The sequence below is a fragment of the Strigops habroptila genome, chromosome 2 (assembly GCF_004027225.2).
Source record: "Strigops habroptila isolate Jane chromosome 2, bStrHab1.2.pri, whole genome shotgun sequence".
Lineage (NCBI taxonomy): Eukaryota > Metazoa > Chordata > Aves > Psittaciformes > Psittacidae > Strigops > Strigops habroptila.
The window spans coordinates 26,228,587-26,372,765 of record NC_044278.2 but is presented as its reverse complement, the minus strand read 5'-3'; the positions used below and the strand labels follow the sequence as shown (position 1 = coordinate 26,372,765).

Below are 144,179 nucleotides of genomic sequence, written 5' to 3'. Positions count from 1 at the left end.
CAGAGTCCTCAGCAAACACTCTACTAAATGTCTGTCTTCTGCTCATCAGCTGGCTATGAAGATGCTTTGCTTCAACAGCCTGATATTATTCTGGGCCTCATAAACCTAGAAAAGCTTTTCATCCCATGCAATTGCAAATGTGCTTACCAACCACTATTTGGAGCAAAGATCAGATCCTGTGTGATATGGTCATGAGTGCTTAGTCCTCAAGGCAAAGAGGATATAATTGGGTGAAAAGTTTTCCCTAGCAAAGGTCACCCAAATACAGCAAACTGATCTCCCACCCCACACCCCCAAAACCAGAAGCAAATCCCCAGGGCATGTCTAGGCTGCAACAGGACTGTAAGTAAGCATTCAGCAATAGCCCTCGTTTTGCATAAACATTTGCATTTTGCCCCATTTTACATAAACAGGGTGAACTCTTATATAACGTGTGGAAGCAGACAAAGACCAGACCAGGAGATTGCCACCTCTCATAGCAGTGCCCACCTGATAGCTTTTCCATGACAGCACCAAACCTTGATGCTTTCCTAGTAAAGCAGCAGCCACCGACATGCATTCATGTCTGATACTCCCCCTCAGAACACAGAACAACCTATATTGACAGAAGGGAAGCCAAAACATAGTTATCAGGTTCACAACAAGTTGTGCTATGAACATGGTGTTTTAATAAATGCTTGTGCACCCGAAGCCTGGGGCAGACTGATTATTGCTGGCGATGAAAGCAGCATTGTTTGGACTCGCAGATCTATTTTATGGTACTCAACAGTGTAAGAGGTTCTTGTGCAAAAGAGATTTAACACTGGGCAACAGAAGTACAGCTTCATACAATACCTTTGCTTGTAAGCTGGCTAGATGTGCTTTCAGTGTGGTAAAGGGTAGTCCTTTGTCATAGTGCAGCCTATGACCATAACCTAATGAGATCCCAGATGCCTGGACCATATTTAAATTTAAGCATCTTAAATCTAAGTTGAATCAGTGAAAACCTGTTGTCTTTAATATACTATACTTCTGTGCAAGAATGCTACAAAACTAATTAGAGTTTCTACCAGCTCATGATTCTTCCCAGATATTCCATTTGAAAATTGATATTTTATCCAATATTAGTTGCACTCAACTATAATATATTTTCCTACAAGTACGAGAAGGAGCTGCTTGTTCCAATATAGTGGAAACAATTGGAGCTAAGGGAGAGGCAAGTCATATGGTAGAGATTATAATCAGGCAAGCTGAAAGCAGTGGCCATTTTAATTGTGCACCAATATATTTTTCAGAATAACCAAGACAATATGCCTGTCTTCTCCCAAGAAATTTAAATATGTATTGCCACTTTTAAGATATTTTGTGTACAAAACTGGAGAGGAAATTAGGGATAAGAAAAAAACTGAAATTCAGTTATTTGGATTAAACATTTCTCTGTCAAGCAACACATGTTAATGGGGAATCTTCTCTAATTTTTCATTCTAATTGAAAACAAATGCCTTAAAAAAAAAAGAAAAAAGAAGAAGCTTTAAAACAATTCACTTCTGTTTTTCTTATTCTGTTCTCTTCAATTTTCTGACAGCCAGACTGGCAATAAAAATGGATGCTGCAATACTAAGAAAGAGGGATGCTCAAAGACATATGCTGAAGGCCCAGCTAAGCACAAAGAAGTGGGCCATTCCGCAACGTCTGGCAGATGGGCAGTGGGTAAGCGTGACATCACCAAGGCATCATTTATATTAGAAATGGCTTCAGAGTTGCACATACATCAACCACATCCTACTAAAGTCTGTACTACTTATGTTTCTCACACATACAATCCACTTTTGCCTACCAAGAGCTTTGAATAATTAGTTTAAGCAGCAAAACCATGAAGTTCTCTTTAAACTGAGTCACAAAACTGGCCTTGTCTGTAGCTACTTTAATAAAAGAAAGATGTCTTGTGGGTACAGCTCTGATTCAAGAGGGCGCTTAAGCGCATGCGTACACCCATCGTGGTTTAGGACAGCACTGGTTAAACTTGAGAGAGACAAAAGAAACACTTAACTTCTTTTGTTTAACCTGAATCTTAATCTTGAGTTAACTCCAGAGGCCAGACTTTGATTAGAAGTTTCTCATAGAGGTAAAACCGTGGGAGGGAAGGAAAGGGAGGGGAAGGGAATTGTTAATTGTGCAAACCTTTGAAATCTATGTCAAAAATTAGATTTCACAGTCAGGCCTGGACAGATTTAGAAGTGAACTAAATGCAATGTAATGTTCATGTCCCTTTTCTCTCCCAGTGAACCAATACACACATTTGGGGATATACTAAAATAATGAAGACCAATGTTTCCCATTCCTCATTATCCTCCTGCTGGAACAAGTGCAGAGCACAACACGGAAGCACTAGAGGGACTCAGCTGCCTTTGATGAATAATAATAAAAGAAAAAAAAGATTAAAAATACCCCTCTGCACATGTTTTCTCTTGATTATTTTAATTTATAGTTTTATTTATTTGCACTTTTAAAGGAATAATAGTTGATGTTAGAAAGGAGAGCCCCAGAGTGACATCTGAATTCAGGTCCAGCTGGAGCAGATCCAAGGGGACACTACACAGCTGCCTGGCAGACAAGAAGGTCAGAGGCATTAGAGAATATAAATGTTAAAATCCTGCATAAAATAATTTTGAATCTGATATAAGCTAGCAAAAGCCAGGCCATTCAGAGCTAATGCTTCCATTTGCATAGGGACAAAAATTTGTATAAGTCTGTTTCCAAAGCTCAGTCTGAAGTAATGGATATTACCCACATAAGGATACTGGCTTTGGTGAGGCGAAGTCATAGACTTAAAACTTTATTCCAGGTTTTAAATTAGATTCCTGTGGGTCTGACTTTAAAAATCAGTAGATTGATATTATTTAAGTCTGCACCACAGATGTTCTGAGCACTGCATGACAGCTTTAAATGCAAGGAATGAATGAGAGAGCTCCTGGCTTTTGAGTGTAGTGCAGAGGAGGAGGCGGCAGAGGCTGACATTGTCCTGCTGCAGATACCCCCAGTGCTGGGAGGGCGGAGGGGGGCTTTACAGCTGGACTCTCATGCTGGGAGATGGGCTCTCAAGAGTTTTGGAATGAAAGTTCATGGGCAACACTGATGGAATATTTGTTGGGAATTTGACAGGTATATGAGTGCTTGAAACAGTCTCTGGGCCACTTACAGCAGTATGGAAATTTCACTTTCTAGTGTAGAGAGGGACATGTAAAGACTTGCAGGAGAAGATGAAGATATTGGCAAGATCAACTAGTTTAAAGTAAGCTAGTGACATCGTCTTTGTGCCAAGCAGCCTCTCTCGCCAGGTTCCTCTTCCCAAGCTGCAGGTATTGGCATTTCGCTTGGGCTCCAGGGCCGCTGCTGAGCCACAGAGGGATTGAAACCCACTCCACCATGGGGCCGAGCACAACCATACACAGCCCACAGCCAGGTTGAACTGATCTGAGCTCAGAGCTACCAAAATAACTTGGGTGTTTGGGTATCATTGATTTTACACATCACTGGTTTCTCTCAAGGCATGTGTTCTCATTAGTAGCATGCAAATTATTTGTTCAAACAGCAAAAAATAAAGCCAAGGCTTGCAGACTGCATTCTCTACAGATGCTAGAAGAGAGTTTTCCATTGGAAATAGTTGATCCGATGACTGCAGACTACCTGATGTGGAGCAACAAAGCTTGTAAGGATGAATAGGGCATAACTTCCAAGAACAGGGAAAGCAGATGCCAGTTGTTCAGCTCAGTTTTGCAGTGGCAGCACTGCAAAGGACCTTGTTAAATCAGAAGGGGACAAAATCTAGTTTATTGTCTCCAGCACAGACCTGGTTTAGTGACCTGGCCTGAAGAGGAACACTGTGTCAGAGGACAGAAAATGCAATTTCATCATGTTACTGCACTTACTGTCCAGATGTTTTCAGCTGCCAGTTCTGGGGAAGAATCGCTTTTCTTTTCGACGTCAGTGACGATGGAGGGTCCTCTGACAGAACTGGGTAGAAGAGTAAGGCTTGACCTGGTGTTACCCAGACAGCCCCAGCTCTGCACCCCTGAAGACCTGGCCTGTTGTGGAGGGGTGCTGGGAGCAATGTAGTGGAAAACAAAAAGTTGATGGATTTTTTCAGTGCCAGGAAAATGGATCCTACAATTTGCATTTGATTTCAGTTGGATGCCAGGAAAGTGCTTCAAAGAATGGAAATAATTTGCTGCTTAAGGCCTGAACTACTAAATGATAAGTGTTTGGCACATACATTTTTGTGACTCCAGAGGAGAATTTTTAACAATTCACATGGCCATGGGTTTTTCCATCTACCTGAGTATCTGACATCCTGAATGTCAAGTGGACTGAATCTACTTCATGTTGTCCTTCAGTGGAGCCTACTGTGCATTGTAGCCAGCCGGTTCTCTTTTTGCTTCGGGTCTGCCTATGCGTCTGACTAGCGAGAGCTTGTTTGCTTTTGCTAGGGGCTGTTTGACAGACTCACGCAAGACCTGCCTAAGTAAGACTTGCTCTTAAAAGCATTGCTGGCATAGTAATGTCATTGAAGAACATGAAAAAGAAAAACACAACCCAATTTGTTATAGCTGTAACAGCAAAAAGTCCCAATGAAGATGCATTTATACTGGCCCAAGTCCTTTATTCTATTCTGAGAACTGATCTAAGCTATACCAACAAGGAAATTTCATTCCTTGATCTAAATTAGGTTTGCACTTTCACATGTACAGAAATAGCTCCACTGGTTAAAGCCATGTTGGCAAATCCAGTTACATACAGGCAAGCATTAAATAGCTTTCTCCCTCGCGTGCTTTAAGAATTCAGTCTCCCTCTTCCCATTGGTTTTCATGTTGGGTGAGAAGAAAAAAGAAGCAATAACTCTGTCCTCTCTACTGCCTCTCCTTGCTGCTCAAAGGTGCAGGAAATCACAAGGCTAGCACTAGTGCTTGTCTCCCTCATTTCAAATTAGTGTGGTGGGGCTGCGAAGGAGATTGAGTGTCACACATCTTCTCTTACATGTCCTCATGCCCCTGCTAATTGCCCACTACCTTTAAATGTTTAGACCACCAGAAACCCGTGGAGAGATTTCAAAATATGTCAGGAATTGGGTAGCACATGAAGTTTGCTGATGCCTCCACCAAAACCATCTTAATGGATATAACTTTACACAAATAGGCATCCAATACCCAGGAGAGTCAAAATTTCACCTCACTTGCTGTTTCAGCTGGCTGAAGATAATAAAACCCACCCCATATGCTTCTCAGCAGGGGCTGTGATAGAAAAGCTGACAAACTCTCAGAAGATAAAGCACAGTCAGCAGCACTTTAAAATCTGAGAATGGCAGCATTATTTTTGGGAACAATAAATGTTATTTTTAAACAATTTAATATTACAATCCTTTGAAATCCAAATGCGTAGGCAGTGTCATGCAGAAGCAACAGTCGTGTTTCAGCTTTAATTTAACATCAAATAATCATTACAGGCGAGCTTTGTTCCCTAGCAATAAGATGCCTGCACATTACAGATGCACGACTTCTTCAAAGAACTGCCAGATTATGGGATTACTCTAAGGAAAATTTTGCAATGGTGTTTGATTCCTTCCTGATGAAGTGATTTTCCACAACACTTTGCTCTTATACTGTATTGGCAGATTAAGAGAGACTAGGGAATGAAATGTTTGCTAGTGCTACATAGTAACAATAAATGGAAACCTCAGTGTCTTGATTAAAGAATCCAGCCCTATGGATATACTTACAGTAGTAGAGCCACGTGAAGTCAATGCAAAGCAGAGTAGGATCAGTCTGTTCATTTTAGCAAAGTCACAGAAGGAAGGTTTGGACCCAGAGCTCTTAAAATCACAATTATGACTGGAAGCACTTCTGAGGCAGAGTTTGAAATATTCCAGATTCCCCAATCTGTCCAAACTGTGTAGAGAGCAACGATAGCACAACACAGGGAAAAAGCAGGCAAATACAGAGCTATACTACTTTCCTCCATCACAGGCAAATGAAGGCAAGTGGCCAGGTAACCCCCACTCCAAGAGAGGTATTCGGGTGGGCTTCCTCCATGCCAGGGACATAGAGGATCTTCACTGACAAGGTTCGCCACATCACCTGAGGGTGGGAAGTCCTTGGACAGGGAAGAAGATTCAGCAGTTTCACAGACTCCTCATCCTGCTGAAGGAGGGGAAGCAATGGCAGCAAGGGGCAACATTTTGCCCATTTATTAGCTTTAATAGTTTGCTAGTATTTAATTATTGGCTGTTCCAGCTGAGCAGGACCGCAGATTCAGATAAGGCTTTTGACTTGGAAAGTCTTCTTGTGGGTGCCTCTTGACAAGAGAGACACACAGGTGAGAGGGGTGGTCTCCAAAGCAGCGGTTCTTAGCACTGACATTTTGTTGCAGTCAGTATGGGCCAGAGCCTTTTTTTCTCTTACTTCACAAACCCAAGGGCTGTTTCCAAAGTAACTCCACTGCTCTGGGGAAATGACCATGTCCTTCTCCCCAGCCAGCCAGGAAAGCCATGCACAGAACTGAGGTAACCCAAGCCAGGAGGTTCCTTGCACCTTCCCTGCCCTGTCCATGCTGATTAGTTTAATGTGACCCAGGTGGCAGATGCAAGAAATATGCCTTGGAAGAAAAGACTGAGTGGGACATGTTGGCTGCAGCCTTTGAATTAGATGCAGCTGGTTGAATGTGGGGCAGTGGCTTTGTGCTACAGTGCTGCAATAATAGAGGTAATTACAGGCCAATGTTTGCTGTAAGGGATGGAGGTTAAGATGTATTGTGATGCAGCCTTTAATTACTAAATTTCCTGCCTTTCGGGCACTTATCTTTACAGCATGTGTGGTTTTTTATGTGTGTAATAAGTGGTGAATGATGCTGTTGACAAGTTTAAGATCAAGAGGTGTGGAATTATTTTAAGTGGTTTTATCAGAAATAACTATTTTTGAGAGCAGGAAGCTTTCTTTTTTTGTTTGAAATGTAAATATTGTGCAATGGTGTATATGTTGCAAATGTTCGAAAGGAATTCTGAAAAGCTGTTAGCAGGTGCTAAAAGAAATACTGAGTGGCCTATTTGCAATGGCTGGAGTAGAATAAAGATAATTAATCCCTTATTGTTTATATTAATCTGTAACTTTTCCATCTTGATCGTTGCACAAAAAAGCATTTTATTTTTATTGTGGTTTTTTTAGTTTTAAATTGGATAAGATTATTTGTTATTTGCCAAAGGCTGAGTAGGTCTTTCAAATGGGATGGGGCCTACATCAACAAATGTCCTTGTGTTATTCGAGAACAACAGCAGAGCATAAATTCCTGTCTCTGCATGTTGTACAATAAGCAGCTATAGTATCTGAACCATATGGTCTTCTCTTTCTCCTCCATCCTCTTTCTGCATTGAAAAGCTTGCTTTCTTTTTGTCTTTTTTTGTTTTCCCCCATCCATGAAATGTGTATTTTTCTTGGGCACACAGAGTGCTAAAATAAAAGGAGAGAAAGCAAGTTAATTTATAGGGTGAGATCATGCATTAGCTGTTTTGAAACAAAATTCAAACGCTCTGTTGAAATTAAGAATGAGTTTCACTTCAAAATCAATGTGATAGCCTCAGTTCCTGCAACCCCCTAGAAGAGTTAAGCTTTTGTTTTTTAATTTGCCTCTCAACCAATACCACCTCATACCCTCCACTTTCTCCCATTTCTGAAAGGAGAAGATACATACTCGTTATGTAGCTGTGTGCTCTGTAACCCTCCTTCTTCACCACCGTCTGCAACAAATGGTCAGACAGGCTTCACCAACCCTCTCCCATGCTCAGCAGGTGACATAGGGACTTGGAGACAGGGTTGGCAGGGCACTCACTGGTTTTCATGGGCTCTGCTGGGCACAGGCCCCATGCTCCTCAGCCCAGGGAGGGATGGACACCGTGCCTGCGGAGGCTGGTGTTTCAGAGTAGCCCCTGCACCGGCCCATTCTCCCCTCCCCTGCCCCAGAGGCCCCTGCTGCTTCGCAGCCGCTTTGCTGTGAGGTGAGGGCTGGGACACTAACCTGTTGGGCTGGGGTCAGGTTGCCTTTTCACCCCCTGAGAGCGCCTTCTGCTTTCCCTTTGTGTCTGCTGTGAGGCAATTTATCTCTGCCCTTATCTTGTCTCTTTGGCTTCCTCTAGATGAAGAGGATGGACCGCCTGGTGTGCTATTTACTCTGTAGATTCAGGAAGGACAATGTCAACCAAGTAAACAGATATGCGAATGACACAAAGGGAACCCAAATGGGCAATAGTCATGCCTGGATACTCTCATCATCAGCCAGGCTAGGGTGGATCCCCATTTGCAAGCAGATGCACTTTATCTGATAGAATCATAGAATGGTTTGGGTTGGAATGGACCTTAAAGATCATCTAGTTCCAACCCCCTGCCATGGGCAGGGACACCTTCCACTAGACCAGGCCTGTCCAATCTCGCCTTGAACACTGCCAGGGATGGGGCAGCCACAGCTTCTCTGGGCAACCTGTGCCAGTGCCTCAGCACTCTCATAGTGAAGAGTTTCTTCCGAATGTCTAATCTAAATCTACCCTCTGTCAGTTTAAAGCCGTTCCCCCTTGTCCTGTCGCTACATGCCCTTGTAAAAAGTCTCTCTCCATATTTTTTATAGGCCCCCTTTAGGTACTGGAACGCTGCTATAAGGTCTCCTCCTGAGAGGAGGCTCCCTTTCCTCACACAAGCACTGAAGGGAGGATCTAATTAAATGGCTCCTTGGAAAGTGTGGAATAGAAGATGCTTTTGGGGAATCCTGTCTATACATTCAGGATTATAGGACAGACTCTGCCTTAATGTGCTGTTTTTCTGTCAGAGTTATTGATCTTATTTTAGTTTCCTACTAACAGAACCTCCTGTGAGAAAAGCTTTGTTTACTGTTTACTTTGTTTACTTTGCTTTTTCAGTCTGCATTTTGCACTATCCAGATGGCTAGTGGTCATCACATCTCAGACCTCTCGCAGGTACATCTTTACAACTCCAGTCATCTGCCACATGGCATGTATAGTAAGTTCATTTGAACTTGTTACACGATATTGCCATGCCTCAGGTTCCCTCTGCCAACTTGTATTTGCTGTAGTGACATACCCACCATGGCTCTGAGCAGTGTGCTGAGCACACTGACAACTTGTCTGGCTGTCGTAAAATAAATGCTCCGGTTCATCGACTCCAGGCTGAGCAGCGCTGGCAGACTTGTTGCCCTTAGATCAAAAGGCAAGGACAGGTCTTTGGGGCAAGGGAAGTCCCTTCCTGGGATGGTATGGCACTTAGCACCAGCCCACAGCTGGGACGCTCGTGCCATAGCAAAGTGCAATCACCCAGGAACATAAAAATGGAGGTAAAATGCTTGTTGCTGCTGAGCACCCATTATGGCTGCCCCATGCCATGTACAGCTAAGATGAATTAAACTCAAAGCTAATTGAAATGGGAGCAAATCAGACTTGATAGCTCCTATATAGGGTCTTAATTACTCTGGAAAGACAAGTGTGTGTACCCAAAATGGTAACAAGGACTCCAGGGCGCTTTAAAGTCTATGTAAAAGAAGGAAAAACTAGTGCTTCTTAGAAAGCGTGGTCTTGCCAAACATCCTCTGGATAGTCCTGCCTGTTAAGAAGATGCTGTGAACACCTTCTCAGCAATGTATTTAAGTGCACCATGGAGAACTGCAGCTCCCAGTATCACCAGTGGAGAAAGATGGGCATGTTGGAAGATGACAGAGGTGGCTGAGAAGGCATAGTAACTCAAACCATCAAGACTTCTGCCTTCCCTCACTTATGTCTGCTCTTCCTGGGGTCACACTGCTCAGGCTTCGTGTGGCAGGTAGCTACCACCAGTCAAGTTCAGATATGCAAATCCCTGCCTCCTTTCACAGCGAAGGGTCAAACCTTAGTGTCTCCGTGACATTGGACCCCATTCTCCTATCCTGCTGACATTAAAGGTATGGTCTCAGAAGCAAGTGAGAGAGAAATATGACACTGTAGAGAGTCTGAGAGCAGAATTAGGCCATGGTGTCTTCAGTTTCCCTTCCCTAATTCTACTTCCTTTGAAGAGGTAAAAGTCAGGCAAAATCCTTCTGTAAACACCTGTAAAAAGAATGATTTTGCATCAACACATGAAAGCCAAGCTTTAAAATTCATGTCCTGAAACCTCATGCAAAATACTATGGCTCCTTCAATGATTAACCCCAGTTCTCTTTCTGGTGGTAGTGAGGCAAGTAAGGGAAAGTACTGGGTACTTGGGCAAGTAGTGGGGATTGCACTGCATGTACGGTTGGACAGGCTTTGATTTTTCCAGTGTTAGTTTATTTTCCAGTAAATACTATAAATTCATGATATTTTATTATTTGTGAAAAGAAATCTTTAAATGACATGGGAATCTAAAAAATAAATGACTCCTGGGAAAGGGAAATTAAAATTATTCTTCAGAGGTTGTATAATTTGGTATAACTTATAACATTGTGCCACATCAGCTCACTGAATAGTCTTAAACCTATGGTTTTAACTGTAAAAACTCTTAAATGTGACTTTTTTTTTTAGCTAGGTAAACTAAGTAAAAATCAAAGGATAGATAGACATGAATAAACAACCTCTGAGGTAATATTACAGATATATCAGTTATTGACCTAGACTTCATTAATAGTATATTTGCTTGATTTTAAGGAGTTCTGTCCCCACATTTTTACACTTAGCTAAACAGCATGAAATCCACAACATAGGCCAAGTCAGATTTGAAGAGGAGAAAGGCCCTTTAATGGTTCTCATAAAATCTTTTGACTTGCAGTCTCCATGGTGCATGGTGGGGTTTTTTTCTTTAAAAGTTATCGGTATTTCTAGTTACAAGGTTTGTGAAGGGCATGCAGGAAGCTTAGTTACATAATTATTCTCCCCTTACCAATGCTTATATGAAATTCTAGTTATTTTCTTCATCTTGGTCTTGGTCTTGCACATTTTTCCAGCGCATTCAGTTTCAAATAAGTTTCTACCCAGGCAGCATGGCAAACTGATTTTTCAAATCTACATAAAAACATAGCAAAGTTCAGGGCCACGACATTTATTTATTAAAATTTTGCTTGGTAGGATAAAATACATGAATAGAAATGAATCTTCTCAATATCAAGCATGTCCTAAGGCAGCAGCTTGCAGAATAATGTTAACCAGGTCACTGGTTCTAATTTTAGGTAATTGAGTACTTATTTCACAGTACTCTTCCTCCTGGGGCACAATGTCTGGCTTGTACACACATGTAGCAAAGAGTCCTTGTAACTTCTTATTCCTTGTCTAAATCCATTCTCCCACTCGGATGTCTCTGAGGAAGAAAACAGGGTTTTTCTTCTGCCATCCCTGCCCATGGCGGCTCCACTCTGCAAGTCCCGTGTATTGGGAAGCCCTGTAAGTTTTCCCTCCTGCTGTTTTATTCACAGTTTCTGAGCACCCTCTTTCATGTGCTCCTCCAGCTTCTGCAGTGACCAACAGATTATGTCAGAAGTTTTGGATTTATTCTGTGTTTCAGACAGCAATTTCTATTTTCCTTTCTGGATTCTTTGGAGATAAGCGACTGGTGACTCCTGTGACAGGACTTACTAAGTGCTATGGATCCATTCAGTTTATTATCAGATATTTAAATGAAAATTTCTTCCAGTGTTTCCACATCTGTGTGTTGAGATGGGAAGAACATATGAGGTTTTCTGCTTATAAGTCATCACAGTAGGTTTCCAGCAACCAAATCTCGCTTTAGTCAGTGAATGCAGCTGCCACCTAGGTACTTCACTCCTTCACAAATATACATCCAGGCTTGCATATTACTGCCATTACAGAAAATTCACTTGTTTCTTGCACTTGCATGCTTTCAGACATGGAGACAGAGTTGTTCTCATCCAGTTACAGTTTGGAATGCAATTCCTTTCGATCCTATCCTCCACAGCAAAATAAAACAAATGAGATAATGGGCTGGTAGACATACTATTTACGCCAGCAGTTTCAAGGAACTGTGACTGGTCAGCTCCCTATCAGGTGCCCTAAACATCAGAGAAACCAGTTTTTATTCATACTGGAACTAAGTGAAGATTTTATTGATGTTGGCTTGGTAGTGTTTAGTAAGGGGATAAATTCTAACCTTGCTTTAGCATAATCACAGTTTGGGGGATTACTGTGACATTTGAAGTTATCTATATAGTTTTATTTTTAAATTTATCTATTCCCTTCACCAGAGTCCTTCGAGGTTTGCATGTTTGGGTTTTGTTTGGGTTTTTTTGGTTTTTTGCTTTTTTTCATGTGGAACATTCCAGCAATTTAGTTTTCTATCTATTGTGTAGTCCATAAAATATTAATTTGTATCCACAGTTTCTGTAAGTTTTAGATGACTACATATTGCTAGATATTATTTCTAACAGAAATGGAGTAATAAACTGTCATCTTGACTTGTTGCAATAAGAATACTAATAAGGAACTCTTAGAAGAGGAAAACTGTCATAACAGCAAAGAAACAGAGTAACGGTTTAAGTTAACGTAAGCGTGTTGATTCTGCTTTTCAGTTGTATTCTGCTTTTACCTGAAGTGTATGAGCAGTCTGTGAGGCACAAGAGTCAGGACACAGTGTCATTCCCATTTATTGAAAAGAATTATGCAGAATGTGACATTCTTCTTTCACATCTCTTACACAGCTTGAAATTGTTAAGTTTCCTTCTGTGTGTTTCTGTTCATCGCTGACTATTTCTTGCTGATCTCAGTGTGCCAACTGATGTAAAGAAGAGATGGGGGAAGCTGGACTTTGGAGGTCAGATGTCCTTGTGGATGCCCCCACTCCTTTTCCTCCTTTCCTCTTTCTCCATCAGTGACCTAGAGTTGCTAGATGATTTCTTTGCTTTTACAAAACATCTGAAAAGATTTGGAGCAATTGAAACTCCTATAGATTCTCTAATTTCTGCTTAGATGATGGGTCTATTATAAACTTCACTGAGACAATAACTTCTCATTTACAAAATAAAACTCATAGCAAGTGTCTATAACCTGAAGTGATATTTTCATTGTGCTTTTAAAGATAAGTAGTTGCCAGTCAGAAAATCTGACAAGTTTCCGCAGATTGCATTTCTTGTTTAATCAGAGGAAACATACTCCAGTTCTGTGATTGCATTTTTCTTTAACTTTTGTGGTATGTAGAGGGAGCGATTCCTTGAACCTTTGTCCATTACCTTTGCATAATCTCATTGCTTCTCATGTCCAGCTGTACTTCTGAACATATGCTTATATTTTGTGATATGAGAATAGTTGTGGTCATTACCCAGCCTGGCTGAATTTCATGGTAATTAATGTTTTGGGTTTTTGTTTTTAGAAGGTAAGTTGCCTAAGATGCCATATCTAGTTATAAGCTTCCCTCCCTTCCCCCCCACCAACACTTCCTAATATTATTATTGTGTGAAAAAGTGCTTTGCTTTTGATGAAGTAGCCATCTGCATTAGGAAGAAAGGTTTGTGTTTCTGCATTTCACATCTAGTTCCTGAGTCAGCTATGGGTGTATTTTTTATACACCCATATATACTTTTTTTTTTTCCTTTTTAAAGGACCAAGGGAGTAGAAGCCTTCACTGTTAGTTAACCCTGGAAATAATTTCACACAAGATACAAGGAAAAGAAATAATCTTCAGTCCAGAAATCGACATGCTCAAATTATGCACTCATTGGACTCATGTATGTAAAACCCACTGCTATAAATTATTCGTCTCCAGAGAGCACCACTCTTGGATGGATTGCAGGAATGGGCTTGCAGTGGCTGATACTTTTTGCTCACTTCATTTCTTCTAGACAAAAAATATGTAAGCTAGGATGCAGATGGCACTAAAATGACTAGAGGGATGAATTTGGCTTGGTGGAAGACAGGCTTGTATAAGGTCAGTATTATTTTGCTGTACTTGAGTGCAACTTTTTTGAGCATACTGACTGCTAGAATTCTATTGCTAAGAACATAACCAATTTCAGGGCTAAAAAAACCCCAAACAACAGGTATGGGGCTTGTAAGGCTTAGGAAGTGGAATGAGCACTCAACAAAATACTTTGCTAGATACATAAATGCATTGCAGAGATTTGTTTATTCTCGTATCTCTTATGGTGTTTCTAGTCAAAGAGCAGAAGGTAACAGTTCCCATAATATCTGCCTAACAAATTTAATCTGAGCTAGCTAGAAGTCCTGCCTCATTTATGACTATGTTCTTTCTCACTTATGCAAGGTTGATAGTGGCATCCTCAAAACAGTAGCCGTTGGAAGGCTATTTGGTACTATAACAGGGTGTCTGGTTTACTGCAACAAAAAGTCAACCCAGCTTTAGGGGCTACTTATGACTGTGGCTGAAAACTGAAAAATCTCATGTATCGCCTAGGAAGTGAGTGGGAAAGATGACAAGGGCATACATTAAAAGATAAATGGCATTCAATGATATTTCCCAAACAAATAGAGTCAGAGAACACCTCTATATGAAGCTGCCTGACAAAAAATATCCACTCTTAAAATAAACAACAGATTCTAAATAAGCTATGGCACAATTGTCTGTTCTACAGTAATGTGGCATCTCAGTTCATCACTCTCAAGAGAACCATACTTCTCTCTAAATAAGTATTTCTAAACATAATACTAATGTTGTGATCTTTCAGTAGTAAAACATGGCATCTGTAGTATACTATTTGTTTCATTCTTACAGCGCAATCGATACTCTAATCTGTTATGGTACATTCAGATTAGTGTTAGTTATTTCTGAATAAGCAAATAGCGAAAATGGAGAGGAAATGGAGGAAAGGAAGTGTTCCACAGAGAAAAACATTTCACAAACAGCAGTGGATCATCCAAGCATGCTCTCTGCTGTGCTTCAGGAAAACAAGTCATTTACCAGATGTTTCAAATTGTGTGTAAAATATAAAAGAGCATATTGGGGAAAATGTATTTAATGCTAGAATACTTGTCTGTCTATTGTAAGAATACTAAATGTGAAACATAAGCTAGCTTAAAAATATTAAAATGCATCCTATTTTACCCTTGCAATGTATAATTATATCTGTCTCAAATTATTCTCTTTGCTTTCAGGATCTGAGGAGAGTTTTAGGCTTGCTACATTTTTCTATCTATCTGTCAAAAATGAGCTGATTCCTCTTTTTCTTTTGGCTTTCCCTTTATTGATTTTTTTTTCCTCCCTCTTTTTTTTTTCTATGATGACTCTTTTAAGCAGGATAGAGATGTGCACACATACAATAAATTCTTCGGTAAATGTCGAAAGGATCATAGAATGGTTTGGCTTGGAAGGGACCTTAAAGATCACCTAATTCTAATCCCCTGCCATGGGCAGGGACACCTTCCAATAGACCAGCTTGCTCAAAGGCCCATCCAGTCTGGCCTTGAACACTGCCAGGGATGGGGCATCCACAACTTTTCTATACCAGCATGCAAAAATGGAGGGGAGACCAGATCGTGGAGATTACAGACAGGGTGCCTGCTACACTGAGTCTTATAGAAACAAGTGTATTTTAAGATTGGTCAATCCAATAAATCTATTTTTTAGCGACGCCTCATTACCACAAGGGGGGAGAAATACGGGCTAGTATGAAACTGCCAGAGAAGCAGGAACGTTGTCAAAGAAGTAGGAACATTGTCTTGCAGTGCAAATTATTACTTGGGGCACTGGCTTTTTGGCCTGTGATAACTGAACACAAAGTTTGTTGTTTCCAAGCTTGGTTGAAATAAAGGTTGCAGTCCCATGCAAACCTAGCCTACAGCACCACGGTAGCAGCACTTGTTTCCCAAGTACCAAGCAAGTTATAGCAGTGCATAGCAAACCCCCTGAAGTCCATTTTCATATAGATTTATGTCTTGAAGAAGAGCTCCTGTGTATCCTCTGACATTTGATAAAGACAACTAGAAATTCACAGTGGCTTTCTATATGTTATGCATACTACAAAACAGTGAAGAGCAAAAAAGAGAAAGATAACGTTATCTCACTTCTCAACGTGCCAACAGGATTGCATTAAGATGTTCACCACGTTCCCTCTGAGCAAAGCATCAATCCCCACCCACGAAGGACGTGGGCATGGCAGGGGTCTGCACACAGAGAGGCTCAAAGCATGGCACAGCCCTCATTCTCCACAGTCCCTTGTGAAGTGACATTGCACTGACATCAGTATGCATGTGCTGAGGAGAGGCTCGAGCACAAAGGAAGCCTATATGACTACTGCAGAGGTGTGCTGAAAGAGCTGTGCTGAAAGTGTGGAGACAGACAACATGTGGTAACAGTCCTGACATGAAGGGGCCTCACCCTGCCTGGGAAAGATGTAGCTCCAGTTGAAACTGGGGGAGAAGAAAAGAGTGGTAGCAGAGGAGCTGGAGGCATTACCAAGTAACTTCTAGTAAAACTGTGCCAGCTGAGTTCTCTTTTCTCTTAATCTTTTATAAGCCTTTCCTGAAAAGACATTGCTTAAAATATGGCTAACATCTCCTGCAGTCATAAACTTTCCTTTTGGCTATATGACTGAGCCACAGCATTTGGGGTTTGTAAATTTTCAATAACTGGCTGATTTGCATAGGCGTGTTATTTCTTATAAGCGGAGCTGGCAATGCTACCAATAGTTACATTTGGCCAAAAATTCCCCTTGTAAAATCCTGCTTCTGCTGGGGTAAATTATTTTTCAGTGCTCTGAAATGTCTTATGCCAGGCCTCTGTCTCAGGGTGAATACTTGCAGTTTTATTTTACAGTTATTGATGGCTTTTTTTTAAGATTTCTGCCAAAAAAAAAAAAAAAGTCATCTGTTCTCAAGATAATTGTGGCATGATTAATTTTCCCATGTCCCTGAGTTCTTAAAAGTGTTCCACTGGGACAGGACAAGATCTTCAAGCTTTGGAGCAGCAATTTGACTTCTGGACAAGGAGAGCCGTGTGTGTCTCCATAGAAAAACTGCTTTGCTCATGAAATTTTGCCCAAATGTGGTTAAATTCAGAAGGCTTTGAAGTATTTCTCTTCTGTTATGCTAATTTGAAGCTCACTGGGGTTTCTTGGCGAATGCTCTGATGCTCCATCTCCATGGGTTCAGAGTTGAGTGCAAGATTGCATCCAGCAGTTTTCAGGGCTGATGCTGCAGCACAGCCAGGACTGGAGCTGCCGGTGGCTCTCCTGGGTCTCACAATCCCTCTGTCAGTGCTGGGACCATCCGGCCCCAGCAGGGGGAACAAAGGCATGGGCTGGATCAGTGAGTTCTGGGGGAGAAAAAGGATGAAGCTGATTTGACTGAGGGAGGAGACTTAGGTTTCTGCAGCATTCATCCAGGGAGTTCTACTTTTTTTGTCTCAAACAGAAGCCTGGAGGCTTTGAAAAGCTCTAGAATGTAAGAAAATAGGATAAACCTATCAATTTGTCAAACCCATCTGCAAAGACTAGATTTAAAACCTGGGCTCTGAAAGGATGGCTCAGTTACAGTCCCAGAAATGAAATGCACTGCTTAAACTCATGTCAGTTTCCCCCTGCCTGCCCAAGAAAGGGTATATATTTTTTTTCTAATTGCAAGTGTTGTAAGGATTGTTTTACGATGTTTTCCATCTATTCAAGTTCAGTAAATCAGTAAATTCAATTATATTTATCACATTTGCAAGGCAAACTTCACAAGAGAAACTTTCTTGTTCTTTGAGGTTGTAAAGGACCCACATGGCTTTAGAGTGAAGGACAGAAGTAAGAATATTCAAAGCAATTGTTCAGTTCTACAGAGCTGCTAATAAATTCTTGTGAGGTTGTTCAAGACCACTGTCCTCACACAGGTATGGCAAGGGAAGAAAATTGTCTGTCTGAGGTAAATATAAATCACTGAAGAGAGTGCAGTTTTCCAATGTGCTGCAAAGATATACCTCAGAAAACATATCTCATTACATTAGAGAGAAGTAAGTCAAACATTCAGAGACATTCATAGGCCTAATGGAGAATTTGTCCAATCAAACATTTTACCATGGATTAATACCCATGGTCCTTGTGTTCCCAGAAAAACCTAATGATTTATGTCTGAGGTATGTTTTGCACGTGAAACAAGTGGAGTGGTACTTCTCCTAACAAATGACAAATATGTGAGAGGATAGAGTCCAATTGTTTCGGGAAAGAAACTTAGATGGATTTAATATCTGTTTTGTTGGGTTTGCTTTTTAATAGGGCAGCAAAAAGACCACCATGTTAGAAGGCTTTTGGGGAAGAAAAATGCTTGTATGGGGAACTGATGGAATGGTTAGCAGAGATAGGACCTGGGCTGTCCTATCACCAGAAACCCCTGGTGTTTGCCCAAGGTCTGTTCAGTTGGTCACCTTGGACAGTGCCACCATCTGCCCTGTGACCCTTCCCGTTCTCCCAGGCAACAGATCCTGGTGAGAAATGGGTATAAATCAGTGTCCTCGAAAAGAGAATAATGCAAGAAAACAGGCTTCAGGCATAAATTAGTTTTAATTTAGCTGTTGTAACCCATTGTTTCAGAGAACATGAGAACTGCTGTGTTACATAGAGACCTGATCTATTCTGATCACAGCCTGATGTATAACTCACACTGATAAATAGCTTCTTTTATACTAAACATCTGTGGGAAAGGCTGCTTCCCATGCTGGCCATATGCCTGCTAAATAAAACCCAGAGGAAATTGGCCAGGCAGTTCTGCATGCCATTGTGAGAGAGGTTAAGGTTCAGCAATGACCTCTGGTCCCTTGCCCTTTGAACTGATGGGGCTAGATGCACCATGAAGTTGGTACACTAAATCTTCGCTTTGATATAGAAGTGCCTTGACCAGTTAGGTTAGTCTTTAAAAAGATTAGCTATCACAGCTTAGGAAATACGTTTTAGGTGAACAGAGCCCTGCTTTTCCTTCTCCATCAAAAACAGAGGTTGCAAAAATGCAGAGTAAAAAAAAAGAAAACAAAAACCCAAAAACATTAGAAATGTTAAAATGCAGAATCTAGGCTGAAATATTTCTTCAAGCTGGTTGATTTCTGGAAGGGAGTTTCATTAATAGTAATTTACCAGTTGCATAATTGGTTGCATGCAGAAATCTGTAAAATTATAGACCAATAAGCTCTTTTAATAAATTTATTCATCTCCATAAAATAACCAATGATCAGTTGTGAAGCAAATACTAACTATGCTCTAAAGACAAATTTCAGTGATGAATGATCCCATTAACCAGACTACAGAACTCTTTTAAAACCCTTTTTTTCACTCTTGGTGAAGTATCTTGGTGCTTTCACAACGTGTCCCATAACAAACCTATCAAAGAGACTGCAAATAGAAAAGTCACATTGCAGTATGATTTTGCAGTTCAGTGTTTGATGGTGGAGAACAATGCGTGCTCAGACACACTGAATGTGCCAGGGAGGATAGAAAGAATTTCAAAGAAGGACTTAAGTAAGTCTGCTGTGGACTTAGTAGCAACTCAGACCTCTGATTCTTTAAGTGCTTTGGAACCCATTTACCTTTACACACAAGTAAATCCATTTGTCTTCAATGAAGCAAAAGCTTTTGTATAAATTTTGAGATGATTTGGTGTATATCTTTACGTGGTTACTCCCAAAGTTGGGTACTTAGAAGTATTAAGTGAGAAATTCTGTTTAATTCAACTTGAAAGATGCAAATCGAATTTAATAACTTACTGGTCTTCAAAGAAAGGAGGTCAAAAATTGAGGAAGGGAGTGTCTTGTTTAAACAAAAAAGAGATTTGCTTTGTCTGCCCTTGTGCAAATTTTCCCTAATGCTTGATATTAGCAAATTGTTTTTCCTTCAGAGAAGTGCAAAGAAACAGAAAATTTTAAAGAGGTTATTTATGGAAAGTAAATATTGAAATCCTTAGTACAAGAGCTTGCTGAGATGCCTGATTTTAAATGTCACTTGGGTCTTAAAAGAAAATAAAAATCCTGCTTTATATGTCAGCCTAAATACAGAGCAAAGGGGGTTAGGGATACAAAACACTTATTCGTGTATATATTATATACATTAGTTATTGCAAGCAACCTAGTAAGATCTAGGTTTATGTATAATAACTAGGTTAGAACTAGGTTTATGTAACCTAGTAAGAAATAGGCTTATGTCTAATTACTGATAAATTTTGTCTATATATGTAAAAATGATGTTATTCTGTGCAAAAAACATCAAACTTGAGCAATTGCAGATCATCAGTTGTTCAGATTTAAGTGTAATGCTTCATTCAGCAATGTTACCCAACTCATAAGGCATCCGAGAATGTACAGAAATGGGAGTTCTTGTGTCCTTCTCTGCCTGTCCTTGCTTTTGTGGCTATTAGTCAGACCTTAAACAATGTTTGTGTTTTTCATCAAAGATAAGCTCTTGGACAAACAGGAAGAAGGTGTAGTAAAAAGTGAACATAAACCATATACTTGAACTGCTGGCATGCAGAGATTTTATTTGCCTTTTCTTTTTTATTGTGCCTGTATTTGCAATATACCTATTGTTTTTTCTTTCATTGCTGTCTCTTGGCACTAGTAAATACTATATAAGACAGGGTATCTTCATGTCCAGACTGAAAATTGTTATGCAGCAGTTCTTTTGTTTGTGTGTCCTTTATGAATTTGCACAGTTTGTCAGATACAGTTCAGTTGCAAGTGATGGCTTCAGGAGAACAAATATCATGAGGAAAACTCAGTCGTCTTCTATATTCATCCAGCCAAGTAGCAACAAAATGTATCCAAATTGTGTGTTTCATGTACATTCTTGAAGTAAAAAAAGCTCTACAGTTAACATGTGTGATCTGAGGATTTGAAAGCAAATCAACTGATACAAAAGCAACTATTCCAATGTCAAAAAACCTCACTGATCTGCAGAAGCATTCATTGAACCCCTCAGCAAGGAAGCTTTTAACTGTGGCTTTCTCATACAGCATATGGATACCGTAGTGTAGACCAAATCCCCCCACAGGCTAGAAATAATTCAGCCCTCTGAAGAATTCATTTGGGTAATAGAGACATTCAGCACTTTGCCATCTCTTAATTTTTCTCTAATTTTGGCTCACGCTATTTCTCTATGAACAAAACTATGCAGTCTCCTGGAAGCTTTTTGATTTAGATGTAAGAGAGGCTCTGTCACAGTCTCTATTTTTCTGAAGATGAAGCATTTTTTGTAATACTTTTTTTGTCTGTCTGGTTTGTTCAGGCTTATAATTCATTCTAGCTTTTGTTTTTAGCTCAGTAGTTCCTCACGCTTAGTTGAATCCAGCATATAGCATTGTCATATAAACAGAGTCCTGCTCCTTCATCTGCATAGTGCAACTACAAACGACCTGATTTAAGTAGCATTGGAACTTGGTCGAGTTAATAAATCATATTAAAAAGTTGTCAGAAAAATATTGCCTGCTTTAGTTGGCTGAAAGCTGTCTTCCTGTCCACTTTTACATGTGCCCTTTTTATCTCAGTGGCAATTGCACTCTCTGACCAATGGTCCTCAGAAATGTCTGGAGTGATTTACCTTGATTTTGTTGTGCCGAAGATGATTTTACTCTCCAGGATGTAAGATACTTGCAGGGCAACAGAACCACAGTAGTGTAAGTCCTGAGGTCAGACCTTGTGTTACCCTTAATTTTCTAGCAGATGCTTTGTTGTTTTCTTGAGGTTGCTGCTACCACTTTAAAAACAAGCATCCCAGGAATTTACTTTTGAAACAGGCTTCCCCTCTCAAAATCCAATTATACTACTTCAGCTGGGTCATTTTCAATCCCTGCCGCATTTTTTGGTTCTTTTACTGAGTTTATTAGAAAACATTGCCCTGCCGTGCGGAAAGCGAGGGGAGTTTTCACCACGCTGACTCATGGCTCTGCTCCAGCGGCCCTCATGGCTCAGGGGTCCGGTGGGTTCCCTTTGGAAACCATGGGCACGAGAGACAGAGGCAGCCCTGCAGGGGCCAGGAGAAGGCGATGGCTCCCCTTGGCTGGCCAAGGGCTATCCACACAGGATGAAGACAGAGCTGGGCAGGCCTCGGCCACCCAGGGTTGGAGGGGAGAGTTAGTGTCCAGCAAATCCTCCATGTCCGTCAAGCAGAGCCAAGCTCGTGCCTCCTGGTGCATGGCTGCATAACCCACCAGGATGCTGCCAGGGGTGCAGAGAGGCAGGGATGAGCCCCAACTGCTGGATTTGCCATCCATGATTCTGGCAGCACCTGAGCCCAGGCTGCATTCTGCATGGGGATAACAGATGGAAGGACTTGACATAGTGGAGGGGGGGGATTGCAACAGGACGAAGGAAAACAATGGAGGGTGTGGAAGTGGGAAACCATACTTCATCATTAATGTTAGTTTAAATAATGGAGTAAGATTTAGTTTAGCAACAGGAGAAAAAAACTCAGCACACCAGATGCCCTGTAACACTGCTACTATCCCACCATCGAAATCTTTAAATCAGGGAAAGCAGTTTGGAGTTAAGGTTGACAATTAGTATTGCCCTTTGATCACCTCTGCACCATATTTGAGGGGAGGGCATGGTGTTGGTGCAGAAACCTCGGTGTCACAGATACCATGAAACGTGCCCCACAAGCAGTGTGACTGCAAAATGACACGCCTGCTTGCTCAAGGTGCGTGATCTGGGAGCAAGTTCCATCAGAATTGTCAATTGAATTTCATGAGAAATCATTTCAGTTTAAAAGGAATAAATATAGAAGACTTAATTAATTTAAAAAAAAAAGCCCTGAAGCACATCCATACGATCTGTCCCTCTAGCAATGTTACTCTCAAGTGTCAATTAGCATTTGTGTTGTAGCCATGTATAAAGACCCTCTTGTTATGGGTAGTGAACGAGAACAGTAATGGACCATGTTGCCTTCATCAGAAAAGTGGCCATCTGTTCTTAGAAGACATTAGGAAGTTTTCAAATATGGGAGAGTTAAATGCATTCCCTAGCTTCAATGTAAAGTGCAACATAGTTTTGGGCAATTCGTATTTCTGCTGTCTGCAGAATGCTGTTACCCAGGTTTAAATGGGGATTATTTAACATAGATTTTTTTAATGTATTTTTTTTTAATGGAAGTCTTAAATTTGTCCTTCAAAGACTTCTTGATCTTTCCTAATTTAGTCCTAACTGTGGATGTTAGTGGGGCACTTCATGCCATAAGTCCCTGCCTAGCTCCCTGCAAGCTCCCAGCTATTCAGGGTGACAACGGACGCTGCACAGGCTGAGATACTGTGAGAGCCTTTCGGGAAGCCTGGAGGCACCAGCTGGTCCCGGCAGAAGGACCCGTAATTTGGGAAGGTGCCATTTCTCTACTTGGGTGTCTTTTCGTCGGAGCACTCAGCAAATGACTTGTTGTGTAACGTTTTGCATTACAGCATGGCTTTGCAGTCAGCACCACACTACTTGGCAGAAAGAGTGAAACAAATCAAGTGGAGAGGCTTTCGGAACCGAAACATGCGTTCATTTCTGTTGTGAAATCCCGTATAAATTTCCTTAACCGTTGTGCCACACACAGTGAGGGAGGGTGAAGATGTGTGTTTCTGACAGCTATCACTGTTTCTTGCTTCAGCGCAGTGTTTTATCTCTACAGCTGGAAAGAGGCTCGAAGTTTATAAAATGCCTGAATCTGGGTCAGGAAATATTTCTGCTTATTGCAGTCAATTTCCCCATGTGATGTGTGCTGGAGGTGTTGAGAGCAAGATGTTGCCGCAGAGCTGCTGAGGCATTGCTCTGCCTTCTGATAATGAGCTCTTTGGAGGCCGAGAAGAAAACTCTGGGGCAAAACTGCCAGGCAGGCAAGCAGCCCACTCTATTAACTGATATGTTCCTGTGCTCCTGTTGTCATGTACGTATTTAACCTGAAGGAAAAGAACATGCATCACAAACGCATCTATCTGAAGGGGCACCTACCAGCACACAGGACTGGAGAGGGACATGCAAGACACTTGGTGTGTGACCAATCCATCAGTCATGGGTAGGGTTTCCTGGTGTCTCATTTCACTGATCCCCTTTCTTCCTCTCATACCATCACATCAACCAGCAGCATGCTAAGATCCTCACCTCAGTAATGTTAATTCTTACACCACAGGGAGACAGATTCGACCTGACCCCCTGCAAATCCTGAAAAATGGCATGTTAAATAGGCCCTAGCTGGGAATTGGGATGGTGGGAAGGACATACGGACTCTGCTGCAGCTTGTGTGTGTCTTAGAAACACCTTCCAGGTCATAAACACTGCCCCTTAGGGAGTCTGGCACTCTCATTGCCAGGGAAGGTGCTCACAGCTTCACCCCCTGGGCTGTGGGGAATAATCCCTGGCAGTTTCTCCTGCTGTTTTCCCAGGAAAACACATGAGGCAGTTTTGCATTTGTGTTCCTGAGCATTTAATCCTTTCTAGACCTCATCAGTTTTGGAGCTGGGACAGGAGTCCGATGAGGAAGAAGTTAGCAGTTCAAGAGGAGTAAAGTTTGCCCCTGCCTCTACACTCCCAGTGTTTTGGGTTAGCGTTGGGCTTAACAGTCATCCTCAATTCTGTTCCATGAAAGCAGATGTTACCACATACAGTATTTACAGCTTTACCAGCTCTTGCTTTCCAGCCCACCCTGCCTTCTCTCTTGGAAAGAGAACCTCTGAGGTTTGTTGTTCTTGTCTCAATCAGCACTTGCTGTTCCCATCCTAAAGGCAGCTATATTTCACTACTGCGTGAGCTGCAGTATGTTTTTATTTCTGTTCATTTTGTACAGCATTTATCTCTTGAGACTAAAAATACACCAGAAACCAAGATTTGCAATGTTGTTGTGATTGTTTTCCTTTTTATAAATTGCAAACAGTAAATCACTTTGTCTCATTTAATAAATCATGTCATCCAATCTATTTTGTTTATGCTATCTCTTAGTTCACCTTGGCTCCCTTTCGATTCCAATCATATGAAAATGCTCAAAATCATATACTGGCTTGAAAATGAGACATTTTTCCAAAATAAGTCTTTATTGCTGAGTCTAACACGAAATACTGCTGCATATGGGTGTTTGGTTGCACATATATTAGAACATCATGTAGAAACAGATATTTTGAACATAAGGGAGTTAAGATTTGAAGTCTAACAAATATTTTAAGTTTTTAAAATTGTTATTTATAAAGACAAATTGTCTTTTTAAAAGCTGTGGCATGGAAATGCAAGGATTTTGTCTTTTTTCCCTCTTCTTTTTATTTCTCCCCCACTCTTAGATATGGTCCCACAAAATCTGACTTTGGCTCAGTCCTATTCACTGATCTAGCAAGGTTAAAATATAACGCAGGTTACCAGTGCAAGCAAGGAAGCTGTACCTCAGAACACTCAAAAGACAGTTAGGATCCTCTCTGGGATATGGAAAGTTCAGATGTACAAGTGTAAGAAGGACACAGAAGCCCACCAGCTGCCCTGCTTTAGGCTGTGGAGGATTGCCTGCTGTTTTGTGAATGGAACATGAACTGTATGCATGCGTCTGTGTGTCTGTGTCTTTTGTTCGTGAGCTTGGTCACTGTTTCCATTTAAGAAGAAATAAGATAAATCGTTTTGACATTCTAGCTCTTTCTTTTCTTGGCTGTAATTTATGGTGAATACTTCAGATTTGGCAAGGAGTTTTATCTGCCCTAAAACTACATTTCTCGACAAATAAATTATTTGCTGGTAGAAGTCTGCCAACTCAGGACTGCAAAGGTTTTTACACATTTCAAACCTGAATAAAAGCCTGTGCAGGTTTTTTCCAGGTCTCTATTGTTCTAGCAAAAGATATGGCCTCTCTCAACAAGCCTTTCCTATCATCATGGTTCTGTATCTGCATAGAAGTAATAATATGCATGCCTTTATTTCTGTAATGTGACAAAAATGTTTATCATATGCCTTGCTTCAGCATTTTGGAAAAGTTTTGGGGTTTTTTGTTGTGGGTTTTTTTTTTAAGATTTAAGGAATAAATAGATGATAGCTTATTACCATAATCTGTTAGCCTTGGTAAGCAAATAGCTCTTGAAAAATCATTCCTCTAGGGTGTATATGCATTTTATGGTTTTCTGCATGCTTCAGAAAGCTAATGTGAGAGCTGCTCTTCGCATCATTAACAAGTCAGGGCAGGACCATCCACTTGCCACTGTTAGAACATTCTACTTTGGGTTGCAAATTCTTCAGGGGGAATAGATCTGTGTTGCTGATTTCTAACACTTTTTTTTTACTCTTTCTTTTTGGAATTCTCATCCCTTGACAGATGCAACATCTTCCACTTCCATTCTCTGTGAGGTTGAAGACATTACACATGTGATGGGAGTAAGCTTTCAGAGGCTTGTTAGATATGCAAAGGTGAGGAATCTATGCAGAACAGTGATGCATTCTGTGCTAGCTGAGAAAAGCCAGAGGCTGACTTGTTTCTGCCAAACCATATCGTAGTAGGCACTACGATAGGAACATGATGGAAGCAGCCCAGCACCCAGAGACACATCCTTCATGGGTTTCAAAGGAATGTCATCATTCTTTCTTTAAATTGTGACAGACTAATGTCTTGCTTGCTGTAAGCTGAATGAGGTTACCTGTAGAGTTTTGAAAAGAAAGACCACTACGAGCCTGTTTGTTTGTGAAGAAATATAAACACTGACAAACCAACCAAACAAACAGAACTGGAAGACAAGAAAAAAACAAGAAAGTAAAAAAGCTGAAGTGCTGACTCCTTGGATCTGTTGAGTAATACTCACACACACATTCATTTTCATTTGCTGTTTCTTTTCTCATGCAGAAACAGGCTTCTTCTAGAAGAGACAGTTTGCTGAGATTGTATCCAGGGGTTTCTTCTGCTGTTGCCTGAGGAACCTGGGCTAAACAGTAGCAGAAACTCTCAAAGGAATGTCAGGTAGAGGTCCTTAATTAGGTTGTCTGAGGTTTGGGTTGTGGGTTTGGGGGGTGGTGGCGATGGTTGTTTTAAGTACATCTTAAAAGGATTCTAACTTTACAGTAGGAGCCTTAAGAAATATGTTTCATCTGAAAGGCAAAAATGCAGCTGTAGAAACCTGACCAGTGTTTTATTAGACTTCTCTTTACATTTACCTGCAGCCAATAACAACATTGTGTATATTATTTTGGATGTGCATATCAAGACCTCTGAAAGAACAGGACAGGACATTGAGAGTGCACTGAATGTTTGGGGGAGGGGGGGGAGCTTGATTGTTGGGGTTTTTTTTATTGGGACCAGAAAACTGAGCATGTGCTCTGAGTTCTTAATTTTGCAGATGTAGATACTTATACATCAAAGAAAACTAGAGTCAGCCCTGTTCTCTTTTCAAGAGAAAAGGAAGAGGGGTGGAGACCAAGGGCTGTGGCAGTCCCTGTCATCTCAGTGCTTTTTGCTCAGTGACATCTGTTGGCCGCCTTACTGGGTAGTGAGCAGCAATGGAGGCAGCAACACCTCTAGTACAGAAAAGCACAGCTGGCATAAAGTGATTTATTCACTAACTAACGGAAACTGGGGTGTGAGTTGTTCACCCAGATCAGACTGCTGAAACATCTGTGAAATGCAGATAAGCAGCTTGCAAGTCCCTAAAGTCGTAGGTGACTCTTTGTTCAGGTGTGAGACAGGGAATGAATGCCTTTCCTTTATGGCTTCAAAGGACTTCTCAGAAAAAGTGTAAACAACTGCTCAAAAATTAAATTAACGCACAGGGATTTAGGTGATTTTTTTGGATTAACTTTCAGACCAAGTGTAGATTTATCACTTACAATGAACTCTGGCAGTGGCTTGAGCTCATTACTCAAAAGCAGGTTGAACAAATTAGAATTTGCTGGTTTCCCGTCAGCAGCGCCAGGACAGCAAAACCCTCCTTGGCTAATCAAGGTGCAGCAGGGCCATCGTTAGCTGCTTATGTATAGCACCTAATTCAGTAGCATCTTGGTCTTGGGTGCAGGCAATAATAACGGTGCAGGCAATAACAACAGTGCAGCTGTGGAGAGGTTTGCAGGTTCTGAAGCGATCATCTGGGCTTTCTGAAGCAGCATCATCTGCTATAGCCAAGTAGGGGATTTGTCAGACTAATCATTACCAGTGATGGATGCTCTTTCTCTGTAGCTTTTTTTAGCAAAATAATCTGAATACAGGTTATTTGGTAAACATCAGCATCCAACGTTTATTTTACCAAAACAAAAGCTCCTGCGTGATTTGTAAAACTGTAAATAAAGCAAAAAGTTCCTCTGCATTGAAATTTGATTCATTATTTGCTTGAATGACTGCACAAACAGCACAAAACCCCTGGCCATGAATATGAAGCATACGATAAGACAGACAGACATTCTTCTATCCAATTCCGCTCATTGGCATCTAATTGCTGAGCTGGTTGCTCTTCAGCAACCAGAGGTAGTTGCATGGGAAGTTAATGGCAGAAGCATGGCTTGTAAATCAAATATGAAAAAAATGCTTTACTTGCAAGGTGGACATTAGATTTTCACCTACGCCCCTCAAACTCCTGGCTACTTGTATATTATTTTGAAATATCTGGTCACACTCACGCTCTGTTATTTTGATGTGTAACCAATAAAATACATCGAAATTTCCCCTCTTTCAGTTTAAAGCCACTCCCCTGGTACTATCACTACATGCCCTTGTAAAAAGTCCCTCTCCAGGTTTCTTGTGGGCCGCCTTTAGGCACTGGAAGCTGCTGTAAGGTCCCCCTGGAGCCTCCTCTTCTCCAGGCCGAACAAGTCCAACTCTGTCAGCCTGTCTCCATAGGTACTCCAGCCCTCTGAGCATCTTCGTTGCCCTCAATGATGAATACAACATTTACATGTACAGAAGACTTTTAAGTAAAAGTTTCAGCTTAAGAAAAGAGTGCATATATAACGTTTTTATGTTCCAAAAAGAAGCTGTTGTAGGAGCAGGCTCTTCGTTCAGTGCTGTGGCACCCACGTCCCTGGCTCCGCAAACACTTCCTTAAAACCCACATCGAATTGTCAGTCCCATTAAAAGCTATTTCGTGAATTCTCAATGGGAAGGCGTGAGACCCCTCAGGGCCCCTGGCGGAGGAGGGCGAGAACAGACGACCCTGCGCCTCGGCAGGGCCCGGCTGTGCGGAGGGAGCCGTGCAGCGGGGCGGGCGCGCTGCGGCTGGCGGCCGCTGGGTGGCAGGCAGCGCGCGCCTGCAGCCGCCTCAGCGCAGCGCTCGGTGCCGGGCAGGAGGAGGAGGAGGTGGGGACCGCGCCGTGTGGTGCAGCCTGAATGTGACACGAAAAGTCGGTGGTGTAAACCGTCTCCAACGTGACAAACCTGATCTGCATCTCAGAAGCCTTTGGAATGGAGACTGCGAGGGATTTTTAGCTCAGCTGCTGTCGAAAACTGTGACAAACGGCACACGCGTTCAGTAAATTTAAGTGCGCGTTTGCAGCGGGTACGTAAATTAATGTTCAGTTGCATGGAAACATTTAATTTACTTGATGGGAGGACAGTCCATTCATATATCTTTCACTAAATCTGAAAATCTGTTATTCAGGATCTGACATGGCTACATCTTTGGGTGTGATAACGAAGCCTGTTTTTACATTACCGCAAACCTAGACAGGAATGAGTTGGATCTGTTTTGTTGGTGGTTGCCTGATATGATCCACTTCTGCCTTGGCTGGAGCAGCTCTGGGGCCCAGGCTGTAGCTCCAGCCTAGTCTCTGTGTCCCCGTTGTTCGGGGTGAATCTCAGCCCCTGCCCCACTGGGCGGGCAGAGGAGGGAGCCCATGGCCACCCTGAGGCATCTCTGGGCCAAACCCAGGATTGATGGCCACTGCTCATGGCCCCCTCCTTGGACAGCTGACCCCTGCCTTCACCAATGCATCTGAGCAGGGGGTGAGGGCCAAAGGAGCAGGAAGCTCACTTTTCCCTGTTGTGAATGTGGTCTGTGGGGCTCAGTGACTTGGCGTGTGGCAGGGCCAGGCGGCTGCTGGCCGCCCTATTGGCTTCTTGGGGACACCTGCCTGGCCCATCACAGGAGCACTGAGCTGACATGGAAGTGTCTGGGAGTGGCAATGTCATGGGGAGAGCCCTGGTTCATGCCCTGGCGCCTTCCCTCCCTTTGGCCGTCCTTCTCCTGTGCCACTTGGTCACAAATAGCTTCCCTTTGGGATGAGGGCTACCTGTCTCAGTAGCATCCAGGCATGTCCATACTGTGCTTGCATCAACAGGAACCCGCCAGGCTGTGGCTTCAAAGAACTGGTTCAAGGAAAATGTTTAAAATAGAATAATAACGCGAAATGTTGAAGTTTAAGATAGGTTCAGAGATATGCACTTTTAATATCTATGAGGACTTCCATGGTGAAATAACATGGCCTCTACTTTAACACAGTCACTGAATTCTCCTGAACTAATTTGTGCTTCAAGTTCAAAATAAGGCATAATGAGCTATAGAAGTGCGTAATTAGATGGCCCATTTCATCTTAGATAAACCGGTCATATCAGCCTCCTTAGCCCTGCTAAGTGAATTGGATAATTAAGAATAATAGATGATCAGCAGGCATGGACTTTTGGGGGTTTAGTTTACTTACTGTATACGGTAATGCACAGTAAAAACTGAGCTATTCCATACTTTTTTCAGCATTTTTGTTTTCTAAATACTAAAGGTATTACTGCTGGAGAAAAGAGAAGGGTTTAAAAGAATATCAGAATAAAAATGTAGCAGTAGCCTTCTGGGAGATCCAAAAGAGGCATGTGAACTTTGAAGGGGATCCTATCTTAAGTGCTGGGACTGCTCGCTGTAATGTGGATGCTTAGGAAAGCTGAGAGACAGCTTTTTCCCCTTTCAGCTTTAGTGTGGGTTATGGGTTTATTTGTTTGGTGTGTCTATACTGCAAAATAATGCATGGTGGCATATGCTGTGGTAATTACAGTTATGCGGAAGGTTATGCCATTCTGCCAGTTTGTATACACTTTCCCAGGCTTGCATTTCAGGAATAGCATACAGCAAGAGGCATTTCCATCAAGATTTTCCCATGAGGAAATTATATTCTAGAACCTTATGTACTCCATTATTTTATCTGTATTTCCCGATCTAGTGAAAGGTGTCCCTGTCCATGGCAGTGGGTTTGGACTAAATGATCTTCAAAGGTCCATTCCAACCCAAACCAGTCTATAATTCTATGATCTATTTTTTCTTTTTTTTTTTTTTTATTATTTTTCTTCTTAACTACTGTTTTTGAAAATATACTTCTCCTGCTCTTCTAGACTCAGTTACCTTTTGTGCTAAGTCCTTACCTCATGTGAGCCTGCTATATTGCATATAGGCTAAAGAAGTAACCAGATGTTTGACAGCCATACTCTATGCTTGTCAGCAGTTCAACGTTACCCTTCCAATCCATTCCAAGAGGTGACAGACATCCAGTGACATCATAGTCAGCTTCCAGATATAGTTCATGACCATCTTGGATGCCACTGCATGATTTTTTTTTTTACTGAAATAAACAAGTAATTATGTGTATTGAGACGACTCCTTTATTCTAAAAGGTTACTGCAGAACAGCAGTAATGCTTTTTGTTCTTGGGTCATCTCATCCCCCGTATGACCCTCGCTAATGTATAAGCGAGCTTTTGAATTATTCATTCCTGTCAGGAGCAAAGAGAACTGAGTAAAAAAATACATATATATAGCATTGGGTAGCAAATTTCTCTTGCCCCACACCTCCCCAAAAGTATTTCATGAAGACTTCAAATATTTCTGAACGCAAAGGTGGAAACAAAGAACTTCTTATAATTTGCTTTGATAAACTGAAAGTGAAATATTTTGACTTTTCAGTTTGAAACAATATTTGATAAAATAACCTCACAATGTTATTTTCACCTTCTCACCTTCATTAAAGTGCTGGTAAGGCTGCCCACCAGTTAGTCCCCACCTTTCTTCCTGAGCATCTATTCTTTGTGGATGATTTTCTTTGGAGTTGTAGGAAAAGTGACTGAGTGATAGATGAAACCTACTCTCTTGCTGGAGTAGTGATTTCTTCCATACAAAGACATTCAGGAATAATTTAATGTTGGACTAAACAAGTAATCCATCAAAATCCTGTTCATCAATCTACATAAGGGCTGCCAGGACCATCGCCATGAAGGTGCTATCAGCATTGACACAAAGGAAACTTGCTGAAATACGAACTTTGTCGACAGAGCTGGCTCTCCCTGGTATATACCCAGCAGCAGTAATATTCAGAGGATTAATGTATTCATTCTGCAGTGCTACAGAAATCTTCAGAAAGAAAGAAGATTTTCTTCTTTCATTTCCTCTGTCCACCTCTCTTCACTGCCAAGAGCAACACTAATATTGATTGTCAGTTACATGAAAATCATGTAATGAATTTAAGCGTAATAATAATTTTCTAAATATTTGATAATTATAGCATCCATCTCCAAGCTTATTACATAGGAGAAGTGCCTACAGAAATAAATGGTGTAATAATGTACATGGGACTATATTGAGAGGCACATGTTAAAGACTTGGGAGTACGAAGCTATTTACTTACTTACCACCCAATCAGGAAAGTTTGGTGTTTGTTGTGTACTCTCAAATGCTTGGTCCAGTCTCTACTGAGATGACTCTGGTAATGTGTCTGCCTCTTCTTTTTGGGAAATGAGTCTACAGTTTGATAAGATGTCTTAAGTTTTCTTGTAATAATTGCTTTCCTCTTCTTGGCACTCCAGTTGTTTATATCAGCGGAGCTGAGAGAAGTCCTTCTGAAGGTTTCTGTAGCTTGGCAAGTGCAAAGAGGCAGCTTTGTTCCAAATTGGGAGGAGAAATAAATGCATTGCTTAACCAAAATTGCTTCACTCAAGGAAGAAATTGGTGGTTTGAAACTGTCAGGTCACATCTAGTCCCATTTAATATTTCAGAGGGTTGCTTATATGACTGACTCCTAAACAAATGGACACATAAGACTCCCAGTATAAAATTCTGATGGATGAGAACAGATCATTTTAAAAATAATGAGACAGATGCTAAAGACAAAAATATTTTTTGAAAGAGAATTTGCTAGGGTTGTGGAGAAGAGAAAGTTAAAACTAATTAATTTGATTTGATTAATACTGAAAATGAATGTAAGTATATTTTCCACAACTGTCTGTTAGTAAAATGGCTGATCAATTTGATCAAAAGGGAAAACTTAGGGAGGGGAAAGAAAATGGAAAAAGTAGCATATATTTCTGGGGGTATATTTTCAAAGACAGCTGTTTCTCATGGAAAATCCTGCAAAACTCCCTTGTTCATTTCTGAAAACCTTTCCTTTCTCATGGTTTCAGATGAAGGTTGGCTTTGCTGTCTTGAAGCTTACACACACACAAAATGATCCTTGTGTTACAGGAAGGTTATTTTTACAAGCTGAACTGCTCTCTCATATTTGGCTGATCACAAGAGATGCCGTGCCGAGCCCCACGGCCTCCCTTGCAGATTGTTTAATATCTGCAACTGCTTTCTTCTGGCAGAGAAAAGCACAGTGGGAACTGTGGATTTCAAGCTTGCTGAGACTAGCGAAAACCCTCCCACTGATCTGGGACTAAGGATGAGGCCCTAAATTAGTTAAATGCATTAAAAATGAACCACATTAGTAAGTTAATATGTGAAATTTCATGCTGTATCAGTGGAGATAAAATCTGGTCTCTAAGCTTTCCTTCCTGAAGAGTATATCTTTTCCAGCTTTACTGCAGCAAGGCTGATCTGCTACATTCAGTGTGTTGCAGACACCAGTGGATCCGTGTATTTGAGCATGAAGGCCACAATGTTCAAATTTGGCTGAATGCGATGAAACAGCAATACCATCCCCTCCTCAGAACAAGACCTGTTGCTGCAGTGATCGGTAGGGCATTCAATATCACGTCTTATTACAGTGAATGCCAAATGAATATCACAGTCCAGTGCAACCTCAACTGGTAAATACTGACCACTGAATGCCTTCAGATGAGATGTCTGATCGGAGAGGCGGTTTTAATGGTGGGATCCCTATCAGTGGTGAGGGGAGACAGCATGACGAGTAAATCAGAGATGAGCAGAGAGCAGAGCTCTGCTGAGCACTGAGTGTGGGTACAGCAGTGTGTACATGTGCAGTGTGTGTTTGAGCTGCGTGACCAGCAAGAGCATGGCTTGGGACAGAGGCAGGGATGTTGTAGGCAGATTTCACACTTGCATTCCATGCCTAATCAGTAGTTATGAGGTGGAAGGGAGGGGTGCCCCACTTTTCAGTTCATCAAGCTAAGTAGGAAATAGCTTCAAGGCTCTGATGTTTGTAGGTGTTTGCCTTTACTTCTGGGATGGGTTAATGACAGTCTATAGCCCAAACAGCCTTATGTGAGCAGTGGCAAAGTATGCCTGCCTACATCGGCCATGTTAGCATTTCTGCACAGGCAGTCTGCATGACACAGCTTTATCCCATCTCTCTCTCCTGCCTTGTGAGACAGAAAGATTTGTATTCAAGCTGGCAGAGCTCTGTTTTCAGTATTTCTACTGCTATAGTTTCTCTCTGTTAAAATGACCTTTTCTGAAATTATTGTAATTTGAAAATCATTGGATTGATACTATTGATAAGTACTAACATATATTTGGATTTGGATAATGACTGCGTTAAACAACAGCATTTAAGATTCTGTTGATTGTTTCTGAACATGCAGCTATTCATTACAGCTGTTTCTTTAAAAGAAGGTGTTTCTTTCTAGTCACCTCATACAAATATTTAATAGTAAACGATACCCTAAGACTAAACACGTGTCACTTGTGCCATAATTACTGATATATAGCAAAGACTTCCATAACATTACTCATTCAAAAATCTTTGTACAGTTACAAAATGGAGCCTTTATAAAATGTGAAGACACTTTTCCCCCTACTGAAATAGTGCTGAATGCTCAGTGTTTCCCAGCATCATACTACAGTGGGAAGCTACCAGACACTTCAGAGAGACTAGAATTTGTCCAGGCTTTAGTGCTTTTGAAATGCTTAATAAGAAAAGACTCATGTTCTACTTAGCCCATTTACAGCTCATACTTCAGAGATGGGATGAGCTAGAATCAAGTTAGATCCACTTGTTTTAAGTACGTACCATTGTACTGAGGTATTTATACATCTCTTATTGTGTATGTATTGGTGGAGTTGCTTCATTTTCCACCTGCTTCACTTATTTATATTGAATGTCATCTACCCTGATGATTTGATTTTTATAATCTATTAATCTTAATATCAGTACAGTTCTCCTGGGTGATTTGTGATATTAAACCAGATGATCAGGGCACTAGAGGGTAGTCCTGGCAACCAGTGACATGTAAGAAGGTAGCTCTGAGCAGAGTATTGCTCCACATGTTCTGCAGAGGTTCCTTGCAACCCAAGTTATTCTATGCTTTTGTGATTCTGTGTTAATTTGCCCCATGGTCAAGTTTTATTCTGACCTCTGATTTAGGATTTTTGTTTGGATTTAGGCATTGCCATTATTAGACACTATTTCTTGCCAGTAGTGCTGATTTCCTACATTTAAAGAGAATATAAATGAATTCCACAGATAGATAAAATTGACATATTAAATGTAGATTCTATTAATAAGAAAAAATATAATTCTTGAAGTAGTTAAACTGTAGCAAAACTACAGCTGAAAAATTCCTACTTCGGCTCTTAAGTCAGCGACGTCTTTTTGTTCTATTGTATGATGGAAAATAAAATGTTTTTCCCCATACAGAGTAATTTTTATAAGTCAGATGTGTTATACAAGCACAATGACTGTCCTTGTTGCTTAACAAAGGTATCCGATGCTGATATTCATTGAGACCAGAAGTCTCTGAAGTATCTGAAAATTTGCCCTGGCAAACACTGGGAATTTTGTGCCAAGTTTTTCCCTCCCTCCTGCTTGGGAAGGTGAAACTACCTCCAATAATCCCTGAGGAACTTTTGTGCAGTCTGCTGCTACATTGCCTGAGAAGGCAGACAGCATGGAGCTAGTCTTTCTAGCTAGGAAAAACAGCTAGAAGAAAGATATCCCAACTATTATTCATTTACTGTATCTCTGGCGGGTTGTTTCAGGGTTCTTTTCGTTCTCTACACCTTCTCTCCCAGGAGTGTTGACGGCTAGGTGCATGAGGCTGATGAGCCATCAACCAGAGCACATTGCCTGGGCAGATAGATGGTCCTTCTGAATCCATACCCATGATCCTGGGCTACCTGCCAAGCCTCTGGTGAAGACACTGACTTGAAGGCCTGGCCCACATCTATGCGTGCAGGGAGAGATGTGGCTTCCTGTCTTACACAGCACTATTTTTCTGCAGTTGGTCAGTAATCTTCAAGTATGAGAAGGCTGCAGACCAGAAGGGTATCTGTACTGGGTTGCGTATCAAGCTCACTGATTATTTGTAGAAATTATTTGGTTAATTACATTGCCATTTCAGTGGTGCTCCTTAGCTATTCTTCTGACTTTTCTTAAATTACATGTTCATTTTGCCTTTATCACCTGTGAGTTTATAGACTTTTATTGTATCACCTTCCAGCCATCTCTCCTCTAAGCTGTGCTTCTTCTCTCTAAGCTAAGTGAACAGTAGCAATAGTACTTTCCTCTGGTTTTGTTCTCCATTCTTCCCTAAAATTTTCTGATGTTGTGTGCATGTTTTGGTTATTGTGCAGCAATGGAATATATTTATAGAAACATCTGTACCATCTATAAGGTTTCTATGAAATTACTTTCTTTCCTGAGGACCTATCACTACATACATGTATCGTTGGAGTTATTTCATTTTACATGTACTTCACTTATATTGAATATCATGTGCCATTTTTTCAAATCACCATGCTATGAGATGCCACTGCTGCTCTTTAACTACCTTGAATTTGATTTTTATGTCCTTCGTGAATATTGTCACTTTACATGTCACACAACGTGGCTTCACTAAGGGCAAATCATGCCTGACAAATCTGGTGGCATTCTAAAATGGGGCTGCAGCACTGGTCAACAAGGCAAGAGCAACAGACATATTCTACCTGGGCTTGTGCAAAGTATTCAACACTCTCCTGCATGACACCCTTGTCTGTAAATAGCAGAGACATGGATTTGACAGATGAAGCACTTGCTGGATAAGGAATTGGCTGGATGGTTGTACTCAAACTGTTGTGGTCAACGGCTCCATGTCCAAGTGAAGACCAGTGATGAGTGGCATTCCTCAGGGTGCAGTACTGGGACTGGTGCTGTTCAGCATCTTTGTTGGTGACATAGACAGTGGGATTGATGCACTCTCAGCAAGTTTGCTGACGACACCAAGCTGTGTGGTTCGGTTGGTACGCTGGAGGGAAGGGATGCCATCCAGACGGACCTGGACACGCTTGTGAGGTGGGCCGATGCCAACCTTATGAAGTTCAACCAAGCCAAGTGCAAGGTCCTACACCTGGATCGGGGCAATCCTGGGCACAACTACATGCTGGGCAGAGACTGGATTGAGAGCAACCCTGAGGAGAAGGACTCGGGGGTCTTGGTTGACAAGAAGCTCAACATGAGCCAGCAGTGTGCGCTTGCAGCCCAGAAACCAACCGTATCCTGGGCTGCATCAAAAAAATCGTGACCAGCAGGTTGAGGGAGGTGATTCTACCACTCTGCTTTACTCTCATGAGAACCCACCTACAGCACTGTGTTCAGTTTTGGGGCCCCAGCATAAGAAGGACGTGAGACTGTTGGTGCGTGTTCGTAGAGGGACCACAAAGATCATTGTGTGCTGGAGCCTATCTCCTATGAAGACAGGCTGAGGAAGTTGGGCTTGTTCAGCCTGGAGAAGAGAAGGCTCCAGGGAGACCTTATAACGGCCTTCCAGTACCTAAAGGCGACCTACAAGAAATCTGGAGAGGGACTTTTTAAAAGGTCATATAGTAACAGGAAAAGGGGAAATGGCTTTAAATAGAAAGAGGGTATATTTTGATTAGATAGTAGGAATAAATTCTTTACTATAAGGGTGGTGAGACACTGACACAGGTTGCCCAGAGAAGCTGTGGCTGCCCCATCCCTGGCAGTGTTCAAGGCAAGGTTGGATGGTGCTTTGAATAACTTGGTCTAGTGGCGGGTGTCCCTGCCCATGGCAGGGGGTTGGAACTAGATGATCTTTAAGGTCCCTTCCAACCCAAACCATTCTATGATTCTGATTCCTATTCAATTTCTTTTGTGGTCTCTTATGTCTGTGTTGAAATTCAGTTTCTGCATCTATGCTTGCTCAGTTCTGCTGGCTACCTGAAGGGTAAAGAAATGTTTTATTAAGTCCACATTGAAGAACAGCCTTTCTTGCCCTTTTTTATCTGAGTATCAACAAAATGAGTTTGGCAACTGCATATCTGAAAGGAAGTCAAACATTGTAACCTGCAGAAGTTTTGAATATTTGGTAACAGGAGAAGTGTGGTATTTGTTGCATGTTGCTCCTTGAGTCTCATTGAACACAGCCCTCCAGTCACAAGACTGAACCCCTTTGTATTCTCTGTGGGCCTTGAACTGCCTCCCCTGTTACTGTAAAGTCCAAGGCTGGGCTGCATCTCCCTCCCTCCCTCCCTCCCCACCTACAGCTTAGAGCCACAATGAGTTCAGCTGGTCCAGCCTCAGCTACAGGTCCTCCTTTTGGAGCTATGACAATTGGCCTGGTGGTATAGGCAGCTTCCTCAAAACAAAGCACAACAAAATCAGCATGAAGTGAAAGGCCAAGGTTAATAATTTCTTTTCCCTAAGCTGAACTCCATAGCAACAGCTGAGGCAGGTTTGTTTTGTTCCACCTCTGCCTCCAAGCTTGCCAATGTTTCCCCTGGCAAAACCTCTGCAAACCTTCTGGATTATACCTCCTCTTTTCTGCAGAGCCAGTTTTTAACAGATCATTTAGATCTTCGTTCTCTCAGGTAAATCAGGACTGTCGTATGGCAAGATGAAGGCTTTCTCTGTGGTTAACAACATGGGGGGGAACACTCCTTGCAGAGTCCATTGTTTTACCTTCCCTTGGGGTGCACATAGGTAACCCTGTACAGGACCCTTTCATTTTGGCAAAGGGTTCTGCAACACTTAACAGCGCAATCAGACCAGACACATTATTCCTAAGAGCACCAGAGATTTATAACACACTTTTCTGGTTCACCCCAGTGCATGTGGGAAATCACACTACTTAGTTTTGTAAGCATATATCTGCTGTTTGACAGTACTGTGATTAACTCCACCAATTTTACTGAGTTTTAATGTCTGCACATTTTGCTTTGTTATCATATCTCCTGGATCATGTGGATATGATAATCTCATTTACAAAAATAAAAATTTCCAAACCTCCTGAGTCTGGAAGGAAACTGGAAAGTAAGAACACATTTCAATGTGTAAAGGGAAACAGAAAGACCAGGAAGTTACTAATATACCTAAAGTAATCACATTTTCCTTTTGAAGGCAATAAAGGCATGTGTCCACAGGAAAGTACAAATTCATAGCTTGGAATTAGCAAGACTGAAATAAGGTGTTTTTTAGAGCTGCGTGTTTGGCTTCATTTATCTGTTCAGAAGACAAAAAGAAAGTGAGATATTTGGCAATGCAAAGGTCTAGTATGGGAGGGGATTTTGCTTTGGGTTTTTTTACAGTGCATGTCGGCTTTTTGCAGGCAGCCCAAGATGAATTAAACATAGGGTTGTTTGGTTTTGGGTTTTTTTTTTATTTATTTAGTGAGAGATATATCTGAGGAGAGTGGAAAGAGAAATACCTCAGGAGGCTATAGAAAGAGGGCGTTGCAATGTCTATTGATTGATAACCAGTCCAGAAAGTAATTGCATTGAACGCTCGTAAACCTCCTCAAAATATCACTTGAACAGAGGGAAGAGACAATAATGATGAATATCTGGTTGTCCAGACTATGATTTCAGTGTGCCTCCTTCAGTATTTTCTCAATAGGTCTTACCTAAGCCTGTATTGGCTTAGGTTAAGGTATTAAAAATGTTTCAGATGTACAACATACTACTTCTGCTAAAGGAAAATTGACTCTTTTATTTGAAGGCTTCTTCGTATGGCTTTTTTACCAGTCATTAAAGAAGAATACAGGCAGATGAACATGAAGAAAATTACTTAGGACTGCAGCTCCAGAATACAAAATTGAATCTAAATACTTAAATGAACAGAATTAAATGTCATGAACTCATTTTTTAGCTGTATGTGGATTTCTGTATAATAAATAGTCCATCAAACTATATTCAAACCCTATCCTTTTTTACAAACATTTTATTATGGATTTCTTAAAAATTATTGTGCTAGCACTGCAATATAATAAAGTGCAGAAATATGTGCAGATTATCAAAGAATTTTCATAACTGGGCATAAATAGAGCTTTTGGAGGAAGTCAATGGACTCACAGCCATATCAGAATTCACTGGTCTGTCTCTTAATTTTATCTTAAAAATCAATTTCATAGACAATAAGAAAATCCTTGCAGCGTACATTTGTAAGTAGTACGTGCACTGTGCTAGTGGCAAAAACCAGCCTCTAGTCTTGCAGTAGGACAGTATCAGAAGTATTATTTGATTTTTCAGAAGTGTCTCTGTATATCATCCCCTGATGTCTATTCTAATAGCCGTTTATGGCATTGTACACTTTTTCCAGGAAATACTTTTCCCGCAGGGAACTCTCTCTGGCATTATAAAGCAATGATGGATTAACCATCTTCCATAGTGTTTCTGCAAGTAGCAGTCAATGTGGTTTCAAATATGGAGAACTGATATTATCCAACCTCCCCCTTCTTGTCAATTCAGGGAATTTTTTTTGTTGCCTTTATATGAAGACTTGCATAATCAGGGTGAAAAGGAAAAGAATAGAGTATCTGTGTGGATGCAAAGCAGGAACATGAAGTATTAGGTTTTCACTGGACTCCACCTATGAAATGGTACACAACAAAGGGGTACTCATGTTTTAGTTTGTGATCAAGGTTCTTATATGCCATGGCTTTGGCAATTTCTCTAAATAGGGCTGTATATACATCCTGTATTTCAGATAGCAGTCAGTCACTTTTTGAAATTTGGAGGGAAGGAGATGACTGTTTCTCTGCCATTTCTTCTTGGTTGTTTGGGGGTTTTTTTGCCATGCTTCTTTTCTTTTTCTTGTTTTGCTATGGAAGTGAAGAGAAAGTGAGGTAGAAGGGAGACAATAAAAATTGACTTATGTGTAGCTAGCACAAAAAGCTTGGTAATTCATTCTATGGGAGTATTTGCCTCCCCAAAATGTTCAGAAAGATTAGATTAAAAAGGATTTATTTAGAAAACAATAAAAGGTTGGCACTCTCAGTTCTGTCTACTGCAGTATGGAGTACTGACATTATGAACATGCTCCAGATGCTGACGTTTCATTCCCAGGTTTTTCTCAACCGTTTCTGAAGGGGGTTGACAAACATTTCTTAACAACCTGCTGCAATAAAATACACAGATCTGTTCAGAAGAGAAGGAAGAATGCAACTTGCATGACATTATTATGTTTTTATAGTTCCAGTGCCCTCCTCCCTGTGTGATTCACTGCCACTAAACGAAGTAAGAAAGATTCAATGGGTGAGATGATTTGGAGTTTCAAGCCACTGATGTCTACATCTTTTTACCCATTCCCTTCAAAGGTCTAGTGTGGAGACACAGTGGAAATCATAAAAGACCTGAACGAACCTATGGACCCATTTATCAGCCCCCAGAGCTGTGTGACAACTCTTGATATGCTCCAGTTCTCCATCTGCAGTATCACTGGTGTCCATGTTGGTGAGCACCATGTAATAGCAACGTGCAAGCCTCAACAACATCCCAGATCAGCAGCAAACCTGCCAAAACCAGGTCAGTAAATGAGTGCCTGTGAGTGCCTAACTATTCCTAATTTACATGACTGAAAATGTTAAGTTTTCAAAGCTTTTAAAAAGCTATGGAAAGAGAAAGACAGCATGTCTAGACATTTATTAGGAGTCAAGAAGGGAAAGGAAGTTTCCTTATACCACAAGGATTTACTTAATTTCTAATTTTTGCTCTCATTATTTTTAAGATAGTCCCAAAACTGGGACAGTTACACAAAGCAAAACTATACAAGGCCACCACAACACAGATAGCAAGAGTAAGGCAGTCAGAGAAAATTACTTTTTTATCGGATTACTCTTTTTTTTTTCCCTCAGCTGGGTCAGGTTGTCACTATAATTCTGTTTCTCCGTTTCTCTGTCTCAAAAAAAGAGCTTTGCTGATCACATATGATAGGATCATTAAACCTGTGAAACAGAATTGTGTGAATTTCTACTACCTGCTGATAAATTTTACTTGAACCTGAAATGCTCCCTAAACAACTTCAGAAAGTCAGTAGGCATTGGATACAGATAGGTCGAGAAATCTCTAATAAGAGCTTAATACATCAATGTTAGCTCATAGATGAGGCTTGATCTCAGACAAAACTCTTCTTCCCTTCACGTAGAATATTTCATGCTGGTCCAATAACACTTCAGTGAAAATCAACTCTTTCTCTCCTTGGTTGTTTTTCCATCCTAAAAGTGAGGCCATGTTTTCTTTCCAAGTTCTGCCATTCTGCACTTGTAAGTGGCAGAGTTTCAAGGAAAAACCATCATGTTTTACTTTACAGCCTCACTAAGCAGATTCATTGGTGCTTGAGAAAAAGAGGGATTGATTTCAAATTTACAGGTAACAAGTACTTAAAAACACAACTGAAGGCTGATCTGAAGCTTCCAATTCAGTTACCTAAGAAGAGATACTTTAAGTGAACGCCAATTTCTGATAAAACCCGTAAATCACTGATTACAAATATCTGGGGAGAGGTGGGTATTCTTTATAGCTGCACCTCATATTCAGAAATTTTCATTCTGTCTCAGCCAGGTGAAATACCTTTGTCCCATGTAAAAAATTATTAAGAGATGTTATAGAACATAATTTCTCTTCTGTTCCTCCCAGTCCAATAAACAGAGAGAAAAAAAAGATACAATAATCACATCAAATGCCATAGAAGGTAAAAAAAAAAAGACCTTATGAAGAGGGATTGATGACCCTAATGTGAAACCACATGCAGCTGAGGCAATTTGCAAACCCAGAACAAGCAAACAGAAAGATCAGTTGAGTGCCATTTAAAGTAAACCAACCTGGTTTCACATTGCTCAATATGGTGCCATTTGCTTTGGATTTTGTTTATCCAGCCTTTAAATAGCTCACGCGTTCTTTTTGAATTGTCTGTGGTTCTTGTTTTATGTTTTCTTTCATCGAGAGCTTTTAATTTAGGTCATTTAGTATAGCTTGTGCAGAAAAAAAATAAAGATGCTAGGAAGTAAAATGCTTTGTTGCTGTAGGCTAGTGCTCACTGTGTGATCTTTTCTGAAATTAGTACCATAATTATTATTTGTGGTATCATGCCATGTTCCAGAGATGAATGTGTTTTAAGGCTTCATTGTCTGCACGACAGTGGCATAAGTGAGTATCAGGCACTGTGTTCTTTTATGACTTAACATGAATACAGCAGAAGGGTAATGAGTGTAAGCAGGGGAGAAAAGACCCAGATCTCAGGCTGCAGCATTATAGTGTTTCTTCTTTTTTCCTTTTACTATCTGAATCACTGTGGCAGAATTTACAGCACCAGCAGACACTCACATATCTGTTTAGCCTATGCGAGGCCAAACTGTAGGCTAGACACAATTTTGCGTGTGGTCATAATGAGAAATAAAGTTTAGTTGCTTATGTCAAGTCTGTGAAAATCTCTAACTCTGAAGAAATAGTTTGGCTTAGCAAGAAAGAGAACCTGATAAATAGGCATTATTATTTTATTCCCTGCACCAAAAATGGCCCAAAGGGAAAGCAGTGCTAAGCAACCTCCTGCTGTTCCTGCAACATCTTCCTCAGAAGTCATTCCTTTCACTTTTCTTTCTTTCCCCTACTGTCCTTCCTTACCCCTGTGCTATTATCTTTTTCTATTGTTCTCCCTTTGTCTTACAGCAGCCACCCGTGGGCTCTAATTGGTAGTAGGACCTACTGTGCTGGGCGCAATATGAATACAGGTGGAAAGAACTAACAAGTTAGTCCTTGCACTGAAAAACTTCCAGTGTGCAGAACTATCTGTTCTCTGTTTCTCTTCCTGACTTCATTCACTTCTTTAAGAATAAAAGTGATAGGCTGTTAAAGGTGTGCGAGATGAGTTCAGCCCCATATCAGCTCTAAGAGGTTTTTGAAATTTCTAATACGCTGCTGGAACTCTCCTATGAGCACAAGAGTAAAAATAGTCTTTTTAAGCAGCCTTCATTTTGCAGGAAATCATCATAACAAATCACCTTCTCCATCTTCTCTCATACACCTTGCTTTTTCTAAGGCAGTCTTCCCCATTTTTATTTCTGTCTGATATGGCTGGAAAGTTTCAAGGTATGGTTAGCATGATTGTGTAGGGGGCTGCGTGAGGTGCTTTGCTTGTGTGGCATGAAACAGATACTTGCTAGTAATAAAGTTCATGGCATCATCAATGGTCAAAAAGAGTTAGCTTGAGAATTTTCACAACAACCAAAGGAAAAAACAGTTAAAAACAGATTTTGCCACAGCATTTTTTTAAAATATGTGTGGAAGGCAGGCGTGGCCAAAAGAGTAGCTTCTTAACTCCCTAACTCTACAGTCTAGAAGTCAGTCAGAGGGGAAAAACACTCCTCTCAAAGGATAGTTCGCACAGGGAAGTGTCCTTGTCTGTATCTCCCTGCACTCAGCCTGTGGTTGTCTCAGATATATAAAGCAGCACAAGGGCCTCACCGAGCCAGCGGTTAAGAAAGCAAATAGTGTCAAATGATTAAAAGTAATTCTAGCTGTGCCTGATGCCCCAGCTGAGAGAACAATGTTCCCATTGTGGCTGGTTTTAGACCACTATGTGACAAACAACCAGGACTCACACATGTACCCACAATGACAATTTCTGGCATTTGTAACACTATTGACCTGGTGGCCATGGACAACTTCCTACAGATGCTCTCTGGTCAGGTGTTTCACACAGCAGGGGTATTTTGGGACCACTTCCGTCTGGCTGGGCTCAGTGCAGCTGGGACACGTGCCAAAGTTCCTGGCTGAGCTTGCCTTGAAGCAGCCTCACCTTTGGCCAGGAGTGGCCAGGACCCCGCTCGGGCAGGGATCGCAGCAGAAGCAGATGAAAGTGTGCTTAACCAATACTACCTTTTGGTTTCCTTTTCTTATAACCAGCCCCTTCTACTTGAACGACCTTCTTGCCACAGGAGATCAGACAGACACCCTTATGTTAAGGCATCTGCTCACCCACACAAAAGCCTCCCTTGGCCAGGGCTGTTAGCTTCTGTAGAGCTTCTTGCCCTCCCTCCTAGCTGTGTGTGCATCAGGGATGTTGACTGTTTCAGATTTGCTTTTTTCCCAGATAATCAAACTAACTTTAAAGTAACTTGCACAAAATGTCACACAGAACCAAAGAAATTTGATCACCATAAAGCTGAGACAGAGCAAGTGAACAAAATGAACAAGGGGTAGGGATAGAAGAGAAGATGACATGGCAATAATAGAAATGTGTTAATCAGCAAGAATAGGTATGGGCAGAAAGTGATGCTCCTTCCATCTAGCCCAAGGGAAGATCTCCTTGGAGCCATGCTTTTACACTGCTACAGGACAGCTCATGCCTGCATCACTCTAAGGTTAGAGACGTTCTGTTCCAAGCTATTAAGTAGGATCTTTAAAGATACTTTAATATTTTAGCTCTTGTGTTTCCTAGATAGTTATTAAAGTTCTTATAACGGAGTTAATGAGAAGAGGGGGTCATCAACTTTAATGTTTGGGTACAAAACGCTGACTTTCCTCCCACCTCTCCCAGTGCTGCACAGTGCAGTGACTGGCACAGTTTAGTCTGTAGAAAGCTCTACTTTGCAGTGATAGGGAGAGATTAGCCAATGGCAATGGAGTGGGGCCTTCTGGGATGAATGGTAAGGTTAAAATAAAACATTGTGAGAGATGCACAACACAATTCTTAAACACTAGATATGGGCCTTAATGATTTTGTCAGATTCATCATTAATGTCATGGAGGCAAGGGATGTAAAAGAAAGAGAAAACATATTTGTAAGCTACATCGTATTTTGGAAAAAGGTACCAATACTCAACACTGTTGTGTTACAAGGTCTGCGGTGAAGTTTGCGCCAAACTAGAATTCATTACACATAGTTGACAGACAATTAAAAAAGAGAAGAAATTTAGTCAACTTTACAATTTTCCTCAGTCAGAAATGCCTTAGGATACGTTCAGTTCTTTAATTTGGGGGAAAAGGGTGTGAGAATAGTTCTGAAAGCAAAAGTCATCCTAGCACTGACTGCCTGATTGATACTCAGATTCATTTCAGAAAACACAGTGAGCCTGTGGGAGAAGAGATGAAGTCAGGTGTGACTAATCTGGATGTCTAGAGACAATAACTTCTCCCTAGTTAGAGGGGTGCACTTTATCCTGTCCTGCCTATGTGATTTTTCTACATCCATTGTTACAATTTATTGTTATTATTATTATGCTTTTATATGTCTGGAAACGTACATGGCACCTTAAGCAATTAAACCTCTAAGTTGCTGTTTCTTGCCAATTGAGCTGTGAAACACAAAACAATAATATCAGTGATATAAAAATTATATGATGTTTTCTATAATCTATTTATATGGAAGAATAAAAATCTTCATATAAAGTATTATGCTCTGTTCCTTCAAAAGACAATGAGGATTCCTAGCAAGAGGTAGGAACTTGCATTAATCAAACAGGAGAAAGAGATTATTGTGAAGATTTACTATTTTAGCAGTCTAATTTGGTTGGTTTTGAAGTGAGAAAAAAGAAAAAAGATACTGAAAATGGAAGTTAGAATGGAGTTCATAACTCTTGAATTGATTAATATAGCTTTTAGATGTTTTTAACGAGGTGGCATCTTTGGAGATTGGGCCCCTGTCTTCCTTCCTTCCCTCACATCCCCCACATCCACAGGAATCAGCTTTTCTCTAACAGCTGAGGCCTTTCCTTGCATAACAGCAGTGCACCCATCTGAGTGTGGTGCAGGCCTGGAGCCTTGCCCACAGAAGGATGTAAGGAAAAGAAGGGATAAGAGGCATTTACTCACCACTTTCAGCTGGGAAGTTCAAATTCAAATGAGGGATGCAAAACTCTTGTGTAGATTAACAGCAAAAAGCCACTGATTGATCACTTTAGTTTTCCCATCTGTGGGATACCAAACATTTTAGCATTTATTCATTGACAAAATGACTTTCAAAAATTAAATGGCTTTACCTGCATTCAGATGTTTGCAGCCATGAATATTCTAGCAACTGCGTTTACAAGTGGCAACAGTCGCTGCAGCATTACAATTATATGCAGTTATAGAAGATATCCACAAAATGATGTTTGAATTCATAAAATCAGTAAAAACTCAAAGAATTACACTTACCAAACACATAAACAGCAAAGAGCCCCTGAGGATACGCATCCAGTCTGGACCAAGCTTTGTATGCCTTGATCTGCATTCAAGTCTCTGTGGCCACAAATGTTCACTCAAGTGGTTTCAGTAGTGAGATCCAGCACAACTGATTGAATTTTGGTTGTAAGGGAGTCACAAGAGACTGTTTATAAACTATCTGAGAGAAAGCTGAATAATGAACAGATTCAAGCAAATAGCATGCTGCTCTTCAGAAAATGAACCATTGCCTCCAAGCGAAGGTACCCTTGTGGCCAGTCTTGCTTTCCATTGGCTCTGCACAGAAAAAAAAAGACAGAAGGAGCTAGCCACAGATGTTAATTAGTTAAATCACTCCATGTTATTTTTACAGTACATTACAAATACCTTTTATTATTTCACAGGCATCAGTATGTTTCTGAAACAATGAGAGCTCTTTCCTTTATCATGTTCTTGCAAACTTCCCTATTGTCTCTCCTATTGTAACTCCAGCAAAAGTATCATTGATTGCAGTGCAAGTCTCAGTAAGATCCTGCACATTTGCTTTTTATTACTTACGGTTTAATCTGTGGTCTTAGAAATAAATATGTTCATTTGCCCTTCAGGTTATTAGCCTCACAGATTGAAAGTTGAAAGCAATTTTGAACTTACCATAAGTAAATGCATTTAACAGTGTGATTACCAAGCTGTTAAACGTGACATACCAGAACCTGAAACTTTATAACATATGCATGATTCATAGCTTTGTCTACACTTGAAGAAAGATATGTGCTATTTCATACCGATATGACACCCAACGATGCTGCAGGCTTCTGGTGTCATAACTGTGAAAAGTGTATTATCTGGCTGTTCAGCTGCAAAAAATGAAACAAATTAATGTGGCATTTGATCGTTTGCCATTTTAATGTTTCCTTCAGCAATGAAGAAGTGTCAGGGTGTTGGGTTTTTTGGTGGTGGGTTTTGTTTTTTTTTTGTTAGGCATAGCCATGCATGCATGCAAACTGATTAAGAAAATAGTTCTTAATCATGGTATCATGGAAATAGGTAACAAGTATATGACCCACTCTGAACTACCAATATGGAAGTGTTTCTGGCACCCTGATGTGATCACACCTGAGCCATGTTTTCCAGTCCTACTCAAGAGTCGTATGCACTAAGGATGCACTCCCAGTCTGAAGGAAGAGGAAAAAGGCCAGCTGGTAAATATAGCTGGCCCTGTCTCTCCTGCCAGCTGTACTCCAGTCCACGAGTCTCGCCTGACTGGGAAGGGTGATATAGCAAAATAAAGGTCCTCACTTCTGATTCTTGTTCTGCAGGAACGTTGCAGCAGAATAAAGAAAGCAAATGTTATAAATGTAGTGGACTTTTAACAAAAAGCCCCCTGTGATCCTAGGATGAAAATTCTGAAACAGCCTACAAAAAAAGGCTGCAGTGTCACTAACGCTTCTGGTCTATGCTCTGTCCCCATCCTGTTCTTCATTTCCAGATACTGAGAATCAAATCCTATACACACACTATCATCTGGTTCAATGTACAGTAAGGAAAGGGTTAGTTTGATTTCTATTCAAAACCTCAATGGTAGCACTGGATTTCATGTTTCTGTACTTTATACTTCTCGGTGCACTTGACCTGGCTCTGCCCATGCTAAACATAGAGCTGGGCATCCAGTTGAGCAAGAGGCCATGATGCCTGAAGTTATTAAATATGATCCAGTTCTAAGCAGATGTTTTTATTTGCCATTTGGCTCAGTTAAAGTGCCACATTGCGCCTTAATTATCACTCTTTCATACCACCTTGGTACATCTGTAATACCTTCATAGCATATATGAGCTGCTAACTGTTCTTAAAAGTAGGTGTGTTTTAAAGGGCAATATTTGCCTATGAGAAGAAGTAGGCTGGAAATGATGCTGGTGTAGCCTTTCAAAGTAAAGCAAGCAAACATTCTAAAATGTTTATATTATGTTATTTTTGTCATGGAGCAAAAACATACAAGCAACAAGACTGTACTGTCCCCAGTGTCCTGCTGCCTGCCAGTTATGACAGCCACTAAACAGGAACTGTGTGAGATGTGTACAGTGAAGTGATTTTTTAGAAAAGATAGATGTTGATGATTTTTAGGTTCATGAGATGGCATGTGCCTTTTGAGGTAAAAGAAAATGTTAAACTGAAAAAGTGTTTGCAATGGAAGCAGTAGAACAGTTCCCATTGCAATAAAGAAATGCCAAAATACTTTATTCCTGACTGTCCTTATTCAGCTGAGCTAGTTGATTTAAAAGTTTATAGGTAAAGCTTGCAGGCCTGGTGCAGCTTTATGCACTCATAATATAGAAAAGACCATGATGGGCACTCTTTCTGCCATGGTTATTACAAAGCCTCCCCTGTCTCAGTTACAGTCTTCAAATATAACCTAAAGATCACAGTAAGTTTAGCTGAACTGTTGCCTGCAAGTGATACCTGCTCAGAGTGTCAGCAACTGTCCTCAGAGATGGGCCCCATGCCAAAATGTTTCCTGTCTCACTTGGAGCACCCTCAGTTCAAGGGCCTCCTTCTACATCAGCCTGAGATATGTAGCCTCTGACCGCAGGCCCAGGGAGAAGGTGCTGGTGTTAGGGGGAGTAGGTGGCCCCTCTTGGGCAAGCAGCACCAACATCTGACTACAGCAGAGCAGCATTTCCTTGTCTTTTTAATGCCACCTACTTCCTTTCAACTCCTAAAGGAGAGTTAATATGGCATGACCATACCGAAAAAAAGTAATTCTCAATAGTTATTCTGAGAGGGGCGTTAAAAATATAATGTAAATAGACTGAGCATGGAGAACCACAATGAATGAGATGGACAACTTAGTATTTTTATTTTTTACTGGTCAGTCCTAGATGGTTACATTACAAACCAGCCCAAGTTTGACCCTAGGATGGACAGATCTGCGAGCTCTTCTCCCAAGGCATTAGTTGCAGATTACTACCCTTTGAATGCACCCAGAGGCACTTTTTATAGGGACAGACCAGCAGGGCTTCAGCACTCTTTGACGGCTGGATTCTACACTCTTTACTTATCCCAGTAGTGCCTGTGATGGATCAGGCTTTAAACATTTTGCTTCAGCTGAAGGTTCATTGAGCACCTAAAAGACACATTAAATGACTAATGTATGCCCTCCTCCTCATGTCTTAAGGGTAGAAGTGCATAATGTTATCAAGGACTTCTTTGAGTGTACCTTATTAGCATGGGCTTGTAATATTAAGTATAGTTTTGATGGACTTGCACCATTAACATTTACTGGAATTTTACAAGCACTTTATTAGCTTCTATACAGGAGAGTGACTGGGCCTTTTTGCACCGAGGCCAAGATTTTTAACTCACTATTTCTCATGTTTTTGTGTTACTCTTTGACCTTGTAAGCACAAGTAATGTATGGAGACCTCAGCTGTGAACAACAAATGATGTGTCAACAGTTTCAGCAGGAGAGTGGCATTTTTGTTGGACAGTTTGTTTCTTTCACTTCATAATATAAACTGTTCAGCCTGGCAGATTTGGATTTGCAGTCACAAACAAAAGAGAAGAGAGGAAAAAAGCTCGGACATGGTAGTAGGCAATGCATTTGTGTTAAAAAGCGGGTGGGGGGTCGTGGGAAGCCTTAGATTTCTTTCATGTTATAGCTTTTTTATTCTTTACTGCAGGGTTCAGGGCAAGCAGGAGATATAAAAAGCTGTATTTTGTTTTCTTATTGTAAATTTTAACAATAAGAATCTCAAAAGTGAAAGCAACATGTTGCTTCAGAAAATCCTGTATTGAAAGTACCAGCTGAAAAGACTCACCTGGCAGCTGGAGTTTTGAGAAGAGAGGATTAGTTCATTTCTAAGATGAGGCACAAAACAATTTCACCTTTTAACCTTCTTCCCCTTCCTCTTCTTTCAGTGAAGAATAAGGAAGAAAACAGGAAGAGGCAGAGAAAGCAGATTAATAACTTTTTTTTTTTTTTATTGCTCTTGGAACCAGATAGAAGAGAGCAGCACTGAGAGTACATACTTTCTATACTCACTATATTTGCTCCCTGGTTTTCAAGCAGAATGTGCTGCACACAATTTCTGTCATAATTCACGTGACAGGAATAAATGCAGCTGCAGCAAGCAATGAGATGGCCTGTGCTGTACTACCATTCCTTCCCATGCTTAGTGTTAGTCCTCTCTTTTCACCAAGGCCTTTCTGTTCCTTAATTCATATGACTATTTTAGCTTCTTTTTTTCTTTTTCTTTTTTTTCTTTTTATTTTACAAACAAGACTTTTTTCAGAGTGATATTTGATGTCTGGATGGTGGAAAGAGAAAACCAGAAGGCTAATAAAAGTAATGCTATATTTGTTTTATTTTTAAACTATTATTTTCTTGTAGAAGTATGTTTATGATGCCTGAATAATTAGGTTGGCAAAAGCAAGAAAACTCCAATGGTTGTAAATTCTAGTCTATTGCTTCTAGCCTGAATTTCCAAGCACTCTTTACTTTCCAGGTACAATCTACATGACAAAAGATTGCAAGACTGAACCATGACCTGACATGTGTGGTATGACCTGTTATTTCAAATAGAAATGTAAGCAGGGGAATTGTGGAGGGAGCAGGATTCTTTGGGAGGCTTTTTCTCTGTCAGTCCTATATAAGGTAGTAATTAAAATCCAGGTTGAACCACATGGACTCTATAGGCATGATCCATCCCCTCCACTCTCATCACTGATACTAAGGGAGGTGCTAGCCTTCATTTCCTGGTATTGACCTCCTGAGAAGTAGTTAGCACTGATCCATATGAATCCTAGTGCCCCATCCAGACACTGAGTCTGCTTTAGTGAATATTGCACCCTCCACTTCTGGCCTCATCAAGAAGTTCTTCCTTTCTCCTCTCCTCCCCGGCCCTTCGTCAGTTTTAGTCGCAAGCTCCTTCTGTGCCAGTCTTTCCCCTCCCTCATTTCTAACCTAGATCTTTGTGGGTCATTAGACAGATGTGTGTTCTGGGGATCAAGGTAAGGATCACTGAGAGCACAGGACAAACACTTGAGTCGCCTCCAAGTTGCAGTGCATAATCTACAGCAGATGGAATAAATAGAGATTAACAGCTGCCAAATGCTCTGATGAGCAATAAGAACTGAAGTTTACAAATGCACAAAATTTGTCCAAATTTGGGTAAGAGTTTGCAGGGGACAACCCACAGTGTATGACTCTTTCTCGCCACATTTGAACTTTCAGCTCCAAAACCCACTAGAATTGTTGCATGCAGTATTCTGAAGGAAACCTTTAGTATAACCAGGCAACATCTTTTTTCTTAATCTCCTTACAAATAACTGATTCTAAATGATCAGGTGTAGGGGACAGGTAGACAGCACAGCATGTTTCAGCCCAAGAGATTTAAATATGGCAATACTGTGATGCAATATTACCTTAAAAATCTGCCTACCTCCAGCACTTGAACTACTGAATTCAAGTTCTTAATTGCAAACTTCATCTACAGAGTCAACAGATAAAAAATATTAATGTTTCAGAAGTTCATCCAACCCCTTGGTGTTCCCTGGAGTGGGATCCATCTGCTCACCTGTCTAGGAGTTAGGCACTGAATCTCAGTTAGTCAAGGGAGGAACAGGGAGACGGGCATCCTCTAGAAGTATGTTATGTCTCCACAGCCAGCATGTCTGTCACACAGAGTAAATCATTCTTGAGTGCTGCCTGTATCTATCAACTGACCACAGTAGGAATTTAAGCAATGGGTATGGTTAGACATCTAATGTGTAACTATCTGAAGTGAGGTAAGATAAACCCTGGCAGAGGAAGCTTTCTATTAACAAATCAGAGTTGGAACCAACATTATAATACATTCTGGCTTTTCATATAAGCTTATAACACTTCTTCGAATCTGTGTCTCATAACCAACTACAGTAAAACTCAAAGCAGATTTTAAGAGGAGGGTGGAGGAGGCAGCCTTTCTCAGGCACCCAGAAGATGCCTGATACCATCTTGCGTGATGATAAACCCAAGCCAAGATCGGCATCAGTCTCGATGGTTTGGCAGGGGAAAGCGTGCAGAGGATATAGAGGTCTGTTTTTCACTCTTCCACTGAAGAAGCTAGTGTGGCTGAACCAAGAGGAGATGGTTACAGCTTTCTCTTGATATAGGACCAAAGCAAATTACCTTCCCTCAAGCAAGTGAGAAATCAATAAACGTAGTTTAGGATTAGCTCCAAGAAGATAGTCACTACCCTTCCCGCACAATTGTCACTGTGGAAAAAGTGCTGGTCTGTAGGACTTTAGGAGTCAGGCACAATCACTATGCTAAGATGAAAAAGACCTCGTAGGTTGGCATATACACTGGGTAAACTATAATATCCTACTTCTCAAAAGAGTAATTTTTTTTTTTTCAATTTTGGGTTTTAATCTATTTTTGAAGTTCAAGACATTATGAAAGAACATTAATTAAGTCCAGAATACTTAATCTCTGCAGGAGGGTATATGAGTCATGTTTCTTTCCAGCTAAGAAAGGCTTAATCTCACTATGACCAAGCATCAAGTGGTCTCAAATGTAGTGCAGGGAATATCATCTTATTCCAAGCTTTTTGGACAGGTTGGATTAAAATTGTGTTAATATGTAATATTTTTGAGTATTCAAACAGTCCCAAAGACTATGGGGGCATTCTTGCCTTCCAGTTTTCTTCATTCAGATTTCAAAAAAGGTTGAACTGTAAGCATGATGGATCTATCCAGGTTTGTGTTTGACCCTTCAGAAAATTCAGCCCCACCTTTACCCCTTGTATTGTAATGACCAGTGACTCTGCTATCATTCAGCAGAACATTTCTTTCCTTTAGATTTATTATAATTTGAGAATTACAGGCCATAAGCCATTGATTGCTCATGTGCTGAATGTCTTGCTGGTGTTTAGTGGAAGACGGTATCTTCAAACAGTACAACATGATGACATCAATATTACTGTGACATAGTTGACTGAGCTGAGCACTTGAGCATTGCAGGCTAAAATCAAGGGCACACAGTTTTCACTACAGCAAGGTCAGTTATCACTAATAATCTTTCCTAAGGGTTTAAGTGTTATAAACTGTTTCATAGGGATGTTACAAACTGTTTCCTAGGGTTTGGATCACAAAAATACAATATTGCTATCCTGAGATTTTAATTTTTTTTAAGGTGAGAAGCTAAGATCAGTGCTTTGGGTGTATTTTTTGCTGTGCACGTATATATGTGGCTATAAAGCCTGGTTAAATGATGCCCTTGCTGCAGTAGTGATACTAAGGTGGAGGGACTGCTTGGAGTATGGGAGCTGTACACTATTCTTCACTGCCACTGGGGGTAATCTCTAAAGGCATATTTTTGGCCATGGTCTGGGAGTACGACAGAAAGGAAGTTCTGCATAGCCCTATAACTCTGTTCTAAGCCTGTTCTCTAGGGGACCTCTGAGGAGTATGTTGAAAAGGAGAGGGCTGCTGTCCTTCCTGAGACTCTCCTGTGCATTTAAGTAGATACTTTAAATTCTCCCCTGAGAAGGGAAGAAATAGCAGTTACTAGTAATTAGTTCCTTTCTTCTATGTGTATCACTGACTGGGTATGAGTAGGTTGTATTTTATTTGGGTTTTGTTTCTGTTTTCATTTTTGTTTAATGTAAGTATTAAGTTCTTCTAAATTCCAAAATTTTGCTTTATTTTGTAGGCCAGACTGGTTCATCTTTTCCCTCCTGTGTTACTTCAGACCCTGTCTGAATGGATGTTTTGAATTTTGAACATCATTATATTTAACATGTATGAACGTAACACTTGATAATTTATTTTACTGTTTTGCAAGAAAATACACAATTTTGAAGGCAAGTGATGTGAATCCCCCTGCAGTTTTCAATGGAAGAGAAGATTTACAATATCCTACATTCACAGTATTAATAGAGTAATATTATGGGTAGTTTTCGGTAAGGTAGGTCAGGTTCTGGAAGCAGGCAACCGCGGTAGCATAGAGGTCCCCATGTTTCAGTTTGGTTGCTACTTGTTTAGTAACAGCTAGTGTGTCTTCCTCTGACATCTGAACTCCTTGCTAGACTTCTGTATCTCAGAATCAGAACAGTTGATTTTTGTGCAAAACTCCTATCAGGACCAAATGTGGGGTGATGTTCACTTAGATTGTTTTTTGCTCCAAATTTTGAAAGAGATCTGAGCAAACAATTCCATTTTAGAGAGTGTGTTGAGAAAGCAACATTGGAAGTTAAAAACCCTGGGTTCTGTTTCTAGATCTTTTATTGATTTTGCTTATTATCTCATGTCATGTAATAGTTGGTGCTTCCATTTTTCTGATACTTACTTGAGATATTAAAACATAACTCAGAAAGGTAGTATAAGGTTAGAGCATTTTTCAGTCCCTGCTAGAAAGTGCTGAAAATCTTGTAGCTATTGTTAAGGCCCATTGGTCTATTCCTGCTTCATTACTAAGATGCTATGAATTCCCCATCTGTTCTTTTGTGGTCTAATCTGTTGTTATGGTGGTGGTACATAATAACTCTTTTGAACCTGTAGGGATGTATTTACCGTTGTGTAGTTGCTATTTCAGTCTCTGAGTAATCAATGAGAAAAAGCAGGAAAAGTATCTACACTGTTTTCTTCCTGTGGTCCATGCATTACTGTCCATGTGCTCAGATTCAAAGGCAAACAAGCCTCTCTGGTCTCCTAGGGAGGAGTTATTTAGATCCGGAATATTAGACTACTACTATCTGGTTTCCACCAGCGCAACCCTTCAGGCAGCTTCTCTCATGGGCATTTCAATATTTTCTCCTCATCTGTTCACTGCGAAAAAGTTCTTTCAGAGTTATTGTGTGTCTATTACCTCACCAAAGGCAAAGACTGGTGACAAGAGCTGCACAAGAGACAAGCTAACACAGTGACTTCTGATGCTTGCTTGCAATACCCACACTAAAATCAAAATATCTTAAAAGGATTCAAAAAATCATAATTCAATACTGCAATTCAATATTATGGTCAGTAATATGTTCTGCATGTTGGTCATCAGTGGCTCCTGGTGCCATGCACTAGCTTGCTAGTTCAAAATTCTGTCTGAATAAAGACCACAGTTATATACTGAATAAATGACCAAATGGGTTGACACATTTGTCCACAAAGTTTCTGATTGTTGTGAGGTTTCTTTTGGTTTTCTCTTTTGCTCACAAGGCAGACTGTCTGTCCTTACGCCAGCTGCCTCACAGTCAGCTTGTGCCTCCTCGTTCAAACATAACAGCTTCTTCCTATTGACAGTTTAACTTCAGCTTCCCTTTCATATCTGAATAGCCCTGCATACTTGTGGGCTTTTTCTCTCTTTTCCTACAGATCTTCTTCCATTTTTTGCCATCCCTGTTGATGTTCTTCATAACAGCCTTTTGTAGATATAACAGAGTCTGATTCCTTATTATAACTACTGGAATTTATTTAATGGCTTCATAATTTTTCCTTTAATCAGTGAGGAATTGATTCCTGAAATTTCAGGAATTGATTCCTGAAACACAGTATATTAGGAAGATAGTAAGAAACTTCTTAATGTGGAGTGAAAAAGTTGCTATTTATTTTCTCTCTGGAACCACCCCAAAAGATGCAGGGAGTGATGGAGATGTGGGTGTTTCCTGTCTAACAGAAGGAATCCACCATGGGGAGAAGGGCACCATGCTGAGCTCTCAAAATAATAGGGCAGCATATGTGTTTGTAATGTGCAAGCTCTGTTAGGCATTTTCCTCCCCAAAGTAGCATATTCCATGCCAACCACACAATGAGTAAACAAACAAAGCATGATTTAGCATTACACTAAAATCATGCAATGTTCCCATAAGTGAATTTTCCTATGTTGCAGGGCTGACCTCTATGGAGAAATGTATTGCAGTGTAGCAAATACTCTTTCCATTTACATGCCTAAACTTTGCTTAATGATATTCTTGATTACAACAATTGTAGTTGTTTTTCTCACTTAGACATCTATGCTTCACTGTGTTTTTCATCCAGCCGAAGTTACACATCATTGACCACAAGTTTGCTGTTAGGTCTTTTACTACATGGATGCTTGTCACTTCATTTACCCATTGTAGTATCAGCTTCCAGACAATATTCTGCCCATGCAAAATCTTCCCTTTAAATGGTTGTGCACTTATTTGATTCACGGAAAGATTAATACATAAAATAAGAAATTGCTGAGCTATTGAAATGTGCCCTATGAAAACCTCTTCCTTCTCTCCAAGGAACTATAAATCTGTGGGGAATGGTAAAGTTATTCCTGAAAGGGGTTAACCCTTATGAAGATTAATATTCTAATAAGAGGACACTGTTTATATAATCACAACTGTTCTGCAAGAGATTTTCCTTTATGTATGTGTCTCTGCCTTACTGTCAAATAATTTTATTGAGGAATACTTCTTTTTGTTGGCTTTGGTTGGGGGAAACGAGATCCCTCTTGCATTGCTCTGCAGCAGTGATTCCAAGCTCTGCACACGCACGCATGAGCACGCACATCTCAATGATGAAGCGCAAACTTCTGTTTATGTGTTTATGTAATGTGAGACATTAGATTTCTCCTACCATATGCTGTGTTTCCATGATCTATCCAGAATAAGCATGCTTATTAAGACACTGAAAACCAGCCTAGTTGGAATTTCCCTAGACAGCTTGAAGACTCAGACTATTCTTTTTCCATATTTATGGTTTCAACAGTTGAATGGTGATGAAAATTTTTGCAAATCTTCCTTAACCTTGAAATCTGAGACTCTGACCAAAAATCACTTTTAATATAGAAACTTTATTCAGAAAGTTGACCCTGGGCCTACATTGCCCGGGCTCTGCCTGGGTCATCAGCTCCTTGGGGATGAGGGTACTGGGAATGGCAGGGGATCCCCTGGGATGACAGGGCTCATCCTACTCCCCAGCCAGGGGGAAGCATGGGGCAGCCCCAGCCCTGGTCATCGGTCACCTCCTGGGGATGGGTGGGCCCAGCTTAGGGGACCCATGGCTGCAGCATCACTGGGGCAGGGGCTGATGGCCCTGGGGGGCTGGGGTGGGGTCCTGGGCCATGGGCAGGTGGTTGAGCCTCAGGGAAACTGGGCAGGGACAGTCAGGCCCATTGGTGCCCTCAGGAACCAGACGTAAACTTGGTGACCACCAACATGGCTTATCCAGTACCTCTTGTGGGTTTGAGTTGGAGTGCTTTTACATGGCAGAACTGTGAGTGGGTTGGCTAAAGGCTTCTACCTGCAGCAGGCAAGATTTTGAATCACATTAAGTAAACTAGTCCAAAAGACTGCTGTATCTAACCTATATTAAATAAACAGACATGATCACGGCAATTCCAGTTGCTTCTTAATTTTCATCAGAAGGACCAATCTCTTTCTAATCATTGCAGTATGACTCAGTTTGCTGCATTTCATGTGCTCTGGAATTGTTTCAAACAGATTTTACTCCCACTAAAAACAGAATTACAGGGCTTTCTCAGTGTTGTTATTCTCAGATTCTCCTTTGACACATGCTGATACTGTATCTGATATGACAACAGTTTTGTGATAAAAGAACTTAATATTAGCCCTAAAATTGCATTTCTTCAGCAGCGTATCACACAGCTAGAGCCATAGTGGGCAGACCTCTCAGCGGGAGGAAATAGTCATAGCTCCTCTGACTGGCAATTAACCCAAATGAAAACTTAATTCTCAAGTTTTAGAAAAAATGGGGGAAAAAATCCATCAGCTTTCTTCCTCTGTAGGAACATATTAACGTCCTGCTTATCTCTGCTGGTACTGACTTACGGTATTATATGAATATGCTGCCTGTCCATCATATTATTACAGACATACTCTACCTGGACTTGTGCAAAATATTTGACACTGTCCTGCATGACATTCTTGTCTCTAAACTGTAGAGGCATGGATTTGGTGGATGGACCACTTGTTGGATAAGGAATTGGCTGGATGGTTGCACTCAAAAAATTGCAGTCAACAGCTCGATGCCAAAGTGGAGACCAGTGATGCGTGGTGTCCCTCAGGGGCTGGTATTGCCATCAGCACTGTTCAACATCTTTGTCGGCAACATGGACAGTGGGATTGAGTGCGCCCTCAGCCAGTTTGCCGACGACACCAAGTTGTGTGGTTTGCTTGGTATGCTGGAGGGAAGGGATGCCATCCAGAGGGACCTTGACACGCTTGTGAGGTGGGCCGATGCCAACCTCGTGAAGTTCAACCAAGCCAAGTGTAAGGTCCTACACCTGGGTCGGGGCAATCCCAGGCACTGCTACAGGTTGGGCAGAGAAGAGATTCAGAGCAGCCCTGCAGAAAAGGACTTGGGGGTGTTGGTTGATAAGAAACTTGACATGAGCTGGTAGTGTGCGCTGCAGCCCAGAAACCAACTGTATGCTGGTCCGCATCAAAAGGATCATGACCAGCAGGTTGAGGGAGGTGATTCTGCCCCTCTGCTCTCATAAGAGCCCATCTGGAGTACTGTGTTCAGCTCTGGGGTCCCCAGCGTAAGAAGGACATGGGCCTGTTACAGCAAGTCCAGAGGAGGGCCATGAAGATGATCCGAGGGCTGGAGCACCTCTTCTATGAAGACAGGCTGAGACAGTTGGGCTTGTTCAGCCTGGAGAAGAGAAGGCTCCAGGAAGACCTTATAGCAGCCTTCCAGTACCTAAAGGGGGCCTACATGGAACCTGGAGAGGGACTTTTTCCAAGGGCAGGTAGGGATAGGGCAAGGGGGAGTGGCTTCAAGCTCACAGTGGGGAGATTTCGATTAGATGTAAGGAAAAAGTTCTTTACTGTGAGAGTGGTGATGCACTGGATCAGGTTGCCCAGAGAAGCTGTGGATGCCCCATCCCTGGAAGTGTTTAAGGCCAGGTTGGATGGTGCTTTGAGCAACTTGGTCTAGTGGAAGGTGTCCCTGCCTGTGGCAGGGGGTTGGAATTAGATGATCTTTCAGGTCCCTTCCAACCCGAACCATTCTGTGATTCTATGATTTTATGATTTTACGATTTTACAATTCTATGATTCAGTGAAAGGTGCTGAAAGGTCTTCAGGCCTATCTGGAGTGAGGTGTTACAGATAAGATGTCTTTGATGGGTTTCCTTAATTTGGTTGTTGGAGTTCCTCTCTGCTCAGCACTCTGCCAGCAAGAGAGGCAATATTTGTATCTTACTTGCACAGCTTGGAAAACAAGGCACAGATATAGCCAGTGAGGTCCCCAAAGTCTCCAGAGCTGGTGAAAACCAGTTAGAAAATCCAAATCTGCATCCAAGACTAGTGTTTCAAGCACTCAGAGGCAAGAGAAGAGCATGTTGTTACAGTAAGAACCGTGGTTTCTTCTTCCCAACCCCTTTTCACAACTATGGGAGAATCACGTTAAGAAAATGATTGTGATTGCTCCTGAATTATGCCTGGGTGCTGAGCAGCAGTAATAAAACAAAACAGAAACTCTGTGGTCTGATAGCCTAATTATACAAATAGAGGGATTTGTGTCTGGCTGTCCTGTTCTGTCAGCATGAAGGAAAGTTTTCATATATCCCAGTCTGTGACCCATAAAATACAAAAAGATAATGCATTAGAAAAGGATAACAGCATGCTGTCAGAATTGAACTGCCTGTTAAAAATAATTTTGAAATAAGAGCTGTACATTCTTTGTGATTAATAGAAATAAGCAGAGAAGAGAGCTTAAAAAAGGTTTCTCTGGGAACATCAGAAATCCAGCTCTAATCCTTCTGGGCTCTGTGGATGACTTGGAACAGCCAAAAGTGTATTTAGCAGCATGTGTTTTCACTGTTTTTATGCCAATCAAATAAAATATACTGAAATTCAATTATCAATATTATTCTGCTATTGCTTTGTCATTTCCTGGTTTTGCGCTACCCAGTGGCTGCTCAAAGTAGTTCTCCCTTGAATCTTGGAATAAGACCTTCCTGTGCCACAGGGAATTGACTGGTATTTGTCCAGCACTCTCCTTCATCCTCAGCATCAGACTGCACAACTGGATCCAAGCAATAGCATCAATTACACATATTTCTGGAAACGCCTGCAAGGAAAGCAATCCCGTTTATTTCAGCAAGAGTATTTACCAAAGCAGGGAAATGAAGAACAGGACCCTGTTGGGGCAGACTCCTTTCTCAACATACTTCTCAGTCGTTTACTCTGTGAACAGTCCATTTCACTCTACTAAAATAACTTACTTCCTAGAAAATAAAAAGATCTCATTGCCAAAGAAAGCAGCAGTTAATGGGGAAATTCATGGTGAGAAGAGCAAACATCAGGAGTAAACTCATCTAATTTTTCATTGTGGAAGTTCCTCATTTTAGAACCATAAAATGCAGTGCATATCTTTGGGACAACGTAAGAGTCGTACTGCATTTGTGTCTGCCTGACAGCATTGTTACTATTAGAAACCGATTGTATCATTATAATTTTTCTCATAATAGTTGTTTCTGCCACTGTGAGTGCTTTACTCCTGTCTTTTGAAAATATTTTGATGATGTAAAAGAAATCAGGCAGCATTAGGAAATTCACACTTTAATGATTTTAAAGCACATGTTGTATAAGCTTCAGCAGATCATTTCAGAAGTGTTCCTCAGGTGGGCGTGGGGGCAGGGACAGAAAAAATCAGAAGCTTGAGGGTTTGTTGAGAATTGACCCATTGAGAAGGATACCTTGTTATAGCTGTGATAATACAGGTCACTTCTACTTGTCGTTGGGAAGGTAATGGCTTATCACTGTCACATACTTTCAAAACCATAGTTCAGATACCATATGCATTCATATACTTCTGCTATTTAGAAGTGGATCCTGATACTTTTTCTTGCATTGAGTGTGCTCTTAATCTGTGAATTCACCATGAATGCAAGTAAATGCTTGAGGAATAACACCTGAATGTGACTGACAGCATAGCAGAAACTGGATTACACTTTCTGAAAAGCAAAACCAAAATATCCCATATATTTCTAACTACCCTCTGTTTGGGAGTTTATTATAGATATATACCACAAAGTGATACTGGACAAAATACAAATTCTTCAGTAGGAGCACTGCCTTTAACCCATACCAGAAAAATGTGGTATATCTGTTATGCCTCTTTGAAGCTGTGACATAGCACACCAGCTTACACACATCTCTTAATGAAAAAAAGACTTTTTAGGTCATTATAAATATTGTTATAAATGGAACATATGGAGGTAATGTATTTGGGCTTGTGCAGTTTGTCTGAGTGGACACTATATTTTGGTCAAGAAATTAGAATGATTCAAAATCAACTTGGTACTCACTAAAGGGATCTAAACTGGCTTAAGTGTCATTGTCTCAAAATATAATTGTCAAAAATGACAGGCCGTGGGGTTGCTGGCTCTCTCTGAAGACTTTTCTATCTCTGGCTTTGTTTTTGTGCTATTTCACATTTGAATTGTGTTCTGTAAGACTCTGTAAAATCATTGCTAACAAAGCTGGTGTGAACACGAGCGGTAGGACAGCAGCCAGTAGCAGAAAGGATGAAGTCACTGATTCAGTCATCCGGGTAAACAGGAAGCAAGCTACCAAGCCATCTTCCTCTCAATACAGCATAGTGTAGCCACACATCTGGGAGGTCACACTGGAGTAAGAGGCCGTGGTAGCAGATGGTCAGCTGAACCACATGTGCAATTACATGACTGATGTAGTCAGTGCAATCTTTGACTGTATCAGTGGGAGTAAAGAGGAGCAGAAGATACACCTAATTTGGGGATTTTGCTTTAATGCTCAGTGTTGGTACCGATGATGTCTGCAAATCTGAGGTACTCCTTCCTGATTAGAAATAAAAAAGCAAGGCTTTGCAGTCAGAGAGCCAAATATCTTGTGGTTTATTTAGATTTTAAAAAGAAAAAGCAATGGGTAACTCAAATACCTTAGTCAATTCCTGCATGTTGAAGAAGGGGGATGTGAGGCCATCAGGGTCATGTGGTGCCCTCCTTCTCCAGCCAGGTCCCATCCCACAGGCCCCATCAGGGCAAGCCCATCCCTGCTGGGACACCCGTATCCCCAAAGGCAGAACTGACAAATGCTGACAGCACACAAAGGCAGATATTTTTCACTGCAATGGCTAGCAATATTCCCAACTTTCTTTCTAAAATATATGGTGTGCCAACATAAGTAATCATGCAGGAGAACTCGCTCAGGATCAGACTGATAGCAGAGTGGAGTTAGGTGTCACACACATAACATAAACCACATAAGAAACAAAACAGTGCTTCAGGCAAGCCATGGTCTTGCTGATACCATCAGCCAATGCTGATCGTATCAGCATTCCCGTCTGATACTGATGTCTCACAGCAGCCTGTATGGCAGTTCTGGTTTCTTGCTCACTGAATAAAATTTGGCTGCTGACATGGACTTCCTTTTAAAGTGCATTAGCGTTACCTGGGCATTTGCAGTATCATTGCCAACAGGCTACTTGCACACTGGCACAGTAATATGCCTTCCATGGAGCAATGGTAGGCTCAAATTCTTGTTTCTCCTTTCCGTTCAACTTCTGTGAGCCAGAAATAACACAGAACAAATTATACCACATAATAATCCCTGTGCCCCAAATTGAGCTCACCACCTGCAATGTTTGGACAACAAATGCTGTTAATAATCTTTCTGTCTTGACATACGTCAAGAATACCTGCTTCTATTGACAACATTTTTCTGTAAGTGAAAACAAAATCTTCAAACTCTTGTCAGTAAAATACCCTCAGATAGGAAAATTGGTCCTATTTCTTATTCCATATGGGTCATTGTAATTCACTAGAGATGTCAGGCATTCCGTGGCTGGCTCTGCCTGTTTACCAGATTGTTTTGTAATCACTTTCAATGGAATTCTTAAAATTAAGACAGAAGGACCCTTAGAAATTAACCCAAAGGTGAAATGAAAATACAGGTACATACATTTTCTATGACAGCTGGTTTACAGCAAGCTGTGGACAGGCTCCAGAAATTTGAATCTGATAGTTTAAGTTTCTTAATGGCTACACCAAAAGAACGTCAAAGGCAGACACAAGCTCTACGTCTGTTGTTACTTCAACAACATTTCAGCCACAGAAACAGAGTCATGGATGCAGAGACACTGCCTCTCTCCCTCTCTGTGTGTCTTTCTCTTCCTTGATACCATATGTTCCCATGGAGAATGTAGCTGTAATAGTAGGGCCCAACACACCTAATACAGCCCTGTGTGGAGAGGTCTGACAGCTCCCAGCTCCTAGAAAGGCTTGTTTCCAGCCTTTCTGTGCTCTTCCCTTTCCACTGGTGAAGCCGACGCAGGGTTCCACTCAGATGGCATGAGGCACCCTCTGGGCCCATCTGGCTCATAACAACTACTATGAGGACAAGAAGCAGTGTGCCAGCCGCACCACCTGTGGGCACATCTCATCCACTAATTTACCCATACAACAGGAGAGCAGGTTTTCAGTTAAATAAGGTGTTCTGTATGGTATGAATAAAGGATTACTCTTTCAGTCTTAAAAGACAGGATGAACAAGAGGTTGAAAGGAGGAAGATGAGAAGAGACTTGCTGATGGAGAGGGAACTCCAGCCCAGTGTCTTCAAGGTCTTTGGGCACCTCTGTTCACTGCATGTCAGGTCCTTGAAAACCCTTTGAGTACATGGTCCCCAAGAAGCTTGTGAGGGAGACAGAAATTGAGATCACATCCTCTGTTTTCCAGTCCAGTTGCTGCTCAAAGGGCTTCTGGTTAAGAGACAACTGTTGCAGGGATCAGAAGTGATATGTCCTCTGAAAGTCTGTTTTTATCAATAGCCATTGGTTGTGCTTTGCCCACTGCAGCAGTGTGGCTTGGCCTGGCCTCTCTTACCTGTATGCTAGGAGAGATTGCTGCTCCTGAAGTCTGTTTCATTTTAAGTCTACTTGACAATTTCATTGGTAGATGTAAAACTGGTCCATGTGCTGACGGGAAAGCTGAGGTCTGCTTACCTCAATTAATCTCACAAAAATAAAGTCACAAGGACCAAGTTGCATGGCTTTTATCATTAGCTATTTCTCCTGTATTTCCACTTCGAAACTAGAAGAGAGGATGGAAGTATACAGGTGAAAAAAGAACTCTTGTGACTGCTAGAAGCTCTACTGAATATCCGATGGAATATCAAAGAGTTTGAAAGGTCATGTTTTCTATGCTTTTTACAGTTGTCCTTAAATTCTGCCTGATTTGTAACTTATTTTATGTCTCCATGAGGGAAAAAAGACCACTAAGTAAGTTCAGCATGAGAGACTGTCTTTCAGCATTTGATCTGAGTTAATTAACATGACTTGAGAACATATATTACTTTCTACTGACAGCATACCCTGGAATATATAAAACCATAAATAACATGTTGGGGTTTTTTTTCTGTTGGGAGACAGTCTAATGGTTGTTTATTTCAAATTCTGAAGGGAAACCCTGAGAATGTAGAAATTTTAACAGAATCTTGCTGATTTATACAGAATATGAGGTGCTGAAGTGAAATAGGTGTTAACAAAAGCAAACCAATACTTTTAAAACAGTTGTGTTGAAACCCTATTTCATTGTAATAGGTCATTTTGTTGTCTTTCATGAAGTCATGGTTTCATTAGTTCTGCAGTGAAAAGAATCATCCAGCTCAGGCAGGATCCAAATCCCTAATGATAGACAGGATGGAAGGAAAAGACAAAGTGCTCTTAATATATAAGGCAGCCTAACTTTGGTCCAGCCTTGGAAATCATCCCAAATGTAAATAAAAATTTACAGAAATTGCAGGAGAATCTTTCCTCTCACTTAAAGCCAACATCCCTGTCTTCATCCAATAGCTCTTAAACATGCAGCTTTACTTTTTTTTTTAAAGCGTTACACTTTCAATGCAACATGTTGCTTTCGGCGATGTTCTCCAAACACCACCACATTTACTTCTGCAGTGTCAGGTAAAGGAAAATTTCCAGGTCATATTTTTGTATGTTGGGTGACTACTAAGCTCTCCATGAATTAATTAAAAAGACATCTCCATCTCATACGTGACAAATTATTACTGATACTCAAGGAAGAGGAGTGTCAGAGGGTAGCTGCCATTTTGTGATTCATCATGTTTCCAGCTTTCCTCCTGTTCTGTATGCAACCTACTGCAAGTAGCTGCTATTGTGTTGTTACCGATGCATTTTTCTCACAGGCTGTAATCTCAGTCTTTGCTTGCAAGAGCAAACATTGTATATTTTCTGCATTATTCCCGAGGTCAGGAGGCTGCAGATTTACCTGCTTTGCTCTGTTACAAAAAACATCCATATTCACAAGGAAAAAAGGTCAACAAAAAAGAAGAGACTGACTTGTAACTTTCACGCAGATAAAAGGAGCTGAATTATTCTATGTTAATTACAGCAGTACAGAGGATGAGAAGTCTCCATGGCAACCTTATTGTCATATGGCAGGCATAAAGCTCCAAGTATCCTATGAAACTATTTACCTTTTTAAAATACTGAAGGACAGGGGAATAGACATATTAAGGTGGGTTTCAGTAAACACCAATACATAGCTGTGTCCATAAATAACCAGAACAAATCTGAGGTCTTTACTGGTGGGATTTTTTAAATCAGTCTTTGCATGTGCAAAACTTTTATTCATGAGAGTGCTCTTTAGGATCTGCATGAGGACTCCAAGGTCAGCCATGTCCTTGCATGAGGAGCCTCATCATTCTTCTTATTAACTGCACCTCAGATTATTGTTGTAAGGGGAGAATAGCTATTGTAGGACCTATCATACACTATAACAGTGAGCATATCTACTGGGATAGAGAATTCACTAGAGATGAGTCAGAGCAGAAAACAAAACATGGCCACTTCCTTTCCCCAACAGCTTTTAGCAGCATCATTTTTGCTGTTTTTAACTTTTACACTGGAAAATGAAGACCTGTAGTCCTGATATCAGTGTAAGGCAACCTGACAGAAGCTGCACTAAAGAACCAAATTCATAAACATATAGACAAATACGACATTGGCGAAGATCATTATTTCACATTATTTTTCTGTAGAGACAAGTCATGCCTCACAAATACGCATTAATCCTCTGAAGTGGATTGACTGGACTAAGCACACAGACACGCATTGCAGGCTTATGATCTACTTCATCTCCAGAAGGCTTTCAGCAAGATTTCCTCCTCCTCTCCAAGCAGAAATCTCTTCAAGAGGCTCAGTTGCTACAGACTAAAAGGAGAAAGTCCTCACATGGATTAGTACTTTACTAAAAGGCATGAAACAAAAGGTAGGAACAAATGACATCTGCAAAGGAGAGAGGTTGCAGAAATTGGTGCTAGGACCTATACCAGCTAGCATATCTCTAAATTATCTAAAAATGAGAGTGCAGTGTCAATTTGCAGATGATACTAAATTTTTCAAGGCAGTGGTCAAAAGAAAAGAAAAACGTCAACTGTGACATGCTGCAGGAGGTTTTTAGAAGAATGGTGGGTGAATAAAACAGCATATGAATTTCACTGTTTGTGAGGTGATTCACAAGAGGAAAAACAACCCTCGCTTTGTATATAGAATGATGGGCTCTGAACTAGCAATTACCATTCAGAAAAGAGATCTTAGAATTATAATAAATAGTTCTGTGAAAATGTCAGCTCAAAGCTTGGCAGTGGTCAAAAAAGCAAATAGAACAGCGAACAAAAGAACAAACATCACAAGGCTGCTGCATAGATCTAGGTGGTAACTGCATCCTCAGTAGGATGCATAACCTTCACACCCCCCCATCTAAAGAGAATACAGTACTATTAGAAAAGGTGCACAAATGGTAACAAAGGTGCACAAAAGGTAACACAGATGGTTAAGGTGTGGAGCTTCCATACAAGAAGAAATTAAGCAGACTAGAACCCTTCAGCCCGGAAGATAAATGACCTTTATGATATCTAAAAACTCCTGACAATGCAGAGGTAAATAAAGGATGACTATCCACTGCTTCCCAGGATAAGGACAAAGGGGCATCAAATGAATCATAAAAGCAACAGGCTCAAAGCAAAAAAAAGGAGCACCTTTTTGTGTAATCCATAGCTCAAGAGTGGAGTCCCTGACTGCTAGAGGCTGTGAGTGCCATAAGCTTTCTCAGGGGTTCAGACAGAAATTCAGACACATTCATACAAAAAACATCCTTCAAGGGTTATAAAACAAAAGAAGTCTGAGTCTAAGACTGAAGAAATACTGCAGTGTGGGTTTTGCGGTTTTGTGGGTTTGTGGTTTTGTGTGGTTATGCATCCCTTCTAAGTCACCATCAAAGATATAGTACTGAATAAAGTACCCTGGCCTGGACCAGGAATTCTTATGTTAAACCATTATTATTTCACTGCATTAGAAGTGTGATAATCACACATTCAGCAAGCTGTCCTATGTAGCATGGATCTGTGCTTTCTATACAGACAGTTAGGCCATCCTTATCTCAGTTCTGTATATGCTTGCTCTTAAAAGCTATCAGCCTTCCCTAAAAAGTCTTGATCTTACAAATCCACCCTATTCCCTTTCTGACCATTGAAGGATATTCCTGAGCTCCTGGTGAAATTCTTGATCAAAACAGGGGAAGAACTCCTTTCAACTTCAAATTATCAATGGGCCAGTTGTGAGTGGAGAAGCTGATCCTTCATCCATTGACTCTAAACAGCTACTTTCAGTGTTGTACATGCCATTCCATAGCAAACTCGTGGGAAAAATATAGTCAAAAGCCAGCTGCAAATACACTTCTTGTATTGTCTAAGTGTATCTATCTTAGACATTGTGCAATATAGATTTGGACCAGAAGAGGGATTAAAAATCTTAATGTATGCCTTCCTGATTATGATGGAGGGTTATTTTCATCATTCTGAGCTTCTGTGCAGGAACTCATACTCTTGATCATGCAGTATTGTAGTTTTTCATCAGAAAAACGACATATGGTCAAGGGTGTGCACTTAAATAGAGAAATGTACTGAATGCACAGGGAGGATGGCAAGCTGCATTCTGCAATTATAGATTGCTACAAGGATCATTTCTTTGTCTCTCTTTCCATTCAGCATCTGTATGAAGTCATGGTATGGACTAAGAGTGATAAAGTGAAAAAACCCAAACCATTTATTTCTCATGCTTATAACCAATTTGAAGAGCATGGACTGGATGGGTGGACTGTAAAATGGGTGGAGAGCTGACAAGAGCACTGGGCTCAAACAATAATACTCAGTGGTTCAAAATCCGGCTAGCAGTTGATTATTGTCAGCATTCCTCACAGCTGAGTATTGAGCCCAGCTGTCTGACATTTCCACCTGTGGCCTGAGTGATGTGAGGGGATTCAACTTCATGGATAGTGCCAAACCAAGGGTAAGTGGTTGGAGAGGATTTACCTGTGTGCACAGAGACCTCAGCAGCTAGAGAAATGGGCTGAAAAAGTCCTCCTCAAGTTCAACAAAGACAAATGCAGTTTTTTACCTCGGATTGAACAATCCTGTGAAGCAGCACAGGCTGGGACCTGGCCAGTCAGGAGGCAGCTTTGCAGAGGAGCTGGGGGTGCTGGTGGCTGACAGGTTGGACGCAAGCAGCAGTGCACCCTTGCAGCAATGCAAGCCCACCACAAACACTCGGCTGTAACCGGCCGGTCAAAAGAAGTGATGCTTCTTCTATATGCAGCTCTTCTAAACCCCAGCTGGAGGAACCGACAAGAGAAAGACTAACACACTGGAGCAAGTCTTGGGACATATCACTAGGACACTAAGGGGCTGATGCACATAATGTGCAAGGAGAGGCTGAGAAGTTTGTTCGGACTGGAGAAGAGATGGCTTCTCAGTGGCCAGGGGACCAATTGCCTCCTTCAGCTATCTTCTGGGGTTTATAGAAAAGAGAGACTCAGAATGCTTGGAGGTGCGCAGCAAAAGGACAGGAGGCAACATTCAGAAGTGACAACGAGGGAAATTCCAACTGCAAGGTAAAAAGATCACAATTACAGTGTTTAACCACTGGCTTAAGATGCCCAGTGAATTTTCAGAACCTCCATCTTTGGAAATATTTGAAACGTGACTGTACAAACACTGACCAACCTACTCTGACTTTGAAGATAGCCCTGCTTGGAGCAGGGTGTTGAATTAGACTTACAGTACCTAGCTGTCCTGGGATGCACAGGGATGCTGGGCATTTCTCAAGCACATCCAAAGAGAACTGGGTGCACCTGTTCATGTGTGCTGAGCAGGCTGGTGTGCAGCTGCTTATGCAGCTCCTCAGAGCACCTGGAAGGACTGTCTCCTCAAGGTCTCTCTGGATGTCTACCCAGCTCCAATATCTCCCAGCTGGCATGCCCGTGTATTCTCTGTAACACAATTTGTCCTGCAAGGAGGGAAATTATTATATGGCTGTTGGTATTTTAAAGATGTAAGATAAGTTTCCTTCTCACCTGTGGGTATTTATAGCTGGAACACTACCTGGGAAGAGACTGGAAAAGTGTCACTTTAATGCTTTGTTGTCTGTGAAATACTTTTCATGTGTTTATTTTTACATAGTTATTCTAGTAGGTATAAATACCTTCTTTTGCTCTTTTTCTGGTTTTGGGTTTCTTTTAATTATTATTCTTTCATGTTTGGGTAGAAACCAACAATTCTCTACCTTTCATTCAGAAGACTAGGAAGGCTCCATCTTGGGTAAATACATATTTATTCATACTTAATAGAGCAAAATTACTCCCACCGGAGCTATTAGTCTACCAGCTAAGTGTGCAATTAAGCTTTTTTTAAAGCATATTATGTACTCAGCAGACCAGAATGACAATACAGAAGTTACTTTAGTCTATCTGGTAAATAGGCAATTGTACCTTTTATTCAAATTTTATTTACCATTTAAGAGAGTCATTCAAGCCCATTAAATTTTCTACAGTCAGTACTCTTGTTCATCTGTGTATGTAATAACATTTCATTTATTCAACTGAAAATATATTTTGAGTTGTTAGTGAGGTGTGCATGAAGGAATATATGTTATCCAACATGTCAAGAAAACCTTAGCCATATAAAAAAGTTGCATCTGGGGTGCATCACTTACCTTCTACCTGTTGCTGCCTCTCGTGGGGCTTCTCCAAGCCTCACAAATCCCTATCGTGAAGCATATATCAGCATTTGAGAGTTATAAAAATCTGCCACCACAAAAATAATTTGCCTTAACATGAGAATGATATATAAATATATGGTATTACTATCCTGACTAATGACAGGATAAACATGTAATAAAGCTAATGGTAGCAGGACTATTTCATGGAAGCTTTTATGAATTAAGCTCATCCTTGTCTAGCAAATACATGTTTTCTTCCTTTGAAGTGAACCAAAATTAAGGATGGGTATGAGAAGGTTCTCAGTTTGAAAACATCAACACTGAAGAGTGATCTCTTTTAAATAATTTCTAGACACTTCTAACATGTTTTTATTATACTTCAATATGTTATGTATGCAATTAAAAATGCCTTAAAATGACACTTTAATACTTTAATTTTCTATAAAATATGCAGGACCACCATTGTAAATGGATTACTCCATCTGCAAAAGTAAATGATCTGGTAAAAATTACAACTTTTCCATGTTGATCCAGCAATGCTTTTAAGCACAAGCTTAACTTTACCAAACAGGTAGTCCTACACTAGCAGAAGCCATGAGACCATTCCTAGAAATAGTAAAAATCAGGTTTTTCATCTTTTTAGTTTTGTACAGAAGAATATGCCCAAATTGATAAATGCCCAGATTCCTCATATCCTAGATCCCTGTAAATGGCTTACAGCAATTAGACAAGTTGTTTACTGTCAGAAGGAAGAAAAGTGGTTATTTTTGACACGCAAAATACTATTGTAGATTTTTAATACTCTCCTCTGTCAGCATAACCAACTGCATTTTTACAGAGATTTTTAAGAGGTTTTTGTGGAAGTTTGTGGACATAGAATTTAGGAAAAAAGCATTTTTGAAATCAGGAAGAAGCATGGTGGCAGTCTTTGTTGTAGAATTTGAAGAACAGACTGAGCAGGAACCCTTGGGCTCCAAAGCAGCTCTTGTACGAAACAGACCTTTAAAATTCAAGCCTATCAAAATCTGTAAAATGACCTCTGTTCTGGAAAATGTGGATGATGGCTGATTCTCTTTCTTCCTCCAAGTAACATACAGCCTTGGATATATTCAGCTACATTCCAGTCTTCAGATGTGGATGCTACCATGAACTGTGCATTCACTTGCGGAGCATATCAGTAAAGACTTCTTTTATCCTGGTATGATAATGGAACAAACAATAAGAGAAGTTTTTAAAGCCTCGTTTTTACATTCTCTGTTGGCAAAGGACCAAGATCTTTGTTCTCTGAATTTTGGTTATGATGTTTCTTACTGTAGCCCAAGTTCACCAGCAATCTTTGTGTTATCAAAAAAAATCCTTCTTTCTCTTACTGTCACGCTGACAACACAAAAAGTGCTACACATTTAAATTTATTACTTACTGATTTATTATACCTGTAGAATTTGAACCATAAGATATAACTTATGTTCCACTGCAGATTCTGTCTGTGGTTTTCAATGTATCTCACAAAACAATTAAGGTAGCTGTCATTTAGCTGTTATTGTAGGTAGCTGTGGGTAGCTGTTATCATCCAATTTAATTTATGGTTTGATAAACAAGGAATACAAAGGTTAGGGAGCTTACAAAGGAAATCCTTGCCACTTCCGAGAGTACTCTCCTTTTTTGTTTTCAGCCCTCTGTTCCTATTATTCTGTTTCTCACTGTGGCTTCCAAAAAGTAATTGGGATTTGATCCTGCGGTTCAATACCTTCCCAGTCTATGAGTATGCATTTATGTTTTCCTGCAGTTTGCACCTTCTACAAGCTTTGTGAATAAACATAAAGAGCCAGATCCTTATTTGCTGCAGTCTGATGTAACTGCTCAGATTTCAGGGGCTCTACTGCAGTTTACAACAGCAAAGGCTTTAGTCACGAATTCCAGACATAAATGGCATGTTTCAAATATCTTCCATGAATTTAGTGGGGGTTTTTAATCTGAATGCTAAAGCAGGATTTACCTAATCCTCAAGAACACTGTTTGGGTTTTTTTACAGGTATCTTCTTTTTCTTTTCTTTTTTATTTTTTTATTATCCTAGGTGCCATCACGCCTCTGTCAAACAGAAGTTAGAATATCACTGTCTCCTGAAGAGGTCACTCCTTGACTGCTTGTCATATGGACACAGATAATATTAACCAATAGTATTGCCTTTAAGAAGCCAAAATGGTATTTCTTTCAGAGTTATGTTAATGAACACATATGTATTATATGTGCCAACTACTTTTTAATGTTTTAGTAAAGCTGCATGTGGCCAGCTGGTGTAAAATAGTGGTCATAATTAAGACATCAACTATTTTATAGGTAGAAATATTTTCTGTTCTGAATAGAGAAAATATCATTGTGTGATAACTGTCTGCAAATCCTCATTTTCATTGACAATCACTTTATTGTAATGAATGACATGTAAGCTTATGCATAGGCTGTGAAACATCTTTGAGATCACTTGCATTCTTTGCTCCTTTTTATTTTTTTATCAGTGTTGCAGTACTAGCTGGGTATACAACCAGAAGTAAGAGACCTTCTCTCTTTCAGGAGAGAAATTGATTAAAAATGACCTCTTATAGCTTCAGTTTTCCAGCTGATTTCCCTGAAGTGACCCTCGTTGGTCATCAACCAGTAACAATAATTACCCCTGATCACCGTAAACAGGTGAATGGAATTTTAAACTCATGCTTTATCACAGGAATGTCTGACAGAAAGAGAAATAATGAATACAATGTAGAAGGCTGGTATCTTAGACAGATAGAACAAAAGAAACGGAAAGGATATACTTATTATACATGTTGTGCCTTGCATAGCATTCTGATCTCAGAAAATCACCCAACCAGAAAAGTTTATTAAAAAAACAAAAAGAAAAGGAAGCAGTGGTTATCTCAGAGCAGTTCCCCAGTCCTTCTCACCAGGCAATGCCACCAACTCCCAAGCCAGAACAAGAGAAGGGGATACCAGGAGCAGAATGGGAGCATGGGTGCATGACAAGGTGGCTTCTTTTGGAGGAAGCTGTTGTGTAAGGTGTTTGGAAGACTAAGCTTAGTTACAGCTGTCCATATTGACACAATGCCATTGGTTTTCATGGGAATTGCTCCAAGATGGTAGGAGAGTCTAGGCAGCTCTTCTGTAAGTGAATTGCATGATTGCATTGATGTGTTCGCAAAAATCCATACCTATCAAATTTGACACATAGACAAGCTAGGTGCTGAAAAGCTGTAGAGACACAATTTTCCAACAGAACAGAGTTTTAGCCACTCAGCATCCACACATGGATATAGAGTTCCCCTATGACGTCCCTTCCTCCTCCATTGCCCACCTTCCTGGGACCATAAGTAAGCCTTCACAGAGTGCTGCTTTCATGACATGGTGAGGGCCATGTCCTGTGCTGCAGCAGTTTCACAAGCTGACCCATTCTCATGTCTAAACAGGAGCTTCAGAGAGAATGTCCCTATGGGTGAGGGCTGAGGTACTTAATAAAATATTGCCCCTACTGCATCCAGTGCACGTGGATTAATACAGGAGACAAGAGCTCGCTTTTTCATTACCCTTTATAAAAACACTTACTAATTGTATATTGGGTAATCCATTGTTTGATCCATTATAACAGGATAATTCTGGATAGATGCAATTAAATGTAAATGTACGTGGAGATGCCTTCTCTTCTGATTAAGTTAGTAATCTCTTGGCTTAACTCCTACAGTCCAATTTACCAAGTCTTTCATCACTCTGAAAAGATAGTTCTTTCAGTTCCAAAATGGAATGTATATGGCTTGATTATAACAGGCCCTCCTTATGATTATATGCCTGTGCTGTTCCAGCCCTTTGCTTTTCAGTTCCCTATCTTGTGTCACCACATGACGAACTCTGTGGAATACAATTAACAGCTGTTGTGCTGCTGGCAAGGGTGACATTGCAGGCGAGCTGCCTCCCAATTCAGAAGAAAAACCTTAAAAAAATGCTAAGAGATTGAAAACCTTCCACCCCCAAAGTTAAGGTACACCATGAAAAGTGGGCTATTGCTTGAAAATGGATCCTCTGAACTGTTAGGGTAGCTGCCATGAAATCTCTTGAAAATATTTTCTTCTTCAAAAATTATTCCTTAAACAAAAGCCTCTGAGCCTTGATATCTGTCAGAGCGAGCAGGACCTCTGAAGTACCAAGTGTCTGGAAAGAAAAAGCAGGTGCCTTTGTAACTTGTTGTTATTAATGGTATTTATCTGTTTCAACAGCTCCTTGATTCCAGTAAGTCCTTCTTATGAAAAGAAGTCATTGCAAGATGTCTGTGGGCATTTCTCAGAAGGGCAAGCTTTAATCTTCCACTTACTAGTCCTTGGCACAGACTTCCGAACCCCTGTGTTTTTTCTCTGTCTCTAGCCCCAGGACTTGAAGATTGTCAGCTACATCAGATCTCAGGATTTGAGGAGGAAGCCTGTGGCTGCTTCACGTAAGGGCCAGAACACAGTGCCGCCACAGAAGAGCATGAGGGAAGTCACTGACAGCTGCAGTTTTCCCCTCTGAATCCAGTGACTTCTATGGGCACTGTCTCTTAGCCTTAGCCAGAAGCACTGGGTCCACAACGAGCATCTTGTGCTGCTCTTGTACCCAAAGGCCAGACTGCCAAGAACCAGAACAAACAGCTCTGGTGTTTCCTGCTGTCTGCTACAGAGGAGACTTACCACTACTCACTCTTCTGCTGTAACGTCTTGTGAGTCTTGGAAATGAGCAGTAAGGCTGGGGGTTACCCACGATCTAGCTAAGAGAACAGCAGCAATGTTAAGAGGATACCATTAGGTTGTGTCCCTTGTCCTCTTTCTGCAGCATCCAACCACTCTTCACTCACAACATGAGTGATACGTATGAATTCTGCACTGCACTTCAGCTTCCTTCCCCTAGCTTCACTAAACTTCCAAATGGCTGGGATTTTTGTGTGCTTGTTTATCAGAACTCAGGCTCATTGCCTATTTATACACATACATATATTTATGTGTGTGTGCATGTGTATGTATGCATGTAAAAATATTTATATGCATGTATATGTGCATTTAGTGTATCACTCGGGGGAACATGTTTATAGTTTTTATATGGGGTTACATATTCTCTGCATTTTGAACCAGAGCAAAGCCACAGTTTTTGAAGCAGCTTTTTGCATTAATGCATGTGACCAGAGTGTGATGGCAAGGTATGGCTGACTTTAACTTTCTCACCAGAACCTGTTCACGAAACCATTCTACTTAATATTTCTAGTGCTGCATTCAGGCTATCATTCATGACTGCACTTGAAGGAGGAGTCCAGGATCATTTAGATTCAAATCTTGATTCTGCCACTGACTTTTCATAGTGGATTAGAAAAGCCACGTAGTCTCTCTACCATATTTCCTTACAGACCAGGAAGCAGACCACCACTGTAAGAATACTGAAAATGTATTTATTCTAACATCCTCTACTTCATGGGGATTGATACAAAGACAGTTGCATAAAGCATTGAAAATAGTAGACACAAGTTGTTCAGCTGAGCTTTTTTGGGAAGCTGAAAAACATCAAGCAATTGTGAAGATGTGTTTTTTCCGCAGTTTATTAATACAAATCACTTGTTTCTATTGCCATTTCTAATGAACTAGCAAGCTGCCAAGGTGCTAATGAGCGTACAGTCTGAATAGTAATTCCAGTGCCACTAGCCATGATGATTAGGAATATTACTGAATATAGGTGGTGCTGTCTTGACCCTTCTCTCTGCCTCGAACTCGAATGAATTCTACCATGCTCCAAAACATTTGTCATCTTCTTTAATTGAAAAGTTTAGAACATTTTATTTTGTTTTTCAATGAAAGTATGCTGCCGCTTCTGAAAGCATCCTTATGTAAAGCAGAAATAGCCAAAGATTTGTTTCTACAGCCTTAAGTTGCTCAAGGAAGAGCCACCTCATTTTGACTAGCGCAATTCTAATACTGAAGCTAATAAAAGTCGCCACATAAGACATGTGGCTTTGAGCCCTTTCATAATTGTAGAATTGTCATTATGGTAGTTGGGTTTCATTCTCTTCCCTATCTCACTGCCTCCTCACCTACCACTGCTGTGCCTCATATCAATTTATATAAGAATTTGAGGTATAGACATTCAGGTCAAAAGAATTTTGACTCAAGGCACCGAGTCTAGCTAACAGGGATTGGTTTCTTTCTTGTGTGAGAGTTTAATAGAATAATGTTACCAAATAGCACCCTCCTGTTTCAATCCCCAGAAATAGGATACTGAAGGGAATGAGCAGGGCCTATTAACATAGGGTATCTGCTGAGCTAGCAAGATTCCATCACCATTTGCATGACCGTAGGTGCTACACAACAAAGACAAACTGAGATAACACATCACGTGCTGGAAAGACAGATGATAGGGCATACTTTGTAAGAGCATACCAGACAGAGCTGTTCTTTGTACTCTTGCATCCTTCACCAGCAACTGCTGATCCAATGAAGCCTTCGTCTACCTAACCCCAACATAAGCTTTTAAAATCGCACTCAGCATTGAATGGGGGAGGCATCATGCCCGTGCTGTGAATGATTCTGTTTAAAACTAAAAAACCATTCTGTTCAGAGCAGAAACTTGAAGCTCATGAAGTTCATTCTTAAGTGGGGGGCATTCATCTGCTTCTTGTAAATAATTCTTCAATGTTAGCCTCTGCCATGTCTTCAGAGGTCTTGCATTGTTTGCACTGAATGTGACAGAGCCCAACACTTCCTACGAAGCTTACAGCACAGTAATATATACTTGTAAACAATCAACTTCATTAAAGAGAAGATAATAGTTCGTATTTTCTAAATATTTTCTACAAGTATTTTAGATAATTTAAATATTCCAAGCCAAATTCTTAGGTGTAGCATCCTGAACCAATGTGAGAGAGAGCTTTAAATCATATTGATGGTTCCCTGAATCCTGAGCTGCTGGATTTTTCCTAAGGCACAAAACTAAGTATCAGAATAATGCTAAATCTTGCCTGCTGGTAATAGCCACTGACAAACTATGGGGATTTATTGCTTTCTGGGGTACATCACTTTTCCTGGCACTGAGATAATTTGGTACAGAGCTCTCCATATTATTTCAATGCTTTTCAACATACTTGAAGGTTTGGCTGATCATTCAAAATGCTCTGTAAAAGGAATGTGAAAAATAAGAGTTACCAGGACATTGATACCACATTTTTGCTTGGTAATCTCCATCTTGTTGCTCATCCCCTTACATACCTTCCTGACTGACTGTCATTCTGAAAAAGGATACTGCTCACAAAAACTTACCCTTGTCCCCTAAAACCATGTGCAGGATAAAATTTTCAAAATAAAGCCCCTGAAAAGAGGATTATGAGTCAGATGAAAAACTAGCTGTCCTAGGACCTTCTACTTTGATAGTTAACTCACTTCAACCATGGGGTTTATGTCATGAGTGTTTAATGATAATGCCTAAACCCAAGACTTGTGTGGTTAGTCAATTTTCTCCAGATGTTGTTACCATTTGCTAACCTTCACCAAGCACTACTGATCAGTTTATTGAATAAATGTTTAATTAAGGAAGCCAATAAAGCACACAAGTGCCTGCATTTTTAAATCATGTTTATCAAATCTGAATGAAATTCAGCCTTTTAGCAGGTCCCTACATTCACCATAGGTTTATAAATCACTGTCTGGTGCTCTACAAGTAAGGATACAGCATTTTTGAGACACTCCTTGCTCTTAACAGAGATAATGCCAAAGGAGTTCCATTATTTCCCTTCCTGTAGGCAAACGCATGAAGATGATATGAATGGGGAAATGTCTGCCTTGCACATAATAACCCATCAACCTGTCTTCTTCTCTGCTACTTTTATCTTTTCTGGAGGCAAAATGTAGGTAAAGATTTCACTACCTTTTACACAAGTTACCAAAAATGATGTATTTCTATGTGTAGAATTAGAATAATAATACAACCACTATACGGCAGAGATTACATCTACCTTAACATAGTACACTAGATATAACTAAAGCGGCTGTTAAGAGATGTTGTTTGCTGCCTAGGAATAATGACATTCCTGCATTATGTTTTTTGCGAGCTTTACACAGCAACAGGCAGGAGTGTTCATGTACATTCTTCGTGTGACAGAGACCAGCAGGCTGTGCAGAGAAGAGCAAGACTGTATCGTAGCCTTCTAGGTTCTCTGTGATAAATCTCCATTGTCAAAGCTACTGGCAGAAGTCAGAAACCCCAAAGGAGATAATGAAGTGGCTTGTGTGTAGATAAGTACCAATATAATCATAGACAACATGTTTGAAAAAGCAAGCATGTATTTTTTTGTGTGATAGTCATTAATAGTGTAGTGTAACTATATGCCAATACTACAATAGACCTAATGCATGCTAATGGAGCGGTCAGGAAAAGACATGGCACTCTGTCAAAGGAGGACACAGCTTGATATTGAAAATCCATTTTAAATATTGTATTTAGAATTCAGGCCATCATCAGAAAAAGATATAGCAGAAAGTGCATCCCAAAGAGGCAATCAAACTGATTAGAAGTGTGAAAAGATTTCAATTTGAAGGAGGAGAAAAGATTAAGCCTTTTTGACTAGTGGGTAGATAAGTAAAGGGAGACAGAAGGGAATCAGAAATTAAAAGCCCGGTCCAGCTAAGAGTGGAGTCATAGGGAAGCCTTCCACTAGCTTCAGCAGAGGCTGCAGCACGCCCTCTATCAGCTAATCCTGGTTGTCCTTTCATGGTGTAGGAAAAGGGAAAATACAAAATGAAATGTACAATGAAGTTATATTTGGCATGTGAAGTACAGTGTCTCTGTTGTACTCCCTACCGCTGGACATTGACCAAGGAACACAAGGAAAACAAGGATGATATTTACACTTCTCCCAGGTACCAGAGCAGATCCAGGCACTGCTTCTGAGGTCCATGCACCCGAATGTTGCAGAGCCAGGAGAAGGTGGTGCTCAGAGGTCGCTAAAGCTCAGAGGATGAGAGTACTTCTCCATGCCATTACAGGATAACATGGGGCAGAGCTGGACATCTTCCCAGCTGCCCCTTTTTCCAGAACCAGGGGTTTGCCCAATTCAACAGCTCCCCTTGCTGCCGGCAAAGGGTGTCCCGGCTCTTGTGGAGATGCTCAGAAGTTTGTCGGCTTGTTACATGCTGGAAAACATGTAGAAGACTTACCATTCCTCATGTTGATACAGTTAGCAGCTTGAGTTCAATAAGAGACATCTTTAGTATGCATAGAAGATATCCTGTTAATCGTTTTGAAGTGATTTCTCTAGAGGTAGTCTAGAGGTAAAGAAGTTTAAATGCTTGTCCTAAGTATGTGCCTTCTTCTCTATTAAGTTTCCTCTAGTGCTCTACGTGTGATAATTACTGTTTCTAAACTGCTAATTAAGCTTCTAGAGACAGAGATGCCTGATTATAGTGAGTTTCAAAACACTAGTGCACTGGGAGTGGGATTTTCTCCTTGAACTGTGCCTGAAGATCAGCACTTCAGGGCTTGTACACTTAACATAATGTTATCAATCCCGCATGCTTTTCAAAGCCATTTTTCAAAAAACATTTCTGATAAGATGATTTTGCCATCATGTGATGCTGATACGGAGTTTTATAAGGAGAATCGTTGTGGCTAGGACTTTAGCGCTAATCTTCACTATGAATTAGTCTACATTTAAAATCTCTTTCCGAGACCACGAAAACAGGTTTTGGTCCCAGAAGGCCCTCACCTCACCCCAGCACAACCAGATGATACCACCCTGACATTGCTCTTCCTCTTCTCAGCCTTCTACAAATGCCCTCCATGTTGCTGGGAGTAGCAGAAAGAGGAGAGTAGGAGACAAGTTGAGCATGCCTTCTTGCAGCAGATTTCTTCATTTTCAGAGCAGACAGTAGAGCCTGAATGACGAGCAAGCCCAGGGCTATGCTCCCTCTTCTGGATGCCCTTCTCACCCGGGCGGGGGTCTGCCAGGAGCAGGGTGATAACCCATAACAGGAGCAGCACCACGCTGCTCGAGGCTCTCTTACCCTGGCTCACTTGCACGGGAGGGATAAAGGCTGATAACACGGTGCCAGAGGATGAATTTTGTGATTTTCCCCACATACCCTACTCTCTTCCAAGAAAAATTAAAATCCACTGGAGGGAGCAGGTAAAACCTGGGATTGAGAGTTTCTCATGGATTATTTTCAACACTGATTTGAAGACACATTTCCTTTTGTCAGATGGACCTTTCAATTGTTTGTCAAAAGGACAGTACTTGGGAAGTAATCATTAGGGCTGGGGAGTGTGAGAAAGGTTCAAAGGACTTGTCCCCTTCTGACAGAATAAAGAAACAGCTACAGAAGGTCCATAAATCAGTACTGAAGTCAAGCAGGCTATGCTCACAACTACAGGCCATTTATCCAACATTTTGGGGAAATACTGAAATGCAACTTGCCAAGAGAGCTATGAAGGGGAGGGGACTGCAAAGGAAGGAGTCAACAACAAAAATGGAAGGACAGAAAATAAACACCAACGGAAGACTTTTTATCTAAGAGAGGCTGGCATGGTGATTGAAGATGATTAATTAAAATCTGGGCCTCTGGGAGTTATCTACCAGATCTGAGCCTCTTTTATCTGATAAATTCTTTTCCTTTACTACCAATGCTGTCTATTGGCATTTTGGTTTTTCCAAGCTTTTCTTCAGGGACAAACTGTGGCCTGTTGGCCAGTCAAAGACACAGGGAGCAGATGTAATTCCTTTGAAATTAAGTAACCCACCTGGTCCAAGCTTTACTCTCAGCAGCTAACATATAACTGAAATTTCCTTTTATACATTTAACTCGGGCTGTTGGATAAAGTAATGGATACACACTGCAAGGTAGTTAAAAACATAAGAAGTTGTTTTTCTTTGTTGACAGTCAGGTTGTGGAGTACATTTGGAAAAACACTCAGCTGTGCATTGATCAACATAACAAGGGCTTGGTGGTTTGGGGTTTTGTTGTTGTCATGGGTGTAGAATCACTAAATCCTTAAAAAAATATATTTCATTATACATTTCTGTGTCAGCCTTTCCCTCTAGGTTGCCGGCAGCAGGAAGCCCTTTATGAGCAGAAACACCTGTGGATGTTTCTCATTTTTGTGTGCATACTTCAACATTTCAAAGGGCATTCCTCAGCTTGCAGCTCTTCATGCAAAGTCAAAGCTCACCCGTTTGGTTTGTGAGACCACAGGGTAAATATTTTGGCCTCTGGGCCCTGTCTGTGGGAATTCTCACACAGGGTTAGTTGCAGCTGCATTTAAACAGCTATAAAAACGACTATTGAAAAATACTTCAGACGGAGCATGGTTCTGGCCTGGCCATGGAAAACCCTTAATACTGAGCAGCACAGACAAGCGTGCCCGGGGTTTCTGGCCAGTGGCGGGCTCAGGCTGCGGCTCGCGGGGGCAGGCAGTGCAGGGTGGGCACAGCCCACCGTGCTGGAAGCACTCAGGTGTTGCCAACATCACAGCTGCAAGCATGGCCAGCATCACCCCCACCGGCAGCAGCGCGCCCCGTCTCGCACACCCGTTCTGCTCTTGTTCTTACAAACAAACCGCGGTTGTAACCCCAGTTCACGGACAACTGCGACTGCGATCCCAGCAGAAAACCCCTCGAACGAAGCGCCTGACCGAGGCGCGGGAGAACGACGGCGACAGCCTTTCACACCCCTCCGGGGCTCCCCCCGCGGCCAGGCCCGGCCGAGCGGGTCCGAGGCGGACAAAGCAAGCGGGAGGCGGGGAAGAGTGAAGGGCCGCGACGGGGCGGCCCCGCCGCCGCCACACACGGCGCTTTCGGGCCAGCCCGGGGGCGGCCCCGGCGCGGCGGGGGGCAGCGGGCCCGGCCCGGCCCCGACGGCGCCGCCCGCCATCCTCCCCACCCTGGCCCGCCGCCGCCCCCGGCCCGCCTTCGCGCTGGGGCGGTCGGCGGCTCCGCGCCCGCCGCCGGCATGGAGGCAGCGGGGCGGCGCGGCTGGACCGAGGGGCGCCCCGCCTGGGGGGTGCTGCGCCCCCCGCTCCTCCTCCTCCTCCTCCTCCTCCTGGCAGGTCAGCGGCGCCGGGCGGGTGCGTGGGGCAGGGGGAGCCGCGAAGCCACAGGCAGAGGGTGCGAGCGGCGCTGGGAGGGCGGCGAGGGCCGGGGCCCGGCGGGTTAAGGGAGGCGCAGGGGCTTTTCTTGGTTGCCGGAGGTGGAATTGGCAGCAGAGTTGGAAGAGGCTGCCCGGGGTGCCCCAGCAGGCAGGGAGTGCTGTGTGCGAGTCCTTCTCGGGCTGCAGGGAGGTGAAATCCGTGCCCTGCGGGAGAGGCGCGGGTGAGGTGTCCTGGCCCCGCACCCTTGTGAGCAGGGCGAGGGCACCCCTCGGTACTGCTGGGTGTTGCGAGGGAGCGGGAGCCGCAGGAGGCTGCCGCCCGCACTTCTGGTCCAGTAGCTGTGCTTACCGGGCATGTTAGCGGTACAGCCGTAGGTGCTTGTGCCGAAAAAATAGGTAATGGTGCAAAAGACTGAAGCTGCTGTCAAGGGGGTCCTGCGGGGTAACAGTGCAAAGGCCATGACATGGGGAGGGCATCGTGCGGGCATGGCAGTCACCTCACAGCAAGGTCCATGCCAGTCGCTGGCCTCCCCTCGCCTCCTTCTGGAGATTGCTGTCCCTCCAGCTGCCCCAGTTCACTTGTCAAAGGGGCTGCTCTTCAGACCGGTGGGTCAGTTGTTCCATTTTTTGTGCTTGCGAGTTTCTTTAATACAAGGGTCCAGGCTCAGGGCACAGCTGTGTGAGCTGGCCCCTGTGATGTGTTGTGTAGCCTTCTCCAGCCCTCACCCTTGGTGCTTGTTTTCAAGCAGTGACCAAGCATGAACAGGTTCAGAGAGCTGACCTGCAGAAATCTAGCAAGCAGGATTAAGGTTTTGGGATGGATCAGCAGCATGAGCCGTTCACTGCACGGTCAGTGTGCAAAGGAGCCTTAGCGCGAGATGGGAACTTGCAGACAGAGGTGGGACAGGAACGAGACCGTGTCAGCAGCTGACATGAGGCACGGTTGCCCCCATCCTGGCACGTGGAAAGTTGGATCAGCATGGATGAAAGACAGTAATGGGAACGGGAGAGTGGGAACCACTTAGCATGATCTGCTGCCTGGGGAACAGGAGCTACAGAGTATCAGGAATGCTTCCGCATTGTTTGCTGTCTTCGTTTTTCAGGTCTGTGCTGTGACAGTGTATGACCAAAGAGGTCACCAAGGGTGGTGGTGTGTGGGGCAGGGAGTCCATTTGGATTCATCCAGGCTGCAGCTGAGGTCCTGGCAGTGGGGAAGAAGAGCATGGAGTGAGGTCTGGGAGGCATAGGATCCCTGAGGGTGTTTTTACAGTGCAGTGACAGTACCCAGAGGCTCTAAGGGTGTTATTTCCCTGACTTAGGGCTTTGAAAACACTGAATTGCGACAGCACAAGAGGCCAATAGCTTTAAAATAGCTTCTCGCAGCAATAAAAGAATATGTGTTCTTCCACACTTCTTAATTGTGAAGAGCTCTCTTGCTGTTGTTTCACAGTGTGCATTGTTCCTCAGTCTGACAGAGCATCACTGCTGGAAATGTTTGTGGCCCTGGCTGGGCGGGACAGCCTTCGGCAATGGGGCGGATGGGCACCACCGTGACACACTGGCCATGGCCGTGGAGCTGGAGCAGAGCGAGAGGAATGCTGCCGGCTGACAGGGGATGAGGGAGCCCCAGGCAGCTCTAACCTGCACCCCAGGCTAGGGCTGGGCAGGGATTGGGGGAGGTAGCCAGTTCCCCGGCAGCTTCCTTCTCCTCTTCTGCCACCCTGCAGCTGAGAAAAACAGGCAGCCTGGCCTCAGGTTTCTCTCTGGACTCCTTGCTGGAATGGAAGGGGGTGATCTGTGGTGTCTGGATGTTTCAAAATGCCTTTTTTTTTTTTTTATTTTAAAGTATTAAGCATGAGAAGGAACTGAGATGGCCAGCTACAAAATACCCGTGCATAAAGCACCTAACTCTGAAATGCAGAAGGAGTGGGAATGGGCTGCCACTAGGATTACAGGGTCAGGTTATGCCTCAAGTGAAGTCCTGTGATTGTATAAAACTGTTAGATTGCGTTTTCTTCAAAGCTGAGCTGTACAGCATTTTGTTGTTGCTGCCGTTTGACCGCATGAATGTTATTTTTATTCTGCAGAAGATTGTCTGGCTCAGTGTGATAATGACTGCAAAGCTTACTGCTGTGATGGGACTGCTCCCTACTGCTGTTCATATTATGCCTACATTGGGAATGTCCTTTCGTAAGTATATCTGCACTTTCCAAAAGGAATGATCTGCTGTGTTCACGGACACTAAACTCAGGGTGCAGGAAACTCTGTTTTGGCAGTAAACAGTGGCAGGGTTTGGGGTTTTTGAGTTTTGGTTTGGTTTGTTATTTTCCTTGCTGGTAACAAACACTGGTATCCCTCTAAAGTCTCATGTTGCATATATTTTTGAAGCATACCAGAAAGTATGCTAAAGTATGCTAAAATTGAGGGTTATGTCCTTAGCTTGTGTACAATAATATGATTTGTGGGAGTAAGCTTTAGAGGTAGTGAGAACTTTGTTTCAAGCTCTTCACATGAAAAGGACTGTGAATAGAAATCTTGTGGGTTTTGATGAAATGCTGCGTTACACTACCTGAGTCAGACCACTTGGATTTGAGACTTTTTGCTTTGAGTACTTTTTTTCCCCCCTTTTCTTTTTAATGACTTGTTTGTTTTTATTAAATGGTGTTTTGGCTTTTGGTGGAATTTATTGAATAGATTCTAGGTGAGGGCAGTCTGACCCTTTAACACTGTGGTATGAATAGCATGTTTCACAGTGCTTAAAAAAGACCACAGCAGGTGAAATGGGGTGGTTATGAATATTTCCTATCTGGAGAAAAATATAGGAGTAAATTGTTGATTAAAAACATAAGCTCCAGTGAAGCTGTTTAGCTCTGCATCAGTGAGGAAGAAAAGAAGTTTGCATGCTAGTGGACCTGATTCTAGGCTTTGGGCTGAAGTGAAAACCCTTAAGTATTATGTTCATATGTGAGGACAAACCTAAACAAAACATAAAATAATAGAATCACAGAACGATTTGGGTTGGAAGGGACCTTAAAGCTCATCTAGTTCTAACCCCCCTGCCACAGACAGGGACACCTTCCACTAGACCAGGTTGCTCAAAGCCCTGTCCAACCTGGCCTTGAACACTGCCAGGGATGGGGCAGCCACTGCTTCTCATGTAGCCTGTTCCGCTGCCTCACCACCCTCACAGTGAAGTAGTTTTTGCTAATGCCTAATCTAAGCCTGTTATTCTTCAGGATAGGGCATCTTACCTTCTGTTTCATCAACCTCACCAGTAATCTCCTTGACTTTTAACATGTGTTCTGTAACGTATTTTGGGTTTATATTCTTGACTAAAACCAGAAAAGGAAAAAGAGGCTCGTCATGCGGACTGCTCGGTGCTTGGGGAGGAGTGAGTGGGAAGGTGATAGTTGCTTTCTCTAAAAAGACTCCTCTCTTGCAGTTTTTGCTTCAGCTGTGGTACCTGGGGAACATGACAGTGTTCCTTCCCTTCAGCATATTTTATAGCACTTTGAAGGAGTAGGCAGAGTGATGGTGTTTTAATACAGAATCAGTCCACAGTTTTTAAAGCAGATCAGACACTTCCTGGGCTAAAGTAAATAAGATTATAATAGAGCACTAGAATCCTTCATTCCTCTGGAAAGAAAAAAGCATGTACTTAAGATTGATTAGTGCTCTGGAATGACAACAGATCTTTTTTCCTACTTACCTAGGGAATGTCTGCTTTGATTTTTTTTTTTTTTTTTTTTTTTCCCCCTCATTCCAAAATTGCTTTCCCATTTACACGTGTGGAAGGAGGTGCTGGTTTTGAGTACCTCATTCCAGCTCATGTGTGGTTAGGAAGGATGGACACAATAGCCTAGGATATCACATTATAAGAAGGAGGCTTCCCATAGAGTGCGTGGATTTCATCTCCCACTTCTATGAGAACAGCAGTGGCATTTGTCCAGCCGAATGTCAGAGCTGTGCTTTGGGAAGGATCAACCAGGGAATTCTTTAGAGTGACTGCTGAAATGTTCAAACCATACCTTCAGCACCAGGTTGACACATAATCTTTTGTATGTTTATTTAACAAATGTAAACAGCTATTAAATTAGAGCTGAGCGCCAGTGGCTTTGACACACTGGAAGGCTTTGTGTGTGTTTGGATGGGTTTAAATACTGGAGAGCTCTTACAAGTGCCGTTTGCCACAACATGTCTCGAAGGAGACATTTGATTCTTCCCATTTTTTATGGTTAAGTACTCCAATTCATAGACTGGAAGACCAGTCAGGAGTTATTATACTCTTCTGACCTGACATTTTGCGTGATTGAGCATAGATTATTTTTTTGCCCCCTAAAATCTGTTTTGGGGGTGTCTTCTTTAAATGTGCATAATCTCACTTGGAAAACTTCAGGCATTAATGAGTTGACCATCTGACCATCTGTCTGTTCCGTAGTTCATTTACTAACATTGCTGGGAAATTTTGCTGGGAAACGAAGGTTGAAATCCTACTGTTGGCTCTTATCTGCAAATTTGAAATGTGGCCCTAAATAGTCATCATGACAGCTCTCAACCTTATTGCTGAGCCGGGTGAACTTTGTCAGCTTCACATGTAAGATTTGCTTTGTTTTGCTTTGCCCTGCTCAGGGGTCAATTCTTTGGCCTTCCTTTGAGCTCCCTATAGTATTTTCAGTTCCTTCTTGAAGCATGGCTAGCAGGGCTGAGCACAGGGTTTTGACAGAAGCCTTGCTAGGATTATTTTTTCCTGTATCTTTCTTTGAGTACCTATTCTGAAGCAGCTATCTGTGATCATCACAGAAGACATAAACAAACTTAGCAATTTGTTTCAGCTCTAAGTCTTTAAGTCATGGTCTTCAAAGCATGTCTGCTGCTTTAAGCCTGCAAGCTGTTCTTTGCTAGGGTTACTACCTTGCATTTAGTAGCCTTGCAAAAGACGTTACTGCGACTTTTAACTATGATCCTTAAGAATAACCTTCCCTTTTCATTATTTGGCATTATATTGGTCTTTTATGTGAAAGCTTTTCACGTAGAAGTTTCATGTTGCCTCACACCCAAATGACAAACCAATGAAATTGCATGAGAAGAAGACACAATCCCTGGAATTGGGAAACAGCCACTAAGTGACTTATCTGCCTATGTCTTTTTGTTAACAACTGTGTATTGAAATCTTTTAAAGAATCATTTTTAATCCAGCAAATTATATGTTGTGCCAGTTCCATGTAATGCTGTTCTTTAAATACCCTTCTTTTCCTGTTTTACCATTTTTGATCCTACCGTCCACAGCAAACAATGCTCTTGATCTGCATGGGTGATTTCAGAAGTGCCTTTTTACTGTCTTAAACACCATTAGTAGTCCTCAGTGGTTTTTTGGCTCCTCTGTTTCTTTAGAGGTTGCCTACGCTTCTTCATTTGTTTACCACTAATTTCTGCGCTCTCTCCATTCTTTATAAATCTACATGTCTTTCTGAAGTTTCTGTTCTTTATCTTCTTTGGGATGGTTTTTATTTTTTTCACAAGCATAACTCTCTCTTGCCATTTTGGAAAAGCCTTTTGGCATGCAATAGGTTCTTTTTAAACAATTTTCTGTTTTGTTTCATGCTTCTCAGTCTTCTTTTTCTAGACCCATATGCCAGCAATTGTGCAGACAGCCTATAAGCATCAGGCAATGATGTATATACTGATTTTAAAACAAAATCAGTGTGACTAGATCATGCTCATTGATACTTAAGTTGCTTGTAGCTTTTAGGTGATTAATTAACTCTCTTCATTCATTAAAATGAGATCAACATTGAATTATTCCGTGTAGGGTTTTACAATTTTCTATTTTAGGAAATCATCATATTTTTAGGGCACCAGGGAATTTTTTTTCTTTAGTCAGATGAGGTTTTCAGCAAACATCCTCCCGGCTGTGTGCATCTGTGATTAGCCTGTTTTTCTTTCCACACATGAAGAACAGATGCAGAGTTATCAGCTCACTCTAGTATTAGGATTTCAGGCCCTGTAAGAGAAGTTCCAGTAACTCCATCTTTAGTTGGACTACAGGTATAGTCTGTAAGCATTCAAGGTCTGTGACTGAGTCATCTGTAGTCCCATGAGCATCTCTAATGTAAAGTAACATATCCTTCCTCCTCCTCTCCCTGCTTCATGATGCCCTTTCGGAGCAAGTTGTTACAGCGTTAACGTTCCAGCTATATTTCCCTTCCTACTAGTTTTCAATAGCCTGTCATTATTTCCTCTGATGCATATGCATTTCCTCCTGTTTATTTGCTTGGCATCTAGTGCTTAATAGTTAGCCCTTCTAAAAATGATTTTTTGTATTTTATTTTTTCTTTGGACAAATTACAGATTTATGTTTGGACTTGTATAACATAACAGAGCTGTGTCCGTGGGATGAAGGAAGGGTGCAGGGATGCTTGAGTGCTCAAACTGTTCCTCCTGCCCACCTTTTTGTTCCCCACCAGAAGAAAGCTTGGAAGCACCCTTCCCAGCCTTCAGCATCATCCCAGGCCTTTGAGCCAAGAAGCTCAAACTGCCCTCCAGAAGGTAGTTTCTAAACGATTGAAATCATTTGTGACTGACCTTTTATCAGTTTCTCTGTGCTGCATCTGCTTCTGCTGCTCGCTACCAGGCTAGGGACTGCGACAACTGCAGTGTTATCTCTTGTGACAGATGCTCCAGGTTTGCCCACAACAGTATCTTCCTAACTATCAAACCAGCAGCATTTTGACTGAGGAGTTGGAGACATCTGGTTATTGCCTTCAGCTCCAGCTTCAAACCCCAGTGCTCCTCAGAGGTGGGAGTTGGTACGAAAGGGATTTCTTCCGCAGAACCTAAATTTGAGTGTGTGTTTCTGACAGTGCTTTTTGTATTTGCTTCTGAGAGGCCCCAAATTGTCTGGCCGTCATGCTTTCCCTGGTGGATTTTCTGTCAGCTCGTTTCCAGCTTCTTTTGTCTTCTCCATATTGTGCCTTGTGTTTATTGTGGCTCATAGGTAACTTCTGAGCCACAGAGACCTCTCTGGGCAGAGATGCCAGTAGATGCATGCTGTCAGGAGTGGGTCTGAATGCTATCTTTGCTCTTTCACAGCACTTCGTGACCAGCAGCTGTGAGTTGATGTGAAATAAACCCAGATTCCAAGTTAAATAGTGGAGCAAAGAGGACAAAAAGTCCAGCTGTTCTTTCAAATGAATGCTTCTGGACCAGTTGAATATTCAGTGGAAAGGAAGGGAATTATACCCAGATTTGGTCCACAGTATTTAAGAAAACTCATTGATAAAATATTCAGCCCTGGTGATTGGTCTGTATTTTCCTGCTTAAGCCTTTAAGGGGAGTAAACTGAACTACTGGCTTAAGCAGAAGAAGAAAGCTAAGATGCAGTGATGCTACATTACATTGTAAAGTGTATGAATTTTCTTGGTAAATGTCTTCAGAATGACTTACTCTAAGGCAACTTTTATTTAGAAAAACAAAAGAAAACACATGATTCCAAGGACTTCAAAAGTCACTCGAGGAAAAAAGTATAAAACTTTAGAGAACTGTGATTTCATTACAGTTAGTGGATGGTTATTTGCAAGAGAGTAGGTGGAAAAATCTTACCAGAGGTAATGAGGACACAACAGCCTGTTTAATGACCACTGAAGTATCAGGTGTTATTTACGTGACCTTAATCTATGTCGGAAGGGCCGAGGTTTTTGGGTGTATTTTTGTTTTAAGCCTAGAGGTTGCATAGTGTGGCCAGGAAGGAAGGAAGGCAGACAGAATGGGAGGAAAAGAGGCAGAGAATACATTTAACATAAAAATCGTGTGCATGCCTCAGCCTGCAAAACTGAAGAAAAAGCCATGAGTAGTGTATTTAAGTGTGGCATCTGACGTGGAGTGTTTTATAACCAGTAGTACTTTTGAGAAAAGCAGCTGACCTCAGAAAATACCATTTTTGTTTGAAAGGAAGAATGTCCCTTAAGCTGATTCACTTGATATGAGTATATGGGATGGAAGGTGGGTATGGAGGAGGGGTGCACCAAAGGACAGAATTAACATTTTAGGAGTTAGGAATATAGAGATGTAACCTCTGGAGTTCATAGTGAATAAAAAAATCAGGAAGCTTGGTATTCACTGTAGGTTCCAAATAATTAAAATTAGACACTGTCAGGCATCCCACGGTAAATATGTGAAGCAGCATATGGGTTGGGGATGGTTCTGTGTCTGCACGACAGTTGTATCGTACTTTGCTTAAAATAAAATCATGTTCCTCTTCATCTACGCAATGTTCACTAATTCCCATGACTGAAGCGCTTTGGGACAATATGTAAAGCTGAAAACTGCAGTTACCTGGTAGTTGTCATTTCATGCCTCTGGCTCTGTGACTTCTGATACAATGCCAGAGGTGCGCCAAAGGCCTGTTTCAATAATTATGTTTTCCATGTGGCTTGAGTTGTGGCTTCGCATGAGGAGAATCTTCCTGAGTGAGCATATGAAGCAGAGACTGAAAATGCTTGTGCGGAGTGCTTGGGGCTGGCTTTAAACATGTCATCAGTAAGGGCAAGACGGATAACCATCTCCCTTTTCTTCTAAGAGGTGAATAGCAGTTCAGCCTTTCAATCCTTGGTCTTCGACATCTGGAGTACCTGTGGAAGCATGTTTTCCGTGCTTCAGTGTAGGAAAACCTCTGCAAGAGAGGTATCCAACGCTCTCTGTGCAGGGGGTTGATTAACCACAGCTTGGAAAAAGATACAGGACCACGTTTTCATTGTAAAATCTGCTGGAGAGAAAACTGGTATTCAAAATGTGACCTTTGTGAAGTGTCTGAACTTCCAGTTGTTTTTTGTTCCATGCCTATTGTCCCAGTTCATATCCTTTAGCAGAGAATGTGTGATCAGATTTATGACCAGAGCAGTATCTGCTCTTGATGACGGCTGCAGAGGAAACCCTTGTCAGCACCAGAATTAAAACACAGGGTGCCTCTTCTTTAGCCCTTTGTGATTTTCATTTCTGACCCTGTGTTGTGACAAGCAGCTCAAAATGGGGAAAAAACTCTTTTGCTTGCCAAACAGCAGCTCTCAAAAGATAGCTCCCACTTGAAAGTCTCCCACCTCTTTTGTGGGAGGTGTCTGTTTTGAAATGTTTGGGACTAATGGGATTGGATTCTTTTGTTTGTTTGATCGGTTTTGAGAGTTTAGGGGGTTTTATGTTAATAGGTAGCCGTAAGAACTAGCATAGTTTTTTCAGTGAAAACTGGAAGTCTTTGTAAACACGCAAGTTCAGTTGTTCAGAAGAAAAAAGGCTAGCACCGTTTTGTGCTAAAACTTGAGTTGTTGACATCCCTGTGGATCATCTGGTTTTCATCATTTGGAAGATTGTTAGAATCTGGCCTGAAAGAGGAACCGTTAAGGTATAAATCACTGAAATGCTCTCTGTGGCTTACAGAAAACTCTAAGGGGGGAAAAAACAAACATTCATGAGGAATTCAGTGAAATTAACTTGCTTATACTGCACTATTTTGAAAATACTTTTTCAGTGAAAAGGAGAGATAATTTTGTGTTTATCACTTGCAGTGCTCTGTTTTGGAAGCCTGTAGGATTTTCCCATAAGGTTGGGTCATGCAAAAGATAAATGTTTTCTTAACACTTAGTAGGACTGATGTAAAGACTGAGCCTGGGGATTATGCTGATCACAAGAGGATTGTCCTTTCTTTGTAAGAATTTTACCCTCTGTCTGTTATTTTATGCCCCCTCACACATCTTTCCCTTTTTCAAGTGGTGGAAAGGTCCAACTCTGAATTTCATAAGAATCTGGAACTTTGTTTAGTCATCTGTACATCCAAAGCTTCAAGAGAATTCAGACAGTCTGCTAGGCACCAGGTCAGCAAAGCAGTTAAGTGCATTTGTAACTTCAAGGTGGTGAGTGGATGCAATGGATAGAGTCCTCATGCTGTTGAAATCAATAAGCTAATTACTTCAGGGTATTTCATGCAGGGATTTCATTCACTTGGCTCTAATGGGACAAGATATAAGCTGAAGTATCTCATTGCATCCAAGTGTCATAAAACCACATTTTTTTTCTTTCTTTTTTTGTTTTTAATTACCATGGTATCTTCCATGTTCACTGCCACTTCACGCTCCCTTGTTCCCGGTTCAAGTACCGCTTAATGAGGTGTGTCACTCCTGGAGGTACCCAGGACAAATCCTACCTCATCTGACCCATCCACTCCCTTGCACATCCAGTGCACACATGCGTCCCCTGCCCCCAGCTGGAGAATTTCTGTTTTATTGGCTAATTCTGAGATTTCACTGAGCTTGCAGGATTCTCAGAGAATTAGCCTGTTGCATTTTGTACTGGTTGCTCTGTAGTAAGTAATATCACACCAACTCAGAGCAGGGTTATTAATGAAGATACTTCTGGGTCAAAAGCTGTGCAAGAGGGCCATTTGATGCAGCGCACAGTGTAATTGCAGCCAATCCAAATAAAACCAGTAGCACTAATTCAATATTTGGACAATATTGTCCTAGAAGGACAAACTCATTCTAATCTTAATGTGCCTCTTTAAGGCACAGAAACAAAGTTTGCCATATATAAATGCGTTATTAAAAATTAAAGGAACTGAACTATTAATTCACAGGGCACAAGTTCCTTCGAGATTTATCACAACTGGATAGAAATTCCATAGTTAATACAATCCTTAGAAATTCAATTAAGTTTTCTCAATTATTTTTCTCTATTTAAAAAAGGAAAAAGTTTTGACTTTCACCTTCGGCATCTCTTCCGCTATAATGAAAGCCGCCTTTTCTTTTTCTACTTTTTTTCTCCTGCAATGAATTATTTTTATAAAATGTTTCTGCTGGGACTTACTCCACACGTAAGTATTTAGTATGGGATGGAGAAACACTCATATCACAGACTGGGCAGGCATGTTTCATCATCATGTCTCCCTCTGTTGGCTCATCCACACAGAAAAGAGATTTTTACTGCTGTCGTTAAATAGAGTTATTCCTTTTGTTCACAAGGGCGGCTTGGTTTGCTGCTGAATTTTCCAGCTTCTCTGTCTTTATTGAGGCCCATGGTACAGTTTGGCACAAGCACAAGAGGTACTAAGGATCTACAGCTATTGTTGAAACATCTGTTCAATAGCCATGATTCAGTGAACCTTATTTTTAGGTGCGTTGCGGAGTTGCTACACCGCTATTGAAGCGTAAAGGGATTGTGCAAACTGTCTCTACTCCAGTCCTTCATATAGTCCGTGATCAAGATGATCTAATGAAGGTGCAATTAGGATACTGCTGCCCTGTAGCTATTTCCAGTTGCTCAGTAGACAATAGGGCACCAATGTTAGTAAACTAGGAATAACATATAAAATGCAGTCCCAAATGTGTGTGCTTATGCTATCACATGAACTGCAGATTTGGTCTCTGATACCATATACTGCTTATTCCTATTGCTTCTGTGCATTTCACTTTTCCCTTCCAACATCAGGATAAGAGAGGACCTGGATGTAAACAGTGCCCCTTCCTTTTCTTCTCTTCCCTCCCCTTCCCTCATCACTGGTGCTCCCTCCTCATCCTCAGTAAAAGGAATAGAAATAGCTGTTTGGGACGGGAGGGAAGCAGTTAGCCTTGGAGAGTGGCGTGGCATGTCCCTCCATGGAGGAGGAGACACCACCTTCAGCAGCAGATGCCTTGCACTTCAGAGGACAGAGCCCCCCGGGAGCAGTTTGCAACCCTCTGGGTAAGGTAACATAAACTGGAGGGAAGAGGAAGGTTGTCAAGGAGAGGACAGGGGGTTGCAGCTGCTGCCTGTTCTCTTTCATACATGGTGTGTGTATGTATATACATAGAATCATAGAATGGTTAGGGTTGGAAAGTACCTTAAGATTATCTAGTTCCAACTCTCCTGCCACGTGTGTATATGTGTATGTATACACACAATTATTAAAATGTTTTTACTTCTGAAATTCTATTTTACCAATTTCCTACAACACTAAAACCATCTAGAGTACTGGCTGCGTTACAGTCCTGTTCTGGTATCTGTGTTGTTGAAGCACCATGTCAGTGATGCCCACTGGCAGCAGTCAGTGTTCAGAGTTTAAGGCGCTGTGGTGCCAGGAGCACTCCAGGTTGGACAGCCTCTGTGATTTTGGCTGGGGTAGTGAACAGGGATGAGGGAGGACCACGGCAGAGCACTTGTTCCCATATCACAATACCTCTACGATAGACTTGTGGAGAAAAAGAGAAGCAGAAATATTCAGATAGCAGACTGAGGAGGATTTCAGAAATGGAAGACAAGCAGTGGAGAGACCCAAAATTAATTGCTTACGTATAAGTAGCACGTGTAATATGATGGTGTTTAAATGGTATATGACAGCAGCTCTTAAAATTCTTTTGTTTGGATCACATCCTGTAAGCCCCTGAGTTTTTAGTCCTCTCATCATCTGCTGCTTTGAAAATGTAAACCAAGAGAGGAGAAAATAAGCAGCCAACATAAATTTAACACTTCACTTTTCATTGTTGGCACTAAAGCAACTCTAAGAGTATGTTGTACAAGACCTTGTTTTTTGATTATATCTCTTGGAATCTTCTCAGTTTTCCTGGTAGAGTAGCAAGAATTTTGTTAGTGCAATATTTTGTATAAAGAATACAGATTTTTTTGTAATCATCTTTGCTTTCCACTTGTGTAGGATATTATCTTCCAAGGGTTTCAAAATACTTACAATTGTCTGTTGTTTCAGTCTTACGCTCACAATATCCTGTTTGCCATTCACATAGAGCGTGCTTCTGCTGGTGATGGGCTCCTCGGTTCTAAAAACAGTGTAAACTAATACAAATACAGATGAATTGTTTGGGTTATGGGTAGAATTTTGATTACTTAGAGCCAAAGTTTGGTGTCTGAATATAGGCATTGAATATGCCATGGATAAGCATATTCAGACGAAAACCGCTTGGGATGGAGAATGGCCTTGCATGTGAGGAGTCCTTTGTGCCGTGTCCAGCACAAAAACGCTGTCAGCTGTGAATGAGAAGCCTTGATGTTAATCTAATCAAAGTAAGTAGTAACCTTTCCACAAACCTATTTTATCAGGTGCAAATGTTGTGTTCTTTTAAGTCAAGTTATTTTTGTTTCCCTTTCTGTTTGTCGACATCTCTGCTTTGGGGCGCAGCTTCTCCCACACTGCAGCGTGCTGAGTGCTTGCTGTGCTGCGTGGTTCTGGTCCCTAAAGACCTCGGTGAGGCCGTGTCTGATGATAGCTAATGTATTTACATGGCTGAAAGCTAATACTGTTTTTTCAGTCCATGGCAGTAACCCTGTGTTTGGCTTGGAAATAGGTGGCTTATTTGCATAAACTGAAATTATGAAAATGGATGACAGGATCGCCGGTCTGCTTAGCTTGCATTGCTTTCCTCCAGTGGCTCCATGGAGGGATAATTTGATACTAAATTCCAGCGGAGAGTGAAAGAATAGAGCTTCGAGGCGATGGGGAATGGATGAAAAGTTACTGCCCCCTTTCTCCATTTTCATCAACATTTAAAATTGTCTGAAGTAAAGCACAATGCATCTTTGTTCCTGAGCCTTCATGATTGAAACTCATGATTGAATTAGCATATTTCCAGAAATGTAATAAAATGTCAGCTTGATAATAATGCTTTCAAAATTGCTGTGTGACAGGGGTACTGTAAACATAATGGCATGTCTGCTGTATGTTTCATATAATATGCTACATTAAGATAATGTGCTGAGATTAAGAGAGAAACTGTGGTATTCAACATCTGTATTTGGTAAGCTTACATTGTTGCTATCTTCTGACATAATTTATTTTGCATTAAAATTCTGTAGCTTGTTCCTCACATCCCTTCCCAGTCCTCCTTTCTTCTGAAGTAGGTGAGAATGAAATAGCCTTTGGCATGGCTGCCTGTGGTAGCAGGGGATGGATTTGCTGATCTAGGAAGGTCTTTTCACATTGGGCACTGAAGGAAGAATTCGTTCTGATTTGGACCTGAGCTGATCAAACATTCTGAAGCTCTCAGCAAGCTGGCAGGTACAGGGTTTCTCTCCCATATTCCACTGCAGACATGGACTGACAGCAGCTGCTTGCAGGCTGACCTCCAGACTGGCATTTGCACAGCAGACAGTGATTGGTATTGCTTATCCAGCAGGGATGGTCACCTCTGCGTGTGAACTGGCCCGTGCACTGCTAGGGAAACAGCCCTGGTTTATACCACTCTAGTTCAGCAAGTTTTTTTGGTTTTGAGCTGTAGGTCCTTGTTTAAAGCAGGGAGCGTCTTTTTTTGCCTCCAGTGAGGGAGTGTTTGTTCTGCATATCTGTGAGTAGTTACCAAGAAGGATGCCCCAGTAGGCACCTGAAGAGACCTGCAATCCCTCCAAAGTGCTGGGAAGCCTTGCTGGGGATGCCACTAGGGCAGGTGTGCAGTGGGAGAGCTGGTGTGATTGCCAGCCCAGGGCTTCTCCCTGGGCTCACTTCTGAGTGTCCACTAGATCGTTGGGTACATTTTAGGAGTGCATAAAAATAACGCCTGTAGCTTATCTCCGTCTCATTTGAGATCTACCAGGTACAGGTACAGTCAGGTACCTTTGAGACAGCATTAGTTACACATTATATACTTCTGGTTTATTTTCCCAGGAACTTGCAACGAATAGGTTATACTCTCATTAAAGGTTGACTCATCTCTTCCATGAAGAAGTTGCGTTACTTGGAAGTTCTTGTTGCTTAAAAGCTGGGAGGTTACTCGGCAGGGCAGAGGCTTGCTGGCTTATTCAGAAAATCACCGGGACTCCTGAAGAGCTTCCAGCTGCCCAGACTGCATGGGGAAGAGCAGGGCTGTGTCAAAATGGAAAACCGCTGCTTCGTGCTCTCTTTTCTATGCCTTGTCATATACTGGGGTTTAAAGGAGAATTGTTCATGATGTTCGTGCTCCATAATTGAAGGAAAAGAGCAGGTTGCACCTCCATAGCCATGAGCTCTTTCCTCAGGCGTGCTTGCTCAGCAGGTGCCTGATCCTGCTGCCCATCACTGGTGGACACCTGCATCTCGTCCTCCCTGTCCTGCCCATGGTGCCGTGCTCTGGGGAGGGCACAGTTTCAAGCATGTTGGTCAAGCCTCTTTCGCATCCTTTGCCTGGCAAGCAGGGGGTGACTGGAGGCCCCGGGAGAGGCTGGGACCTCGACAGGGAGGACATGGAGGCCTTGTGAGTGGTGAGGATGTGCTGCATGGGTGCCCTCTTGCGCCTTCCCAGTAGGCTCCCAGGGCAAGCCCATCAGGATACAGCATTGAGGGAAAATGCAGTACCTCTTTTAGCTAATATAAAAGCAATTACTGCTCTGTTAGACTGGCAACTGGAAAGCAAGTTACTAGTTAGCAGCTGCTGTTTTAAATCTGTTTACACCCTCAAGTGAGGGTTTTCACTTTGGCTTTGTTGTGGTTAATAATTTAATATATGTCGCAGTTCCTGATGGAGCTTTGTAATGAGATGCCGTTGTTTTTCTGTGCTCACAAAAAACACTGGATGTGTGGATATGAGAAACAAGTCAGCTAATTTATTACTGTTATCTGTCACTTGCGTTGAATGGTTTTAATAACTGCCAGAACTAACAGCTCCTTCATAACCACCAGTAGCACTGCTATAGCTGTTGCCATATTTTTATCACTCTCATTGTTTTTTCAACTTGTGTCACAAGATACAAGCTGTCAATTAACTGGGCCAAGTCCTCAAGTCACTTGATATGCACTGACTGAAAATATGGTTCAGCATGAGAAGAGCTATGAGATTTTCCTCAAAACTGGCTAACAAAATCTTTTGGGCTGTCTCTGGTCCATCCGGAAGAGCAGCTCCACCGTAAGGATTCCCTGTGCTCTCTGGCCATGCTCAGGTGTGAAAAGTACCTTCCTCCTTGGTATTGTCAACAAAATCCTTATATTGGCTTCACAAGAGCAACACAAACCTTTCTGTCCAAATGCCTGTGCCATAAAATAGGGATTGGAGGTTTCTTCTCCCGTGAATGCAAATCTTCAGCTTTGGGTTTTGTGCTCTGACCTACTTAAGAAGTTGCTTGAGGCTGAGCTTCAATCTGGCCCCCTGTTTTGTAGCCAAGTGTTTCCAGTCCTATTTTATTCCTGTGGGTTTTAGCTGCTTATTTGTCAGAAAATGATGTTACTTTCTGTCTGTGTCTCACCTGCCTGGCGTGCCAGTGGGCTTGGAAAGCCCTCATGATGGCTGCAGGACATAAAAGCCTGACCCACGAGCATGTCATTTGGAAGAGCTCCCCTCACCAGACATTTGCTCTTCTGCTGCAGCAGCTCCAAACAGGCTGGGAGCCAAAATAAAACCAGTTAGGACTAGAAAGTGTGGCTTATCCTCTGCAGGACCATGACAGTTCAGAGAAGAAAGTTCTCTTTTTTCCTGTTCACGTAGGCTCGGCATCATCGCTGCCATTCCCCAGGGGATGATGCTGTGCCTCTCGTGCTGTAGGGATGCGTGGAGGCATGGATCAGCTGTCCTGAGGAAGGTCAGGCCGCAGCCTATGGGTGGGAGTTGTCGCTGCCTCCGCCCAGAGAGCTGGGCTGCAAGCAGAACATCCCTTCAAAGGAGATTAAGCATTCCTCTGTTAAGAGGAAATTGACTCCTCAGCCCTAAATGTCTGCTGCTGCTTCTCCCAGGGTGGGAGCCCCATCCTCCCAGGACAGCATCCTCCCAGAGCTGTCTGTCCCTATGAGCAGGATCCCAGCCCTAGCCTCCATGCCATGTGCCAGGGAAGCGCTCTCAAGGGACAGATCAGTGATCTTCCACAGGACGCCGCTGTGGTGTAACTACTCCTTCATTAAGAAATTAAAAGGATTAAGAACTGGCTGACATGTCCAAAAGTGAAGGCAGCGAAGAATTATTGTGTAATGAGGGTTGTTTGTACTGAGGTTCTTCGGGGATTAGAACTAGCACTGAAAATTTTCCAATGCCAGTCAGGACCTAGGATGTAAATGCAAAATCCCTGGTCGTAAATGTGTGTATGAGAAAGATACATTTTAAATGAACGCATTTTGGAAGTTCTCAGATGACAGATTTAAGGGTGTTTCTGTGACCTTGATTTGTTCCTCTTTTGTATACTTTTGTGGTGCAGTCTTCCATTACATGGTTTTCACAAAGCAGTGGGATTCTAATATTTATGTATGTCTTCCACGGAGATGTTTTAAATTCATAAGGGTAAGTACATCTTCATACACATTTAAACTTGGCCCCTTAATGCACATTGCATGTAGTAGTGCAGAAGCCCCTCTCTGGTCTTGATATGGGAGATTTCAGACCTGTAAGTGGCTTGGGTCTTTGATAGCCAAAAATCTTTACCAGCTCACATGAAATATGTTTCTGGCCTTATTCTAGATGTTACTGATTACAACCAAAATTCATCACAGCTGGTGCCAGACAAAATATTAGTTGGGTAGCTCAAGCTAGAAGCTCAAGGGCCAGAGAACTGAGCATGCCTCCTCTTTGGAGAGTCAGTACCTTCTGGCCAAGACAAACAACTAGCAAGGCCGTGCAGGGATTCTTTTTTCTTGTTTTCTGGGGAGTGACTTACCTGAACACAAACAAGATGTGTTCTTCTGTGATGTTAGCATGTTAAGGAAAGACAATAAAAATTTCAGCATACTAATTGTCATTTTTATTGTGGTGTTTCAGAAATTCACTGACAATACAATGATAAATGATCTATGCAACCTAATCAACATAACAAAGTGCTTTCCAGCCCCTAAGTTTAAAGTGTTTAGGGATTCCAGATCCCATTTTCATCTATCCGGGAAGAGGCTTAGTTCCAGAGGAAGGGTTCTGGGAGGTCTCAAAAGACTCAGACTTTCTGCAGGTGGTCTCCTGGCTTTTGGGACACTTGCTTTCTGTGACCAACATTTTACCCACTGTCCTGGAAAACTGCATGCCTTTGTGTATGCTGACTTCAGTGCACTTCCTGACTTTTTAGTCTCAGCAATGTGGCTTTTTCCTGTTCTTTTTTTTTTTATTCTTTTTAAAAAAAGAACACAGAACCCCCACACATGGACACCTCAAAAAGCCCTTGCATTCTCTGCTTACTCAGTTACTCTGGTTCTTGACCCTTCCATACTTTCACTACCATCTTTACATTATTTCTGCAAAACCATGAAATATAATAAATAAACTCTTAATCAGATGTGACTGCATTCCTATTTTTGAAAGCTCTCCAAGATGGTGAATTAAATGGGGGAGGGAAAGCTTGGATTCTGTTGTGAGCTCTGATAGTTCGGTGTAGGTTGAAAACTCCTCTGAATTAGCGACATCAGATGTAATACAAAATATCTAGAGTTTCGGGGCATCTTCTCAAATAAAGGTCAAGAAGAGAGTGAAAATAAGCTCTGTCCTGTTTGAAATAGATTTCAGTAACAATATGTTTTTTCTCTTCAGCTACTTAGCATATTTTTCATAGCAGTATTATATTTAATCTATGAAACAGGATTTTTTTTAGTTGTATTTTTAACAAGATATTTTCAAGACTCTCTTTTAAAAAGAATCTAGAATCTGTCTTTAGATGTCTTTCTCAGGTTTAATTTCTGCAGTCTGAAGACAGGTTTCCAATGGTCGTGAAAATACCAACTTTATCTTGAAGTCAACAGGAATCTTGTTGAGGCTGTAGAACTGGACTGGTAATAAATGTCTCTGGTCCACGTGCACAGTGATGGCTGATGCATGGTAAATGTGTGCCATTTTAATCTCTGAAATAAAATGTATGGAAATGATGGTTGGAGCCCAATCAGCATAGCAATGCATTATCAGTGTAGAATCTTTGTGGTATTCTTCCATCGCTTTGTGAACAAGCATGAACCACCCAAGTTCATACAGTAAATGGGCTCTAGAAATTTCCCCAGAGACTGTCTGCTGAAGGGAACTACCTTCCCCATGGTTTACTGCACAGATCTAGCAACTTTAAGAAGACATCTATTGCAAAATACAGTGATGTCTGAACCTAAGTGACCTTTCCAACACGGTACAAGTTTCTGGAAGTCTTTGTGTTTAGTGGGAGCCAGAATAGTTTTATAAGTGTTGTTTAAAATACTGTTTATTGTGTAAGTACAAGTGATTGTGCTGAGAGTGTATGGATTTGCGGTAACTCGTGTAGATGGTTTCTTTTTTTGCTTGTTTTGTTTGTAATGAAATTCTTTTACCATCTGCTTGGTTTGTAACCTGGGTCCTAGTTCAGCTCACAGGGAATCAGTGGGAAGTTTCACACTGTATTCCATGGGCTGTGTGGAAGAGAGTAGAGGACTATCACCTTCCTAGCGGTAATACTATCCTCTCCTCTCCCACCTGAACAGAAATTGCATTTGCTTTTCAGTCCTAGCGCTGCCTTCACCAGTTGGCCTCATGACTGGTGCCAGCTATGGTGGCTTAATAGCCAGTTATGGTTGTTGGGAGCTGGATCCCTTTCAGTTCAAAAAGTAGACTGAAGCTATCAAATCATTTCACTGCTGATCTTACAGCAGTATTTCTGAACTGATCACATGGATATAAATTTTATTACAGCTACCCTGGATGTCTCATGCTCTGAAGCAGCACGTTTAAAAATCAGTGTAATCTCCATTTAGAACCTGAAGCAAAGCCATATACTAAACACAAGACTATAGTTTGACTCCAAGAGAGGTGCTTTGATGTAAAGCCAATACATTCTGAATCTATTCATTTAATGCCAGAAAGCAAAACAGTGAATATTGCAATGTATAGTCCATGCTTGGCAGTTTCCAGTGAATTAGTTATATTGCCACGAAGAAGGTGATGTGTGACACAGACATTGCCTGCAAAAATAGCTAATGTGCTGTCGGCTTTAGGGCTCCATTTAAAAGGCAAGGTGATAATGGAAGCACATACTGTTGTTCAGTATCTACTGCCATGGTCTGCAGGTCATGCTGTAACTGCTCTCTAAATTTAAGTAGGTACTTACTATGTGCATCTGCACCAGATGGCATAGGTTTAGCACAGCCTGTGCTGCACCGAGTGAAATGGAGCATTTTTTGTTGGTGCTGGTAAGGATATGTCCAGTAAGATAGGAATAGATTAAGTACAGAGTTTTGTTCCCCACATAGTATCTTTAAGTGCAGTATCTGCTAGTGAAACAGGCGATGCTCCGTAGGAATGAATGACCAAAGGTGAGTGATGACCCCAGGTAGAAGAGTTATTGACTTAAGCAAATGGCTGATTTCCTGGAAGTTTCCTCGTACTGAGATAAGTGGTTAAAGCCAGACGAGCTACCCTTAATAAAGTAAACGCATAATCTTTTTAGCAACTCACTTCAGTACTCTCCTGTTACCACTTTAGTAAGGGGATGCAAATTCTTATTCAGAGGACTAACTTAGCTGTGGTGCATCTGTCCTGATGTTTAAACAGTGCAGTTTCCAAACCAGGAATTTAGAATTCCACAGATAATCCAAGTTATAACTAATTCTTAGTGTTCTCTCACTGGACTTACATTTTTTTGTATGTGTGTGGTCTGTTTAAACCAGGATGCTTAGGAATTGCCCATTCCCCCTGAAAGCTGAGCTCTCCTTAGCTGGCAGAGGCTGGTGGGCATGCTTGGTTGCTCAGCTCCATGGCCATCTCTTGGCTCCCTGAGCTGGATTCTCAGTGGTCCTGGTATTTATAGGGGTCTCTGCACACGCAGAACCTCCACAGAAGTCTGTTTATAGTGCAGGCTTGAAGGGAACATAAATTAAGGTGTACGCTAGCAGGTAACAGAGATAGGACATGTTTTAGGGCTGAGTGGAAGGCAGGTCAGTTAACCTTTGTTTTGCCAAATAGCAAATACAAAAAAAAAAAAACATGAAATTACTCCATGTTTCGTGAAAAATAAAAGTAATTAGTTATTCTGTAATCAAATTACTTCAGAAATGCTAGGTACTAGCAACTGCTGTATTCCTGTTTGCGAGGTGCTACGCATCTGGAATTATTTTCCTGATGTTTCAAAGGAAGTAGAATTGGGTTTGTTCTCCTGAGAGTCAATTAGTTCTCTCCTGGTAAATATTTCTAAATCTGTAGGTGAAAAAAAGAGCAAAGCTTCATCAGTGCTACAGGTCAATTGTGTAACTGCTTCTGCAGAATTCGTTAGCCAAAGCAGAAGATTAATTTGCAGATATTTGTGCTCTTCAGCCACAAGTCCTCCAAGCTATAAGACCGCTGCACTCACTGAGGGCCTTGGTGCCCACAGGGGACCAATTTACCTGCAGCTTTTTTGAAGTCCCACCTTCTGGTTTCCAACTGAAACAGGAGTTACGTTTTACAGCTGTAATCAGGTAGAGTGAGGGAGTCTTACCTGTCATACGCTTTTCCCATCTACTGCTTTGTATTATGGAAATACTGGTTTGGCCCTGAAGTTGTCAGATTTAGCCATGGCTTTCCAAGGGCCAGTTTTGTGACAGTGTGTCACTGTAGACTGTGACCACTGTTTTAATTTCAGAACCCTAACAGCTGCCAGGGGAAAGATAATGATGATACAAATGCTGTGATTTTTTTTATTTTCTACAAAAAAAATGTACAGGTGTGGTCTTGAGAGCTAATGTAAAGAAAAGCAAAATTAGCCCTAAGATATAAAAATACCTGCTTGGTCTTAGTTTTAAAAAGAAATCAGTTGCAAGGTGAAATCTCGGCTCCTTTTATATAGAGGAGAAGTGGGGACTGGACTGTTAAACCCAGGATGTCAAACAAGTTGCAGATTCTTGTGCTCCTGCATTGAAAAAAAATAATCATTGCAGTCTTTAAAGAAGGAGCCTGCCCCTATTCTCCAATTTATAAATATTTCATGCTGAAATAATGCATGAGGTAGCAGAGCTCACACCATGCTGCAGGGCTGGAATTGCTGTTTTCAGGTTCAGTTTGAAGTGGATCACTGGGGAACTACGCATATGCTGAAGCCAAGGTACCCAAATCGGCCACTGCAGGGTTTGCCTCTAAGCAGAAGTGTAAGAGGGAAGCCATTTGGCTAGCAGGGATGTGGTTTGTGTTGCTTTCTTTCTAGGTTGGTACAGAGTTTGAGCTTTAAGAAAACAGGGAAAAAATATAGTGTTGTGTCTAATGTTATCCTGTGATGCAGTTACAAATGCATTGCCTATTTCACCAGGTATCTGGTAACTGAAATCAGTACATGACTCAAAAGCTGCCTTTTTTTTCCCTTCTGTTTTCTTTTTTTTTTCCCCATTTTCTGGCCCAGAGGTTCAGATTTTGGGCTGCTGGTGGTTGAGTAGGGTAATTAAAGAGTTAGTCTCAGGAGGCAGTTATGGGAAAGAAGGAGAAAACCTCCTTTCCTTTTTGTGGTTTTGGGTTGGAAATGTAGACTCCCTGAGCATCCAGTCAAGAGTGCTTCATGGAAATGGGGCTGGGCTGCAGCAGCATGTGGTGCTTGGAACCACAGGCAGGTGAGCTGCCCCCACTCTAATGGGGGCTTTGCAGGGTTCCCCCCAACCCCTGGGAAGCAGTGTCCCCTCTAAGCAGAACGTGGGGAGTTCTGGGGATGCTGTGCAAGGAATGTATGAATGCCCATTACAGCTCATCATTCATCATGGAAATTAGGTGTACAGGGCACACTCTATAGTCTAATTTAGTGCTATTTATATTCCCCAAGTCAGCTCATTCTATCTACATAAACACTTAATTTCCTGTGCTCCATCTCTCTTAATACTCAATTTTGTCATGAACCCCACAGAATGTGGGGATTCCTGGAGGTCATATGTTTCTAGTTAATCTGAGAGGGAAGATGTAAAAGAACTGGAGCAGAAATAAACTATCAATTAAAATATTATATGCTTCCTTTTCTGAACCACTAGTAATTTGCATGATCTGGTGAGAACTACTGGGAAAAAGCCCTGGGAGAAATAGTACAAAATGCCCAGATGATTTGCATATTTAAACAATTTATTCAGCAATCTGTTAAACGATCTGTTGAAACAAGAAAATATAAATCACCCAATATTTTAGTACAAATGAGGTTTCTTCATCAGGAGATAAATCTTTATTGTGCATTGTGCTGTTCTGTAGCAGGATGTTTTATCCTGTTAAACCTTCATAAGGTCAATAATTAATTGTTTTACCAAGCCAGTGGTTTGTTGGGGATTATCTGCATCGTCCCTGTTTCTGATGTGTGGGAGAGAAACAAATGTTCCAGCCAGACTGTAGTTTTTGTGATTAACCAGAATTATCTCAGCTAATACTGGGATTTCCTCCCTCTTGGTTCATTTTGTGAAAGTATGAAGGAAAGAGTTAGGTTGAAGTGCTGGATAAGGACTAGTGAAAGTCACAGGTAAATTCTTGGCTCTGGCACTGATGTCCCAGGCAGCCTTGGGCAAGCTGTGATCAGCTCAGCCTATAAGCATGTTGAAGGAACCAAGCATTCCCCAATCTGTGAGCACGTATATACAGTCTTTTCTGTTTTCTTTTTCTTTTCTTGACTCAGTAGGTTCATAGTCTTGGTTGAAACCCTGTGGTACTGTTAGTCATAATAAAGAATATTCCCTGTTTACTGGATGCACTTTGACAGAATTTAAGAGAGAAATTAAACCAGAATTACCTCCACATTTTATACTGCCCGCAATCCCAAAGCTGCTAGGAACCAGATACTGCTTTACAGCTCCATTTGGAAGTAGCAGAAAATCATTTCTTCTCTCCCTCTCCCCCTGCGTTTGCAGTGAGGTACCATGAGATGCATTGAGTTGTCTAAACATTTTAAATGAGCAAGGAATGGAATTATATCACCACTCACAACCCATTTCTCCTGATACCCAGTCCCTTGCTCCACTAACTGCAAATCTTTACCAGATGCAGATGGCAGGGCCTGGCATAGCTAATGGACTCAGTCCCTGATCTTACCCTTGGAATTTGGTTTCTTTAAAAGTCGTTTTCATTGTTTGAAAAGCAGCAGACTGTTCTAGCTGCTGACACGGAAGTCTTAGAAACTGATTGGCAAATTTGAATGCAGAAAACAGACTCTGGTTAAAATCCAAGTGCATATGTGACACCAGTTGTTTTTAATGCTACTGTAATCAACTCAGCCAATTTCTTGTGGATAATTAAGTACTTGGAGTTCTTTTGTCTTGCATTAGCTGTTTCAAACATCAGGAACAGGGTGGTGGTTGTTTTTCTCTAAAACGTAAACTCATGATTAGGTTAACAAAAGTACTGACAGACTGGCAAGGAAGAATGGTGAAATGTGGAACTTTAGTCATGGGAAAAGGATAGGACGGGTGCTGCTACCGCAGCAGCCTGAATTGTGCCAGCACTTCTGTTTCTGTGGTGGGTTGACTTTGGCTGGCTGCTGAGTGCCCACCCAACTGCTCTGTCACTGCTGCTCTTCAGTAGGGGGACAGCTGGAAGAAAATGAGATGACAAAGCTGGAGGGTCAGCATGAGGACAGGGAGATCACTTACCAGTTACCACCATGGGCAAAACAGGCTTGACCTGGGGGAAATTAATTCAATTTAGTGCCAGTTAGAATAGCATTGGATGGTGACGGAAAAGGTTAAAATTACACCACCTTAGCTCTGCCACCTCCCCTTTCCCCAGGCTCAACTTCACTCCTTCATCACCAACTCTTCCTCTTCCCTCCTCCTTTGGGCAGTGCAAGGGGATTTTAGGGGATGGGGGTTTTGCAGTTGGTTCATAAGCAGCTCCTCTCTGCCGCTTCTTCCTCTGCACACTTTTCTGCTGCCCCAGTGTGGGCTCTCCATGGGCTGCATTCCTTCAGGACAAACCTGCTCCAGGATGGGTCCTTCCCATGGGCTGCAGCTTCCTTCAGGGCATACTCTGCTCCAGTGTGGGGTCCTCCATGGCTGCAGTGTGGATACCTGCTCCAGTGTGGTCTCTCCACGGGCTGCTGGGGATCTCAGCTGGGATGCCTGGATCACCTCCCCTCCTTGTCTTCCTCTCCCCTCAGGGCTCGCAGAGCTGTTTCTGACCTTTTTCCCCTCAGTGCTAGGCAGTGTTTTTCCCTTCCTCACCCAGGCTTTCCCCAGGTGCCAACTCTGTATGTTTGGGGTGGCCCTAACCCAGTCAGAGGTAGATGCAGAAGGAAGGTCCATGAGAGTCAAAGCATCAGGAAGTGGAATTGTGTTCGTCATCCTGGAGACAGCCATGCTCTGCAAACAGCTGTCCCAAACTGTGCATTGATCACCCACCAGATCCTTTTCTTCCCTTATATTTGCTGCCCTGGATGAGCTGGGAGAGGGGACACATCTGGGTCCAAAGGAGAAGGTGGTCTCCCATCTGCCCGTCTCAGCCTGAGAGCCCTGGCTGTTTCCCTGCTGCAGCTCAGGAGAGGTGGTGATGAGCAAACGAAGAAGGTACTGAGAAAAAAGTCAAGGACCTCTGTGTCATCAGTGTTTCTTCTTCTCCTCCAGCACCCATCTGGCTGGGTGCCATGCTCCTTGTCTCCTCCGCTTCCGTGGTAGGCAGCTGAGGCTTTTTCCAGACAACCTCGCTCAATGGCAGGGCACCCTTGCTATTCCAGTGGCTGTCACTGATGAGGATGTGACACAGTTCAAAATCTGTTGGGCAGGGTCGCCTGATTTTTAATCGTGACATTAAAATTACATTAATTGGATTTACCACACAAAAATCCTCAAAAGCTTTTATAAGTCAGAAGTTAGATTTACAAATCCTTCCATGCCTTTACAGTAGAAATCCTGCCAATAAATCCTAAATATGCTTTCAAATATAAATCCTTTCTTTACCCTTGGGAAGGAAATCACTGATTCATGAATCAGAACGGTAAAAATCCTAAAGTTCTATCAGGTCTACAAATTGTGATATAATTTTTAAATGGAAAATTCTAGTCTTGTATTTCTGAGTTTGTGTCACTTTATCCCTGGAAGAACAGTGCATCGTTTGCATCTGCTTCTACTTCTACACATGCTGGCATAGGTTCTGGCATTTTATTTCAGTCTGGGACATCAGTAAGAAATGTCCTGATGGACATGGTGGGAAGAAGAGGGTTTTTCTTTCTCTGGAGACTTAAGTGGTTTTGTGTGAGAGGCAATGGAGTGTGATTTGTTGCTGTCCCTTCTTGGCAATGGCATGGCTCCCTTTGGTTGCTGCTTTTAGAGGTCAGCTTCTCCGAGGGCTGACTGTCCAGACCACCCTCTTGCTCCTGAGGTAGTTCTGGTAGAGGTGCCGTGAGGATCAGAGGTGTGGAGAGCCCAGTAGCAGCCCTTGGCAGGAGATGAGCCTGACCAAATGTGGAAACCAGCAGGATGAAAATAATCCTGAACGGCTGCTCAGAAGGAAAAATCACTTTTGCCAAAATGGTAGCAGAGACTGTCACATATTTAAAGTGATTTTTCATACAAGACTAAATTTACTTCTGAATAGAATGGAAAATAACTTTTGCATGTAAGTTCTTTTCTTCTCTTCTGGGAGTCATGTTTGTCTCTTCCTGCAGACTGCCCTGGTCTCCATCTTCTCCACTGTTTTCCTTCATCCTTGCTTCCCAAGGCAGGTCAAGCAAACACACCTATCCACAGGGATATAAACCAGGAGGAAGGAGGTGTAGTGAAAGAAACTTCAACAACGCAACAAGGAAATCTTCGAGCCCTGTCATTTGAGATTCTGAAGTGAAAGCAGACTGGATTTCAATAATTATTCTGTTTTTAAAAAAATCACAGTAGTGAGATGGTAAAATCAAATACTTCCCTCCATCAGTGGGCATATTGTCACTGATGAAAAGCTATCCTAAACTCCTCTTAGTTCAATTTCCTTATTTTGAAACTGCCAAGAAATTGTCATGTGTTATTTTGCATAATTTGCTAGTACAAATGTTGTCATTGTATTCCTACTTTCATTGTACTCTGTATAATCCTTGAAAGAAATACTGACTTGGATGTGATTAACAATGGGGAGAGAACCCAATACACCTGGGTCAGAGGCTTCAATGTTTATAGGTCCATGCCATCAGCCGTTGCCAGCTTGACTTTGCTCCACAATTTAATTCTGTGTATCTATCCTGCTCACTGTATTATTATCTAGTACAAAGCCAAGAGTTTAAATCATAACGATTTCCTCAAAAACACCTGCTTGGAAACACCTTAAAACTGATTCTGATCAGGTAAATAGTCACACTCCCAAGTGGCCAGTGGCACAACTCAGAAGAACATGGTTACAGGCTGTCTTTATTTATCTTGGAGGCTGAGTTTCTTTTACATTTGATGCACTGCTAGTCCCTAGAAATTATTTGAATGGTTGTAAACTAGAAGAGGGTAGATTCAGGCTAAATAAAAGGCAGAATTAGTTTACCATGAATGAGAGGTGAAACACAGAACAGGTTGCCCAGAGACATGGTAGATACCCCATCCCTGGAAGCATTCAAGATCACGTTAGACGGGGCCTTGAGCAACCTGATCTCCTTGAAGATGTCCCTCCTTGTTGCAGGGGGATTGAACTAGATGAGCTTTAAAGGTCCATTCCAACCCAAACCATTCTATGATTCTGTGATTTGGTAATCTGTTAAACCCATCTCTGGCCATTCTGTCATGCTCATATTGATGAGAGGTAGGGATGGGCCTTCTTAGTGCAGACCTGATGCCGTGTCCTGGGACTTCCCATAACCAGAAGGATTTCCATTGCAAACACCCCAGGGGTCAGACTTTGACTGTCTGTGCCCAAAGGTAAGAACTGTACAGAGTAAAACTAAAATTTCCGTAGTTGGCAAACCTTATGAGTAGGCATTATACCACTGACACAGAGACAGCCTGGCATGGTTTTAAGGGTTTTTTCCCTGAATATCTGCACTCCTGCTGTGTCCAGGCTGTACTGCCCCTACCACACATATGCAACACTGTACATATACACATATTTCTTCCTGAGAACAAGTATTTGTTATGAGGATGGTTAATGAGAAGCTTGGGTTCAAAAAGACAACAAAGCAGAGCTCAAATGTGGCACTGACTTGCCTTATAAAAGTGTGAAGAGTATTAGCAGAATGTAGACTTGCAGCTTTCAGAGGAAAATTACAGGCTTACCTCAGAGTTACTTCATTTTTTATTTTGTTACAGCTAGAATTACCCCAAGAATGACTGATACATACCTTCTTTATAATACATGCTGTTACTTGTACTGTGATTGTGCTTGTTGTAAAAGCATGCTCTCAATGTCATTTTGAAGGTAGTTTATGAACAGTGCGAACAAATTCAAAACTTCATGAAAAGGAAGAGCAGGAGTAACTCTTATACTGGTGCCAAACTTTGAGTCAGTGCTCAGAAATGGTAAATAAAAACATAGTTGAGAGGTCTTTCTTTATAAAAGATGTAAGATTTTTTATTTTTTATTTTTTTCTGTTTGCCAGGAATGCAGAGCTTTCACGACAAAGGAAATAGGGAGTAATATAACCTCAGTAATCTTGTGTCCAACTCCAAGATATGTATTATGCATGAGTAGTTTTGCCTGGCAGGCAGTGAATTTCAAAAAAGGTTGGATTTACACCTCATAGATAACACTAAAAGAATTATGTTGCCAATGTCATCGTGGCTTCCAAACCATTTCATGTGCATGCAGACTCAATGCTGAAGCAAAATAACTGTTTCCAATCACCAAGTCCTAAGCCAAGAACCTGCCTGGTTCCTGAAATGAAAGAAAATGCATGAATAGTTCCTGGTTTATTTGAAACATGGGAAAGTTGACACAGATTAAAAGAACTGAAATGTTGAAGAGGGGAAACACATTGTGGGGATTTTGATCAGACTTCTACAAAAGCTCATTTATATTTTATTACATACCTTCTTGACTTTTCTGCCTGGTTCAAAAGTGCACAGCAGTGCCATTAAGATTGCCAAGGGAACGGGTACCGTCGTCTTGTATTACATTCGTGCCACCATTTCACTCCTGGTTTTTAAGGTCTGTGCATGTATTAATGGTCTGAGAAATGCATGTTGCTTGTCAAGTAACTCAGCAGTTGTGTGAAAGAAGGAGTATCACAGAGATTGACAGGGGCTTCGGGCCAGGGACTTCATACCCGTAGGGCATGACAGCGTCCCAGCACTGTCTCAGTGTTGTGCTTAAAAAGCTCTTCCACAATCTGCCATGAGGATTTCATGGAAGCATTACAATCTTTTTCCTACCTCTTCTACTGTGAATGCATGCACCATTTTACTTTCTTTCTCCCTCTACTGCTTTTCATCTTGCGTGATAATACAGGAACAGAGTGAGTTTAAATTCCTACCATTCTGATTTGCAGACTTTTTACTGTCCTTTTGCATGAATGGCCACATGAAGTGCAAGACATTATGAAGAATGGGATGTGCTACCAGACCTTTCCCCTGTCTATTAACAGATAATCAAAGGGAAATGTCTTTTCTCCCAGGGAGTGACTCCATCCCACCCAGCTTCTTGCCCCATGACTTAGTGCCAAGTAAAAGTAGTATTCTGTATTTACATGGACCTCAGGAAAGCTGGAGACCTTTTCCCCTGGTTTCACACAACGAGCAAACCTACAATGTAACTCTGCCTTGGATTCGCTCTTTCCATTCATCCTCCAGTCAAAGGGGGAGAAAAAAATCTAAAGGTTACAGTACAAAACAGGGGAAATGCTTGAAGTTTACTACTTCCAGCAGCTACATGCAGCTTATCGGCAGCCCTCAGTGCTTATGTATTGAGCACATCAAGGGTTAGTGTTTCAATAAGCTTCCCGTTTGCCAGGGCGCCTGAGGCAGGAGAAGCGCCCAGTAAACCCAAAGTCTGTTTTTGACTAGAGATGCCTGGATGAGATTGAAACTGTCTGTAGTACCTTCTGGGGCTGGACTTTTCCATTTATTGCCAGCCTTGCTTGTACATCAGTGCCCTGATGCATCACTTCTTCATTTTCAGTTCACATTTAGCCCGGATTCAAACTGACAGATCATGGAAATTTGCTGGTAGCCACAAACTGCTGTACATTTATTTATGACTGCCAGCCTCTTTGGGTGAGAACTCCTTGCAAATAGTGAAGGAAAATCAAGCCTGGAGTCAGACTGAATCACTGGAGGGCTCTTCAGCTTGGCACCATTTTCTGAAGCACATTCTTTATGTGTTAGACCCTTTGAATGCATATGCTAAGGGAAAGGAAAAAATCCTACAGCCTGCATCAAACTCTGCATTTCTGTACAGACCTTTGTGCTCCAACTGTTGAGGAAGCCTCTAGCATTGCTTTTCAGTATCTTCACACCAATGCAGTGAAACACTTGGAAATTATAAAGCTTTATTTTGCAATAGGGAGATGGATGCCTGTGGGAAGCAGCTAATACGTGTGAGGACTGGAAATCCTGGATTCTTTGTCAGTAACTGCTGTGGTTCAACTTCTTGTGCCTCCTTTTATAAAACAGGGTTATTGTTTATTTACCTTACAGGAGCGCTTTTATAAAGCTAATTTGCTGTCCTAAACAAGATTGCAAAACCCAGTTAGGGACACCAGCATCAACTTCCACAACTTAGAAAATGTGGTTTTTAGTGCTTATCTTGGCAAAGCAAATCTGCTACATAGGAGTGAATGTTTAAAGAATCCATCTGTCTTTTCAGATAGTGAAGACAGGCACTGGAGGCAAAATCCAGCCTGTGACCTCTAGTTACCATAGACATGCTATCCCTTCCAGTATGACATCTCCATTTTATTTGATTGCTTCAGTCAAACTTACTCAGATCCTGTCACCAGGAGTGGGGACTGGGAGGGTGGGAAAGGACTAAATATCATCCATTTCTCCCTGTTAGCCCCAGGACAGAAGCAAGTATGCTTTCTGCCACCACTGTTAACTTCTAGGGTATGATTTTCTTGGCTGCTTTTCCCAGCTTTACCCTTCTAGCACTAACTAATTTCTTTACAGCTCCACATAACAGGATGCTGCACACATACCAAAAAAAGCACCTAAAGTTTCCCTGTGGGAGATTGGTGGGCACAGGTATTTGTGAGAGGTGTGATCCAGCTTTATCTTCATAAATCTAGATGATACACAGGTGTTCACTGAGTTTATCCTTAAAGACAGAAAACGTGTTTCCTTTACTTTTGTAGTGTTGGGGTTGTCTTTATTTTTCTCTTTCCACATTCAATCACAGAGATTTTGGGGTTTTCTGGAGATGATGGTTAACCAGCCACTCCCAAGTCCTTTTAAATGTTATTAGACTGCTACATAGGGAATTTTTCTGCCCCTCAATTCTATTTTTTCTTTCCATTTAAACTATTGTCACTTACCTCCAGTGTTTCAGTATGACATTTTAATGAATGGCCTGTTCCCTCAGCTCAGTTCACAAAAGCTGTTCTACCTCTGATTTTATGTCATGTCAGCTTGAGACGAGAATAGGTGAGCTTAACCTCTGAGCACCTGCGTGTTACATTTTTAAATATAATGTATTCTTTGCTGGTCTGTGCCAGTTCTGATATCTCTATAGTGAATTGCTTTGTATTTGCTCTCACCAAGCAGAAGATTTTGGAAGAGGCAGAACTTTCTACTGCCCTGACTCGGAGGTCACATTAATATTACCAAAACAAAACAAAAGCCCAGACACTCAATGAAAAGATGTGACCCCTGCCCTAAAATGGCAGTCAAACTTCAGACAGATAGGGTAAACTCAGTTCAGGCTTGTGTTCTCTTAATACATCCGGCTGTAATTTGTGGCAGTTCAGTCAGTAATTAGAGAAACCTGAACAGTCCCTGCAGTGTGGATGAGAATCTCTGGGCAGCTAAGGACTAGTCCTAGGGGTTTCTAAGATACATCCTCCCTTCTAATGAACTAAAAATCTGACTCCTGCTGGTATAGGTGCTGGTTACTTGGATATTTTGGAACATCTCTCTCCGAGAGCCTGAATCATTGAAGAATATTAGATTTAGGGCTTTAGATTATTTACCTGCTTGTGGTGGTTTGGCTTTGTATGGCTGTGAGGTGCCTTCCCGGCCACTTGATCGCTCCCCCTCCTGAGCATGACAGGGAAAGAAAGGAAGATGGCAAATGCTGTGGGTTGAGATGAGGACAGGGAAGTCACTTGCCAACTAACATCATGGTCAAAACAGACTCAACCAGAGGAAAATGAATTTAATTTATTTTTCAATTAAATACAGAGTTGGATGGTGAGAAATGGGACAATAACTAAAACACCTTCCCCTTACCTCCCTCCTCCAGGCTTTATCACGGGCTCTACTTCCTTCCTTCATCCCCCGCTCCTCTGCCTCCCCATCATGACTGGCACAGGGGGGATAGGGAATGAGAGGTATGGTGTGTCCATCACAGCTTGTCACTGCTGCTCCTTCTCACACCCTTCTGCTGCTCCAGCTTGCTCTCCTTGCTGGGCTGCAGTGTGAGTACCTGCTTGGTACAGTGCTGTAGAAGTTGGAGAAACTATTTCTTCTCTCATAGACCATAGTTTTACATGGAGGAAGTACCATAAGGGTCATTTGAATGCTGCCAAGGAGAAATTATTCTGAAACCCTCTGGGCTAGGTCCTTGGCTGGTGAGCATCTGCATTAATATTTGTCAACTTTCATAGACCTGCATTCTTTCCAGCCAGCTGGGGATCCGAAACAACTTTTTTGTCCTCTGAAAAGAAAGGAGAAGCTATTTTCCATATGGTGAATATTGTCACACGTGCGTGGTGCTGATTAATTAAAAAGAGGTGAGGCTCTTTAGGAAGCTGGGAAGGAGATCTCTCTCTTCCCACTGCCTGCTTTTCCTCACCTTGAGACAGCTTGTTCACCTGAGGCTTAAGGTTGAGTAGTGGGTCCAGAAACACCAGTCAAAAGCAATCAAAACCCCTGTCTTGGTGTGCACCTCTGGAAATCCAGCGCAGCTGTAAGGCTAGGAAAAGCAGAGTATTGGATAATGACTTCTGTATTGGATATGCATTTAAACTCTCTCGCTTCACATCAGACCTAACTGCTTGCCAGTAGTCTAAACTGCCAATGATTGAGCATGATTTACATTTTGGTTTTGTAGAGTTTAATTCTGTAAGGAACTAAATAAGCTAAATAAACCAGTTTTCTGTGCAATTAGTAAATGAGGAAAAGGCAAAATTAAAACATGGCCGTTCCCTTTGACAATTAAATAGGAACACAGGCACACTATGGTTTAAATCATACGAGCTTTCAGCTAAGCCTGTGATTAGTAGTGAAAACCCTTTTGTCTGAAATCTCCTGAACCCTGTTTTTGAAGGGGGAAAACCAGGAAAAAGCACTTTGTCAAATTGCTATTTTGAAATGGAAGGATTTAATTTATCTGTTCCTCTGCTTCCCAAAAGTTAGTGTTTACAGCAGGGTCTCCAGACCACCCGTAGTCTGGTAATGGGTCTAGCAAAACCTTCAGTCTCTAAACAGATGTTTATCTGAGCATTATCTGATTCCCTTGTGGTGGGAGGGTCTGTTCATAATCCCCAAAGCCATTAAAGAAATGAGGCGGTTGTAAAAACATTTTTAAATAAATGAAACACCTTTCAAGATAAGTTGCTGATAAAAGAAAGCAAAAGCACAGAGGGACTGAAATGATTCCTTGGATACTTCATGCTACTTTCTTGACAGCTGCAATATTTATATCTTACTATGGTGACTGTGCTATGAGGCATGTACTGAACGGTAGTTCCAACATAAATATCTTAGATGTTAGAAATACAGAGACTGCTTTTTATTTTATTTTCTTACATTCACTTAAAAAAAATTAAAGTAGCTTGTTAAAAATAATGTTGTTTTGTCATTGACGCAGTCCTGTTATAAGCTTTGTCTTCTTTGGTGAGTGCAGGAGATGAAGGTTGAAAATCAAGTGATATCCTAATGTTCGAAATTAAGGTCTTACAAAACTTGCAAGCATGTATGTTACTTTATCCACATGAATTGTCTGATCTGAAAAAAAGAAGCTGTAAATCTCTTTCTTTGTAATTATCTATGTGATAAAGCAGGGTAGATACACAATGTGGAAAAAAGGATTATTAAATAATTCCTAAGCAAAACCAAACTACAGAAACACTACAGTAATTAAGTAGCTAGAAGATAGCATACTTCATTACTCACAAGCTGGCAAGTCATAAGAAAGGCACAAGTGCATTTTTATGGCAGGAAATACGTCCAATAAATTAGACCATTAAGTCCCATATACCGGTCATTGTATTTTCTTGCTTTATGGGTTTCGTATTGACTTTACCTTCTATTCAGTGCTGTAGACAAGAGGGCAGCGTTAAAGACTGGCAGATAAAAATGCATTTACGTGATTGTTAAGTCATGGGTTTTGTTCAGGCAGAAGTACATAGCTGAAGTATGAAATAGTGAAACTGCAAAAAAAAAACCTCAGAATGTAAACTGTCTATTGCAAAAGCCTGAAAATGAGAACTATGTGATAAAACACCTTCGTATTTTTCCCTGTATTCTCTAGTTTCTTCATCCTACAGAGTAATGTTTTGTTTTTCTCCTTTTTTTGAAGTCTTAAAATTTTTCTTTAGTGTTCCTGCTGATGCTTTGCTTTTGTGCAGTGATTGAATTTCCTCAATTTCCTACAAGAGTGGCTAATTTGCTAATTAACACAGCTGACACCTTATTCAACTCCTGTTCTCATTCTCCATCACCGTTTTTGCAATTTGTGCCTGTGCAATTTCATCATGTGGCCAAAATGTTCTGGCTTCCTATGACGGATTCTCATTCTGTAATGGGCGTACGTGTGCCAGGTGATACAGCCGCAGGTTTCTGGTGCATTTCTGCTACTCCTGGATGCTCCCATGTCAGGCATCCGGAATTTGGATACTCCCATCACCCCCACCCTCACTCACTCCCACACCGTGTGTGCTATTGCTGTCCTCTTCCTAGTATGCTTGTCCCAAACATTCAGGCTGGTTGAAATGTTCACTATTCACATAAAGGGTGAGAAGCAGCATGGCCATTTTTTGGAGAGGCACAATCCAAAGGTACAGCACCACTGCTTACGAAACTCTGTTCTGATTTAGAGAATCAGCATGCCTCATTAACTTTACTTAACTTCAAGATTAGACCCTCTCAGCTGTTATGTCATCTAGGCTGTTGGTACTTAAAACCCTGTTAATTCTTAACTCTGTTCCCAGCCTCCTTCCGTTTCAGCTCTTGTCACGTATTAGATGCAGTGCGTTCCACTGCTTCTGCCAACTCCGACATACTGCCACTTATTTTTGTGTTCCTGCTTTCCTCATTCCCCTTATGCGCTGGAGTCCCAGTGCCACAAAGCATTTAAACATATGTTCAACTCTAAGTGATGAAGTGTTTTGTTGAGTCAGGACCTTTGCGTTCAGCTCAGCCTGTTTGAGTAAAAGTAGCCTTTGAAGTTTGAGAGGCACAAGGAGAAATCCTCAGCAGCACAGAGAGGACCAATTAATTCTTTCTTCTATTAGTCTCTTTGGTTCTTCAATGTATTGCTCTCAGATTCCCATTTTTACTTCCTTTGCCTTATTGTACCATCTGCCTTTTTGCTTCACATCATTCTGTTCTTCTTTCATTTACCACTTGTCTTCCCCAGAGTTGGGAAGCATAAGTCTACTTTGTGCCTCAGAAAATCTGCTGTACAGTACAATTTAATTGAGTTGTCGGTTCAGATTGGCTGGGCTGTGACACGCTTCCGGTCCCATCAGGCAGGTGACCATGAGATCTGTCTGAGGGTACTATCTCACCTCCATTTTTCTGGATGGGATAAAAACATCTGTGCTGGAGTAGATGTTTGCTGAATACAAGAGTGTTCCCGTGTTTATATGAGAACAGTTGGTACATGCAGCTGCTTCAGAAAGAAAAGAATTAAAAATGTAGAGAGGTTTGGAATGGAGGCTGCTAATTAGATCCCTCCTTCAATCTCTGAGCCCAGAGCTTGCCCGGAGCTTTAGTGGCTTCGCACTGACTCAGAGGCACGAATCCTTTTGATGTCTTTGCATAATTTTTTTTTTTTTTTGTACCTACTGCAGCTTAGCTCAGAATTCAGAACTTCTGCTTGCATTGCACTCCTGGGTCACTGCAACTGGGCTCCCGCTATCACGGGCAACCCATCACACGATTGCTTTCATAAATGTGCCAAGCTCAATATTCACACCTCTCAAGTAACTAGCCCCTGCCGCGTCTACTGGAAAGCTGTTCCAGAGCCGTACTCTTCACATCATTGAAAATATTCTTTTATTATCTGATTATTGAAATTTTCCTTTTCAAGCTTTCTCCACAAGTATGTTAGTTCCAGTAATGCATCTCTGCATTGACCCTGCATATGCCATTTTGATATAACACTGTGAAATAGCTTTTTGGATCCCTTCTTAGTGATGGGTGTTTCCAGACTGGAGTTGTTTGGGGAGCTGCTGTGTGGCAGAGTATACGTCCTTCCGTGTATCACAGTGTTCCTCTTCAGTTCATTAGTTGACTGTGTAGGCTAAAGTACATTTCTTGATTCAAGAGTGTAATTCTTGTTTATTCAGTCAGGCACATGGTTTGCTTACACCAAGGGACATAATTCAGTCTATTTTTCTGGGGAAACATTTTGCTCTCTTACTTCACCGCGCTGTTGACCGATCTGTCTGCTCTTTCCAACAGTTGCAGTCTGAAATGATGGTAACGGACTGGGACACTTGGAAAAAAATTGACCCCATGAGCATATATCTTAGTGAAGACTGTATTAGTATGTTGTGAATGCTTTTGATGTTGAATATTTTGCAAGTCATATAACGGCATTCAGTCACTTCCTTCACACCGTACAAAATGGTGTAAAGTCTAGATTAGTAACAGGTCATGACATAACAGCAGTACTTAAAGACTCAAGGAAAACTTTGCAAAATGTTATGTTTACAGATCGTTCTGTCAGAATAACTTGGATTGTTGCTACGCCTCTATTTTTGCTGCCAGAGATATTTGCATGGATATGAGCCGTTCTGGCTGGTGGATGCCGTTGTTGTTTCATGGAGCCATGACGAACACTCAGCCCTGTTAAAGAGCATGAACTTACTAGAGCGTGCAGAATGGCAAAGGACACCTGAAGGTTGGCTGCACTTTGGTGTTCCCGGTTGTGTTTAGCTACTGTCAAACGTGATAATCACAGCGTGGGAGAGCCTTCTGCCAGGCTTCCTCCCGTTTCTGAAAGGAGGGAGCAGAGCATTTCCTTTCAAATAGTTGAGCAAGCATCAAAGCTGTTACCTTAGGCAAAGCTAAAATGGAAGGATAACATTTTAATTGTCTGACAGACAATGGATTTAGGCTTTTATTCATCAAAGCACGTGAAGTCTGTTGGCTTCATCGGAGGTGTGATATTTAAACCTAAGCATATGTTTAAGTTTATTCCTGACATTTCCAAGCAATGCTCTTGGGAAGAGTGCTTCTCACCTTCCCTGCATGAGAGGGAAAAACACATTGGGCTCTGTGCCCAAAGAAATCAGGGCTCTTTATTTGCTACAACTTATTAGCATAAAAAGCAAGGTGGAGTGACACCCAAACAGTGAGGAAGGGACCAGGCAAAGGAGTGTCTCTTCTGCACAGCTCTACAGGAATAAGCAATGTCCTATCTCCTGCGAAAGAGGAGGAGGGGGCTGGGTGCTCAGTGAACTCTTGCTTGCTGCTTGGTGGGGTTTCCCTGTCCTTCATCCAGGCCATGCAGACAGATGAGCCAGGATTTCATGTACTTGTGAGGGAAGTTATTGCTGATTCATCAGTAACTGGCTCTTCTCCAGCCCCCAAACAGCTCCTGAGGTGGAAGAGGTCAAATCTAACTCAATGTTACTTAATGTAGCGTGTGCACACCTTTTTATCGTGTGGTGACTTCTGCATCCTCAGCATAGCTGCCTTCAGATAAAGCAACTTTCATCATTTTATGGAATCTGTAAGAGCCACAGCATGTTTTTGTAACTGCAGTTTAATTTTCAGGTTTTTTTAGTTTTCTGACTCATAGTCCTTTCTCCAGAAACATAAAATGATTCATATACCCAAGCACTTAACTCCTTTTACATTTGTAAATGGCACTTCATGCATGCGTAATGAGGGTATTCCAAACCACTAAAACCATAATTTGCTTATGCTACATAATAAGGTTTGAATCCTGCAGACTTATGTAAATACTTTCAAGTTCATTGTAGGTTTTTGCAAATGGTGATTTAGAGCCGGAATGTCCACTGGCTTAGGCTCAGTGGGTCTTTGTGGTCCTTGTAAGCTGTGACACAGCACCTGGGAAGAAAGAATGAGAAAGAAAAATCTAATTGGTGCTATAAATCTGATGCAGAAAAGAATGCAGAAGAGGCTCTTTTATTGCTTTCACAGGGGTAAGAGTTGAATATTAAAGTACATTAGAAAAGGGAGATGGAAAGAGAAGATGAAAAGCATTTTTTTTCTTTCACTCTGCTCCAGAATTTCTAAAACTAAACTCTCAGTGTCTTATTATTTTTATTGGAAGATACGAGGGAAAAATCCCTACGCTGGATAATTCAAAGCCCAGATAGATTTATTTCTACTCAAAATATACAGTACTAGCTAGCGCTGCCTATTGCACTGTTAGGCAATGCACGTAATTTCTTTTCTTTTTAAAATGGAAACATAATTTATGGCACTGGGTTTTAATCTCTTAATCCAGATGTTTTCTCCCAGATCTTCCAGAAACCACTTCTATTTATTCAGTGTACAAGGAAAAAAAAAAAATCCTACATCTTTTTTATTTCTCTAACAGACAGAATTCTAAATGCAGTAAAATCTTCCAATTTGAGTTGATATTTAATAAATCATAAACACATTTTGGAGTTACAGGTTGATGTTCTGAGAATCAGATTTCTGAAAAAGTCGAAACCTTTTTTTTTTCCAGGTCCATAAAGTAATGCTGTTTGCAGTTCATTTTCAGGTATTATATTGCTTTGTCTTACTCTCTGCTATTTTCATGTTGTTGTTGTGAAAAAGGATTTTTGGTTCCAACCTTCCTCTTCTTTGTTGCATAAAATGGCAACATTTTCTCCTTCTTCCTCTCTCTGTAGAACTAAAAAAAAAAAAAGGAGTTAATAAGCTTCTGCTCCAGGAGTAATTTATAGCTCACTAATGTCAGAGTACAACTGAAACATTATTATTAGTTAGGAAAGGATCACAAATTGCTTGTGATGTGCAGTGAACTTTGCAGGAAATGGAAGGGGCTTGGCTTTTCACTTTTTTTTCCAGTTGCAGATGTAGTCAGCAGGTAACGGGCACCAGCTCTGACACTGTTTCAGCAAGTGGGTCCTCTTGCTCCTTCCCTCACGGTGCTGGTGTCCACACGACATTCCATTAAAAGGAGCAGGAGCATTGCTGGGCTTTCCAGAAGGTGCAGGGGGGAGCCAAAGCCTCCAATCTGATTATATTCTTGGGTTGATTTTCCAGTGATGTTGTGGATAAATGCGGTTTGCATTCCTGGCATTGCTCTGTTTAGGTGTCTACTAATCTCTCCTAAGACAGAGCTTGTTTCAGAGGGCAATTTATGAAGAAACAGTGAGTTCCTGGAAAGAAGTTACTCCGGATGATCTGAGGTCCCATGCAACTTTTAAATAGATGATGAGGATATATCCTAGGTTGCCAGAGGACGATCTGTGATCCCCCTTGAGGGAGAATGATGGACTCCTGAAAAATAGACTTTATGAGCAGGGAGCATTTGTGGGATGAGGGTCTCTACAATGCTTTTCCAGTTCAGTTTGCACAAGAAAGAGCTGCAACTGGTTTTGTAGTATCTGGTCTGTGGCATTTGCTTGGTGGTTTCTCCCTCTGCACTCTGTGGTCTTCATTCCTCTGAAAGCTCATATTTGGCTTGTGCTGTCTCTGTCAGGAGCTGATAGTGCACTTCTTTGCAATGATTCACCCAGTGTTTAGGGGCTACATTGCATCTAGGCAGAAATCTTTCAATATTAAAAATATGTCTTACTTAGCAATCCACATAAGCTACTAGGTTGGCATCTAGGCTACTTTTGTCTTCAGAACTGACTACCAAAAAGGAAAAAAATGTTTCTCTTGGCATGAACTTTTCCATAATTGGGAAGGAGATCTTGAGTCAGCCACATGTAATTTTATATGAAGTATGGACTGAATGCAAGATACCAAGTTTGCGGTTTTGCCTCCATTAGAGTATTTTGAACCTGAATGCTTGAACCATGACCTCTTTGGGAGCCCCTGAGGCAATCTAGAACGTCCAGGGTTGCAGCCTAGAAGAGCCACGTGTACATAATACAAACAGGTTTTTCATTAGCAAACCAAATAATAAAATTGTCTTAGAGTTATATTCAGTAGCATTTGCTTCTCAAAGACAACCCTGTCATGGAAGACATTTAACTGGCAGGAAAATAATGTGTTTCTACCTTGATTTACTGAGTTTCAGCCAGAGATACATGGTCAGTTGAGTTTGGTATGAGCTTGTGCTGCCACAAGCAATGGGGAAGTCTTTTCCAGTGCTGCCCTCCTGAGCCAATCAGCCCTGGTCTCCGCTGTGCCAGCAGGAGCACTTCTGTGAAATGCCTGGAGGACGCCTTGTCCAGCAATCACGTTCTAGCTCTTAACAGCTGAGGAAAGTCACCCTGATGCCTTTCACCCTCCCACCCAAATGGAACACTGAGAGTGCTACTGCTATTTTAGTTGTTGGTTTTGTTGCCATTTTCACAAAAGACACTTTTTTGCCGTCAAAAGGTGTGATTGTCATGTTAAGAAGTAGAGGGGGTTCTGCCAACAACCAGTTCATTCTGTTTCACTGGTTTCTTAGTTCCAGTTAAAGGAAATGTGGTCGTTAGCTCACAGCTCTGCCAGCAACTACACTCATGCCACAGCACATGGGATAGTGGCTAGGTGGCACACAGAAGGCTGTTGAAGAGACAGTCTTATGTGGAAAATATTGGATACAGTAAGGACCAGCCTTCACTGTGCAAAACTTTGCAAGTGAAGGTGATAGGAACAGGCATAGGCGCATGGAACTGTGAAGACGGACATGAAAGCCAACACCAAGAAAATGAAGGGAGGGAACAGAAGATGTCCTGGAGCGTGGCAGAGCTCTCCTTTGGTTTGCATATCTAGCATTTGCTTCTCTGTTTAGCCCATTGCCTAGGAAATTGTGAGGAAATGCTCCTTTTAATTACAGCCATTACAGTTCTTTCTCTCTTGAAATTAACTAATCTGTGGGTCACCTCTACCCTGCCCCACAGAGCAAGAGTTAAGAGCCCCATCTTTTGGCATTTTTCCTTAGTGTCTGCACACTTGTTTCATTGAGCAAAAAACAGCCCTGTGCAGAGTGTTCCCTGGCACATCAAAAACACATTGCACGCTTCTGGCTTTGAGATTTGCTACAGGCACAAAGCAGGCAGCAGCTATAATAAAAGGTGCCGAACTGTCAACCTTTCTGGCAAGGCTTGGCTTCAGGCAGAGTGAAAGTGTGCCTGGGTAAAACTAGGCTGGTTTGACTGTTGATAGCTCAGAGATCTGACAGGCAAGAGGTCCAGAAGTCACAATAGTAAGTCAGGCTTCTACAGCAAGAGCTTCCCGGAGGGCAGCTGTGGGATTCTGCTGCTCTGAGCTCATGGAGTGTGCAAAAACAAGCATTTGCTGGTATAAATAAAATCACTGTCAAATAGAGTATGTTAAGAATTACCAGAAAGACAGTATTCCTGGGATTCTGCCAAGTGTTTATACTCAGTAACCTGGCTGCCAGAAGTGAGCTATTACTAGGGGTTACTAACTTTGCGGTCTTCTTGGAAGCCCACCATATTGTCCTCACCTTGCACTTTGATGCTCAAAGGGCTGGAAGTTGGGCAGCAATTTCAGCCTCTCCCATTTGCTGTTGATTCAGAAAGTGTTTTAAATGGCAGGCTCAGTCAGCAATGCAAGCTGCAAGCATAAAAATAATAAACCCCCCTAAATTAAAGCACAGACTACATTAGGTACCATTGTGCTGTAATTTTCTATTTAAGTCAACATCAGGTTGGGCCTTGCATTTGGGAGCACAATGAGGAACATTTTGGAAAGTGGAACTTGCATTATGGCTTCTGTTTCCTTTCCAGGGAAGCATGTGAAGCACATTACAGAGCAAGGGAAGGTCACGACTGCAGGGAACAGCACAGGATGTCTGAGAGGGAAAGGCAGGGCAAGACCTGCTGCTGCAAAACAAGGGCAGAGAAGCAGCAGGAGAGCATGAGGATGAAAAGTGGCAACTGGAAACCTTGCAATATTTTAATCGAAATTCTTTCACATGAAAGGTCAACCAAAAAAAAAAAAAAAGCTTGCCCCCCATTCGTTCTGCATTTCTGACCTTTTTGAAATCTCATTTCAATTTAAAAATGCATTGTAGGGTTTGGGTTTTTTCACATTCTGGTAATGTGCTGAATTTTTTTAACTGTCAGACAGACAGACTCAGTGTTTCAAAACCAGCATCCACATGTGTGCACGGTATTAGTCTGAAGAAAATGCTGGACAGGCTGGGACTGATAAAATATATTTGCTTAGCCATGATCAGTTAATGACACCACTGTGTATTAAGTATTGTGCTTGCTATATTGCAGCATGAACCTCCCAGGTATATTTCATGCATCATTTCCTCTGTCCATAAAATTATTTCTGAGCCAGCCATGCACTAAGTCTTAAGCAGGGTGGGAGCAACGCCATCCTTCCCTCCCCCTGACTCTGTCTAGGGCAGCAGGAGGATCTCAGCCTCGTTGTACACAGGCAGGGAAAGCAGTTTGAAAGCCTGCTAGAGGAAGAGCTCGCTTCCTCTACTCTCCCTCTACTGGAGGAGCAACGTTGGCCTTTCCAGGATCCCTTTATTTTGAAGCACTTTGCAGCACTACTGGCCAGGCAGCATCTCAGCAGTGTGACGGGGAGAAAGGCATATGGTTTAGCATAAAGGAAGTAAGCACAAAATGTCTGTGTATTTCTCAAAAGGCAAATTGGCTGAAAAGCCTGTCTGCCGATAGCCCAAACCAAAGCAAGCTGTAATTACATATCCTTTTGGTTTGCAGTTTATATGATTTTCTCCCTGGTTTTGCAAGTGTGCTACAGTTACGCTTCAGTGGCTCTGCAGCCTTCTAACAAGCTGTAGAAGGTACCCTATTGCTCAGGCACTGGCAGTACTAAAAGACAGAAAGTACTGTCCTTTAACCCTTTGTCGGATTATGTAGCTTAACAATATGGAGCAGTCTCAAAGTGCTGATCTGTCCACAAGATGCTGGGATGGTGGAGGTCAGGAACTGGGATGATCACCGACTGCCTCGTACAGATGATACTCAGGATGTTTTGGTTCTTGAGTTAATAATCCTGCAAATATAACAAGGTAGAAAGGGAATGGCACAGAGGAAACCATTTGGAAGGAATTAAACATTAACAACACACCTTAAATACAACTGAGTAGGAGCAAAAGAAGGGAAATACTGTCCAAGTACAATCTGTACCCAGTTTTAACAGGCAGGAGGGATTTGTTTATGGAAGCAGACAATCATCTCCTTCCTCCTTGTGGTAAAAAGTGTGTGTAAAGGAAGTACTAGTTGGAATTTTGTCTAAGTGCAACTTGCAAAGGAAAGCCTCAAAGACAAGCCTGGTCCATGTGAGTTGCTGCTCTGTAAACTAAGTATTTAATTTAAAACAGGAGGCAGCAGCTAGCTGACTATTTAACTGATTCTCAACTTGGATGGCTTTTCAGTCCATGCTACCCTGGTATCTACATTCCAGGGCTGTAAAACTCTGGTGAGAAGGCTGCTGGTTCAGCCGTGGAGCACCACACCTTATTCAGGCACTCCTCCATCAGATTTTGGCATGGGGTTCTCAAGGTAATTCAGCTTTAAAGCCAAAATGCCCTGGAGAGTATCTTAGAGGATCATTCACTATGTGGTTTTTTCCTTATGAAAACAAAGGGATGACTCCCCAGAATGGGTCTGCCTGCTCCATCAGAGGCAGAGGAGACAGTGTGTGACCCTGCTGACTTCTGCTGTCAGTCCAAGTAAACCAGGGCTTGCCAACCAAATTAAATAAATAGCCCAACACCTCCTCCTTCCAAGTAACATCAAGTCTTATGAAGAGTCCAAAGAGTACTGTTTTCAAAATGTCAGTGTCTGGATCACATCATCAAAGCTCACTGATTTTTTAAATATTGTTTTATCTCAGAGAATGAGTTTTAAAAAAAATCCCTGATCACCTTCTTTTTGAATGCCCGAAAGGGGGAAAATTAAAGGGTATTTATTAGTATTAGCGGTAGTATTCCGAAATGTATTGCATGCATTATTAATACGATTCTAGAGATGCAGTGCCAGCAAATCACAGATACGGAGAGTTGGCAATAAATTAACTGGAGAACTAAAAAGTGCTGGAAATTAGGAAAGATGATGAGATGGAAGAGATCAGCTGAGCAAAGTGAAGTCTGAGAATGGCATGTCTTCCTTGCACTAATATGATAATGAAATATAGCAAAGGCAGAGTGGGAATACTGATCTTCACATGCTTCTGACAACTTCTTGCCATAGTCGGTCAAATTGCTATAAAATTGCTAATGTGAGTTATTACAGGATGAAAAGACCTTTATGCCAATATACACACATCTCTGGTGCGGACCTCCGTCACTTCTGCAATTCTAGTTTCTAAATTGATGCCATATTACAGAGTGAGCTGGGCTTTGGAAAAGATGGTGGCTTAAGTTCACCTATGCTAGCTTTAGCCTGTGTCCTCTGGTAGAGGTATGAGTCACCAAGGCAGGAAATCCAGGGCCTATAAACGCTACGTAATGCATACAGAGAAAAACAACCTGAACTCCCACATAAATTGAGGGGCTCTGGGCTGACATTACCTCTCAGAAATGAGGCTTGGTATTACGCTAAATAGTGCCGTAAAACCTTATTTCAACTGTGTGACAGTCAAGAAGAAACGGATCTAATGCTGTGGGTTATTTAAGAAGAAAACAGAGAAGAAAACAGTGAATGTTAGTGCCTCTGTTTTGTACGTGCTTCTGCTGCAGCTCTCAGAAAACAACAGAAGAGGATGAGAAAAAGTGCAAGGAAAGCTGGCCGAGGTGATTAGAGGCATGAAGCTGTCCCTGTACGCAGAACAGCCGAATAGGACTGAGGCTCCTGCTGGGTGTGATGCTAAAGGTCTGTAAAATCACATTCAGTTCAGAATAGATCAGAAAAGACAGTTCTTCAGGTACGTAATTAAGCTGGGAGCTCTTTGCCACATGAGGCTGTGGATGCTAAAATTTACATGAGCTCAGGATGACGCAGGGCAGGTTTGCAGAGGAGAAATCCACGGAGTGATACAGTTAAAAAACAAACCAACCTGTCCGGGTTGGAAAGTTGCTGAGCTGTGAATCACTGAAGGAGGCCAGGAAAGTTTCCTTATACTCTTCCCAAGGCATCTTTTGGACTATGTGCCCCTAGTAGCTTCTCCAACCTTTAAAGGTGTTCCAGGGAGGGGAAACGCTAAAGGAAAGTAGGAATCAAGATAAACTATCTGCTTGTGAAGGACAACAAATGCAGAAAGGGCACGGGTGTGAGGATCACACAAAGCTGAGGAGTCAGGGAGCTGAGGCGACAGCCAGCAGAGCACAGGGCAGCATCCGCTCCCTCCAAGGCACCCATGGGCAAGGGGTGCTCCCAGATGGGGACACGGGAGGATGTGCAAATGGTAACTGTCTGCATGGCTTCCTCAGAGGAGAACAGTGCCAGCAGCTGGGGCTGTCCTGGCACACTGAGGAGGTGCAAGCGTGGAGGAATGAGTGCAAACATAAGGGAAGAAGGGTAACCCAACCTTCAGCAGGATGGATTTGGGCGGAGGGTGGGATGCAAGGATGTTGCTGGAGGTCTATGATGCAGCTAGGCTGGGTTGGTGAGCATCTGTCCCTCTGTGCTTCACCTGGTTTGCCCTGACCCATAACTGGAGCCAGGCCTGAGCTCACCTCAGGGGCAGGAGGAGGCCAGGGAGACATCCTGCACAGCATCCCTTGGCTGCAGTGATGTGGGGGGGCTTGGGACATGCACTTTACTGAAGATCCCTGACTGGGAAGTAGAGGCAGATAGGCAGCCCCAGGAGGGACTGTCTTGGTGGCGATTAGGCTTATCACATTTTGCATTACAGTCTGTGGGCTTTCTGGAAAAGCTGTCTGAAAGGTGTTTTTTTTTCTTTGCAGTTTTTTCTGTACTAATAAACCAGGTTCCATGGCAAAGTTTTATGCTCCACACCATACCATGTATGAAGTTAAGGCATATAAAGGCATATAAGAAGATAAAACAGAGGCCAGCGGACTACAAAGTCACTGCTATACAGCACTGCAGGCCATGTATGCCTGGCTTCCAAATTTTGGCAAAGCATATAAAAGTTGTCTATTCAGTAATCATTCTTCCTTCAGGAAACACTAACCTGTTGAGACATAAGATTTTTAGGCCACCAGGATCCACTGTCCCCAAAGTGCAGAAGACCATGGAGGTGGTATTCATCTTGGGCAAGTTTGCCATCCACTTTGTTTGCCTAACTGCCAAAGTAGCAGCCTTCTGAAGGGGAAAGGGGCACTAAATGAACTCCATTCCCACTCATTAAGACCTGAAGGATCAGGGCTGCTCTTCAGTCTCTCACCTTTTCTCCAGCTATCTCAACCCATCATAGGATGGAGTAACCTCTGGTGACGCCTCTGCCACTTGTGTAAAACACCCAAGTTACCAGATCCCCCAAGGAACAGGTTGTCTGACCCCAAGCACCTCAGCTGCACCAACTGCAGGAGCAGTGAGAGTCCTGCCCGGCTCCAGCATTGCCAGGGCCCTGATGCTACACAGCAGAAGGCCTGATCCCTGCACTGGGTTCTGCTGGGCCAGAAATGTTGAACTGTGAATGAGATTTATATTCTCTCCAGCAGGATGTTGCTAAAAGCCAGTGGAAAACTGCTGCTTTGAATATCTGATTTCTACCTTGACAGTGTCTCTCGACACTGCCACAGCTTTAAAATTACTTCTCCCCCTCTCCATCTTTACTTTTCTCAGCATCATTTTCCTGTAGCAGTCTTTTTCTCTTCATGGCTTTGTTTCTGTAAAAGACTTTGCATAATGTTTTCCTTCAGGTTGCTCCATTTCAAAGTTTATCCTTTATTTCTAACTTCTTAGTTGCTGTGTGACTCTGCTGTGTGGTTTCTAGGTCTTCTTTTGCTTTACAGTGTCCTTTTTCTCTTAGGCACTTTTCCTTGAACGGCTCTGTGGTGGTGATAGCATAAAAAATCTCCGTATCCTCTGTGTCTCTATACAGAAGCATAAAATGTCAGTGAGAGAAAGAGAGGCAAAGCAAGCCTCTTTGAATAAAAACCAAGGAATACTTAACAGGGTATTTATTTTCAAAAATTCCCCACTAGCACAAAGAGAAACTTCACCATTTTGTAAAAAATACATGCTTATTTTTCTTCATACGGTCTAGTCATACCATAGGCTTTCCACAAAAAGAACAAGTATTTATTTTTGTGCTGCATGCCCAGGAGAGGTACTGCATGACCATTGTCCTGCCAGGATTTAGTGCTGAGGAGGTGAAGCCGCATATTCAGAGGCAGAGTGCTCATGGTTTTACTGGGGGTCATTGTGAGTGGCAGGAGCTGCAGGTCTCTGAATCAGGTTGAGTTTATGCTTTAACTCACTGTCAGAGAGTGGCACAGCATTATACATATTCAGGAGAGTACATCTTCTGTAGTCCTCTGTAGCTGAACCTAGGACATCCTCTCAAACAGATCCTTTTCAACTCAAACACTTGATTCCTGGAACAGTTTCACGTGTGTGGCACTGGGTTTGATCCGAAGCCCACCGAGACCAGCAAGTGCCTTTCTGCTGGTACTCAGACTGTAAACGAATTTAAAAAGTGACCTACATCTTCTGCTCCGTATCTCAGGCTGTCCTTGCGTAACCATCCATAGGGGGTCTAAATTTACCACTGCAGTGTGAAAACCTGAATCCACGAGCAGCGGTGGGTCTGGCTATTTAAACCACTTTTTGTCCTGATTTCAGAGCTGTGAGCAAGACTTGCACTTACCAGTTTTGTCAGCTAAACTAAGCTGGTGAATATTTTCCTCAGTGACCATTTTTGTTTCTGGTTCATGGCTATACCAGCAGGAGCTACAGTGGGAATCAGCAAAGAATGCTTTAGTGGATATTCCGTATTTTGCTTACTGACCTGGGTTTGCTAGTCTGGCAAGAAGTGGATTTTGCTTTCCAGTGTGCTTGTGTCTAGACTGAGAGGCCTTTTCCACCTTGGAAGTTTTGCCAGTGGACTTAGCCCTTTTTGACTTTCGGATGCAGGCAGATACAGAGGGGCTTTCTACAGCTTTGATTTGCTCTGCCGCTGTTTCTTTGCAGAGACAAGACAGCACCAGTCAGCCAACAGCGCCAAGGGGTCAGTAGGAAAAGCTGTAGGACTGCAAGTGAGTCCTCAGATCTCGGCATTATTATCCAAAGCAAGCTGGCAAGTCTATAATTACCTGCTTAATATCTCAGGAAAGGTGGACACTTGTTTTGAAGATGGTATCAGACCTTTTGTGATCTTTTTTTCGTTTCCTTATGAATACTTTTACTTCTTACATAAAGTGTCACAGAATCATCATTTAAACTAATGGAGTGGTATTGCTTTGGAGCAGTTATTCATGCAGAAGGCTAGAGTGGGTTTGGGTGTGAGGCTGGGGTATCTGGTAGGCACTGGAACATGAAGAATGCAACCCATCATTCAGGGCAGATGACCAGATGGCATCTGGCTGACCACTTCTGGAATGAATGTGACACCTTTGCTGAGACAAACTCCATTTAAACTGTCCTTAAAATGGGCTTTATTCATATAGAACTTATAATTTAGCAGTGGAAAGGTAGCGTGTGCTGTGTGTTACCTACTTCTGTGAGCCTTTAGGATGGAGGTTGGGTTTTCCTCAGGGTGCAGCTGATCAGAAGTGCAAGAGTGCAAGAAACGGTTGTGGTTTCTGGATTTGAGCAGATCACCCAGGCAGAACATACTTGGGATGCAGGAGCTGGGCAGCAGTGGACCGTGTACAAAGCAGAAATGTAATGCAGGGCTTGGGGCCGATAGTGAACAGTGGCTGGTTCTGCTTCTTCCACTTGGGAGAGGGATTATTTCAGTGTAACAGTTCCCTGCAACTCTGTAATGCAGTGCTCCCAGCGAAGGGCGCTCAGTGGATCTAGCAAAGGCAGTAGAGATTCACTGTTGTTAATACTAGGGGTCCCATGTGTTATGTCTGATTTTTAAATCATGATATTATAAGAAAACTTTCTGGAATGAAAGGAGTATTGTGTTAAAGTGCCTCCTGAATCACACTGTTTTCTCATACAGCAGTTTTCTCACACCGTAGTGATAATGTTCCCAGCGAGAGCGGGATGGGAAAACAGTAGGTATTTTGGTCACATCTTCCAAGAGCATCAGACTTTGGGTTTGTTAGAAGCAAACTAATGGGTTTATCAAGGGGTCGTGGAGGAGTTTCTCTGTTACTCATGGTGGTTAATTTCAAAGCACTTCATCACATCAGTGTTTTGAGCTACTGGTTTTATGGCCAGGTGCTTGCTGCCATGACTTAGGGTTTTGTAAATTAGGCCTGTATATATTCTGCAAAATATTAACAGGTTTGCTCTCCCTGCACACTCCTCATTCATTGCTACATAACAGCAGAGAGCAGTTTAGCTCCCTGGCAGTGTATTTTAGTAAGACAGCAAATTGTCTGTGTTTATTTATGCTATGCAATTCCATAATTGTACTGCAAATCTTGGCCAAGTTCCTGAATGGAGTTGGGGCCTAAAAGCAAGCTCTTAAATTCATATTTAGGTTCCTAAATAGAAGCTCTGCTTTTTCAAATATTGAGTCCATCTTGACTCTTGCTGACTTTGTGGCAGCCAGTAAGCTGTAAGTCAGCAGTTTGAAACTCAGGCCTGCTGTGTGTTCCCGCGCTTCCATGGGGAAGTTAGTTAAACTATGGCTTAGACTCCTTTTAATATTTGCCTTTGTAGTATTGCAGTGCTTGTTTTATTCTCTACAGTGCAATACTTCCTAGTGGAGCTTATGCATGTTAACAAACTATCGGTTTGGATTAATTAAAATGTCCGGTAAAAAAAGGTGCCAGCAAGGTTGCTGTTTGAAATCTTTGCTGGAAGATGAAGAGATGCACAGAGTAAGTCACTGGCAAGACACTGGGTTGTTTAGTTTTTTTTCATAAAAGGGTAGGCTATATATACCATCTTTCATATAACATATGCTTCATTGCCTGTACCTGACAACAAAGCTGAGTGAACTAAGGTTCATCAGAAAGGCTAATTTTGCCCTCAGTATTATTGGGAGCTCTTCAGTGCCTCTTGGTGAGGTTTTTCTCCCATGTATCAGTGCAATAAAGCTTTCTTTCCTTTCTCTATATAATTTCAAGGAAGGTCTGATTCATTACTTCAGGGGATGAGCTAAATTCTTTTCTCTGGACCGTTTTAAAAGAAACCATTTAAGCCTCAAATACTTGTGCTGGCTGCAGCAGCAGATGTGTGGAAGAGCAGGCATTTGCTTTGCTTCTCGCTGCTCATCCTAAAGAAGAGGAGGCTCTCCTTAATCTGTGGGCTCAGAAGCACAGCAGAAGGACTTTTTGACCTAAGATAAAACAATGACAAAAGCATTCCTGTGGAAGCACAGCATGCAGGCGCTTTAGGATGCTTCTGGAATATATTACTGGGGATAACTTACTCTTTCTTTTCAAAAGAAAATCATACCAACACCTTTAGGGGGAAAAAAGTCTTGTGTGATGAGGGGAAAGAGAAGAAATTATTCTTGGTAATATTTAAAAGTTGTTAAATTCAGATGGCCCTGGAATGGGAGAATTTAATATACGGTAAATCGGCAGAGTGAGCTGCACGATTGCAAAAGCGACTTTGAAAGAGTTTGTCAATTTGGGCTCAAAGATCTTTCTTCTATTCAGACGCTGTGATGGATCAAAATTTGCAGCACTTTCAGTGATCAATATGCACTTCTTTTCTCATCTGGGGACTGCTCCTGGGAGAGAATTTTGTTTTGTAAACATTAGTTGGCTGAGACTGACTGCATGTTTTCATTCTCCTTGCAGAGGCACAGCAATAGCTGGAATTGTTTTCGGTATAGTATTTATAATGGGAGTGATTGCTGGGATTGCCATCTGTATCTGCATGTGCATGAAGAACAACCGCGGGACTCGAGTAGGGGTCATCCGAACTACACACATCAACACTATCAGCACGTACCCAGGTAAGGAAGCTCAATGACACCCCTCCATGAGTGCCTGTGTTCATGATAGTGTATCTTTGGATAGTTATGGCTCCACAGTAAACAGGGGATTTGAATACAGCAGGAAGCTCTTCTCAGTTTGGAGGGGAACGGCACGACTCCCTGCTGAGAAACGCAAGACAGCTCAGCGTGCGCAGTGTTCGTCAGTGCAGCATTCTGCCTGGGCTAATTTATTCAGCTACTCAGTGGGCTAATGAGATCTGGCCAGGTGCCATACTCACACAGCTGTATGGCTTGCAGTGCCTGCAGTAGCACCGTGAGACCTCGCTCAGGGTGGTGCTGCGCTGCGCAGACAGACCTTCTCCTGTGCCAGAGGCTCTCTGGCAATGGATCAGTTGTTGTTCTTTTGTGTTCTGGTTCTTGTATTTGCTCATGTTCATGTGCAGTCAGCTCCCTTTCATTGTCTGATGTAACAGGGGCCCAGCATACCACAGCAAGGGAAAAACCTGAACAATAAGGTCTGTGGATCATAGCGCAAAGGCTTCGAGTGGTTCTGTGTGAAATCTAATGCAGCCCACACTGGCTGGTACTTGGCCAGAGCTCACCAGCCTTGCTGGGTGATGCAGGATCCGAGATGAGTTCTCCAAAGGCACACAGGCATCTTTGCAGGGTGTTCTCTGCTGTGAGTCGCAGGAGGGACTGCTGCCTGGCAAGTGGTGGTGGATCTGAGTTAGCACTCTGCATCAGCCTCGCACCACGCCGGAACTGATAGGAACTTGGAGCATGGTGCAGAGATGCCCGTTGTGCGTTGGTCAAAGTTAGCTGAGTGTTGGATGTGCTCAGTGCAGGTTTGTCTGTGGGTTAACATTGTTTTGGTGTAACGTTTTTTAGGTGCAGGGCAGCACCAGGGGAGGCACGGAGCCTAAGTCAGGTCTGCCAGTAAGCTAATAAGCTGTCACAGGCCCTGGAGCACCCCAGGAGAGAATAAGGGCCCCTCATGTGTCTGCTCCAGTGCAGTTGTGCCCATAATGAGTAGGGACTGGTACATCACACTGTACCTGAGCTAGGTCTGTGCAAAGCCACTCTCTGCACCACACTTGTCAGCTTGCATCAGTCTATGATTGGGGTACAGGAGCACCAAAGCTGGATCTGCACTGAGCCAACTGAGGTCTTGCAAGGCTCATTTGTCTGGGCTCCCCACCGTGTGAAAGTGGCCACATTGTTGAAGAGCAGAGCTGACCCTGGAAGCAGCCTAACGGTGTTTATACAATGCAGCTATGCCTCCACTTCAGTGGCATTGTTAATTACAAATCCAGGAGTGATTGCCTTGGGATAACTTAAGTTCACTGTAATAAAAGGCAATGGTGTTCCATGGATGAAGTCCCCTTATCCCAGAGATCCCTGCTTTAATATTCCCTCTTGTTGCAAAGATTGCAGCAAACCCCAGGTGCATTATGGATACTTACAGGCAACCTATGCAATATTTATTATGTGTTCCTTTATCACATTCTCTGCTCTCAGTGTCTCTTTGCTCCCTCATGCTCTTACTTTCCAGTTAAACTAAAACCATCTATAATCATCCTTGTCATTGCAACATTGTTTTGCATAGAGATGAGTAATGAAAGAAAACTGCAATATTCTCAACTATGAATTGCTGAAGAGCTACTTCAGAAAATAATGGTTGCTGCAAGCTGTAAGAACAAGAGTAAAATGAAGACTCCAAGGCTGTAGCGTTTTCCTCCCCAAGTCTGCTCCTGCAATGGCTCACCCCAATCTCTCCACCTCCAGGCAGTTTGACTCTGCACGCTCCTGGTTCCTGCTGCAGACATTAGTTCGAGCAGTTCTTCCTCTCAGCAGCAGCAGTTTTTAGAGGATGGGGAAGCTCTGAAATGATCTCTGTGTTCCCTGCTGTCATGAACATTCTGGAGTAATGACTGACCTGGCTTTGGCTGCAGCATTTGTGACCAACCCTCCCCACTGCCATTACCTGTTTTGGACGGTAACAGCCAAGTGGATGCCCTTCCTTTGGCCTTAGCCACAGCAAAAGCTGCGTTTTCAGAGAGCAGGGGGTGCCTTTCATGGCACAATGGGATTTGAGTCTTTTTCTCCCGTCAGATACACCTTAGTTTTCTGTTTCCTCTCTATTCGAGTACTATTTCACTGCCAGTCTGCTTGAGACATCTAGGGAGGGGATGTATCTCCATCTGTGGAGACATGAGCAGACTCTGGACCTTAACAGTGACATGGTGACATGGGCAGACTCTGGACTTTAAAATTTGTAGAGACTACTCTAATGGAGTCTTGATATGGAGCCTTCAGTTCCTACCATGCTATCATTCTGCAGCATTTACTGTGCAGTAATGAATCCTTCTTCTCTAAGTTTTAGTAGAAGTAGTTGAGAAAATGTTTTCAGCTGTTTGCGAATATTTTTGTTGTTTCCCAAATGCCTGACCCAGTTTACAAATGCTGGGTTCTCCTCAGATGTCTCCATTGGGGTGAACAAGGCGAAAGCTTTGTTCTTCCTCAGCCTGAGCCCTGGGAACATCCTGGGAAGATGTCCAGTGTTTGCTCTGGGAAGTGTGATGCTGTTATGTTTGGCATGATATGTCATGTCACACATCTGGGGATCCAGAGGGTGTTTGAGAGGTCTGTGGAGATCAGCAAAAGCCCTGGCTACCCTGTCATATTGAGACAACATAAATCCATGTTGCTGCTGAAAGGAGTAGAATGGAACAGATCTGCTAGAAACCTAACCTTCCTCCCCTAAAAAGTTTAGCTCTGCCACATCACCCTGGTGTCGTCTGCTGTATGGCCACTCAAACACTGTTATGAACGCCGCACGCCGGCGGGCATGCAGCTAAGCAGGACTTGCACTGACATAAAGTAACTGTATGACAGTCTGAAAACAAAGAAGGCGCATTTCCAGGAGACTTTACATCTGTTGTGAGGAAGTCTGAATGTCAGATGAAGATACCTGGGGGGCTGCATCTGAATAAAAAGATTTCTAACTATGTCTTCTTTTTCCTCCCATTGCAGTGGCTCCACCGCCATACAGTTACGAATACGAAATGGAGTACCCAGTTGACCTACCTCCACCTTATACTCCAACCCCACAGACTTCGATACAGTATCCCCCACCCCCTCCGTACCCTGGATATGCAGGGAAATAATTACATGGCTTCATATGGATATTAACTGCCTGTTGGAACAGCCAGCACCATTAGGACAAACATTATCGGCTCAGGGACAAATATGCTGGGGTCTGCATCAACACATATGGCTAGGTGTTGAAATAACCTGGGAGGATCGCCATGGCTTAGGATGGAGAAGGATACTGTCCACTCTGGACCTTCATGTTTCATGATGAAACAACACATAACCAAAGAAACAGTTCTGCAAGTTAGTGCCTGATGAGCAGCGCTTAGCGTCAGTGCTTAGCTTCAGCTGCAGCTCCTTACTGCACACAGGAGTGGCGGTCTTCCCAAGAAAGAACATGCAAGTGCTACAAATGGTTCAACAAGCCATTTCAAAAGCACAAGAGGCAGCTGCTGGGGCTTATTCTGGGGGGGAAAGTCCAACTGCTGTCTTCAAGTATGTGTTACGCCTTTCCTTGAAACAAGGGGAATAAGGAAGAACAAGTAAGATTGAAGCTATTTTCAATTTCTGCTTCAGACTGATAATATCCAGTAATCAGCTGTGCATATTGGTCTGATAAGCATATTACGGGAGAAGTGCTGTCCGAGTTACTCAGTAACCAAAAAAATGACATTATTTTTGGTCAAGTGCAGGTTTTTTAAGTGCCTACTTTTAACCAGTTTGAGACTAGTTTGTGGTCTGAAATGTAAAACATAAAGAGCATTTTTATATGTGAAACACACTAATTTATAGCTGATTTCTGTGGTCTTAAAAACTGTATACATTGGAAATATGTTACAATGCCTTTTTTATCAGCAAATGATACTTTGATTTTTTTAAAAATACTGAATCAGGAACACTCACAAGTGGGAGAAGAAATAAAAACCAAATACTCGAACATCACAGCTTTGTCTTCAATTGGATTGCATAAAGACTTTTTTATCATACTGCTTGCTAGTAATAATGATACTCAGCCTAACCAAAGAGATGAGCATATAGACTGTGAATATCAGATTACTTTTGACTGTTGTCTTGGCCTTTTTAAAACTGTAAGTCACCAAATAATACTTTTATGCATTTGTCATGCATATCGTTCAAAATTACTTACCCTCTACTATATGAAGTACAGACCCTTATGATTTAAAATGTTGCAGGTACTTATGGGGTTAACTGTAATTCAGCAGCAGCTATTTGACTTCAGAAGAGAGTATCACATAATCCAAAGCATCATCCTTCAATTGTAAGACTAATATTTTTCTCAGTTTTATATGCAAACCACAAAGACAGGAGCTCTCTTTGGGGATTTAAAAATGCTGAACACCCTTAACTTGAGTTGGGTGACTTGGCAGTTTGAGAATGCTACAGCCAAACAGTGGAAGGTGGCAAAAATGTGGCATCTAGAGTCTAGGACAGCTGTGGCATGAGGTCCATTTCAGAGGGAGAGACTGCAGGTTACTGCTGATTCCCAAAGATCAGAACGCATTTAAATGTTTTCTAGTGTAGCCCTCATCTTCTTTTCAGGTGTATCAGTGTATTAATGAATAAAAAAGCAGCTTGCAAAAGGTGGTACCATATCCCAGTGAAGTCAGCTGACAACCTAAGTCTCGTATTTTTGGCACTCAGTCCTGATTCCAGGAAGCATTCAAGCAACTTTCTAACTTTAAGCATAAAAGTTATTCAGATTCTTTCTTATAAACAAGACCTTATTGACTGTTCTTGCTCAGATTTTGTACTTGTATTTGCCCTTTCCAGGCTGACTAACCTTATCCTCTTGAAACCCCACTTGAAAGCGCAAATGGTGTCGGTCCTCGCCAGTGTAAGTTCAGAAGATCTGTGTTGTGACCCTTGGCCAAACTGAGCCTTGGGTCAGAGGCCCATTAGCTACCTAGGCATTTGTAACCCAGTCAGTGGAAAACTGAGCTGCATCACAGGTTTTGGTTGCTGCTGGTTCCTTGGAGAAGACTCCAAGGAAGGAGAGTTATATTCTCTTTTGCTGCTCAGATGCAAGAAGTCCTGAACTAGGTTATCCTTACAACTGCTTCAGCTCTGGGCTATGTCCTGTGGCATTTCAGCTGGTACCCGGACCTTTCAAGAGATGGATGTTCCTCAGTTGAAATCCTCCCATGAAAGGCAACCTTCTGCATGAGGTGTGTTCTCAGTCCCTACTCAAAACCATCTGCTGGGGTATTGACATGCCTGCCAACATGGTGGCCAGCATGAAGAACAGAATAAGCATAATTTTCCCTGTGGGAAATCCTGTTCCTACCACATCATTCTGTGCTCATACCTCAGCACTTTCCAGTTGATCACACCAGATGCTATTTCTGTGCCAAAATGTTACCTATAGATAAAGAGTATTGTCATTTTTCCCATTCTTGTACTTCATTTCTTTGTGCTGAACATGCAGACACACAAATCAAAGAGCAGTTTGTGTTTGGTGAATCCAGTCTCTTGAAAAACACAGAGAAAGAAAACTATCCTATAGATCATAAATCTTCCCTTAGAGAAGAATTTCTCCAGCCGTGACATTTGTCAGAACAAGTTATAAAGCAGATTTCTTAAATAAAAAGGCATTTCTGGAATGTTTGATCATGAAGTCCTCTGTTTTTCAGCTTTACGATTGCATGTTGCCTCTGATGGCAGTGCAGGTCAGTGATGGTATATCTTCTTCAGTCAGTGACTGAAGTACGTACGATGTATACATGGCTTATTTCATGGGAAAATTATGGAAATAGGAAATTGGGAATTTCATAGTGATAGATAACTGTTTGTTTGCTATGAAAACACAAGTGATGATGTTGAATTTAGTAGGTCAGTTAATGTTCTGCAGATCTCGATATATTGAGTCATACCAGGCAGTGCTTTTAGTCTCCAAGGACACCACATCTCTTGTCCTCGCTAAGGGCATAAAACATAAAGGTGTTTTATGTTACATAAAAGGGTATTGCCCTTTCAGCAAACCAGTTAAAACTAGTACAGAGTAGCCTATTTTCAGAAAGAGGTGATGATTTTGCATTGAAAATAAGTAAAACTGAGAGAGCCAGAGAGGAGGGAGGAGTCTGAAAGATTTATAGAAGTGAAAGAATAGAACAAAGGTTGCTGCATAAGCAAATGGAAGCATTTGCTAATATTGAAGTTATATTAGTTGAGTTTAGTTGAAAAAGTTGGAGTGTTGTTATGCCTTAAGTGTTATTTTCTTTGTGTGGAAACATGTAATTTATTTAACACCTACATATTCAAAGTTCCTTCAGTGCAGATACTGCTGGGCAGTAGTCATTTACTCTGTTTCACATGAATAGCTTGCAGATGAGTGGGTTAGCACAAAGAGTTTTTACTTAGTCACACTGACTTGTTTCAGTCTAATGCTCTACATCATATTGTAAGAACAAAAAATAGGAAAATGTAATTTTATGGCTGAGAAAGGCCAAACTTTTTTCACTTGACAGTGGCTGTTAGCACCAGTTTGGTCAGTGAGCGTAGTGTATCCTGAGCCAAATGCTGCTGATCTTTGTGTGGACTGAGGTTGCTCTGCCTTTGGTTCACAGTTTCTAGGCTGAAGAAAGAGGGAAGGTCACTGTGCAAGGATCACAGGACCTGGGCCCGTGAGCCTTTCTCTTTGGTTTCCTAGTTTAGCACATTAGGTGACTGCCTGCTTGCACGATTGCTGTTACGGATCGGAAGCAGCAGGAATTGCAGGTGCTTACAAAGGCACATATGCTTGCACACTCTCTGATGCCAGTCCTCTTTTGTGGGGGGGTGAGAGAAATCTGTGTGATGTCTCAGTTAATTGCGTATCAGGGATATTTCAAGCCATGATGCATTTCACAAACTTAATTTAATCTGGCGTTTCTTTAATTTTTTTTTTCCCCAGAAAGAGCTACTTTGAAACCAGTTATGTCTCTGACAGCCTACTGTTTCCAGGGTATATACCAAACAGCAGGAGAAATCTATTTAAGAGCTAATGACCCATTTGGGAGACTTTACAAATTAGGTAATAATCAGTTGGAGGAGTTAGAAGGCCAAGGCGAAGCCAGGGGAAGTTAATGCGTTAGGCTGCCATTACCTAAATGACGCATTCCAACGATAGGATCATTAATGCTGTTATAAGCCTTTTTTAATTAATGAAAAATGTAACAATTTGCTTTTTTAATATTGGTAACTTTGAGTGATGCAGTTTTACCAGTGTACTAGACCAGATTTTCAATAGTGCCACAATGAAAAGATTAGATTGCTCCATAGAACACCTGGATCAATATTAACAGTGTTCTTGGTATAGTAGAAATAGAGTCTTTCAATTTAAAGCAAATGTTCTCAAGACCCTTTGTGAAATCACAGTGATTTTTTTTTATTAAATGGGATAGTTCATAAGGCACTGATGGCAATCTATTAGAATAGTAAATGTTTGGCATTTCTGTATTCGCTTTCATCCTGGAAGCTCTCCAAATGCTTTAGTAACTAGAAAAATAATTATTTCAGTCACCTTGGAATAAAACACAACAGGTACTTAACAGCACACAGTAATAGTATGTAACACCCTGAGGCAGAAATTGCAGAAAAGAATTAAGTGAAATTGAATGTATTTCTTCAGTTACAATAAAACATCAGTGCTTCCACAAAACACCTTGAGAAAATAACGACCACGAACTTTCATCAGGTGGTCTCTATTATTACTTTCCAATGGGTACACCCAATCTAGTGCTGTTTTTTATACTGCAGCAATGTTGATTGATGAGAAGCTCAACATGAGCCAGCAATGTGCACTTGCAGCCCACAAAACCAACTATATACTGGGCTGCATCAAAAGGAGCATGACCAGCAGGTCGAGGGAGGTGATTCTCCCCCTCTACTCTGGTCTCATGAGACCCCACCTGCAGTACTGCGTTCAGCTCTGGGGCCCCCAACTTAAGAAGGATGTGGACCATGAAGGGCCATGAAGATGCTCTGAGGGCTGGAGCACCTCTCCTGTGAAGGCAGGCTGAGAGAGTTGGGCTTGTTCAGCCTGGAGAAGAGAAGGCTCAGGGGAGACCTTAGAGTAGCTTCCAGTGCCTAAGGGGAGCCTACAAGAAATCTGGAGAAGGACTTTTTACAAGGGCATGCAGTGACAGGACAAGGGGGAATGGCTTTAAACTGAAAGAGGAGGGATTTATGTCAGATATAAGGAAGAAATTCTTCATTATGAGAGTGGTGAGATGCTGGAACAGGTTGTCCAGGGAACTTGTGGCTGTCCCATATCTGGAAGTGTTCAAGGACAGGGCTTTGAGCAACCTGGTCTAGTGGAAGGTGTCCCAGCCCATGGCAGGGGGGTTGGAACTGGATGGTCTTTAAAGTCCCTTCTGACCCAAAGCATTCTGAGGTTCTATGAATCTATCAATGTCTGAGGACCAAAAAGCAGAGCCCCTGTCCAAGCCTGGATTGTAGTGCATCCATTGTAAAAGCACTCCTCCTGCTCTGTCATGATTTTGGTGTTCAGCCAAAAGAGATAAACAGAGAACTAAAGAAATGAGAGGTGATAGTCCCTCACTTTACAAAAGGGAATGAGAGATGGGGAAAAACAAAATGGTCAAAAAATGGTTTGATTTTGTATGACCTATAGAGGACAGCTCACTGGTGCTGGTGCCTGTGACTGTCACTGTGGGAAGAGCGAAAGCATGAGCACAGAGTGTGCTGAAGAGCTGCCACTCAATTGGGAGAACAGCCCAGAGAAGGATCCAGGGAGCTCCGGCTTGGGGATCTTGTAAGTCAAGGTGCTGGAGGCAGTAACTAGAGCAGAAACATTTGTCTGTCCAGTTTGCTGTGAAGATTAGATGGTCAATATTTACATAGCACTTGAATTGAAAAATGTTCATTATTTCTGTTATGCTATGCCCCATTAGTATTTTTCATCCTTATTGGAGAATAGGAAAGGAGAGGCTTTGGATGCCATTGCTATCACAGTGGTGACTAAGAATGGACGAAAGCCAACAGAAACAAAAGGAAAGCCAAAGACTTAGGTGTTTCTGAAGAAAGTGGGGGTTTTTGTCAGCCCAGCATATGGAGCTGGTTCCTTCATGGAGGCAAGCCGGCCTGCTGCCAGGGAATGCAGCTGATTTTAAACAGCTGAAGCCTGCAGGAGGGAGGCTGAAGTGGGAACTGTGCAATGCTGGTTATCCCCGGGCCTGAGACTTCACCTGCCCCCTCTGCTCACTCGCAGGAAACCTGCTGGGCAGGGGGAGACTCCAAAGCGGCTCTCATTTCTTGCACTAGTGCCAAGCTGGCCATCTTAACTCATAACCCCCGCAGCACATCTGCAGTGCATTCAATTTCAGGAACCATTTTTTCATGGCCAGTAAGCAATCCCCAAATTTCCCTCAATAGATCCCATGTTGTATTGATGGGAAGTACCCCATTACAGGAACTAATCTGA

The 144,179-nt window shown here is 41.9% G+C and overlaps 1 protein-coding gene across 1 annotated transcript; it reads left to right on the top strand.

Moving 5' to 3' along the window:
- Positions 1-83,239: 83,239 nt before the first annotated feature.
- Positions 83,240-140,358, top strand: CYYR1 (cysteine and tyrosine rich 1). Its single transcript, XM_030477304.1, has 4 exons — positions 83,240-83,470; positions 85,599-85,701; positions 134,505-134,662; positions 137,678-140,358. Exons 1-4 carry the CDS (start codon positions 83,374-83,376, stop codon positions 137,809-137,811), a joined length of 492 nt encoding a protein of 163 aa, XP_030333164.1. The 5' UTR covers positions 83,240-83,373; the 3' UTR covers positions 137,812-140,358.
- Positions 140,359-144,179: the final 3,821 nt, after the last annotated feature.

What these genes read in the sequence shown, in the direction of transcription:
- CYYR1 (XM_030477304.1), top strand. Translation starts at nt 83,374, where the DNA reads ATGGAGGCAGCGGGGCGGCGCGGCTGGACCGAGGGGCGCCCCGCCTGG. An exon ending in CCTCCTCCTCCTCCTGGCAG is followed by an intron (nt 83,471 to 85,598) that starts GTCAGCGGCGCC and finishes TTTATTCTGCAG; the next exon opens with AAGATTGTCTGGCTCAGTGT. An exon ending in TACATTGGGAATGTCCTTTC is followed by an intron (nt 85,702 to 134,504) that starts GTAAGTATATCT and finishes TTCTCCTTGCAG; the next exon opens with AGGCACAGCAATAGCTGGAA.